We start from the raw sequence: 144,179 nt of genomic DNA, 5'->3' as shown, positions 1-144,179 counted from the left end.
GTTTCACACTAAATGAGGGGAGATTAGCATTTTACAATGAGGGCCACGAGGCGCTGGTACAGGTTGACCAGGGAGATGGCAGATGTTCCCATCCCTGGAGACAGCCAAGGTCAGGCTGGAGGGGCTCTGAGCACCTGATGGAGCTGTAGGTGCCCCTGTTAATCAGGTGATGTGATCTTTAAGGGTCCCTTCCAACTCAAATGGTTGTGTGAGTTAAGTGTGCATTACAAGCCCTAATGCTGCAAACAAAAGTGTGAGCTCACGTTAGACGTGTAAGCCTCACCTTGACTATTCCTTTCACTGAGTGCAGTCACATTGAAAGCCCACATCTAAAATCATAGCCTTATTTTGGGAACTCCTCATAATTTTTCCACAGATAGAGAACAAATTTGAGCCCTACATACCATTGGCTTCAGAGTGAATTAAATACGAATTTCCCGGAGCGAGATAAGGACCACAGTCATTTCTCTCTCTTTCCAGTCTCCATTTCTTTTCATTTATTCCACACCAGCAGTTACAAAAAGTAGAGGTATAGCTACAGTGCTGTTTGGCAGCGAGTAACAGGGAGTCAGAATTTGTTAATATGGACAGCCACAAAATAAACAGGTAAACTGAAAGATACAGGAGGAAAATGATTCCGAGGGAGAAAGAAGGACTTCTGTCTAGCTCAGACAAACTGCTACCACCAGCTCCCAAACAGCAGCTAGTCCACATTGCTCTGTTCCAAGTTTGTTTTCCAGGGAGACATTCTAAGGCAAGTCTCCCAGGGACATAATTACTCCTCCTAAATGAGAGATGTGAAAAATACTAAAAAAGCTAAAAGCTGATTGAGAAGGAAGAATTTAAAGGGCTGACAGATTTCTTCTTATGGAAGACTGGGACCTAGTTGTCATCTATACTTCTTTTGAGACTCTCCTGGGCTTCCAGTTTAATGCTCTTTTATCCCTCTTTGGTCTAATCAGATACTAAGAGGTAAAAACACATTCATGTCCCTCAAAAAAAGGTAGTAACGCAAAGAGTTTCCAATTACCCTTTAATTAAAATATTAATTAATTAACAAAGTGTATTTATAGAATAATTATATAATTTCACACACCATCGGCTGTATTTTAAATGAATCCATTTAATTAAGTTGACACATACACTGCATTTCCCCATAGAGTTACTCTCAGAACCCAGCACATGTCTAACTTTAAGGAGATTCAGACTGCCCACAGTGGTATTTGGAGCAGAATGAAGCCACTTCATACTTCTAAGTAAATTTAATACCAGTGGCTGTAACCCTGAAGGCTGAAGTCCCACTATCTGCATAAAAGGGGCTGGGAAAGCAAGAGCGGCATGAGCCTTCTTGCTACCAATATCCCTCATCCTGACCTGGAGGGGCTGACTTTAATAAACAGTTAATCATTATCCTCTTCACCAAGCCTGCTAAGCAGCTTAAGAAGCTTGGCATTTCTGTGGTGGAACTGAGCTAAGGCTACTGAATCATTTCCCACAGCCTGCTGAGCACCACCACGTGCACGCAGCACAGTGTGCTGAGGCAGTGCACAGTGCCCAGGGTACGTTTGGCAGCCTTCTTGGGGCTATCAGCCTTGCTCTGCCTTCTGTGCTCCCAGGCTGGGAGGCAGCCTTGATCCAATGGGAGCATTGCTGTGGTTTTTCTACCTGCACAGGCTGGTCAGGCACTGTTCCACAGACTCACACACCCTTACTGCCTCTCAGGGCTAACTCAGGATGATCCAACAGCCCTGTTCGTAGCTTGGGTCTCTGATCATACAATCAGAGAAGTTGGAAAGATCACTGAGATCATCCAATCCAGCCATCAACTCATGCCTATGACCACTCTAGACTGCGTCACTCAGTGCAACACCTACCCTTTTTCCTTGAACACTTCCAGAGATGATGGCTGCATCACCTCACTGGGCAGCCTGTTTTAGTGCCTCACCACTGCTCTGAAGAAGTTCTTCCTAATATCAAACCTGACCCTCCCCAGCACAACTTGAAGCCATTCCCTCTTGCTCTATCATTAAATGGTGCCCGTTACCATCTATTTCTAAGTCAAAGATGCCAAATTATCTACACAACTCTTAACAACACAAGTCTTAAACCTGCAGCACGTTTTAAGCTTTCCACTCTTCTTTTGGCCTCTCACACGAAACTAGTACTGTAGCTCCAGCATTTCCTTCTCTCTGTAACATTCCTCATGTTTCTGCAACAGTTGATAACAGTTTCATATTTTCTTAGGTTATCAAACAGTGTCAGCTTGCTTATCAAGCAGTGTTAATGAAGTCATTTGCTCATTGCTGAGATTCCCTTTTGGACACTCCATTCAACTCCATAAAATGGTGTTTGCTGAACTGTTTTTCTGGGGACACTTGCGCTTTTCCTAGGGTACCTGGGAGCCCTAGCTGCTGTTTCACAATGTTTCCAACTCCCAACCTTCTTCTCCACTCCTTCCTACACAGACACCTCTCAGATCCCTTGCTGTTTGTAGTGCTGCCTTACTTGCACTTTGCAGCTAGTACTATTTTGATTGTACTTGCCACCAGTTTCCAGTGCACGTCTGTTTGATGACAGTAGGCACATCTTGTGAGGTTTGTGTTAAACACGCATCAAAATTAACCAAGTTTTTATCTGCATAGAGATGTTGACTTGAACTGATGTTACTGCAGTAGCAGGAATTATACCCATAGGGACCTTGTCCCACTAATGTCACTGAAATGGGCTAGTCATGGAAGTGAATACCAGAAGCTGAAAAGAGAAAATATAGAGTGCCTCAGAATGCTCACAGCCACACATTCCAAACCTTTATGTAACCCAATATTTTAGTAATTCTTCACATCACCCAAGTCTGAAAACTCAGCCGTCACTTCTTTTCACTCATTGTTTTTGTTTTTTTTTTGGAGAGTTTATCCGTAATGCAATGGAAGTTGTGATGAACTGAAGAAGGGAAGAAACGCAACCTTCAGACTTCCCCAGCCAACCCTACTCCCTTATCCCACTTCTGATTTTTCATGACATCAGTAGTCAGAATCAGGGAAACGGCTGAAGCTTTTAAGAGTCTCTTAATACTGCATGGATTCTTTAGGCTTTGTTCAGATACAGCCAAATAAATAACATCTTGAATTTAAATCACTATTTATCACCATAGATGGTATAGAATTCATTCTATCTTAGCCTGTACATACCTGAGGAAAGCTAGTCATACGTAGAAATAAATTATGATAGTAATGAGATATCACAGAGTATTAGCAGTATACAAGCATTTTGCAGAAATAGGAAAAGAATATCAAACCATTCATTAGGAAACAAGGTGAAGCTGACCCATAACTATAACCTCTCAGGCTGATTCTGAGCAAGCAAGGCTTGCATGAGCTCCATCAACTCTCCCTTCCATTGTCTCAGATATTCCTTCTGCTGTTAAGAAGGAAAAACTGATTGGTGGCATTCTACTGCAAAAGCAGTAAGCTAAGCCTCCCACCATTCAGGTATCTGTTCTGATTTCTAGAGATCTACTCCAGCAAGAAAGGAAGAACAAGGCCAGGCTTCCCACAGTTTTCTTTCTCATGTGTAAGTTGCATCCTTAAATCCACATTCAGATGCTCAAAGAAGCAGACTGAAATTCACCTGTGCTCAACATCCAGCAGTTCCTCTTAATGAATTCACTGCCCTTTTTACCTCTTGAAAAAAAAAATCCACTGTGAGCAGCTCATCATTCCATCTCCCTGCACAAGACCCTCTCCTTCTCTCCCTGAAGGTTTCTGAGCATTTTACCTACAACCAAACACCTCCCCAGCACAACTCTCAACTCCTCACAATGCAGAGCAGCACATTTCCTTGCTCTCAGAGCCAACCTCTTTCTTCCATCTCTCCCTTTTTCTTACCACACCTGCTTGCTGATTGCCAGGCAGCTCTCAGACCTTCCACAGAGTTATTATGACTGGACCAGCTTTTCACTCTCATACATCACCCCAGGATTGCAATTACCTTTTTCCCTTTACTTCCTATTTCAACCCCTTTGTTTTCAGTCTGGCCTTTGAATGTTGATGCTTCCCATCTTCCCTGCATTTCCATTGTTTTCCCTCCTCTCTTTTCCTGGAAGCCCTTAATCATATCTCTGTGTCCTCCCTGTATCACACCTCTCTCTCTCTCTCTCTCTCTCACTCTCTCTCCAGTTACAGCTCTGCAGGCAGCATTTACAAGCAGGGATCTCTAGTGATGTCCTACAGGAATACGGTTTGGCACACTGTCTGGACTGTTCAAGCCCTACTGCACCCCTGAGTGCCACAAAAAGCTCTATGCAGAGAAGCAGAACAGAAAAGAAATGCTTTACAGCCACTTTCTTGTATGCTATTTTTTCCTCTCAGAATCTAAGGAAGATTTAGAACATGGGGAGGAAAAAGCCTAGATTTACAAACAACAATCAGGCGGGTAAACATTCTGTAGTTTAGTTGCAGTCAAGGGAATATAGAAAGAGCATATTTAAGGAAGAATAAGCCAGAGTCCCAGTGCTTATAACTCACCTAGCAATTTCAAATTCTTCCAGTGCATCACCTGGTTACTTCAGTACTATTAATACCATAACCTGAACCCACTTAGCTCTCTTCAGAATTAGCATACAAAACAGCTCAATCTGGGATGACAAGGCAAGTGCCTGCTGAGAGATGCTTGGCATCAGGGTGCTGGCAGCTTTAGGTCCTGCCACCAAGACCGCATTGCAAGAGAATATAAAAACAAACAGCCACACGCTACTCTCAGCTACTTTTTCTTTGCTTGTTGACTTTATAGAAACACTAGTGTCACTCAGAGAAAAACTTACAATCAGTATAAAAACACATTCCACCTACATAAGAAATGGGCATGGCTATACATCCTGCAGTGCAGATCCCTGGGTATACTCAATGGGAGAAATTGCTTCAGTGTCAGAATGGGTGGATCTACATGATCAAGTCCTGTCCTCAAGGCCCAGAATTGTGCCCAGGATCCTCCATTCCTTACAAGCTTCTGATAAGACAGATCAATTAGGAATGAGTATGTTTCCCCGGTACTCAAAATACCTGCATTACTCTGCCAACAGGCTTCCATTACCTATTTGCACAGTCGTATGCTCACCCCTCTCTCAGCACCTAACTCTATCAGTAGCAGGCTCAAGCCTGACTTAGAAAGACAATATATTTCTAAAGACTGATGTGTATCATTTAGTCTTAAATAGCTTAGTTATCTGGCCAACAGAAGAGTGTAAAGATGACCCATGATCTAAAAGCCACATTTGTACAGAAAGCAAGGAACTTTTGGCTCTCAACTAAAGTCTGTTAGAAGACAGAAACCATTTACTGCCTCTCAAGCTGAAGCTTCAAGGTGCACTTACAATGCTGCACAGTACTTTGCACCACACTGCAGAGGCCTATCACACAGGACCATGGCCAGCCACTGAGCTACAGAAGGCCCTTAACAGTGTACTGACACATCCAAGCCATCCTCAAAGCCTTAGTTATGCTCCTTGAAACTGCTGTAAGATTTCCCTGGAGCACAAAGAGGTGCTGTTTTGTTCTGAAAGTAGCAACTCTGCTGTTGCAGCAGCCAAGAAACCACATCCACAAACCTCTACATGAAGCTGGAGAGCCAGCACAGACTTCGTTTTGTTGCATTTCCCTCCCCCCCCCCCCCCCCCTCCATGACAACACAAGCCTTTGGAACAAAGTGCAGAGGAAGAAAAAAGTCCTATAAATTTAATGGATTTTATGTTGGGCTTTTATCCTCAACAAGTAATGATTAACAAGAACAGGAACGTGCCAAAACCTGATATTTTAATTAAACACTGTATGCTTCTTACTGTTTTTTCTTCTGGTTTTGTTTGCTTTTCTGTGTGTATTTCTCAAAGGTAGCAAAGCTAGCAAACCTGCATACTTTTTTTTAAAGACTCTTCTCTGCAATATGTCATTGAAACTCCTTGAAATATTTAGACAGTTCTAGGAGAAAATGTTTTGCAACAAAAAATTACTGTAGTGCCACGGTAGCAACATTGGTGGCACAGCAGAAAGGGCAGAATAGTTTTTAAGTTCTTATTTCTAGCTATTTAAAACTGCTTTTGAGTTGTAATACAAAAACCTCAAAATTTCTCATGCCTGGAACCGAAGAGTTGCTGTTGTTGTTTTTGCCTTTTAAAAAGAAACAAAGCTTGAACTCAACTGACTGAGATTATACACATACAGCTCACATACTCGTATCCCAAGCTGCCAACTCTTCCAGGCTGAGCCTAGAACATGTCCCCATCTAGACAAGGACACACACACATCTAACCTGGCCAAGTGCAGAGACACTCCTTCAGAGCTGTGCTCCTGCTCTGAGCAAACGCTTCACAGCAGGCAGCTGCCATTTACAAGGCATTTAATTCAGAAGGCAAGACCTCTAGCATTCCTTCTCACTCTGTTTCAGAAAACAGGCTAGTACAGAGCTTACATTTTCACTATTATTTCTTAGGTTTAAGATTGATGAGACAAATCTTTAATACATAGAGCAGAAAATGACTGCTCATCTCATATTTCCATACCCTGGAAGAGCAAATCCGTTTTTTCAGATAGCTTTAAATCCAAGTCATTTGGACCCAGATTTTTAAGGTATTTAGGTGCTCAACTCCCATGCAGACACTTAATGAAGTACCCAAATATGAGAGGCCTTCACCACACATGAAAGTCCATTCTGTGCTTTCACCACTTTGATTGTTTTTCAATGTTTACCTTTCATTTAGCTCATTCCAGACTTTTATTACTTTTGTTTGTAGGTCTTCCCACGATGTCCCAGGGTTACTTCCTCTCATCCCTGCAATCTGCTTCTGTGAATTTCACAGAATTACTGGGCAGAGCACTGTCCTTTACGGGGGACGATGTCAGCAGCACTGACACTGTGACAGGTTGTAGAAGCAAAGCTGCGCTTTACATCTTGGGTGAACTACTGTGCTATGCAAAAGATTCTTCGAACATATATTCACAGCAGTGAATACCATTGAACTATTACTTTCCAGTGAAAAGGAGTAAGATGAGGGATAAAGGTATCAAAATAGAAAACAGTGTGTCAAGTTAACAAAACCAATTGGTTTGATTAAAGGATATAAAAACCACCTGGAAAATTAAGTGGCTGGACAGATACCGAGAGTGATTTTCTACCAAAACTTTAAGACATCTTTAGAAACAAAGATGCTATAAAGTATCATCAGATACGCATACGAAAATACATATACACACATACAAAAGCACACTTAACAGTGCTTTCAGAGGAGAGAGCCTTACTTCAGTACAGGCAGTAGTAGTTGAAGCTATAAAGGGAATAAGGTAAAGACAAACCTGTCCTTCTCTAAGAAGAAAATGAAAAGAAAAAAGAAAAAAATCCTCTGTAATCTGATAGAATCTTTTGTGACCATCAGCAAGACCCAAGGAGAAAAAATACAAATGACAAGTTATTTGGACTTTCAAAGGGTACATGACAAATTCCCCTCCAAAACATCATTACAGGAAACAAAGAGGCACAGTGGATCTCAGATCCGGGGGTGATAAAGCAGAAAGGCACCCTGCACACAAAGGCATTAGCTCTGGCTCTGCTGCTGAATGCCTCATGCTCCCAGGCAAGTTACTCAGCTGGCCCAGACCCCATCCATCCACTGTGTACTCATGGGGTGCCCAGAGCTGTGCTGAGGAGGGTGACCTCCAAAGGAGAACACCCGCAGAGGAACCTGCAATGAAGACTGTGAAATTCAAAGCCTGAATTTCCATTTGACACGGTGGGTTTCATGCTATTCAAAAATACTTTCTAAAAAGAGAAAAAAAAACATTGAAGAAATGCTCTATATTCCAGTCATGATGCATTATCCAGATAAAAGCACATACCTGTACTTCACATACTTCTCCCCTCTCCCCAGGTTAAAGTAATGTCAAAAGATACATATTACTATTTCTTCTTTGTCAGTAACCCGTGGCACTTTTCAGTGCACTTAACAGTATCCATAACAACAACAATTCCTCCAGGATATTTTAATTACAGCATTCTTTGGGACTGCTGATTGTTTAATGTGACAAGATGAAGAACACAGGAAAAGAAGATTCACTGAGAAACGTGCTCCTATCTAGGTTGAGGAAAAGTTTGTTTTACATCAGTATTTCTGATGCCACAAAAATCCCTGTTAAACAGATAACAGAAAAATCCTAGAAAGTACATTGTCTGTGCCTAGCATTACCCTTGGAGAAGTCCTCATGTTGACTAAATGAGGGGGGGAGATGGAGAAACTGGAAGACATGCTCATTCTGGTTAAAAGAGGGGGGAGTTTAGAACAGTCCTGTTTTCTTATTAATATCAAATGAGAGTCTTACACCCTTTACCACTCCCAGCATTAATTCAGGGGTACATCTATTAGAAAAATGTATTCTTACTGTGAATAAAAGATAGAACTAAATCATATGTGAAGATGTGTGAACAGCAGTGCAGGCTAGAATGTGTGTTTAAGGGAGGAAAAAAGCTGACAAGGAGAGAATGAGAAACCGATGAAGACAACATCAAAGGGTAAATCACATTAATTACAAAAAGAAATGATCTGCTCATTTAAAATGATAGGTGGGTGAGTCTCTCTCCCCACCCTTACTACTAGCATCTGGTCTAGGCACTAAACCCAGCACATTGCTTTGGCAGTGCAAGGTCTTCATAACAAAAAAACCCAAAACCCAGAGAATCCCAAGTTGGAAGGAATCCATAGGGATCGTTGAGTCCAACTTCTGAAGCAACAGGTTATGAGAAAGTCTGAAAGGGGAAAGGACAACAAGTCGCTGCTTTGTAAGGCAGAAGACCACACTGTGCCTTGCAGTGGGTTCACAAGATCACAACTTAAAGGCAGCGATGTTTCCTTCCCCTGAATAAGGCTTGTAGGTAGAGATTCACATCAACTTTAACAGGCTAATTCACTCATAATACCCATAGGAGCAAACCTTCCAGAAAAGGAATAGCCCATAGACTTTCAAAGTATTTGAAGTAACCCATGACAATGATGAACACTGCTGAATTTTTCTTCTGGAAATTATCAGCATTTTGAAGAACTGCAGATTTTAGATGACAAGCCCAATTTACACCAGTCTTGGGGTCACTGACAGCCAGGAGACGCAGCCATGTTTCTGCAGCTCCAATATTGTGCCCTCAAGCCACTGAACTATTAAAATACAATGCAAATTTTCAGGCAATGAGTGCACTAGCAAAATTCAACAATCATCATGGCAGAGCATATGCAGACAGGGCTCAGGCATTAAGAAAACAAAAACGAGCATAACAAAACAAGAATTCCAATATTTCTTCACGCCTCACTTCATCAGTGTTAAATTGTCCTTAGGAATAAAATATAAGATAGAATGCTTCACAATGAAGAAAAATATGAGTCAGGACTTTGAAATCTAGAATATCAACTTCTCATACATCAATCTACAGTGAGAAATTTCCAAGGAGGAAGAGGCACAGTAAAGAAATATCAGTAAAAGGCCTCTCAAAGCCATCTGAAATCAGAGCTTCCCATTCTCCTCCACATTAATTACTTACCCTCCTGGAAAAAGCAGCAGAAAAGATTGCTTGCACATGACCTACAAAGAGCAAGCAACGCAGAGAAAAGAAATCAGAACTAAGAGAGCACTTTCAGTGAGAAGTTGTGCAAAGGTGGCGAGGAGGGACAGAGTTAGTGTTTTTGCTGTTGTAGGCACAGAGGGACTCCAATTCCCAAACTGGACCTCTGGACGTTCACACAAGAACGATAAGGAACAGACAGATGTTGAGTTTCCATTTCAAAAAACAGTTCAGTCACCTTGATCTAACTGGACCACATTTGGAAAACATTCATCATCTAACTCTCCTCTGCATGCTCCCTTGCCTTCAGTTTATTTCCTTCTTCACTTTTCAAGTTCTCTACTGCTAATTAAATTACTGAGTCTTACTCTCCCAGCTATGAGCAGCTTTATATTTAAACTCCAATTCTCAATTGGTGTCATCTTTCAACAAGGTACATGTTTGTTTCCAGGCTAACAAGTGGCCATCACCATGAAACACATCCCACATACTGAGTGATTTAACAGCATTTGAAGAGAGGAAGCTATTTATGAGGAGAGAGCAGAGGAAGGGAAATAAATAAGGATAGGGGGAACAAAAAAAAACTTCTCAGTTTTGACAGCAAGGGGAAACAGAAAAGTGAGTGCCAAAACCCTTGTTCTGTGTTTGTGCTGGCACTAATTGCATCTGCACACACCTCCCCAAGGGGAATGCCCCAACCCTGCGGCAGACAGACCCCTCTGTGCCCACAGGGAATGCTGCCGAGGCTGAGCACGTCCTTTTTGTGCTGTCTGGCAGGGCTCCATCTCGCTCAGCACAGGTGGGGTTTTTGTACTTGGTCCTATATTCTGCCCTGCCTTGGCAGCCTCTCTGCTTCTGATCCCCTTTTTCCCATTTTCAGTCATCCCCCATTTTTGGTTTATCCCCCTGAAATGACAGAAATGGAGAAACATCACACAACAGAAAACAAAGCAAGGTTCTCCACATAAGCACAAGTAGCAGCTTCCAGCCCTTTGATAGTTGTCAATTTTTAGTAATCCTGGTGGGTCCATTTAAATCCTTGTTAAGGGCTCCCTAATTCATTAAATATAAATCCAGCAGTTATTTGACTGCGTAATTATTCGGGATAATTTGCAATTAAGCAATTGGCCTGTGATGAAGGGACAGATAATTCATCAGCCTGCTTTGGCATTTTCGCATGGGGTGGGGGTTAATTAAGCAAATCCAGTCAGCTAAATGTCTCTTTTCCCACTATATTTTCTCCCACCTTTAAATGCAAACCAGACCTCATGCAGCTGTGCAGGCCATGGGAGTCTAAGCCTATTAAAGAAATCTTTTAATGGCTGTAAAACCACACCTAATTGAAATAATATTTTTGCATTGTACAAATTGATCAAAAATAACTCTCAACACAATATATAGTGAACAAACTGCTGTGCCTGACAAGTGCAGCACTTAATTTGTGCTAATTAGTCCAAGGTGGGGGCAGTGTGAAATTAACAGGGTTCATTAATTCTGCAGCTTCTGCCTTATGAATTGTACATCTACATTTCCAAACTCTCAGGTTCCCTGCAACTCAATACCCCATGTTTAGGGGGAGAACCTGGGAGGCTGACAGGAGTTCCACACCTCTTTGCATGCAGTCAGATTTTGATTTTTGTATTTACAATTTGTTTTCTGCTTGCCTCAAAGTCTGTTGCTAGATTTTACATTGCATGGCCCCCTCATTTGCCCTAATCTTGGTCTCAGCTTCTGCCTGAAGAAAGTATTCTTTCAGGTAATTCAGGTTACTGTGGGCCAAGCATGAACAGAGCAGCAGGTGAAGTCATTCAAGAAGCAATTTCCAAACTACTTTACATTCTTAAAAAAAAAAGTAATAAATCCTGCGTATCGACTAGACCTGAAGTTTTCATGATGCTGTTCCAATATTTGCTCCTATAATGATATCAGGAGATGTTCATTAAAGATCTAATCTAGAGCCCCACAAAAGTCAACAGACAGACTTTCACCAACTTCAGAAGGCATAAATACACTAGCTTCTATTTATACTATAGAACACAGCACTCCAAGAATCATAGTACTGGCAAAATTCTCCCACAGAATACGTTAAGCGAACTGTGCTGAAAAGCATTATAAAATACATCAGATGAGGGTAAGCATGAGATTCCTGCAAATTAAGGTGCAACAATTATATTTAGGTTGCTGGACATACTGGCAGTGTTAAAACTGATTGTTTCCTGAGATACAGGATACACTCACAGATCCAGACCAATAACACACCGAGAATAAGGGGAAAGCATAACTCAAAGTTACCATGAACTTCATTTACTCCTTAGCAGTAGGGATGGGTACAGAGGTAATGCCCAATCAAGCAACCATGCCATCTGCCCCTTACACACAGGTGCCAACCCAAACACCTGATTAGTCTCAGAACAAAGGCAAACAGGTGCACCAAAATTTCCCTACCTCTTACAAACCAAATGAGAGAGAAATTGAGACTAACTGCTCTCCAGAGCTGAGCAACAATGGACGAGTTACCCAGAAGCATGGAAGAGCAGCAGCTCCTGTAACAGGTAAATGAAGGATAGGCCAGGGCAGAAAGGTGTCCAAGTCATTATGCTAACATTTAACACTGGATGTCCAGTGTGAGTCAGTGAGGTAGCACAACCAGACAGGGAGCCAGAGGTACATGAACAGAGGAGAGTGGTGAAGCATTATGCACTAGAAAACTGCTCAAGTATTAATTCCAGGAGCAATGGGAGAGAAGCCATTATCTGGGACACACCCTGAAAGGGGCAGGAAGATGAGTTCCCTCTGAGAGGCATTTGAGAGGCAACAGAAGATAACAGGAGTATTTTAATGGTATAAGCATGGTGAAAAATAGCAGCCTCCATCATTCCTAAAGGAGTGGGTAGAACAGGCTTATTTGCTCCCCCAGGAGGTGAGCTAACCACAGGCTGATTGCAGTTCAGAACACAACTACAGCAATGATCTATCTGCAAACAACAGAACAAACCAAACTTGTGTCCACAGTTTCATTGTTAACACATGTCTTGTTACATTAAAGCCATCAGTTAAGCACAGAAAACACACATATGCAAACCCTCCATTTAGCAAGGTTTCCTGAGTGGCTATGCATCCCTGTTTAACTTATTTGTGTTAGGTGGCTTTAAAAAAAAAAACATTACAGCATTTCCACGTACCACGCATAACATCTTCATACCACTTTGTAAGTATGAGGCCGAAGCCAATGCTCCAACCTTAAAAGCACATGGTTAAAGTGCTGCCTAGTGGACCGATACACAAAACCACAAAGCCCAGCCACCTTTCAAACTCCAGTAACACAATAGAAAGCACAACAATGACAACAGAGCAGCAAGATCCCAGGCTGCATAAAGTGAGAATTTGCTCAAACACAACAGCAGGCACAGAAAAAAAGGGAAAAAAAAAAAAAAAAAAAAGCTTCTTACCTTCAGAAGGCTTCAGGTTCACAGGGAACTCCCAAGAAATACCCTTACCTTCACTGCCAACCCTTAAATGAGCTGTGGGAAGGGGTGGATCCTGGCTCCACCCCTTCTGGTCACTTGGGTTCATTGTATGCACCTGAGCTCCCCTGGGTTGGCCCTGCCTTCCCACCAGGTGCACAATCACTGGTTCAGGCAGTGACTTAGCATTTCCACTACAAACATCTTCAATAGTACTTTGGCTACATGGAGTAGGAAAGGCACTTTAAAAAGTGTAGCCTTTGGCAAGGAGCTGATTTCTTTCAGCATACTCTTAAGCCTGTTCTTAAAGTTGTAGTCAGGTGAATATCCCCATAAGCTAAGCACTATGCTACTGAGATATCCTGAATCAAAGCTAAGATAACAGAGAAACAAACACTGTGGGTCTAGAAGTCATGATGCTTCATTGCTACAATCAATTTAATTACTATGTTAATTTCTGCTCTGTTTGGAAGAGGAAGCTAAGCTGGCAGACTCATTATTTAAACTGGAATTTCTATTTACCTTGAAAGAAATATCTTAAGATTTTCCTAGCATTGTTAGGAGCTATGGAAGCCGGGATCAAGTAAGCATAAGGAGGTATAACCTCTAGGCATGGTATTGTTTAAGAAAGCTTAAAATCTGAGCAGTTTAACCCAGAAAATGAGGGTAGCATTTGTGTTTATTTTTTTTCTTTCTTCTTTTACTGGTAAATAATAGAACAGAAAGTTTGCTCGTATAATCTGCATTCTAAAATCACTTTGTGAGGGACACAGCAGCCACTGACTTCAATGCACTGCTTCTGTGAGCATCACAAGCACAAATGGCCCACAGCAAAACAGTTTCGATAACTTTTAAACAAGCTGCATGGTCAAGTGATACCTGGCTAGTTTTCATAGATGTAAACTCAAGCTACACGTGTTGCACTATTCTATTCTATTTAAGCCTGCAAAGAACTTAAATATCTCCTTGACTTTTAAATACATAAACTCTCTGTGCTTTCAGTGCCCATTCTTCATTTGAAGAAATGTCTGCTTAAAGGTGGACCGGCTTTATCTGCATATGCAAGCAGTCATGTTATGGGCAGTAGGCTCTTGGTGTTATATCTGTGCATTCACACGTGCCTGTCTGCCTGCTACCAAGATAGTGCTGGTCTTGTATAAGGGCTTACCTGAGACTCAGATGAGAGGAAAGAGGTATCTTCAGATCTGGTATTAGTGGGGAGTTGTTTGTAATTTCACACTATTCCATTCTAATAGGAAGCTTCTAAACGTGCACTTGCTCTCCTGGAAAGGATTTGCACATCTCTAATAGAAAAGCTAGACTAAGATGGATGGGTCTAGGAGTGTCACATGGCCTTCCTAAGCATAAGTTATGTTACTAAATCAGCATATTGATCTGGGAACACAGTGTCCTGGAATCCTGAAAATGTCAGGCACAGTCTCAGTGCTACACTTCTTTAAAATCAAATTAATTTAGCCAGCTTACTATGGTGGGAGAAACTATGATGCCAGATAAATGCAGGCAGCAGGGCATCTAGCATTCCAAGTCCCACTGCCTTTAACTGTTTCAAACGGAGACACCAGCAGGGAAGTATCTGGGTTGCCACTTCAACCTCCCTTGATGGAGACAACAACCAAGGCAGGCAATCTGCATCTTCACTTATGCAAAATCAGGTGTTCCAGGGCCTCACAGCTCTCCATGAATCTTTGGGGATTCCCATCCTGAAGCTCTGTCAATGGGGCTGAGAACTAAGATTAGATGATTACACATGACAGTACTAATCCATCTACCTTACCCACGGGGCACATTTGAGATTAAAGGCCTGTATAATACATGCCCTTCTACTATGATCTCTAGTTCTGTATATATGTTTAATCAAATATGCTAATCCACAGACACATGGCCATGGTTGCAGAATGTGGTGCAAGCAGGAACACTTTTAGCAAGCAGGACTCATGAGCATGAATATGTTTGCAGGTATTAGCCGTGCACATTTTGTCTGTGGAGCAGTTAGATACCGGCACAAATTGCTTCAGGGGAAAATGGGACAGTTGGAGAAAATGCATTACTAAATGGACATTTTCTTCTTTCCTAACTTGACAAAACACACAAGGCAAGCGTACATTGCACATAAGGAAAAGGGATAATTGGAAAGTTTCAAGCCTCTACATTAGAGTGAAACTGGTCTATACTCTTGACTAAGTCACAGCACATCCCCTCCTCACCCCAACCTACATCACAGCTAGCTTTGGTTCCTGCACTACATGGACTACAAAACACATGGTGGCAACAGACACAGCCCCCTGCCCTGTGGCACAGGAGGAGTGGAACTGCTGGCAGAAATCCCCACTGCTGGCAGGCAGTCCCACAGAGTGCAGGGCAGCTCCCTGCCAAGGAGGAGGGCACAGGAGCAGAGGCCAGGGGAGAGCGACTTCCCCAGCTTCCTGCCTCCTCCTGACCTGCAGGCTCACCTGCTCCCAGGCTTTGCTATCCTCAAGCTGGGCACCCCCCTTCTGTGCTGAAAACTTCACTACAGCCAAAAGGTAGGCCTCCAGCTGGTTCCTACATGCTGCTACAGGAACATTTTAACTAGCCATTTTTTATTAGCAATCCTAGAGGTGATGCAGGAATCGATACCATGCACTGAGGGTCACCAGTGTAGAGACAGATACATCAGGAAGCTGCAGTCAGAGAAAGAGACAACAGGACCTTGTCTGACCTGTACCCTTTGGGGAGGAGGTGGGCAGGCTGTTATCTACTGCCAGAGAAAAATGCACAGCCACAACTCACCGATAGCACGAGCTAGCAAAAGGTGAAAAAGAGCTGAATATGTTATCAAGATGACTACACTTTCTACACTAGATTTCAGCAGAGCAAAGCTGTACAGAGACAGCTTGGCAGCTTCCCTGTCCTGCTTCTCCAGGCAATGATGAAATAACCACCCAGATTTCCTCACTAGCATAAACTGGAGGATTCACATTGTTCGTATTTGAAATAGGATTATGCAAAGGAGAACTGGATTGTAGGCTGTTTGATGGGGAAAGAGGAAAAGCAGTTCGTGGTCCCAGTAGGACTTGAACTCCTTTAGAATAATACAGCCAATACAGCAAAAGGTGATGTTTTCTCTGGAAAACATTGTACATGGCAAAATTCTATTTAGAATTTACAGAAACTGAGCAGAAGGGAATAGAGATCCTGGGAACATATTTGGTTCAGTAAAGAGAATGAGTAGCAGGCAATAAAGCACAGCATCACGTGGAGAACAAATAACTGTGCCCACTGCAGCTAATACAAAGCTGCTCCCTTATATGCCAGATATCCCTTTCCATTTGTCCCTCTTGCCCTGCAGAAACTCTTTGTGGCTTTGCTAAACAAAGACAGCTTCGACTGCACCAAAACCCAGCCTCAGTTCCAGCTCTCTGCTTCGTATTTCTTATGGAAGCAGCAGCAGTACAGGACATCATCGGGACTCTGATATTCATTTCCTCTCCTTTGCCCATACAAGGAAATGACCTGCACTCCCCTCTGTCTCTGCTCCATGTGACCTTTCCTCACATCTCCCCCAGCTAGGGGAAGGCAAATCCCTCCGAGATGCTTCAGCTCTGCCGTTGGGAACGTTCTCAGTTCTGGCTGCTCAGGCACACAAAGATGTTCAAGAATATCATTAAATCAGAGCTAATCAGATGGCTCCCCGATCATCTCAAGATACTGTTCAGGCTTCTTCATTTAAAACCTTGCATAGATTTGGCTTAATCTCTTTCACAGTTCTTTCCTTTCTGATTCCTCTACTTATCTAATATTGCTTTTACTTTGTCATTTCCCATGCCCTTCTGACACAGCCTTCCTACAAGTTTTCACCTCATCTCACCATTGATTTTCAAGCCTTGTCTGAGGATGCATTCCTTTTCTCCTCTGTGTCTTAATTTCTCTCCTTGAAAAGCAAGATCTATTTCAGCTCTGCTGCCTCTGTCGAGACAAGGAACAAGGCAAGCATGCTACAGTCACACTTGTGTCCTAGCCATAGAGGGCATTGCTTACAGGATAAATTGAGATGCTGCAATACCATCACTCTTTTCTGAAGCTTTATATGCTCCTCAGGTGGTCTTGTGCTGGACCTTCCACGAAAGCCATGATTTTACAAATTGCAGGAAGGCTGTTGTTGATGCTGCACTGCTTAAGTCTCACACTGAATATGGTAAATCATTACCATTCCTTATTCCCGATTGTTTTCCTTCCTATAATGCATAAAGTAAGCAGATATTAGCATAAAAACACAGAACCTGCAGGCCTGTGTTTAGTATTTCTTATTTTTCACACCCTTTCCTCCGCACAAGCGTTTGCACACTGAACCTCCTTTGTAGGCAGCCATGGATTTCTATCATCTGAGGATCAGAGAGCTGTGCATCCATCAAGAAGCATAAAATATTCACAGGAAGAGACTACAAGAGGAGGAAGAAGTCCAGAATGCACGTGTCAGAGGCACAGATATAACAGAAAAAAAAAGTTCTGCAGATGACAATAAAAACTTACTCCATGGCAAGAACTGTGCTTTTTTCTACGGCTGTCGCAGATTTCATGGAACTGGAGAAACCCATTCAATTTCAGAAATCCCAAGAAATTTATCTTTTTACCTGAATTCACACGAAATTAGAATTCTTCCATAAGAGCTCCCACAAAACTGGGCTATTTCTCTTGCAGATCCCATGAAATTATGTAGAATACTGCCATTTCTTTTAGCCTGGTATCTCACTGCCCGTCTCAAGACCACAACTTTGGCTATTGCACTTTTGCAAAAAGATTATGGAAAACCGTAACAGGAATGAAAATACTTTCCTATTGGAGAGAAACTAAAAGCCCTCAAATGTATTAAAATTAAAATTATAGAAATGTTTGATTTATATACAGTCAATTGCTACTAGTTCAGTAGTAAGGTCGACTAAACATTCTTCATTTGACTATGGAGAAACTGATATTATGAAAACACAGCAGAATGATGATGTACTGAAGTTTGTAATGAGGCTCTCATTACTTTTCTAGGAAAATGAGAAGGGATGAGGTTATCACTCTGGTACCTGAACAGCAGTAGACCTGCAAAAGAGAAAGTGCAACCAGAAACAGCTAGAGGAAGTAAATGGCAATGTGATCAATTCATTCTCTAGACAGGCTATTTGTTAAAATTATTTCTCATGCCTAATAAAGAGGAGCTGGCTCCATGGCACAAATATTCTTAATCCTCTTACAGTGACCGCTGAGTCATTTGTCCTGGTTAGTTGAAAAAAAATTAAAATAAAATAAAAATCAAGATATCAACTCCAACCCAACCTTGGTCAGCAGACATACCAAATCACAGCACACTACATGTCCCATTATTGCAGTTCTTAGCTTTATGCAGGGCACTCATAAGCAAGAGTGCTGCCTGAGTAAGAAGCAGAAATTCAGGCTGTTTCTCTAGTCTCCAGTTATGCCTCAGTTCAGAAGCAACACAACCATAGCTGACAGCAGGATTAAACCCAGGCAGTTGGCCTAAACTCAGACCTCACAGAAGGCAAAAATAAATAATTAAGGAGAGCTGTGAGTGCCTCTGAGAAACTTCTAAAGGACACAGACCCTGGTTCAGAGAAGGAACAGAATATGTAGCAGCAGGAAGATAATGGCTTAAAAAGAGCAGATTTAAATGCCCTTAAATAAATTAAAGGTCTTCAAATTGACTGGGGACAATGAATTCCAACCCGAGATTCTTAAATAGCCACTCATGCAATCTCTGAATCACTGGACAGTCATTCTGAGAGTGCTGGTGGTGGATATGAGGTGCCCAAAGGCTGGAGGGGAGCAAACAAGACCTTGCTCAACAAGGGGGGGAAAGCAGAGCTGAGGACTTAGCAGCCAGTCAATTTGTTTTCAATCCTCAGAAAAAACACCAGAACAAGTAATCAAACTATTTGTAAGCGCCTAGAAGATAACACTGAAATGAATAGCTCCTAGTATGGATTTGTAGAGAATAAATCCTGTCAAATCAATTTAATTTCCTTCTGCCATAGGGCAGCAGGCCTCGTGGACAGAAGCAAAGCAAGAGATGTCTCATTTCCTGATTTAGTCAAGCTTTTGGGGCTGTCTCCTATGCACGCTGACAAAACACAGCCAGAATGAAACAGTTGCAAGACAGATACAAAGTGGCTGAACACGCAGAGAAAGTTACCATTTGCCCACAGCCAAAGCAAGCCACCTGGGGGAAGATACAAAATTGCTGTGGAGATGATTCTGTTTGGTATTTTCATGAATCATCTAGCCCTGTTAACGCTCTGTTCTTAGACTTAGCGCGCTCACAGACTACACAAATGCGGTGCTCAGGGCAGCTGCAAGTAAGGAACCTCCCAGTTTGCAAAGATGCTGACAAATCACAGTGGTGCCAAGAAATGGCTGGAATTCAATGGGGGAAGAAAAGGGGAAGAGTGCAAAGCAGAGATGGATTTGCTGGAGAGCCCCAGAAGAAAACCAGAGGACTACAAAACCCACCCAGAAGAAAAGATTTGGACACATCGGGGTCTTTAGAGGAAAGAGTTCCTGAGAAGGCAGTGTTAAAACTTCTAAGTGTGTAGAAGGTTGTAACATCCAACATTCTTGTAAGCTAGAAAACCCTAACATCAACGGGTTTAACTTGCAGGAAGACAGATGCAAGTCAGACTTGAGGGAAAAACATTTATAGTAGTAAGAGTAGTGAAATACAGGAATAGAGCCTGGGAAAGCACAGGAATAGAGCCTGGGAAAGCTGGAAGTCTCTATCACCAGATGTTTTTAACAACAGCCAAGGAAAAAAAAATCTGCCAAGAATGCCATAACTATAACCAATCTCACAGAAGGGAGATAAGTCCTTCATGCTCCTTCTAGCCCTGTTTGTCTAGATGCCAAATGTCCTCCTATGTTTCAAGGCCTCAAACCACCAAAGCATATAAACATGCAAGTAATTCCGTTGACTTCAAAGCAACTACACACGAGTTTAAGCATACATTTAAGTAATTCGCCAGATTAGCTCCTACATGTCTAGAATTTCCAGCTTAGCCAAAGGAAGTATCTTGCAAGAGTGGCTGCTTTTGTTTAAACATCCCGAGATAGAGATCAGCATCATTTTTAAAATGTGGTTTCCTGGATTTAAGCGACAGTGTATAGAAGGAGAACATTATAGATTTGTGGTGCAGCCTTCTAAACAACTGTTGGCTAGCATGGCCCCTATAATGCAGTATCTGTGTTCATTGAAGCTGGCTTGGGGTAATAAGTCCAAATGAGGAAATAACACATTAAAAATGGCAGTGTTTCTACTCACACAAGCAGTTCTTAGTTTTTGGAAGCCAGGCTGCATAAAGACAGTTTCAATATGTAGCCTCTATTATGTTGAGGACACCACATTATAAACATGTACAGAAAAGTGAAAGGCTTCCTCTGTCTCCCACACCTCCTTCCATATGTTATCACCAAATGTTTTGTTGTATGCTGATTTTCAGCAGATATCATCAGAATCAACACTTACTTAGCTCACAACTTAGTAGGGTTTGCTATAGATTATTAACCGTCTTGTGACTCTGTCTGTACTGTATTTCTACCATATTTTCTGGTGGAGAAAAATAGTCTCACATCCAAATATCACCAGCTACCATGTCACCATGAAGGATCGAGGTGGTTTTGTGCTCCATTTGTTTGACCTGCACTGGATTTGAGTCTGGAGCTTGTATGACAGAAGACTGTAGGATACTTTGGTGTGCCAGCAGCCTTATTAAGTAAGTGGCTGAGCAGGAAAGCCACATTAGATGCAGCCTTTCCTTGCCCTAGCTGCGTAGGAGCTGCTGCCATTTATTTTGTCATTGATTTACACAATAAATCCTTCTATAAAGATTAGGTGCACACATTATAAGCACCTGAAATTATATATACCCCCATCTATCTCCGAGCCTGAGAGAACTTACATCCCCTAGCAACAACACATCCCCTCCTAAGCAAACACCTGATTAAAGACAAGGCATTTTTCAGAGCCCTGGAGCCCTGTGCAAACCAGCTCTGGTGAACTATCAGGAGGTATGGACTTCACAGAATGGGATCCTACAAATACACAGAGCACACAAGGATTAACTCCAACACCACTAGCATGAAGAGCACACACAGCCAGGAACGTGTCACATAAAACCCTACGGAGAAAGCATACAATCTGGAGCCACACCTGAAAACAGAAAGACAGCCACCAAGGTTACTGAACTGCTGCTCTCAGGCATAGAGAAAACCCCATTAAAAAATAAAAAAATCAATGCATTTCTGAAGTTTTCTTCAGGCACGGGTCAGCACAAGTTTCCCAGGAAACCAGGAATTCTCACAAAGGTGGGAAGGAGCTCGCCTGCAGCGAACAGCAGCTGATCCACACACAAATGGAGAGCCAAGAAATGGGAAGCAAAGAGAAACCCCTGTCTGGCCAGCTCTGTGGGCCTGCTCCCCACTCTGCCCTTTACCTGGGCTGCCTGCAGCTTCTACTCAGCTGCTTGCCCCCCAGCGGGGAGAAAAGCCCCTTCAACTCCTCTTTGTCTTCAAGGCCAGCTGAAAATATTGCCTGCGAGAATAGCTGCCCCAGCACTATGCCTGCTGCCACTCACCTCTTGCTTTTAGAGAGCCAGTGAAGGCTTCAAGTCAATAGCCTGCTTTGTGCTCGTGACCCGACATGGTACTTCTTTGTTTACTTCTACAAATGATTAATTTCAAGGCATCTAAGAGTTTGCTATTCCTTCTGGAGCGAGGCCATTTTAACATATTTTATTATTATGCCTTATAGTCAAGATACAGAACCAGAATAGCCCACAGTTACCATTTAAATCCAGTGATACTTCACACTGCACACAGCTCATAGAATCTTCCGACCTATCAATCCAAATGATGTTTAAAAGCCTGAATGGCACGAGGCTGCCTGCTCGGGGCTGCCGACACACGGAGTCCCTGTATAAATCATAATGTATAAATCATAATACCACTGAAGTCACGAAAACTGCGAATTTTGGTGTCAGCTGTGAAAATATTCCATCTGGTTTCTGTCTTGTAGAAAAAAATGCTTAAAATCTGTCTAAGTACAGGAAGTTTATTTTTGCTTCATCAGCGCAGCAGAAGTAAGCAGGGTAAGACCAGCAAATAGTGCCTCAGAGCCCTGCCGTTGCTCCAGGTGCCTGCAATGTTTCCAAAAGAGCATTTCTGGTTTCATTCAGACAACCAACTGCACTGCTATTTAATTTCACGCCCTTATTGCGGGCTGAGCAATCCACCAAATGAATTTGTAGCAGTTTCTCTTGAGAATATAACAAAAGCAACCATCGGTCCTGTACCATCAATTACCTTAAGCTGACTTTGACAACATACCGAAGGGGAGGACAACACATCTGCATCTACATAAAGGTGCACATATTTTCCTCCCCCACTAAACCGTGTAGCTTCCCTGGGTCATGCTGAGTGAAGAGCAATTGTCCAGGGCCAAACCTACAAAGGTTGCTCTGAAAGTAATGCCTCCTAATTGTTTCCACGGGAACTACAAACAATACAAAGAGCACAATAACACTGCTTGACAGAGCAAATTCTCAGCTCCAAAACACCTTTTTTCAACAAAGTCACCACCGTTAGCTCTGCATTTTTGTCAACAATGAACAGAAACCTGCATGCTGCGCTCACAGCAATCTGCACCAGCACAGACGACACACTATCTCAACTCTTTCTATGCAGCTCTTGACAGGGACGGATTCTCTGCTTTCACTTTATTTCTCTTTCTCATTTAGGTCATTTATCTATTTAATGGAAACTGTATAGAAAAATTATGATAAAAAAATTACATGAGAGATATATTACTTTTTAAATCACTATCATTACCCTGTCCCTGCCAATGCGACATTCAGGAAAGAGCCCAACATTCATTTTATTTATGCTTTTGTCACCTTCCTGAAATTCCCAACAGCTGGAATTTCTACACTCTACCAGTCAGACCTAATATAGAAAGAGACCACAGATGGAAAAAAAAACTGTGCTGCAAGAGAAATTCACAATTTCTGAGGACAGAACAACTAAAAACTATTTTCAAATGAGTTTAAAAAAGACCAGCGCCCAGAGGACTGGGCGTACTTACCACCTCCCTGGATCTCCTATCTGCCAAAGCCTGTCTTCGTCCAGTCCTGGGATGAGCCAGGAGGGCCTCTCAGGGCATCTGGAAACCTCACAGCCTCTTCTAAACCAAATACCTGCAAGAAGATTGGTTGTGAGCCATAGGACCACGGGAATGATTTTGTAATTTCACAGTGAATAGAATGGTGTACCTAAGCCTTGGCAGTCCCAGGTTCCAGTATCAGAGCAAGCCCTTTAACATGAAGCAAAAACTCCCTGTTTCAGTCAGAGAGGCCTCCCACAGGAAAAGCTTGTGTTAACAGGTTGTAATCCACGGGGTTGAGGTGTTGCTACTGCAGCTTGTTACAGCAGCTAACTCTCCTGTTTCCAATCCTCCTCTATTTGGCTGGTGTACACACACTTCCACCCAGCCCAGCGGGCACTCTGTTCTCCAGCAGAGGTGAAGAGGTGTTGAAGCAGGCAGCACCCTTTCCCCACACACACACACGAAATTCATACTGTGTGCATGAGGAACAAGGAGAAAGAGGCCTTTAAAAAATAGTGGGGAACTGCCATGGTGATTTCAAGATGGAGCAAGCAATAGCTATTTCTGATTGTGTTAACCCAGCCGTAATTATGTAATTATCCACAAAAATTTAGTCAGAGTTTTGCATATCTAAATCATTAACTTTAACAATTGACAGGCTGCTTTGATTAGTATTTTCACAGACTAGCATAGCATACATTTGTCAGCTTTCCTATGATTACTTGTAATTTGGAATTTGTTTATGCAAAATGTTTTTATTGCTTGTTTGGGGGGGAGGGAAGGAAAGGAGGGCAGAGCAGACATGTTTATCCTGTCAGGAGCATCCTACAGAACTTACCAGCATTGCTGCAAACGTATTTTTGCTGTTTTAGTGTTTTAATGTCATTAATTTGGTGAACTGACACAGAAAACATAAGCTTGTATTTGTTAACGGGAAGAAGAATCATGGATGAGCCCCACCTGCCATGTGAAATCTTTGATTTTTAGATGAAAATTTAAGTAAATGAATTCAGAAGCACCTAGCACTTTATGTAACACCATATTTTAAGTCTATTGCTTTCCAAAAACAATACTGATGCACCATGCAATCAGTGTAAACATTTTAAAATGTTGCTTGTGTCAAATACAATAATGCCGGCTCAGCCTTTTCATTCTACACTGTAATCGATATCATAATTTAAGGTGCAGTTTATTAAGCTAAGCAATAATAAATGATCCCATCCTGCACCTGCTAGCAGGTCAGTTTCTGCGCTAAGCTCTCTGGAAGAAAAGCCTGAGAGCTACACAATTTGTTCTTTGCAAGGCAAATCCTAATGGAACAGAATTGTGTTGACACGAGGTACTGCACTGACTCTGTCCTGTGGTGTGGAGATTCCTGAGTTACCAGGTGGAGGTGAAGTGCCACAAGGGTATTCATTTTCCTTCTGCTTCCCTATTAAAAACCACATGGACAAAATGCATCTTAAAATAATGCATGCACTACCTCTAGACACTTGTACTCTGTTAGTGTACCCATTTTTCTGCGGCTGGTGGAATGCTGAGTTCATTAACATTCACCTGACCTCTGAGAAGAGCAAGGAAAGCATGCTTTGACTTCAAAACCAATGACAGACTGTGATTTGTGATTTCATCTGCCCCATGGCAGCTGCAGTTTGGTAACTGCAGTTCAACTTGCTTGTTTCCTTCACGGTTCTCAGGGCTCCCTGTAACGGGCACAACTTAAATGCAGAGGCGATACAGATGCCACGTTTGCCTAATAGCCTCACCTAGTTAGGCCTCAGTTTTATCCATCAGAAGTGACGTTTTACTTCAGAGATTCATTAACAATTAATGTGAAAGGCACATTTAGATGGGTAAGGTTTTTATTTTTTTTTAAATCCTAAATCCTTTCATGTATGTACAAGTAAATACCATACTCTCATTAGTAGATTATCTGAGCTCCATTATTCAGCACTCAGGTATCTGAGCCTTGGTTTTAAAATCTTACTTCCTAGGTACAGCTGACTGCTGGCATATTCACTGCATCAGCACTCCAAAGGCTGGCTCGCTGCTTGGAATTCATGGGGAGCAGCCCCCGTCTGTCTTTGTAGGAATTTTGGCTGCATGACTGAGTACATGAAAATCAGGGAAGCCAGAAGAAAAGAATGATCTGTTACCTGAGTTTCTTTGCCATTTGAAATCCACTGAAAGAGAGCCATCTTTGTAGCACAAGCTGTTGGCAACTCCTCTCTCCAGAGCACATCATCAGTCCCAAGCTTGCAGTTTTTTATTCTTTTAATTTTAATTGGTAGCTCCTGCCTAGAAACCAGTTGGGAATTGAATTGCTTGTGCTTTCCCCATGCTCTGGAGCAATTGTCTGTATATTCAGTGTGCCTCCAAGCAGCTGCCAGCCTGCTCCTCGTGCTTCCTAGTAAATGCCAGTAATCTGTGCGCTGGTGTGTAAAACTTACAGTACTTGATTACGTCAGGAAAGAGAACAGCACAAAATACAGCATGCGCTGCTGTTTTCACCTTAGCATATGCACTGTTTTCCAGCCTTTAGCCACAGCACTGTGAGCAGCTCAGCTGGAGGAGGGGCAGAGAACCCTTAGCCCTGGATTTGCACAAGTTTACGGGCCAAGGGGTGTCCTGGAGTTCTTGTCCCACCCACCCTATATCTTGTCTGCCCATCCTACTAGTGCTGACATTATGGTAGCTTTGCACTGGCACCATCCATTTAACAGGATTAACATCTTCCAAAGGCTTGTTTGCTGCACATCCACTGTTTCCTTGTGAAGCTTAATAGTCTCAGGTCCTGCTCACCCCAAAAGCTCTACTCCTTTATCCAGTGAAAGGCAGAATTAGGCTAGGTTGGTTGGCAGGAGCAAACAGAAGCCATTAATTAAAAAGCTCATCTCCCCCTTCTAGAGCCACATAAGCTCCTTTTCCAGCTTTTTTTTTCTCCTCTGCAGAAGTGGGATGAGCTAGCACAAGAGAGAAACAGGTGTAGAAGGGAAGGGTAAGAAACCAGAGTCCGTATAATAATGTTCTCTCCATCAGCACAGCTCTCCAAGCAAATGAGACAAATATAGCAGTGACTTACTTCGCCCAACAGAATAATGGAGGGAAGGAAGTGCTACTTTCCAAATCATCAAATCCTAAGCAGAACCCTTGCCAAAGTAAAGCCCTCATTACACATCACACTAGGCTAAGCTTAAAGGCCAGCCAAGCCATACAGAACAAACAGGTATTTCTAACATCTGTTATCAGGAGCCGCAGTTGTTCACAGAAACCAAAGTAAACTAGATTGGATAAGTTCAGAGACTGACCACCAGATATGAGTGTGTGAGTTAAGGGCTTTTCCATCCCTCAACAGAGAATCATCCACAGCTGTCCAGTAGCTTTCTCCAGGTCGTGGGGATACATATGTATTCTTCTCAGTGCTTTGCATCCTTTTTGGTAACGTCAGCCCTCTCCTTCCCTACCTGTTATGTTTTAAGGAAACCACTCCACCAGCTATATCCTTCACTTTCAGTTCCTTCACCTCAGCTGTCTCCCGACCCATCACCACACAATGGCAACAGTTCCCGTGCCATAAGTGTTCCTGTAATGTAGCTGTGCTTTGATCTGTGCTAAGCTCCAAAATGCCTGACTTCACTCAGGTCAAGAGATGGCTGTTTTGAACTCTATTCCATTCCCTTGATGCCCACAGAAGTTCTGTGGTTTAACCAGGCATCAGGTCAGAGCCACACAGCCACGCAATCACTCCCCCACAAGTGGCATGAAGGAGAGAACTGGAAACCAAACAGAACTCATGAGCTGAGATAAATAATATTTACTAAGACAGAAGAGGAAAATGAAAACAAATATACAATGATAGCAATACCCATAACCGCAGTACAGCGACGCACAGCAACAATGCACCTGCCTGCCAACCCATGCCCCTCCAGCAACACTAGGACTCACTGCTGCCAAGCGGTGCCCAGCAACTCCCCAACAGCAACCAGGCCCTGGTACACAGCAGGCTTGGTTTAGTGTCAGTACTATACAAAGGAGATCACACCCTAATCCTTCACTCTGCACTGAACATCAGTGCAGTCCCCTGAAGGGGCTGACATGGGTCATGTGAGTTACAGGTGCTTCACTTCCACATTTCTCCCTTCTGCAGTGTGAAGCTGCTTTCCCTGCGTTATAGAGCTCACTGCCCCCACGCACTCACCAGGATGAGACTCCACTCATTTCCACCTGCTTCATCCCCCTTTGCTCACAGACAGTGAGCATCTGGTATTTCTCTAGGTGTGCAGCCACAACATTCCTGCTCCTCACTCCCCAAGACAGTAGTTCAAGGCTTGCTGAGGAGAGGGGCTGGTACAGAAACAGACTTACTCTCTTTCACCCACCTGCTTAGCCAAGCTGAGAACAGGGCTGACTGTCCTGTTAAGCTTACTTCTGTCATGACTGGGACAACCTCATGATAAATTACAAGCTTTCTTTCCCCCTTTTTTTTTTTTTTTTTTTTTTTTTGTGTGTGTGTGGTAACACAACTAAAATAATTTAAATTAAGTATCAATTTTAGCCTTCTTATCTAAATGAATATGTTTATCAAATTTCTTACTCCCATTCCTCCATGTCCCAACCCCAAATTCTTGTTCAATTACACTACAGTGGAGTTAAAAAGACAAGACATTCTTCACAAAGAGTCCTGAGATGTTCAAGTGGAGTACAAAACATCATTCTCACAGTAATGCTGTTCACCAGCTGCCCTGCTAGTTTCCATCAGTGGTAGCGCTGGGATTCATCTGAAGGAATATCTGACCTCTAAATGAGGGCATATGCCCACTTCTGTGTGAAACATACACTGTATCCTATGAGCAAAGTAAGTACATTAAACTCGGAAGCAGAGGCACATCATAGTTGGAGCTCCCAAACAGCCCAGGGCTTAGCTGGGTCCTGCTGCCTTCAAGTGAAGCAGGGCTTGGGTATGAACCCTTCCTCCTAAGAACCAGAGCCAAAAATTTCCATTTCTAACACATTGACAGATCCCTCTCCCTCTTCTCTTCCAGACATTTAAAAGGGACAGTACTTTCTCTCCCATGAAACACAGGAAAGTAGGATCTGTCTTTTCTTGCCAGCAGAAAAAGTGAGGGTTGTCAAGACACCTAAATCTTACAGTCCTACCTGTACTATGGGGTAGGGTTTTCTTGGGTGGCTGCAGCTGTGCTGCAGAATACCCACATGAAAAGGAGCTAGTAATCCCAGACAAATCACATTGTTTGACATAAAACTGCATACATCACTCCTGAATGACATGGCAGCCCAAGAAGTGGAGCACCAGATCCTTCCATCATGACCCAAATGGATACTAACTTACCCTCCTGGCACCTGCTGGGAGTTACATGCCTCTCAGCTTAGCAAAGGTCACAGAAGTGACTCGTCAGCATTAGCTGAACCCAGCACAGGACCGCTGCAGCGGCGTTTGCAATGTTGTTCAAACGTTTCCTGGCTGACAGTGCCCTTCATTTATAGTTAACGATAATGTGACAGCCTGTTCTCCCGGTGTTCCGTCTAACCACACACAAAATCCTGCACATGCCTCGGTCTGGAATCCTGTTTTTATCAGAACAGACATGTGCACTGAGGCTTTAACCAGCAGCTGAGATGGGGTTTTAGCGTGAGATTTCCAAACCTGTCTCAGGTATTTAGAAGCACAAATTGCAGTGAAACACTAATTGAACTGCGCTTCTAAATCCCCCAGGTGCTACTGGAAATCTCTTCCCTAATAACTTGGAATCTCCTAAAGAAGAAACCTCCCCGAACTCAGATGGGTATGCAGATCCAAGGGTTAAGATTTTGAGAATCGCTCCGTACTGGCTTAACTCCCATCGACTTCAGTGGGAGCAGAGTTAAGTTGACACTGAGCCTTTCTAAAAATTCCCCTCCAGGTGTGTTTCCTCCATCTGGATTTGAATAATCTGTTAACTGCTGAGGCTGCTTTTCCATTTATCAGTATGAAAAATTTAACGGGAGTTTTTCCCTTAACTTTTGATGAAACGAGACTCAAAATACAGTAGCGTATCGTCACAATAACTCTATCTGCTACATCTACAGAAGGAACTACGTTTATTTGCTGTATGTTTACTATTATTATTTGTATTTGGCAGAAGATGGGAACGGAAGGCACAGACGTTATTGTGGGAGGTGCTGTGCAGTCTGTTAAAATATTTGCACGACACACAGGCAAGCTGTCTAACTTAATACTAATAGTCAGGCTCTGGAGTAACCCACGAATCATAATGAATATCCCCAGTAGGTGTAATTATACAGCAGCTTTTCACTTACTACTTCACCTCCTTGCAGACATTGTCAGGAGACAGGGATTTCCTTCAACTCCCTTGAATGCTTTAGTTTACCTTTTAAATTAGTCCTACTTAGAAGAGTGAGGAAAGATATTTTTAAATGTTGCCATGTCCTGCAGTTTTGCAGGCTGCATTCACTCTCTGCGGTGGAGGAAACACAAGCTTTTAGGGGTACAAACAGGATTCACTTTCGATTCACAAAACACATCAGGACCCAAACTTTCTTCCTGGGATGCAGGAAATAATAATGCAAATAAAAGGGAATGCACAGTGAGGAGCCATCTATTTTACAACAGCGTCACTGAGGACAGGCTGTCCATGCCCCAGATTCCTCGTGAGAAAAAATAGCGGCACTAATACCACCCGCAAACAACATGATAACCACAGCTTTGTTCCCACCAGAGATACGACAGCAGAATCCTGTAAGAGAAGTCATCTGATATGTCAGCTCATTAAATTAGTCAGAACGGGTGAATGGGGAAGAGGAATATACCATTGTAATGTATGTTAATTAACAATGCTATAAGAGAGGCATTTAAATGTATGAAAATGAATATTAATGAGATTAAAACACCTAATTATTGTGCATCTAATGGTATTATCCAGAGCATCCAACAGAAAATGCCTAATTGTCATGCATCTAAGGCAACGAAGCAAATCTTCAGACACAAAGATTCAGTGTACATATAGATTGCATCATGACTTCAATTAAAGGCATCGCAAAATATCTGCAGTGAAACTTGAATCTGTAAGGTACGCTTGGTTTTGATGGTTGTTTCTAAGTTCAGTTTATCTCAAATGTTAGATATTGCAAATTCCTGATATCACTGCCGCACTTGAAAATTGCATGTTTCCTTCTCTCCGTGTTCCTGAAACATTCCACCGAAGCATTCCCCATTTCTGCATGCATACTTTCATTTTGTAAAAGTATCATCAGAAACAGTGGGCCGCAAACCAGGTCGGAATTAAGTTCTGAGGGATTTTTCATGACATTGCATGAAGCAAAATTCAGTCTGCATGAAATTTCTTCCTGCATAGAGGGCTACCGGAGGAGAATCCTGAGCTAAAAATAGTATGGATTCCTGGAATTAAAGGCCGCCTCATAATACATATGCATTAGGAAGCTGAAATAAAATTATACGGGCCACTTGAATTCTATTATTTCCTCATTACTCAGCGGTCAGCTTTACAACCTTAACGTTCCTTTAATGTACATTTTTCAAGATTTTTTAAATGCAACTGCAGATAGAGAGCCAATCTCTTGACTCTAGCTAGGAGGACTGAGGCAGTTTTGGTTTACAGAGGAATTCCAGAGCAGCCCAGCCGCACGCACATTCCCTCTTTGAGGCTTAAGGGTGTATGCCAGGGACGTGTCTAGGAAAGGTTATAATTTAATGGCTGCTCTCTACGTGGTATTTGCAGTCCCAACATGACTAATACCATTCACACATACAATCAATGAAGTCGTAATCCTGCCATCAAAGCAATTAACGAAAATAGAGCACATTAGCTTAGTATTGGAGCCAGAATTGATTCCTGAAAGACAGCTTTCTCCTCTCTCAAATCTGAGTTATCAATTTGTATTTAAGCACCAATGTGACAAGCACTTTAGATATACCTTGACATACATATTTGCTGTAGCTCAAGATTACTTAGAATTTTATAAAATTTTTATATCTCATCCAACCTTCTGATTTTCTTGTAAGAATGTGATACAGAACAGTGAGAAGAACGCTCACAAAACAGGGAATTTACCTTATCCACTAAGTTTTTCATCCTATCAGAGAAAGAAATTATGTTCATTTGTATGATTTACTTTTAATAAATCCTTACTGCCAAGTATTTACCATCCATATTGCTTTAGCTGCATCCTAACTCTACTAATAACTCTAACAGTGTATTTGGTACTGAGTCCCACTTTAACGCACTGCTTTGGAACATCCAGATTTTGTGATGCTCCCATTCACGGATAGGTGCTGCTCACCTCGACACACTTAGCAACTGAAGGAGTAGCAGGAGAGTATTTTACATCACTGCATATGCAAAGGTTCTCAGGTGGATTTCCCAACCCTATACCTACAAAGCAGCTGAGCACTTCTAATACCACAATTAGCAGAAGGCAGAACCAATTTGGCAGCAGCATTTTGCAATGGTATCTGTAACTGCAAAAAAGATTCTCCCTGCAGTTGTGTGCCCTTGAGTTAACTGTCTTTGAGTTAGGCGTATTAGAGGGGGAAAAGCCACGCTGTAATGTCACAGTTAAGCTGTACAGGGGGTTCATACTAGCAGCTGCTGCATAGTAGTAACTCATTTTTGCCTATACTCTCCAAGCATGAAGACAACTTCAGAAAAAGGCACCAACGCGCTTCACTTAAGCCAACTCAAGTTAAAAATTTGAATTAAAGTGCATTTGCCTGCAAATAGCTCCACTTCTCATTATTTTTCTCTCTTCTGTCTGTTTCAATTTACAGCAATAAATTGTACTAATATGGGTTGTAGAGTCTCCCAGTGCACTCTACAATGAAGGCACGTCCTTTGAAAAACAAGAGCAAATCCTTCCACCTAATGGACTGTAACATCTGTATACTGAGTGGGACAGAGATAGCTGCCCTCGAAAGGATGAGCAACAACACCAACATTGCCAAAACTGAAATGCTGGGGTCCAGGGAAAACTGTTTCAGAAATGGGAAACAGTCCAACATGGTGGTTAGCATTTCAACCTGAAAGGAAGCCAGTCAGTCACAAGCTGAGGTAGCCCAGATATTACAAAAGATGCTTGGACTCCAAAAGGAAAAAAAAAAAAAACCCACAAAAAACCCCATAAATTATATATATTTTTTTCTATAGAAATAAATATGATCTGACAAAAATATAAATAGATATTTTAAATGCCCAATCCTCAAAAAAATTGTTAGCCCCCCAACACACTTCTCAAATGGTTTACACAGTCAATATTAAACTGCTGTGCAGAAGAGCTGAAGATACTGATAGCCGGTAATGCAAACGAGATTACAGTTAATTGTTAACATCTCCTGGGCTACACTTCCTACATCCCCGCACAGATGATGAATAAAATTATTTACCTATTCAAGTAATGAGAGCTATGCATTTTGATATCCACACACACTGTAACACAGACCTCCTCTGAGATCCCTACCTGTAATTAGGAACAGATGTAGGATCTTGTTCCTGAATTGCTAAAAACAAATTTCAGCCCTCCTATGATATATGACTTAGTGGCACAGCTCATGCTAAGAATGCTTCTACCAAAGGATCCTCCTTGGGGCACCGGACCTCATCAGCCACCCTTGGCACAAGAACCTGGCCCGGGGCCACCCCAAGTATTTCCCATTGCTTTTCCATTGCTGATGTGGGACACCTGCTAAAACACCCACAGGTGACAAGGCAAGTGTAGAGCAGGAAAGTGACAAGCAGCATTTACCTGGCTTCATCTCTGACAAAGAAAACGATAGGTCTGTTCATTCAAGCCCTCAGTAATTCCGTAACACGTACAGACTTCACCATGGTGTGTAGTCATTTAAAATTAAGCATACACAACATCATATGCTTCTAGCAACAACTCTCACAGCTCAGCACATGCAGCTGGGGAATATTCTTCAAATTATAACAGGGGGGAAACTCATGACGACGTTCATTTTTTTCTCCAAATGTCATGCTACCACAGGAAAACAAGTCTACTGCAAGCAGCCAAGTTTCTTTTCATCAGCTATTTTAACAGCTGGCTGAAATAACCCAGGAGGAATATGACCGCTCATTTTCTTGCTCTGGCATGTGGGTACCAATCCCAAAGTCTGGCAGAGAAGATTGAAAGCTCTGGAGAATCTGCTGTCTAAAGATGTGGCAGGGTGACCCCACCCTGGTCAGGCGACTTGCTTGGGCTACCCTACATGTCCCATCCCCATGGCAAATCCCACCAGCAACAGCAAGGCACTGATGATGCATGGCAGGCCCAACACATTTACAGCAGCAGACCTGAAGAGGTTCAAAGGAGAGGAAGGGGGCAAATGAAGCTGCCTGCTTTCATATTTCTTCTTGATCACTAAACATCCCTCTCTTGATTTACACTGATTGGGCAGAGTTTATAACCCCACTGGCTCCTGGCTTAGGTGATTAAAATAATGCCTTGCAAAAAAAAAAGTTGCAGAATAGCCGCAAACCCTCAGGCCTGCAGAAGACAGACAGAAATTTGTATTTACTGAGGTCATCTCAGTACAAGAAAGTTTCACCGGTCTCGTTTGCATCTGACTGAAACAATTCAAGTTAAACTGATGCGAATGCCTTCATACATCTTTATTTGAAGATGTTAAATGGGGGTTTACTTGATTTCAAAGCTAATCTACATCTAAAAGAAGTGGCCAGATGAAATAAGACTGCCCACAACACATTTTGCATTGGTTTAACTAAGCAGGTTTATCAGTCATCTCAGAGCAACTCCCTCAAGTATACAAGGTCTGGAAATACATTTACTCTCCAGCACTACTCTGCTTCAAGCCAGGAGAATTTGCAGCTGGAAGGGGCTCAGGGGAACTGCAATGACTAGAAATAAAAGGATTGTGGGGGGAATCAGTGCTAGTGCGCTCATGGGCCCTCCATGGACATTGCCTAAATTAGAGTAATTAATATGGGGGAATGTGTCTGTGTTCCTTAGTAGTTTATAAATGTTACAAAAAGAGAAACGTTTTATATGTCCCCTGATGGATTTTAAATGTTAATAAATGATGTGCAAGGAGGTATTTTACATCTCTCCATTTAACAGTGAGCTGACAGCTGCAATTACAGGCCAGTCTCTTGCCTAGCAATTCTTACAGGAACCTGAGGTGTAAATGGACTAGCTTTCTTCCAGAATAACAAAGTGCATCAGGCTGCTGTCTCAGCATTACAACACCCAAACAAAAGCCAAGGTGAGACATTTTTGACACCCTGGAAACTCCCTTTCACTTGCCAGACACTGTTTCTCCTGTCAGTGAAGACCCACACCTTCTTTCCCTGTGGCAGCTCTTCACACCACAGGAATGGGAGAATTAATGGAGCAACCAGTTACTAGCCATGGTGCTCCTCTGCCGTGAGCCAGAAAAAGACCTGGCACATCCAGGGCAGCAAAGGAAAAAAGTGGTATTGCATCTGTCACCGCATGCTCTTTCAACTGGTTTTTAGTCAGAAACCTACTAACTCTGAATCACTGCAGCATTCTCTCTGGTCCCAGGTTTATTCATGGCACTGGGAGGTCTGTGACTGCACACCTATCTTCACCAGCACAGACAGCCAAGGACAGGCTTGCCTATCCCTTCAAAAAGCAGCAAAATGACTGCTCAATAATGTCTGCCCAGCAGAAAGCCCCACGAGCTCTCAGTATGCCCTAGCTACTGCCTCTTCCATGTCCTCTGCCCAATCCTCACCAGTAGAACTGAGTCTCTAATTTTAGAGCACTATCTTAGTTGGGTTTGTTTCAGGTTGCAACCTGCGTGACAAAGTAGCAACAGAGGAATCAGTGCTCACAACACTGTATTCCTGCTCATCTCTTTTCAATCTCCCCTTCCTCTTACCTCAAAAACAACCTTTGGAACTGATCCTTAACTGGCTGCAGTTCACCCTTGTTAGTGTGCACATCCATTAGCCCTATAAACTGCTGAGGTACTGCCCAATGCAGTATTCAGCTGGTTTAAGGCACTTATTTTGTTCATTCTGCATGCAGTGTTTCACTCCATGAGAACTGCACCCCATTGACAAGAAAAGGCGTCTCGGAACTGAATGAAACCAAGCAGAACTGTGAGTAACACCTTGCATTTTCCCAAAGGCAAAATAAAGTGTTTTACAATTCTATTAAAATCCCACAAGATAGGGCTTGGTTGTTTCGGTTTGGCTTTTGTTTGTCACTGACAAACTCTTGCTTTCTTTTTATTGTAGAATGGCCTAAGACTACAGCTTAATATACCAGATTTATTTTAAAAACTCTACACTCCCCACCACATCTTTTTTTACATGAGGGGTTGTAAAGTAATTGATTTCTTTCATCCTTGCCTTTCTGGTTTTGGACAACACTCGTGAAAAAAGGGCAAGTTCAACTATCTGAATTATAGTTGGGTTTATTTATTTATTTACTTCAGTTATTGGTTCTAAAACTGCACTTCAGCAAAGCTAAGAAATTCTAGGTTGTAAAAGCAAGATTTGGTTTCAGATTTGGGGAAGAATTGGGTTAGCATTTCACTGTAGTGAGGCTGTATGCAATTATAAGCAAACTTCATGAGACATCTATCACTCAGACATTCCTTCTGTTCTACACAAAGATTTCTCAACTGTATCTTAAAAATGGGTCTTATTTACTCCTTTTAATTCCAGGTCTTTAGCACAGAATTTCTGGTACTAAGTAATTGCTTTTATTCAACACCTACCTGTGGTTGGTTACGCATTTCCTCCGTTTTGCACCAGTTTACATATAAATGTTTGTGATTGTCTTTCATTCTTCAGATCTCCACTGTTAATGATTGTGAATGGGTTTCCAGAGCTTGTGAACATCAGGGACCACATGCTAATAACCAGTTTATTCTATGTATCATGTTCAGTTCATTTTCAATGGCATATGTCAACCACTTTCATTTAAGTAAAATAGTATCGCTGTGGCTACTATTGCCATTATTTATGTTAAGGCATGACAGTAGCTTATTGTATTAGTCTATCAGGTTATTATAAATGCCAGCTAATTAAACCAAGTTGACAAAATGAGGGTAGCAGCAGCACTGCCACATGGCTAGTCATATCTCTATGGAATGACAGCTATAGGTACTGAAACATGGCTTGCCAGCTGAAAGCCACAAGGTTATGGTATAAAGCATTTCCAATGAGACATCCCATCTAGGGCACAGCCAAGTAGAAGAGGCTGTGGCACCTGCCTGCCCCTGGCTCCTTCCAAAGCCAAATCCCTCAGGTGCTGGATGTTACCCCATGCAGAACTCCCCCACCCAGTCAGCCAAGCCTCTCAGAAGCAACAATCACAGCCTCTGCTGCTTTCCTCCCCCTTATGCAAGGGGGAAATACAGTACTGTGTGTACCTCCTTGAAAGATTGCCAGTCCCTGCAGCTAGGAGATGAGGTAATATGATAAGGAAGGCCAACAGCAGTTCAACCGAGAGCGCTAGATCTTCTTAGCCCTCATTACTGTGTGGACCCATCTAACCAGCTGCTGTTCTACGGTCAGCTACAGCCAATATTCAAGCCCAACAAACAGATTAAAAATCCCCTCTCAGCTACAATCTATTCTTTATGTTATACCACCTCAGTGACAATCACAGAATACACCCAAAAAGAGTCTCACTCCCAGGCAATCAAATTAAAGTCATTCCACAATGGCTTGTTTGCAGAAACGTATCAACATTGTACCTGCCTTTTATCAGAAAGAGTGATATTTTTCTACAGGGAAAAATTATTTGCCACTAACTTGACTGATTTGGCAATTTCTGTTTATCAATATCCCACAATTCTTCCACATTTACGAAATATAGTAATAATAGTTACCACCTTATGAGCTGCTGTGAGGCATAATTCTTTAGTTCTTCCAAAATGCTCAGAGATCCTCCAAAGCATCAATCAGGAAACAAAATTACCATGATCATTAGCACATGTGCAGGATTTATTATATTCATCTCCATTCTCCAGTACACAAACGACTGCTTTTGGGGTTAGGCGTTTGCTCCTCTGTGCTTGCATGACAGCATAAAACTCACTACATTTTAATACACCTCAGTGGTATCAAAAATCACATTACTCTTAGTGGCATTTAATTTTTTTTTTCTCTAGAACAAAACCTAAGAACTTAATTTAAACATGGAAACTCTCCTAGACAATGGAAGTTCACGGGTCTGTCAAAAACACAGAAATTTCTTTTCATCAGCCCCCAATATGGAAGATGGAATGAGTGAATTTATACATTCACAAAGCAGTAGTGTTAGACGCCTGATGAAGGTGACCTGTGCTGTTGCTTGGACACAACTATTTCTTTCCAGAGGCTACCAAGAGAACCCACAGCAACAGTGATCACTAGGCACATCATTTAGATGCTTAGCACCAGGAAGTTAGCATAGACCCCAAAATAACAGAAATTACTAACTCAGTCCTACTTTCAACTGGACAGAGTGCCCTCACACAGCTGAATGTCTCCACATAAATGTATTCCCAAACTCTGTTCAGCCTTGGAAGTGAGAACGTTTCAATTAAGGAGCATGGAGTTTGGATTTCCACGCTTACCACAAGACTCAGTATGACCCTGAGAAAATGGCAGATGAGGGATTTTCTGGCACCCAAACAGCAGCTAGAAAGCTTGCATCCTCTGGAAGCCATTCCTCCCATTTGCAGCTTTAAACAAATTCCTTTCAATTCCTCTCTGTCCCTCCAAAATGGAGGTACCATTTTCTCTCTCTCCCCATTTGCAGTCTTATTAGTCTGGGAATACTTGGGTGCTATGTCCATCTCTCCTAGGGTGTATAAACAAGGTGCTTAAGGCAGATCTGAGCTGCTCTAGGCTCTAACAGAAAGCAAAACAAACACAGCAATGGCATCTCAACTGTGGCAACTGTGAATCTACATGCTGCTCACACAGACAGAGAAAAACAGTCCACTTTCATCCCCCAAACACACAGTTTGGAGTGCAGGTCTTTGTTGAGCGGGCCTCTGAGTTTAAAAGATGCCTTTCTGGGCCTTCATGTTTCTTGTCCCTCACTAAGTTCAATACGTACATTCACCACAAGGAAATCAGGAGTAGAAAGGGGGCTAATTATGCCCTGCTGCTCCACAGTTTTTGCCAGAAACTTGACTCAAAACAAGTTTTTAGTCCAAGAATTGAGTTCAATTTTTTAATGCACGCTTTATGCATTTCTAGGCTGCACCTAGATTAGAATTGGATGAGCCAAAGCAAACACACATGTGCACACACAAACAGACAGTGCTAGGTGTGTTCTGAGAGACAGAGAGCAAGTGAGTTTGCTTTCCCAGTATTTCTGCGTCTATAAGCAGGAAGGCTTGAAAACCTCGCAAAGAAAGTCTGTTCCCTTGAGAATTCTTGCCTCATTCTCTGCAGCTTCAAGAAGCAATCTCTGGCTACTGTGCATGGGAATCCCAGGATTTTGGCACAGTTTTAACACCGCCATCATTAGAAACGTTGATTTACTTTAATTACCACCTCGTACCCTGCACTGCCACATGCAGTCAGAATGTCAATTCTTTATCAATGTGTGCTGTTGACATGGAAACATATCAGCTGAAATGGAAGCAAAAAGAAAAAATGTGTTACTGCTCTAAGTTATACTTAGAAGCAGTAAATCTGTGTGTGCTACAACAGATTTAAATACTCAATAAACTACACAGAAGAAATAAACAACTGTTTGGGGTGACAGTCGTTTCAGTTGTTTACATCACAGACTGCATTTAGAAAAGCTCCAGTGTTACCATGGTAACCACTTTTGCTTAAACGTAGTTGTGGACGCACTTTAGGTAGGCTCTAAATTAACTGCAGATGGAGGAGCAGCACTGAGGGGAACAGCAGAAGGAGCAGGCTGCTCCCCATCAGCCCTTTCCTCTGCTCTCTGCCCTGCTGAGGGCACAGGCAGAGCAGTGTGCAGCACAGGCACCCTGTCGCCCCATCTACACTGTCAGTGAGGCCCTGCAGCGTGTCGGTTTTACAGATAAAATGATGTGGAGCTGCTTCTCATCCTCACACAGCTCATTAACACAGCCCAGAGCCTCTTGTGAGCTCCCTCCGGTCCCCGGCTGGGTGGCTCTGAGAAGAGGGGCCTGCAGCGTGCCTTCAGTTGTCCTCTTTGGGACCTCTTCCCCCAAAAGAGTAGAGCTGCAGGAAAGCGGATGTGCTGCACACACCTTCTGCCAAAAACTGCGACTTAGAGCAGATGCTGCCTCACTATTAACTTCACGGAGCTAAGAAACCATCCTAAAAGATGCAGCACAGACCTTTGACCGGCACTACATTTCCACTAGAAAGATTAAATCTCTGTGCAGCTAAAGCTAGTTTCATAGTCATAGGGAACAAGGCCAGAGGGGCCACTGTGATCTGCTGTTCTTAATAGGGATTAAAGGAGCCTACGGTCTCCGGCACACCTGCCTCCCAACCTGAAAGCGAACAGTGGTGAGATGGAGATCACTGAGCAGAAAATGGAGGGAGAGGCTCCTCTGCCCTCTTGCCAGGCGCCAGGGCAAGGGGCACAAGGAGGAGCCGACACACTTAAGATGACTTCTCCAAAGAGAACTGCAGAGGCACTGGGAGCCAAAAGCTGTTCAAAGTCTGTGGAGCCTGGCAGCAGTGGGAGACGTTCCAGTCCTGAACTGGCAAGGGCAACACCCCCCACACTTTGACTGTTAGAAGACATAAAGGAAAGGGGCTTTCTTTTTCATTTTTTCCCTTTTCCACTTTTCACATTTCTGCATGATTACGTTCAATAATGATGCACACTGCCCAAAAACCGGTGCATCAATTAGCAAGGGAAGGAAGGACACACATCATTAACTACACACTGGCCTGCATAATATGAACAAGGAATATGGTATAATTTTATAAAAATAGCAGGAGGCTTGCCTTGTTTAGGTCAAGTTTTATTTTAATTCCCTTAATAAAACATCTGATATTAAACAATGGAGCAGAAGACACTGCTGTTTAGCCTCAATGGGTGCTTCAGACAGATCTGCTATGATTCAATCTGCACAGCAAAACACAAAGCTGAGGAATGTAAGTTCATGCGGGTGTGAGACATAACAGTTCTTCAAATTTATGCAGCTTTTACCAATCCAAAGGATCCCAAACTATTCCACAATCCATATACCCACAAGAACACTTCCGCCAGTGTTCCTGTCTTAAATATGGGATTTGTATTTTGGTGAGATTCGGGATGGGATGGATTGAATGCTGGGCTAAAATGCTGATACATACAGTCAGAGGCAAGGAGAAGAGCTACACACCATTGTGGATGTTCACAGACAGCATTATACTGAGAAAACTGCTTTTCTCAAGTAGGGCTGAGGGAACAGAAAGGGATGAGAAAAGGACACGCAGTGCGTGACTCTGCAGGTACAACCAGTCCACATCAGAAATGGACAGCGAGTGTTAAAGCACAGTGTTTTGAGACCATTAAAGCATGCACATTGGAAGCATATATGCTTCTGGAATGAGAGACAGCCTCTATTTGAAACTGCTTGTAGGCTAAGCAAAATAGACTGACAAAGCAGGCAGAAAAGCATCTTGCTTATAACCAATTTTCAATTAGGGAATAGTAATGTGAAGATCACATAGGAATGTTGTAGTAAAGAAGAAAACAACCCCAGCTGCCCTAAGCATAAATCAAATGCCTTACACAGACGCACACAAGACCAAACTACCTTCTTCCTCCTCTGGAGCAGATTGTGGTTGCTGGGAAAATGTATTGCAGAGGGACAAAGAAAAAAATGCAGCGGAATTATTAGTGCAAGCTCTTACTCTTTTGAAGCGTGCCCTATGGGCAACTTGGTTTCCAGTCAGAATGTACCAGATAATCATTTTCGAAGCCTCATCTGAAAACACGAGTGATGATCTTACCCTGTACTGACGGCAACAAAGGCAGCAATCTTCCACCTATGCTAAACCAAAGGTACCATTTTCTAAAGTCCCTAATACATCTGAGGAACAGATGCTCCTAAAAGCCACAGCCTTTGATCCTATAAACTGAACGCTTTTGAGAATATCACCCAGAATTCTCCCATCAAACCTAAGAAAACGTAATCTAAAGCAGAAGATAATTTTGATTTTCCTCATGACTCAGCAGATGAGGAGATAATTAGGTATGGAAAAACGAGTGTTTTTGAGGATAAATATAACTGTTGTAATCCTAGTGCCAACTGAATTAAGGTTTGCCTCCTGCAGCAGGAGTATTCTGACTCAGCATCTGGAGCAAAGCTAAGACCTGCCACATTTCAGAAGTCATCGGTGGTCCTTCCTATGAAATCAATGGACAGAAGGAAAGGGAAGAGAGGGGAAAGTAGGGAAAGTCTTTCTTGTCTCCATCTGTGGTTATAAGCAGCAGCAATAAAAGAATCCAGCACCACCACACCAAAAAAAACAAACCTTAAAGCAGGTGATTGCCTATTCTTTTCTCCCCATTAAACCTAAATGATTCCTCTTACGGACCGGTCACATGAAGCAGCTTATTTTGTCAAGTGCTCTTCAGCCTAACCATGGCTCCCACCTCTGGAAGTGGAAGAATCCCGTATGTCAAGGAAGAGAACACAGGTTATCCTTCTGCAACGATAGCTCAATGCTGATTGAAAGTCTCATTTGTCAAGGGAAAGAATTGTTGTTTTTCTTTTTAAATTAACCTAGATGAAGAAAAAGATATTTGTCCAGACCTAAGAGCTTTTTCATTCCTCAAGCAGCTGCTAGTTTGAGAGAATTTTAAATGGTTGGCCTTTATGAAATGAATTGGTAATCACAGCCCTGTGCCTCACACTCTAGACTGAATGATTCAGGGGACTGGTAATAGGATAAAGCCTTTCACCTCGCCAGCTGTGGTTCAAATTCAGAATAATTCTTAACTTACTGAACACCGTCACTACATGATGGGCATTTTATTGTTACCATACAACGAATCACCTGTTTTTCCGTTGTGGAAAAGTACTCATAGCACAGACAATACACTAATTATTGTCAGCAATTAGCAGCACTCACTCTTGGTAGTGACACTGGGGGACCTGTAGAAAATTATCCATATGTTCACCCCTTGGAGGTTGTCATTTCAAGGCAGAGGTCAAGCCCTTCAGACAGTCACTGCGGCGATTCTTGTAGCTCCTTCCCACCTTGGGTATGTTTTGCAGATGAACTGAGTTCAGCCTCCAGAGCTGTCAATCTACCACTTTTATTACAGCTAAATTACTTTTGTTTCAAGTGCTGGAGGCAACTCTGAATGCTGGGTCTAATTAGAATGTAATTGTCAGAAGATCTGAGCAACTGTGGCAGGTTTGGGTGGAGAATTTGGTGGCTTAGGGTATTTGTGCAAACAAATTTCACAGGCACAAAACCTGCAGCTGCTTCTAACAGTGGGCATTCGCTTAGGAATGCAAGCAACTAACTTTCCAAGGGAGAGAGAAGCAAAACTTTGAATTTCCACATGCAAACTAATAGACACAAAAAAGCCATCTGTCCAATAGGCCGTTTTTGAGCCTGGGTCGAGCACTTTCCATGATACCAGGATGTTTTGCTGCAAACAGCCGAAAAGGAGCTTAATCAGGAACAAATATTTTTGTACAAACGGAATGAGGTACACTGAACCATGCGAGAACCAATAGCAACAAAGAAGTCTACACGTATACAGATAACCCTGTTTTCAAAATAATAAAAAGCACAAAATAAATCTCAAATATATATATGTGTATATATACACATATAGGAATAAATCCTGCCATTTAACACAAGAAGCCTTATCTTCCCCTAGAGGAAAAATACTCCTGAACAGCCCAGGAACTCCATGTCCAGTTACAGAATAGCATTTTTCCTCTGCCTTCCTTTGGGAATGTGCAGACCCTCACCACTTCAACCCCTCTAATACAGCAGGGCCCTGAGATTTGCAGGGAAATCCTAAAGATCCGAGAGTGAACATTTAAAGGCCAGGGAGCTTCTGCTAGGAGACCCTGTGCTTCCATGCTATCTCCTGAGGTCTACCTATCATAATGACAGCATTACCTCTTTGTGCAGCTCCAGGGAGAGCTGTGCAAATATTGGATTATCTGGTTCAACGGACAAACAAAAAACAATCATGGGTAGAAAAAAAATCAGTTGAATCTACTTGGAATAAAAGCTAAGGGGGTGGGGAGTATGGATAAGGAAAAAGAAAAGAAAAAAATGAGGAGGAACAAAGGAGGAAATGCTTGCCTTTAATGTATTAAATCCTCTCCTCTATATTTTTGACATGAAAAGGAAAAAAGGCCACACAAAATTAAATCATTATTTAAACCCTTCCTTTTCTCCCTGTGATTTTTGTTTGTTTTCTTTGCAATAAGCCTTCACTAAATTTCATGTCACGCCAAAACAGATCCTGTCTCCCTGAAAAATTTGCTTCCTTCAGCAAATCTGCTGCTTAGAATCACTTTGCCTTCCTCCAACTCTAGGAAGAATTGTACAGTCTGAAGTACAGAGCTCCAGTAACCAGATTTTTGTCTATAAAGAAAGAGACAAGTTTCCAAGTTAGAAAACTCATCTACTCAGTCATTATGGGTCAAAAAAGGTGATAAGCCAATTATTTTTTCCCCCACAAAGGGAGAAGAGAACCAAATGCCATCCTCTGGAGGACAGACTAGTAGCCTCACTTTCTCACTGTGCCGTACTCGCTATGTTTTGTTCTCCTGTAAACAAAACCACAGTTCCTTACTCGGCTGGTTTTTGTTTTGCTCCCACAGCCAGGCCTGTGTGAGATGAAAGACAGACAGATTTACACCAATGGCAGTAAAGTCCGTGAGATGCCATCAGCGCATTCCCACAAGCCCATGTAACATGCTCCTCGGTGTGGCTGGCTGTGGGTGCACCTGGAAGCCCGAGTGGTTACTGGTTTTGTGTAGCGCTATCAGGACCAGCTGGATTGCTTGGCTCCTTTAAAGTCGGCTCCTTTACTTGCACAGAAGAAGTTAAATTGGATTCAGGAGCTTCTGCAACAGAACTGACTTTGGTGAATATGAACAAATACTCTTTACGACATAAATCCATACAACAAAATCAAGTTTGAAATTTGCTCAAAATGACAAAAAAAAAAAAAAAAAAAAAGAAAAAGAAAAATACAAAGGTCTGCAGAACTGCCACAGGGAAATATGAACATTACTATTTCCTAGAGAAAATAGATATTTGTGTATATGTACCAGAAAATTTACTCAAAATGACAAACATTGGAAGAATTCATAAGTCTTCACAAAACCCCAAATCATGAATCCAGTCCTCCAGTGTACATAAATCAAAACAATAGTAGACAGGCAAAAGCCTGTTTAAACTTCTTTCCTCCACACCTTTGCCACATGCAGAATAAGGCATTGGCCAATATTTATTCTGTATTCTACAAACTACCATCTACAAAAGAGTCTGCTTCCATGGATCATAAGCCAACTAAACTCACCAGAAGTACAACTAGAAGAGACAGAAAACCCATTCAACATTTACCAGCAGCTTTGACTGGGTAATGTTTGCATGGGAGGAGAATGGCTAAAAAGTAAAGCTGTGAAGAGGAACCTGACAGCCAACATGAAGAAGCTGGAAGACACGTTGACAAAGCAGAACCACGACTTCAAACAGCCACAGAATAATATATATATATTCAAAAAGTACTCCAGAAGGTAAAGGTAGAGGCTTGTAGGGGGAAGAAGCAGAAACTTGATGGATTTTGAAAAGAGAATATCTAAAAAGGAATCAAAACGTGCAGGGTCTGGGAGTGCAAGTGAAGATCCAAAAGTAAACACACAAAAAAGGAAAACATAATTCTTGCTGGGGAATGGTAGATATTCTTTGACAGTGTAACAGCAACATAAGATAAAGTGATACATTCTTGCCTTCCATTTTAGGTGACTGTAAAATACCAAATAAAAAAGAAAAGCACACAAGCATTACACATGGAAAAAAGTCAATGTGAAGGAACAGGAAAAGCTATTTAAATAATGAAAACACAGAATCCTGTGAAGCAAATCTCTCTTATGTATAAGATGAATGGTCTTTTCCAGATGGCCACAGGATGAAGATAAGCAGAAGTATTTGAGAATGGAATATCCTAGAGCCCAGGTTTACCTGAAGTCCACGCAGAGACTGGACAAAGGGAGAGCTTCTCCTTATATTTGTTCTGGGCTCACGTAAAGGTCAGAGAAGTATTGTTCCAGCCCAGTACACAGCCATCTTCTGGGATCAGGGAGCACATATAAGTAAAAGGGCAGGAGAAACCTAGTCTTTGTCATCCTGCTAATACACAACTATACTGTGGGCAATAGAGCTACCCAGTCCTGTCCAAAATGGCTCTAATATCAGTTGTAAAGGACTGAAAGAGCCCTTTACGTGTTGCACTCCAGCACTAGACATCATCTGGGGGTATGATGTATGGCAACCATGCTTATGGGATGGGGATATAAATCTACCCCAAGAGTACAAAGCTGCAGAAGAATACATCCACTAACCTTGATTTAATACCTCACAGCAGACACGAGGAGACACGTAATGGCAGATCTCTGTAAAGCCAATCCATGTTTGGAGCATGTCTGACAAGGTATGTAACACTTTGAATTCTGCACATCGGGATCAGATGGCAGGGACTGTGCCCCTAAGACATCATTACAACCTGCACACTTACACCTCACGCGGGCTCCAGGAGTCCTCGCCGCCTTTGCAGCCACGCTCAGCCAACGCAGCACTTGCAAGGCACAGAACATCTGCTCCTCAAATACTCTGCTTATTAGGGCTGACAAACACATTGTGCTAGGCCAGGTGTCCCACACAGCCCTGTGCAACATCGCGGTTTCCTCTGAACCTGAATGGAGCAGGAAACTGCCTCACAGTCAGGCTGAGGGACCGGCAGGTAGAGCTGCCACCTCCCTCATCTTTTGTATTTACGAGAAAACGCTGCCAGTGTTTGCACGGGCAACTCCTAGGATTGAAATAAAATTAAAAAAAAAAAAAAGGAAGGAAGGGGAGGGGGAGAGCGATGGAAAGGACGCTTAATTATTAACCCGCGGGAGCGTTTTCCCCGCACCTTTCTGCTTCGTCACGCCGCGCCGGGGGACAACATGGCCGCCCGAGGGGAGGGGGCGGGGTGGGGGTTGGGGGAGAGCGGGCTGTGAGCCAGCAGGGCGCTGCACGGCGCGGCCCGCCCCGCCGCGGGGGGCGGCCACCCGGCGGCAACACCTGCCCCGGCGGCCGCCGCTCCCCCGCGGAGCCGCCGTCAGCGCCCGCCCAGGCGCTGCGAGCCGACGGGGGCTGCGGGAGGATGATGGAGGAGCCGCGCGTCGCCTCCAATTAGGATCAGCGCTCCCGCCGCCCCCGCGCCACAGCAACGGCGGGGCCGCAGCGCCCCCTGCCGCCGCCCTGCGCCCGCCCGCGGCGCTCCCGGCCCCCGCCGCCCCGCCCCGGAGCCCCGCGGCGCAGAGGCCGCCGCAGCGCGGACTCCAGCAGGAAGGATGGGCGAGAAGGGGTCCCGTTTCTCTGGGGCTCTGCTGTACCCTTGGGTCAGAGTGCCAGGCTCCACGCGGACTTATCTCTGAAACGCTCTCGTGCCAAAGCGAAGGGTGCGCGTTGGTGTGTTTGGAAAACACCGCGTCCCTCCCTTGCACGTTGTACTACCTTCTGGCAGCTGTTTAGAGTTTTTTAGCATGTCAGCAGGAGGGAGAGCAAGTTCTGATTGTAGAATTGCTGTTTGTGGATGAAACAGAGAGCTTCCTTGTGCACCTGTTTATAGGTAAACATCTCAAGTTGCATCCTGGGTCACAGCAGAGTTCGGGCCTGGTCCCAGTGAGCCCTACAACAACAGTCCATGGAGACCCCACAATGGCACGTGGTGGCTTCCACTGTTGGTAAACAGTGGTGGTGCTTTCTCATGAATGAAAGCACGCCACTTCCCATGGTGAGCCTGCTCCCACAGCACAGCAGCCAGCCAGAGCCTTGTTTCAGAGAATCGTAGAATCACTTCAGTTGGAAAGAACCCTTAAAGGCCATGTGGTCCAACTCCCTGCAATAAACAGGGACACCTACAGCTCCATCGGGTGCTCAGAGCCCCTCCAGCCTGACCTTGGCTGTCTCCAGGCTTGAGGCATCCTCTGTCTCTCTGGGCAACCTGTGCCAGCGCCTCACTGCCCTTAGTGTAAAACACTTCTTGCTTACATCCAATCTAAATCTCTTTTAGTTTGAAACCATTTCCCTTTATTACAGCAAACCCTGCTAAAGAGTCTGTCCCCTTATTTCTTACAACCCCCCTTTAGACATTGACAGGCTGCTCCCAGGTCTCCCCACTGCCTTCTCTTCTCCAGGCTGCACAGCCCTAGCTCTCTCAGCCTGTCCTCATAGGGAGCTGTTCCATCCCTTGAGACATTTTTGTGGCCCTCCTCTGATGTGCTCTAACAGCTCTATGTCTCTCCTGCATGGAGAAGTTCCCAACTAGACGCAGCATTCCAGGTGAGGTCTCAACAGCACAGATCACCCCCCTGACCTGCTGGCCCCACTTGTGTTGATGCAGCCCAGGATGCTGTTGGCTTTCTGGGCTGTGCAGATACACTGCTGGCTCATGTCCAGCTGCCATCCACTAGTACTCACAGGTCCCTTTTAGCAGGGCTGTGCTTCATCCTTATATCTCCCAGCTAGCAGGGGTTGCCACAACCCAAGTGTAAGACCTTACACTTGGCTTTGTTGAACTTCATGCCTACTCACCCATTGCCAAGTTCATTCCCTGCTAATGGGCTCGTGTGTCAACACATAAACCTCACCATTTGCAAGTCACACTAAGCCCTTGGGAAGGGAGATTCATTCTGCAGAGAGGAAAATTGGGCAATGCAGCTGCACAAGTCATAGAGCAATGCGTATAGTGACTCATTATTTATCAACAAAGAAAGAGCCATGAGCAGGATGTAATGGTCTGGGGATGGGCTGATGTCACAGCAAGGAGTGGGAAAACGGTAAGGACAATTAGAGTATTATGACTATCTTTACCCATGATACAATCAGACCCTTCATTACTATTATTAGTCACTATGGTTCTGTAACTCTATGAACCCACTCCATCCGTGTGTGAGGTTGTGAAAAATTTATGTTAGCAGATCATTAATTTTTCTTATAAATTCCTTCTCATTTAGTTTTTCTAAGAGATGTCTAAACTGGGCAAAGTGGTTTTGAAAGAAAAGCTCTGAAGTTATCCCTGGGGGAACAAAAACACAGTACTGCCAACACAATCTATTCAAAAGAATGAATCAGCCTCCTTGAGAAAGGAGGAGTAGTTCAAAACAGGACTAAATGGAAAAAGAGAAATCATTTACTTTTATAGTTGCTTCTGTTGCTTTGGCATACTTAGGGTTTACATTTTCAACCTTTTCTTTGTAATCACGGCAGCTGGAAACTTGCTCTTTTAATGGAAATTTTGAATGGCAGGAATCCCAGAGACTGAGCTGCCAGGAAAGCTCTTGCCCACTTCAACCTGAGATTTGGCATTGGTGGAGGTGCAGCTCCAGGACTGACAGGGACAGCCCATAAGTGTTCAAGCAGTGATCTTGGCAGTTTATCATCTCTATAGGTTGTTTCCAAGCAGATATGTGTCTGATATACACACAAACTAAAAAAGCACATCTCCTATGAAGAAGCAACCCCAAAAAGACTATCAAACCATAGTGCTGTAATTGCAATTGAAACGAACTGCAAAATCTCAGCTTCCTTACCCAGCAATCTGGAAATCACCAACACCTTAGGCTTTGCAGTGTCGGCACAGCTTGTCAGTACTGCACGCTTCTCCCTGGTAGACTGTCCAAATGACACCTCCCATATGAAGATAAATCACAGGTCCAAAGCTGTGGGAGCTCTCAGAATTCACAGTGGGAAAGAGCCCGATGCCCATTCCTGCTCTTCATTCCTGCTGGGACTGGCATGTTTTCCCATCCTCTCATTTTGGTTATCACTGCCTGACATAAAATCTGCAAAGATTAAGCCATTTTTATTAACTTCTGGGGCCACATGTTACATCTCCTCTAAGCTTTCATCTAGGTGATCTGTCAGCACATCCCTTCATCACATTCTCTTTACCCTCGGTTTCAAAAGCAACCATCACTGAAATCTGTTCACCATGCCTTTTCCCCAGGTCACCCATACCACCCTGTTGCATATGGTTATGTCTGCCCCAGGCAGAAGTTGCTGTTTCTGTATGAGGCTTTGAACCTGTGTGATTTCAGCCTGGGAAATTCACTGTGTCAGGTATGCCTAGAAAGGAGGAGAGCCTCAGAGCACCAAAGCATAGGGGCTGGGGCTGCATTTTGCCCTAAAAAGTCTTCGGCTCCTCCGATGTGGCTCTTGCCATCAGCACTGTGTAGCAATGAGTTTTCTCACCCCTGTAAATTCAACACATGGCAGCACATCCCCAGCCCATCTCACCACCCGCTGCAATGGACACGAGCTGGGGGGAGGCAGCACAGCCGCTTGCCTCTTTCTGAATATAATGGTCTCTTGGTGCTACTCAGGTAATTAAAGCAGCTTGTTTATTTGTAAGCTTCTTTATTGTCCCTAGTATTCCCCATGGCAAAGAACCAAGGAAAACATCAATTTTCTGAAAGCACTCTGGCTTAAGCTGGCCACTGGTGATGTAACATGGGCATCCCCGAAGTGTATAGTGTGTACCCATAACCAAAATAAGGTCGTCTTTGGTTTGCAGAACAGTTTCTTTAGCAGTATTAGGAAAGAGACTGCAGAAAAGAAAATATGCCCTGAACTGCTTCCTCCCTGGGCAGAGGCCACAGTGTGCCCTTGTGACCAAGAAGGCCAATAGTGTCCTGGGGTGTATTAAAAGGAGTGTGGCCAGCAGGTTGAAAGGGGTGATATCTCCACTCTACACTGCCCTGGTGAGGCCACATCTGGAGTACTGTGTCCAGTTCTGGACTCCCCATTTCAAGAAAGACAGGGAATCACTGGAGAGAGCCCAGTGGAGTGCCACAAAGATGAATGGGGGTCTGGAGCGTCTTCCATACGAGGAAAGGCTGAGAGACCTGGGGCTGTTCAGCCTGGAGAATAGAAGACTGATGGGGATCTAATAAATGCTTATAAATGCCTAAAGTGCAGTGGCACAAACTGGAACACTGGTTGTTCCGTATGAACATGAGGAAAATTTTTACTTTGAGGGTGCAGAGCACTGGAACAAGCTGCCCAAAGAGGTTGTGGAGCTGCCTTCTTCTCTGGAGATATTCAAAACCTACCTGAATGCTTTCCTATGCAACCTACTCTAGGGAAGCTGCTTTAGCAGGGGGTTGGACTCAGTGATCACCAGAGGTCTCTTCCAACCCCTATGATTCTGTGACTGCGATTTTTTTTTTTCTTTTACTGCAGCCAGACACCCAGCTGGTCAAAGTTGATATGGTTGGAGCAAACTTTTACAACATAGCTGCACAACATGACCAGAAGCAATCTGTGCTGATCTGTGGTCCTAGTACATTTTCAATCATCTCTGTTTCCCTTTTAACAAGTGAAGTGCTTCTGGCCCTATACAGTATTCCAGCTAACCTGATGGAGTGAAGCATGTTTCCTTCTGGTCAACGCAGAGCCAGATGTTTGCAATCTCCTTAGGATCTCCTGTTTATAAGTGTTCCTCCAAACTTAACCTGTTGATTCACACATTATCCTAAAACCAGGTAACAATCCTTCCTATCTAATGCCATATGAATTGGACATTCAGAGGTCACTGTCTTGTCTGCAAATGGCCCTCGGGCGTGCTCGCTGTCAGAAACAGCAAGGAAAACATCGCTGATAGTAAGGCTTATCAAAGGCACAACGGTGCTTCCTCCTTACACTTGATTCCTGAGATGAAAATTGGACATAAAAAAAAGTGTTAGGCATAATGTTTTTAGATGCTCTATTACCTCTTTATATTCTTTCTCATGAAGTTCTCATGGAAAATGTACGTCTTTAGGCACTCAGAGTGCTTTGCAGCCAACAGGAGGAAAACAGCCTTCACTGAGCTGCGTTTTCTATAGCATTTGCATAAAAATACAGTTCAATTCTCTGTGTATTCTGCAAAAATTGGACTCTTTTTCCCCATTCAGTTGGAAACTGTCCATGTTGCCATATGTAGCCATTTCATCTTCCCTACTTCTTTTCTTATAAAACACAATCCTTGATGCCAGCTTTCTTTATGGTTTTGCCATTCACAGGGAAGTAAAAAATAGCAATACTGTTCCTGAAGAAATAGCAGCACAATAACTTTGCTAAGGATCCAGAACAGTGGCTTACAAAGCAAAAATTCACCCAAACCAACCCTTTACACCTCCCCATTGCAAAAATGAGGTTCAAACTGTGTGTTTTCATAGACACTGCTGGTCTAGAAGTGAGCTTTTAAAATTTAAGCAATAGCAGATTTTCCCAATGCCTCACAAAATTGGACATTTATGATAAGTGCTTGATAGGCAGTCATTTAACAAAACAGAGCTTCTTTTGTCCTTTTTCTGTGTTAGACAGGATACATGGTACTGAAAACATGCACAGCAATAACAGGCTTCTGGTGGCAATATAGAATATCTGCAAACGTTTGCAATCATGTAGCATAAAGCCTTTGCACTTGCCACTCATGCTGACTTCACCCGCACAGATGTGGACCATAGCATCAGCTCTATCAAAGTTACAGGAACAGTAAATTCAGCCCTTTTCATTCATGCTTACTCAGTCATGCATTTTTTATAATTCTACTAATAGATTTCTATTTAAAGCAGAGTTGTTTTATTTTTTTTTTCCAGGAGAATGCTATGGCACCATCGCAGGATTTCAAGGTACTCAAATGCAAATTGACTAAATCAAAGAGCCCTATGTTACCTGGCTTTGCACATCTAATCGTGCCCACTGCTATACAGGCAGCACCACGTCCAGTCCCCATCAGTCCTTACACCCCACTTGTGCTGAGAATTAGTCACTTAAACTCTAAAAGCGTCCAACCTTTTGCTTCCTCATTTTGACCACACTGCAACATCATAGAGCAGAGCTTGGATAAAGACTTGTATGACTCATTTCCTCAAAACACCCTTTCTCTATTTCACGTGTAGGAACTTCCTGAGGAAAAGAAAAACAGGACTAAGGCAGAGAAAAAGCTTTGGGAAGGAAGTTTTGTATCAGAAGTGTTAAACAAATCCTGGGTCACTAGTACCATCATCCCACCGCTACCCTTTTCTCCCTCAACACCTGTTGGTCATTTCACTGTTCTCTTGCTGAATTCAGGTCCCAGCAGGCTCTCATGCATCTGACTACTGGGAGCAATCTCACCCTATCTGAACAGCACTGCTGATTTAAGCAAAGGTGACTCCACCTAAATGACTGGTTTAGGACAAGATCCCACATGTAAGGCTTTAAGGGCAGAGCTGCCACAGACCTGTCTTGCATCTGAAGAGACCAAGCATTTAAGTCAACTATGCAATATTCAAAGCTACAAGCCATGACCAACTGTTTCTCCTGCTTTCCTTCTCTTTCCATAGGGCCAGGATATTTTTAATGCCTGGGAGAGGATTCAAGTCAAATGAGGAAAGAGGAGGAAAAAAAAATCAACCACTTCTGAGTATATTTGTACAAGCGATTTTTCTATTTTTTTGCCTCCTGGTTTATTTTTACATGTGATGCGTATCCTGTATGAGACTTTTTTTGCGAGTTGTTTTGGTTTTTCTCCTTCAAAGGAAGCCAATGAAAAAGAATCCTCATCATTGTGGCTGATAACTGTTAAGTTGGAGATGAGATAAAAACCAGAAGGGGTGATACAGGTCTGAATAAATGCACAGGAGAGCTATTTCCCAGAGCTGGGCTAGTGTGCAAAGCAGGGTGCTGGCCACCAGCCCTCTGGCACTCAGCCATAGCTCTACCTTTGACTCCTCACTGCTATCTTCCTCTACAGAACAAAATATTTTAATAATATCTTAATTAATATTTAACATTACATTTATTACAATGGCATTTATTTAGCCAGTTTAGGTCTACTGGCAAAAAAGGACAAACTGCTATCACTCTAAAGTGAAAGCCATATATTATATTTCAAGCACACGCTGACCGTCCTCCTGCACAGGAGACTCAGACCCAAAGTCACACTGGACACAAGTTACCTTAACATTTTCTCAGAATATATTTTTAAGCATTATTTGGAGCACAGGAAAAAAAAAAAAGAAAGAAAAAAAGCCCCAAAAACTAGAGGGAACTGTTTAAAGTCAGCTACACAAAGGTAAGATCTGTTCAGATAAGTGTAAACGTGACTGCAGAACGTTCTTTGGTCTTCTTTCTATCAAATCTGAAAAATTATTTTTAATTGATTCTTGAAGCGCTTTTTGAAGTTCAATAAATGCTTCAGAAATCAGTTGGGAGTCCACAAATGTTAATACTATTTAGCTCATTTCAATAAAAATGGCCTCATTAACATGCCAGCTGCTGAAATGTGTGATACCAACTGTGTCCTTCTGCCGGCCTGCAGGGAAGTGTTCCCACTCACCACTCAGTTCTGTTTTAAAATAAATCATTTAGGAAACATTCTTACTTTATTGTATGCCTTCACTCGGACTATAGTTACTTCAGTGCTGTCCCATCACCCAAATGTCTGTAAAAGCTCCTTTGAACAAAGTGAGCTTGGTCTGTGTTTCTTCATGGATTTTTTTTTCATAGATCATAGAATTGTTTCTGTTGGAAAGGACCCCTAAAGGCCATGTGGCCCAACCCCCTGTGATGAACAGGGACACCTACAGCTCCATCAGGTGCTCAGAGCCACTCCAGCCTGACCTTGGCTGTCTCCAGGGCCACCACCTGCCTGGGCAACCTGTGCCAGCATCTCACCAGTCCTGCTGTAAAACACTTCTTCCTTATGTCCCACCCAGATCTCCCCTCTTCTAGTGTGAAACCATTTTCCCTTGTCCTGTCACAGCAGACCCTGTTAAAGAGCCTGTCCCCTTAATTTCTTACAGCCCCCCTTCAGATACTGAAAGGCCGCTCTCAGCTCTCCTCAGAGCCTTTTCTTCTCCAGGCTGCACAGCCCCAGCTCTCTCAGCCTGTCCTTGTATATTTTCTCCATAGTCAAAGTAGAAGCTCATCCAACTTCCCATCAATCAGCATGGGAGGAGACAGGTGAGCTCTACTCCTTTTTGGATGCAGTAAGTTTTTCATTACAACTTCGCTCCATTGGAATAAAAACCCTTTGCTCAGCTCTGCCACGGCCAAGCTGGCCTACATGCAAGCCCCTGATAAAAATTTGAGTGGCATCACTGCCACCAGAGAAACAGCTGGCTAACACAGATGATACCCTGCACTTCGGCTCTTTAAGCACTTTCTGTAACAGTGCTGTGGGGTCATGGTAACAACATAAAATTACTGTCATTAGGTTGCTATGCAAGTGGTACTGGGTTGGTAACTCCAGAGAAAGCATGAGCCTTTGTTTGATGAAGTAGGATGATAGGATGAGAAAGGAAGAGACGAAATGGCCTCAAGTTGTGCCAGGGGAGGTTCAGGTTGGATATAATGAAAAAACTTCTCCAAAAGTGAGGCACTGGAATAAACTGCCCAGGAAGGTGGTGGAGTCACAGTTCCCAGAGGTGTTGAAGAAATGTGAAAATGGGGTATTAAGGTCGTGGTTTAGTGGGCAACATTGGTAGTAGGTGGATGGTTGGAGTAGGTGATCTTAGAGGTCTTTTTCAATCTCAATGATTTTATGATTCTGAATATCAACCAGGCCAATGAGATGGGCAAAATCTAAATTAAAAGTGTTGCCAATAGTTGGTAATGCCAAAAAATCCTACATTAATCTACAGTTCCAGTATAAGATTGAATTAGTATTTCATGAATATATCTCAACTCAAGACTAACAGCACACTCCAGCCTTTGAGAGTCATCTTTTGTTACCAGGACACAGTGTGTGCCTCCCTCTCATTGTTGGCATTTTTCTGAACCAGTGTGGAGGTGGTGATGCCCAGACACACCTTGGTGGGGGAACAAGAGGCCTTTCCAATTCCAGGGCAGGCAGGGACACATCAGGTGATTTGTGCCATTCTGCAGGCAGCCTCAACAGCAAAATCACTGCTTTAGGGTCAGCCCCTCCCACGAGGATCATTGCTGCTGAAACCACTCCACTGCCTGTCAGAAAGCTTCAGTGACATCCTAGAGGATATATTCCTAGGCCTACCAGCGGGCCATATAGAATCATTACATTTGGAAGACCAGTAGGATCATCTAGTCCAACCACTGCCCACTGAGCCATATCCCTCAGTGCCGCTACACAGTCCTTGAACACCTCCACAGATGATGATTCCACCACCTCCCTAGACAGCCTGTGCCAATGCCCCACGTCTGGATGGCAAAGACTGAACAAGCAGACAGCTGCCATGCCTTCTCCTTTCCCTCCCTCTTCTGTTTTATTTCAGGTCAAACGTATTTCACTGCAGAGGTCAGAGTGTGGCAGCACAGCCGCAGCTGAGGCCATCCCGAAGGGAGGAGGTAGCACACAGAGCTTTTGAAGAGACGATGAGAGAGTGGTGCAATTAGGGCTTTTTATTTTTTTTATTTTTACCAGTTTTTATGGCAAATTTGCATTTTAAATTACTTCTTGCTATAATTGTTTCATCTTTCTTTTCACTCTGACTTCTGTAACTTTTATTATTATTTCCCAAGGATTTTTAGAAATGCTGTATAATTCTACAACACAAAAACAAAGCAAAACAAAAAGCAGTTTTAAATCAGTATGCTTTTTTTTTTCACTAAAATATTCCTTTGAGATTAACTATTAGAGAGGAAAAAAAGAGAAGTCAGCAAGGAGAAGGTGACACTGACAGGGATTTTGCTGTCAGGACAGGTCTGTAGGTTCTGACTCATCACCCCAACTGCTGCAAAAGGAGCAGAGAAGCTTTCATCCCCACAGGGGGGAAACCCCAATTACTCATCCCTTTCCCTCAAGGCTCACGGCTGGGCCCCAACTCTAAACCCAATTATCCCCAAGCCAAGTGAACAAAGACACCTTGACAGCTCTGCTGTCAGGAGAGATTAGCTCACTGCCAAAAGGCCCTCAGACCCTGTTGTACCCTGGCTCCAGTTGCATGAAGTCAGACAGCACCATGGTGGCTGAGCTACTGTGCCCAGTGGGGCTGTGGTGGTGCTGAGCAGCCACAGCATGCCACAGGAGAGACAGCAGCAGTGCCAAGATCTCCCCAGCTGCCTCAATAAATCAAAAAAGCACATCTGGATTGCTCCAGCACACAGGGAAGAAAAGCTTTTCAAAGGGAAGATACACTTCAGTCTATAATCAAATAACACTGCTGCTGTTGTCAAGCACCTGAATGGTGATGTGGAGGCTGCAGGAGTCTCTTGTTACACTTAATTCTGCTGAGCACTGCTTGAGCACACAGGCAACTCACACTGTCACAGCACACCCTGTCCCCAGGGCTGCCAACAGCTTGAAAGGATCACAGAGGTCCTAACCACTGTGGGCCTAATGGGAGAACTTCTGGGAGCTGAAAAATGCGGGGACTTCGCACCTGAGAGTCACCTCTGATATATCACACTGATTTTCCTCTTAGTACCCTCATCTGGATGCTAATGCTAGGTGATTGTGTTGGTGTACAAAACCAAAACAATCAGCTTTGAGTAAGAGAGCACCAACTCACACCCCATCAGGAATGCATTATGTGGATGGATTGAAATAGCCATACCAAATTTGATTCGAGTTAAGCTGATGTCAGTTGAAAGTAATCTCCCTTAAAAACCAAATAGACCGGTGTCTGGGGGTTTCTGAAACCGGTATTGCCCCACATATCTCCTCCCACATCTATGCCCCTGCAGAGACCAAGCCTGGCTGGACACATCCATCCCAGCCATCACTCCGTGGCCACCTGGATGTCTCAGCAAGCTGCTGCGTGCTGTTTTCAGCTTAGTTTGCGGGGTTTTACTTAAACAAACTTATCAGTTTTACATGCACCGTGTTCCTGGCAGAGGGGGAGGGAAGCAAGACAGGGGTTTTCCCTTCCTCTACGCAGCAGTTTCACTATTTTTAGGCGTTGTTGTTTAAACAAACAAAGTCTTTTTAAGGCAAAAAAAAAAAGAAGAAATGGCACAATAAATCAGTGCTTTATTTTATGGCACTGGCAGCATGGGGCTTTAAACAATATCCTTAGGATACTATTAATTAACAGTCCAGCTCTTCAAGCTCCTCTGTGGTAGGATGACACTTGGCACAACAGAGAGGCTCCAGATGCAGGAAATCTGCATCAGATAAGACTTTGAGTGACAAGCCATTGTCACTCACATTTAGGGCCAAAGACTAAGCCACTTGTTACATTGCAAATCAGCTAAAAATATCCCAAATGCAGACTTTTTCTCCTTAAAGCTACCTGTTGCATCAGATGTACTCAGAGTCCAACTATCTACTGATTTTAGCGTAGAGAGCACTTTAATTGAAAGGAAAAAGTACCAGCAGTGAAAAATAAGGCAGGAAAGGATGAACTGCAGCCACAGCCTGGCTTCAAACACATCCTCTTAAAAGTTTATGGAATAAAAAGTTGCACAGCCCTAACAGAGAGTCTGCAAGCTACCTCTGGGTAAAATCTTACACTGATTGACTTGTTCTTTTCCTCCTGCAAAAACTGTAATTTATTCCCTATTCTAAGTTCCCTTGAGAAATGAGCTCACGTGAGCTTGATGCCAAGTACACAGTACTAATAATACCAAGCCAGAAGCCACAGAAAAGACAGAAGAGCTCTCTACAAAGCCTCAGCTCACTGGGCTGGAGGCCTCCAAGCCAGCACCTGGAAGGCTTCTTGATGCAGAGAAAGTTAATTGTAAGTTTTGTGCTAAAGAACTGCTTTCAGCAAATTAAAATGAAGAACATATAACAAAAATATAGCGTGCCCACCAGTTCATCACAACAAAATTGTACAAGAAAGGAAACCTTCTGACACTGCCTTGACCCAGTGCTTCAGCACTGCAGGAATGCACACAGTGTCTCCTGCCCATGGCCTTCCCCACTGGTCCCATAGCCCTGGGACCAGTGCCCATGCTTAAGCTTACCTTACAAGCAAATACATTCAAAGAAGCAGAAAGCCATCTCCTTTCTCTCATCCCAGAACTTCCTGGCTTGCTTATCCTCCTTGTGGGAGACCACAGCTCACGTTCCCTCTTGTAACTCTGGGGATGCAAAGCCAATTGTTAGCTCAAGAGGTAAATCACTGGCCACGAGGCTACCTAGCCAGCCAAATTCCTCTCCTGAAGGATATCCAACACTCAGCCAGACTTAAAATCCCTGTTCACATCTGCCGCTCATAGTTGCCCCTGGTCTCACCATCACCATTTAGTTAGGCTTCAGTGATGACTTACATTCTTTCCTCAAAGTTATGTAGTTCGCTGTGTTATTGGAGAAGCCTTTTGTTAACTGATTAAGATTAAGCACTTCATTTTGCCTTTTTAAATCTTTTCTCCGTATCTTCTCATGGTTTTAAAATGCCTGCTAGGATTAAACTTAAGACTTGTCTCCATTGGGTCCATTAAAGCTGCTGCAATTTGAAGCTGCACTTTTTGATAAGACAAGGGGATACCGCATAAATCACCAGAGTTTATTATTTTTAAACAATCACCCTCATCCACACAAAGGAAAGTATAATTTGAATTTTAGATTTTAAATGCCAAATCTCACTTGCATCTCCTTCTACTGCAGATAGCAATGTTACTCTTACTGTCTAATTAAGGAAGAGATGGATTAAGAAATAGATTTATCACCTACCTTGGAAATTACTACAGCCATTATTCTAACAGTAATGTCTACATCCTGCAGGATCCCGAATTATGTAACCAGCTAAAGAAACCCTGTTTCCTTTGCACACGCATAACAGCAGTAGCATCTGGAACATCTCCAGGCTAAAACGCAGACCTGGATTCAGCCTAACATCTGTGTTAGATATAATGCGAGCAGCCCTCCTTCCTGCAAGCACTGTGACAGTGTAATGCAGAGGCTTAAGGGTATATGTATACAAAATGGAACAACAGTACTCCACACCCAAATAATAGATACATATAGCACTTGACTATAGAAGGATAATTTTAAGAACCCAAATCTACAGCTAAATTGTTAAATGCCTCCTGCAGATGTTGCTGAAGCATCTTTTTAAAAGCTTTTAGCTCTCCAGGAGCCTTCCTCTCCGCTTCTGGAGAGAGCAGTGATAGAGCAGACCATTTAGGTGCCTTACATGCACCAAAACACAAGTTGGGTGTGCCTGGGGCACAAGCAGCCCTTGCTCAGGCAGGCTGTCCTCAGGGCACACTGAGAGGGCCCTCCAATAGGACTGCAGTGCCCCAAACCTGTTCTCTGTACCTGGAGGATGGATGTTTAAGAGGGAGAGAAGAAGGCAAACCTTACATTTAATGCACGTAAATCTGATGAATGTGGAAGAGAAGTGTGGTTTTGGCAGGGCATGGGACTGAGTGCACCCTCAGTAAGTTTGCAGATGACACCAAGCTGTGTTTGTGCAGTTCACACATCTGAGGTGCCATCCAGAGACACCTAGGCTCAAGCAGTGTGTTCATGTGAATCTTACGATGTTCAGCAAAGCCAAATGCAAGGTCTGCACCTGGGTTGTGTCAACTCCTGCTATCAGTGTAAGCTGGGAGGAATAAGGATAGAACACGGCCCTGCATAAAAGGACTTGAGGGTAGCAGTGGATGGTAAGCTGGATGTGTGCACTTGCAGCCCAGAAAGCCAACAGTATCCTGGGCTGCATCAACACAAGTGGGGCCACCAGGTCAGGGAGGTGATCTGTGCTGTGAGACTTCACCTGGAGTGCTGCATCCAGATGGGGAGTTCTCCATGCAGGAGAGACATAGAGCTGTTAGAGCACATCAGAGGAGGGCCACAAAAATGTCTCAAGGGATGGAACAGCTCCCTATGAGGACAGGCTGAGAGAGCTAGGGCTGTGCAGCCTGGAGAAGAGAAGGCAGTGGGGAGACCTGGGAGCAGCTTGTCAATGTCTAAAGGGGGGTTGTAAGAAATAAGGGGACAGACTCTTTAGCAGGGTTTGCTGTAATAAGGGGAAATGGTTTCAAACTAAAAGAGATTTAGATTGGATGTAAGCAAGAAGTGTTTTACACTAAGGGCAGTGAGGCGCTGGCACAGGTTGCCCAGAGAGACAGAGGATGCCTCAAGCCTGGAGGCAGCCAAGGTCAGGCTGGAGGGGCTCTGAGCACCCGATGGAGCTGCAGGTGTCCCTGTTCATTGCAGGGAGTTGGACTAGATGCCTTTTAAGGGTCCCTTGCAACTGAGATGATCCTGTGGTTCTATGTAAATGAAAATACTTTGCAGTTGTAGCCAGCTTTATTGTATCGTGTATTGAATCGGTGATTCTTGCAGGCCAGGAGGAAGATTATCATCTGGTAAAAATTGCTGTACTTACAAAACAGTGCATTAATTGCTGTGATAATTTGCACCAGCTGAGAGTCTCCCCTGGGAGCTGTGTTTACTGCTCAGCTCTGTGTGCATATCATGGTGGCCTCTAACAGGCCTGGGGCCTGCGGTGCCCCATCCTCCCCTCCTGCCTTTCCATTCCTCTAACCAGGGCCATGACACTTCACAGAAACAATTTTGAAAGGCATAGGGAGCAAAGAAGAAAGCATCTCCAACACAGGCCCTGCTATGAAGATTGCTGTTTGTGCACTTCACAAAATGCAGCCTCACTGGGGCTGATGGAAACAATATGGTGAGTGCACTGCAGCAGCGAGGTCAGAGCGTAGCTATTCTCTTCCCTTTTGTTTAAAGCATCTACAAAGAGGCTGCTATTTTTTTGCTTTTTCCTGCCACAGTTTTGGCTTGCTGAAGAGCTGCAGGACGTGGCCAGGTCAGGGCAGCCACAGCACAGCACCTCTGTGAGGGAGCAATGCTCACAGCACACACCAGGGACTGCTCTCAGAAGATCTGGGTGCAAGAGAGACGTTGTCTGGTGTAGGGCCATAAAATTGGTTGCAATGAGTTTGGGATTTATTAGGGTGGCCTCACCCTAAAAGAAAAAAAAAACAAGAACAGTCATATTCTTCTGTACAACAAATACAGCATGAGTCCTCACTGCTCCAGAGAGATGTTTATACAGAAAAAACCTCAATTTCTAGCATAAAACATCTGCAGTTTTAGTAAGTTTTGTAGAATGCGTAGATACCACAATTATAATTATGTTGTAACTGCCTGAAAAAAGATTAGATCAGTCTGATAAAATGATTAAACAATACCCCAGGTTAATTTTAGTGCAGCTGAAATTTCCTGCACCAGTCTTCTAATGGAAATGCTGGTGACATTTTGCTGCAGAACACAGATTGCAGTAGCTCACCGTCACACATAATGTCCCTTTGCATACCAATCTTTGTAGAAGCGGCAAGTTTTCATTGAAGTGTCCTTTCCCTCACATGGAATCCCATAAAATAAAACAAAGGCATCTTGAAAAGACCCCAGCTCTTTGATTTGACAGTTCCTCATAAACTTTAATGAGGATGACTCTCACCCAGACTGTAAAACAAGCCAGTGTGCTGTGAAGTTTAGTTATTGGGGGCAGCAACACAAATCACCAGACCTATGAATGATAATACAGTTGGCCATCAGTTAAACTTAGTAATTAAAAACAGCACTAAAAAGCCCTTTTGGCCATTAAGAATATTAGTTCCTCCTCATCGGAAAGTCTTACCGACCTTCAGAAAGGAAAAGCATCCTTCAAATGTTCCTGCTGCAGCCAACCCCTATCTTCCCCACCCTGGATTAGAACAGAGCAGTGCCAGTTCCCATTGGCACCTGGTGGACATCACATCCCACACCCAGTGACCCATGCCCACCCATTCCACTGCCCATGAGGCAGCCCATCTACTGCTGAAGGTACAGCTCCTTGCTTCCATTGGGTCAGCTAAAGGAAAGATCTCATGGAAAAGACCATTTCCTTGTGTCCAAAAAAAGGCTTTGTCTGAAGTCCATGGCAAAGTCCCTGTGGTTAAGTCTGTCCAATGGATACAGAAATTTGCTAAACGTTTCCATCTGCTATAGAATCTGGCCATCAATTTGTCCTTGTAAATTCTTAAGTGGCATTGCCTTTCCAACGTTAAAAAAGGGGAAACAGTGTTTGTGGGGATTCTCAAACCCATAAATATCACGCAGCTGTGCACACACACAGAAAAAAAGCATGGCATATAGAGCAGAAGCTCGATGTTGCCAATTAGTAAGAGGATTTTAGGAGTGCTCACAAACTCTTCATGAAAATGGCCTTGTAGGCAGGCTGACATCATCCAGATGTTTTTAATTACATCGACTCTGGGACTAATTTCTTTGCTTATCTGTTACTGCCCTCCAGCACTGGTTCCTGTTGATTAAATCTGCCTCAGAAACAGAATACAGCTTTTCTTCTGGACACAAAATGGTTGGAGATCTTCAGTTTCCTGATTATTGTGTGTTAACGCTTCACTGCATTTTCACATACACTAATGATGCAGTGTGACATGAATAAGGGAGATCAAATGCAGAACTTATCACCTCCTTCACCTCATCTTAGGTTCAGGTTCATATTCCTCTCCGTACTTAAAAATAGCCCCGTATGCATCCTATCTGCCCATCACTGCGTGCCAGAAGTCAGCAGCTGTGGTTTGCAGAGGTGACCAGGACCCATATCTTCATGTCATAGAGGGGAGATCATCTTCTTCAGCTACAAGGCCCTCTCATGATGGGCAGCAAAAGTGGCTGAACAGATATAGTTCAGTATGAAAGCAAAGGCAACAATAGCAGAAAGCAGCTCATGGCCCCCACAGCATCCCTGGTTTGGGGCTTATTATATTAAGGGCTGCTTATTCTTCGTAAATCTCCGGGAGGACATCAAATCAAAGATGTCCTCTCAAGGAGTATTTGAGATCATTAGCTTTCCTTGGCTTCAGTGGAGAGATGTACAGTGTACACTGTGCCACTGTGGTATCCAAGCAGCCTAAAGAAAGCCACTGGGAGCAATGCCCCCTGTCAGTAGGCAAGCCCCCACTGTTGCCTCTTGTTCAACAGCTAACACAGATTCTGGTACTGACTGTATCTCCACCATGTCCCAAGAAATCCCTTTCCACGGAAACATTATTACCTTTTATGGACTTCTCTTTACATACTTAGTGACTGCAGGTCCACTAATGACTATAATTGTTTCAGACATCCATTAATTTTAATTTATTAACTAATTCAATTTCCCATATTGTATCTTGCCCACTTTATAAGGAATTTACTTTTTTAATACTGTGGGTCAATACTAATCATATAATCTCTAAGTTACTTAATTAATAACAATTAGCACCTCCCATCAAGAGCTCATTTTCCTGCATGAACACTGTTAGTGTGATTTTCAGAATAAATCTGCCTGTTCCCTCCCCCAGTGGTCTAGTCAACTTGCTTCTATGGAAAAGGTGCTTTAAACAGCTCAGTATCTTACAGGATTTTATCAAGTATCTTGTCATATTTGCTTCCTGAAGCCTTGGGTACTCCATTGAGTAATATCATGGAAACCTGTGTTCCAATGTAACAAAAAATGCTGAGACAGCATGTGAGTGCAAGAAAAGCCTTTGCAAGCATGAACAGTAGTCTCAAAAAATGGAAAGTAATAAGGACCAAAGAGATGTAAATATATTCCCTTAATTTCGATGATTTTAAGCTGTCTTCTGTTTTTCTGAGCCCACTGTTATTTTCCGACATTAGCTACTGGCATTACTGCAGTATTTAGCAAGGAATGCACCAGTAGAACAGTACTGATGGGATAAGGGGAAATGGTTTGAAACTAAAAGAGGGCAGATTAAACAGGATGTAAGGAAGAAGTGTTTTACACTAAGGGCAGTGAGGCACTGGCACAGGGTGCCCAGGCAGGCGGTGGATGCCCCATCGCTGGGGACAGCCAAGGTCAGGCTGGAGTGGCTCTGAGCACCTGATGGAGCTGCAGGTGTCCCTGCTCATTGCAGGGAGTTGGACCACACAGCCCTTAGGGGTCCCTTCCTACTCAAATGGTTCTATGATTCAATAATTATTTCAAGTTTCTTTCATAAAGACCTCTGCAAACCCTCTACAGCACGGCCAGCACAAAAATAAACAGCAGAATTTAATATACAAGTTTGTTAATGTCTATTTACAAAGCAAATACTCGTCTCCTGACAGTTTTTTCTTTTTCTGGAAAGGACTTAAAGCCTAGCTTCATCAATTAAATAGGCTTTGCAAACTCCTAACCAAAACTCCAAGAATATTTTTACATGCACTACCGTGCTCCCCCACCTACTGCTGCCTGTGGTTCCCCCAGCTGTTTTCTTGTGCACATTTTTAGCAGCAGAAGTGGGAGCATCAGATACGAAGTCCTTTTGGAGAACGTGTGGTACACAACTGACACAAAAAGGGACCACAAGAAGAAAGTCTGTCAGCAGCAATGAAAGCAATATCAAAGAAAAAAGACCATGATAACCAAAGTGACTGTTCCTCATCCCACTTCCTACCAGCATTTCACTGTGAAGAGGACACTCGATAGAAGTCACCAGCTCAAGCCACTCTCAAACCACACACTGCTTATGGTGTTGCATTAGTGTAATGAAGGACTTTCCATGTGGCCAGCAGAAAGGCTCATGGGCAGCACGGAGAGCAGCTCCCATGCTCTCATGCCTCCCCAGCCAGCACTAGAAATGTGGTTACCCTTACGTGTGGTGTGACCTCCAATCCAGCAAGCAAAACAGCGTGGAAAAAGAAACATTGACATTCTTATTTTTATACTGATAAGTGATGCAAAAGGTGAAGTGAGAACCCTGCAGAGAAAGCCTGTGGCAGATGTGAGGTGGCCCTTCTGGCTACCTTCCTTGTGGTGCTCCCTTGTGCAGGAGGGCTGAGTCCTGTGTGGTTTCCTGCAGCCCCTCCTTGCCCCCCTTCTCACTGGGGCTAGTGTCCGTGCTAGACATTCCCAAAGGAATGATAAGCAAGCCAGTAATTAACACAAACACACAAGGTTTCAGAAAAATGCCATATGTGGGAGTTAACATTAAGCAACCCACAGGAAGACTTAACTCTGTCCAAAAGATGTTTACCCCAAGATATCTGGAAAAGGTGTTACAATACAATCCTTGGCAGTTGCTTTATCTTAATCTTCCATGTTAAAAATTAAAGACTCTATTAATACAATGTCAGACTTACTTAATAGTACTCTTTTATCAAGCTGATATGATGGTAGCTAATTATTAAATGAGTTAATGTATGTCTTGTTATTTAATCTACCATGACTGATAATGAACTGTGTCAAATACTTATTAGACACTCATTCCCTCTACACCTAGCTGACACTAACATGGCTCACAATTAAACACCACTGCTCCTTCACTGCCAGGCACAATTACTCTGTCAAACATTATCCCACTAGCTATTCTTTGGTCCTAAGTAGGAGATGTCATCCTCCATTTGTCTGCTCCCAGAAACCATCCAAGAAAGGAGAAAACAAGGGGAAGTCTAACGTGACTTGGTCAAACCAGGTTAGATATGCCCAGAGGTAGCCAGAAGAATTGGTTCAAGATCAGTGGGAGCCACTTCCTCACAGAAGATGGCCACACTTTGGTGGCTGTGTGGTGGTGCCCCTTCACGAAGGATGGCTGTCCATTCTTTGATGATAATTCCAGGCCACTGGTGGTCAAAGAAAATCTCAAGATTGGCAGTGCTGAAGAGCAGAATTATCCCAATTGAGTTGGAGATTCTTGAGGAGAAGCTGAGGTGATGTCCAAACTAAGATAGGAAATGGTTCATGCTGAAAGGCGTGGACTCATGGGGACACGAGCTGAGATCTCCTTCCCCTCGGGAAGCAGGGGCCTTGATGTGACCCCCAGGATGGTCTTTGTGCCACACCCACCAACAACAAGTCTCCTTGGCTAAGCCAGGCCAGATTTCTCTGCAGTGTGCAAGGGCATGGATTTCAGCCATCTAGTGTTCAAGTAGCTGTCAGCTGTGCTTGCTTTGCACATTAGTCTTAGGATGTATTTACATCCTTCCCTATGAGAAACTCTTGTAATTTCTTGCAATCACCTTGAAACACAAATATGGTGGAGAGATTTCAGCCACAAAGAGCGTTTTCTCAACAGCTGTGTGGGTTGTACTGCTAGCTTATCAATCTGCCCCACAGTTTTGTCTTTGTTTGAAGCTTGGATATCAAAGCAGTGGCTGCATCGGTTAGTTATAGAACTGGCTCCAGCCTGCATCCACATCCAATACTTCTGGCTAGGGGAATATCCCGGCCAGCAGCCTTGGTCACAAGTCAGACTGTTAAGTGTGTGGGGTGCATGGGGTTTAGCAAGGCATTTGTGTCTCTGTTTCTGTCTCTGGAAAGTGTTCCAGTGGGTTTTCATAGCAATCTGAAGGCTGGAAAAATAAAGTTTTGAGTTATTCACTCATTATTTTCACTTCTCTGGTGAAGTTTGTAGAGCGTATGGTAGAATTAGGACAAATCTTGAGTAGAGCTCTTGGCCCTGGACTTGCAATAAGGGCTTGCAAGATGCAGTGGTATTTTAGACTTATTTTTTACTGAGGAAAATCAAGAATGAATCAAGAGGGTATTTCATTTTATTTGCTGACTTAGGGAAAAGGGCAAAACTCAGAAAGTATAATACTAAAAAGAAATCTTAACTTCAGTCCAGAAAATGTCTCTGGAAATAGTTCAGTCCTAAAAATGAAAGTTGTTTGTTTGCTCATCAAGAAGTCAATTGAAAATAAATTAAAATACAGCCTGTAGTAGAACTTCTTCCCACCTGCTTGTGAACGCCTAAGGGAAATTACCTGCAAATGCAGAAATTGTTATACAGATCAAACAAAAGCACTTATCTATAATTACTGGACTTATCTGTTTGTCGCAGGACTGGCAGCAACAGCTCCCTTTGTTAGGAATAAATTTGGTGCCATGATTTGTATTCTTCTATCTCTTCCACCAAGATCATTCAGGGAAGGTTCTGTTTATAACAGAAAATGGTTTCTTTAACTTTACTAAATAAAGGCAGATTGAAAAGATTTGGCCAGGTAAATGAGGGAGAGAAGGAGGGCAGGAAAAATAGCCAAGAGCTCTTCAGAGGAGATATTCTTTTAACGATTTTATATCTGGACTGGTGAATCTGAACCAGTTTGGAAGATCTCTTGAGAAACCACTCACATTTCTGCCATGTTCTGGCTCTTTTCCCACCTATTCAATAACTAATAATTGAAGTTTTAAGCATTCACAGAAGAAACTTCCTGTTACTAAGACTGTGCAGGGTCCTGCCAACTTGGCAAGCCAACGGCGCGCTGATGACACAGCATCAAAACAAGTGGGTGCCCCTGCTAGCTTGTAATCATTTGCCCTTGGCCAGTGGCCATGAGGACTTGTCTCCACCACACACTCTCAGGTTTACAGCTTTCCCCGGGGAGGAGCTGTACCCATGACAGTGGTTGCTCATGCTCTGCTAATTGTTGGAGTCAAGGAGGCAACAGGCAATAAGCATCTTGCAGCTGGCTGGGCAGCTCAGAGATCAAGTGCAGAGGAGCTGGAAAAACCCCAGGATGCCAAGGAGATGGGCTGGGAATGGCCAAGTGGGTAAAGCCCATAGTATAGGGATCAGATCTACACATCCTGAGCCGTGAAGCTGTCACTTCAGAGAGGATGTAAACACAGGAGGAATTGCATTGTTAATCACCAGGGGACAGATCCATTACATATATGGGAAAGAAAGCTCTATCTGCGGGACTCTCAAAAAAATCAATTACTGGAAAGGGCCTGCTGTGGCCCTTTGGAACTGCTGTTGGCTTAACTGATTATTTCTAATTTAACACAAGCCATGCACTCCTCACACTTCCATCTGCCCATATCACAGAGGTCGACTCAAAGCCTGTGCCTAGTTCAATATTCAATGGATCCCAAATCAGCAATGCTGCTGCTTTCAGAGAACAAAGTTTTGCTGTTAAGTGTTTCTGAAGACTTATACCTTGTACCTTATACCTTGAGGTGCAACGCAGGCTTTGTTTTCCAACCCTCTGTGTAAGAGTAGGTCCCAGGGAACACTCAGATGGTTGCCCCTTTCAAAGGATGTCTCCTCCTTTTTTCCTCCTTTTTCCAAGGTCCAAGCTCTGTTTACCTTCCTTCTGTGCTTCTGCTCTCATGTATGTGTCTGGGCCCAGAAAATGGGGTTTGTTTGGTAAGAGAATGCATGTCTCATGTCCCTGTCATACCTGGCCAGGTGCTGCTCACCAGGCTGCCTGCAATACCCTCCTGCTGCAGCTGAAACCCTCTTTTGATGCAGCAGTGTCAAAACATTGGATGCAGCTGTACAAAATCTGTGGCATCCTGCAGGACGTCCCACTCTGATGAAAACCATAAGCCAAGGCTCTGGGGCAGTGGTTGCTAGCTGAACTCCAGCTGTGGAGATCTCCTGTCATTTTTTCCATAACCCAGAGGCACAGATGGGTCGGTCCTGAGAGCTGTGCAAAACGCTGGAGGAGGTGGGGGGGAGTGGGGGAGTTGGGAGGGAGCATGTGCAAATAGTCCCTAAATCTGAGTAATAAAGGAGAAGGGATCAAATATGCTTTGCAGCTCTGCTCAGCATCATCCCTCCATTGTTCAGAACCAAGCACCAGGATGGGTTTTGGCAATACAATGCCACTCTCAGCCTCTTCCACCTCGTTCTTACACTTGACTACTTGGAAAGGAAGCCACAGGGCAAAAAGCAATATAGGAGGAAAATCTATATCCCGATGGCTCTTGCAACTTCACAGACACAACTGGTATTCCTTTTTAAAATTCTGAGTGCACTGACTGCTTGCTCAGATAAATGTATATCTGAACACACAGGCGATTATCCTATTTTCATATAATTAATTTTTTGTAGTTTGCATGTGCATTTCCTGCTTGTTTGACCATGTAATAATTAATTAGCATTAATTATACTAGATTGCACCTTCAGAGTCTACACACACATCCACTTAGGAAGGCAGGCTTTTTACAGCACTTCTATTTTCAGAGGGGAGAAGGGGCACCTGCAAGCTGAGAAAGAAGCAGGGAAGGCAGAGTGCACATCCACCTGTAAGAATAATTACAGGAAACTATTGCCTGTGGTATTCAATAAAGGCACAAAGGTGTCCACTACGCAGCATGGGGCTCCTTGAAGCCTGATGCCCACTTCTCCTCACCGGGCATTGACTGCTTCCAGCTTTTGGTGGTGCTTCAGTCTGGGGCACAAAGAAGTGTAAATTGTAAAGCAATGAGCACAAGCAGCTGAGATGGTAGAGAAGAAAGGAAGAGGTGGCCAGGTCTGGCTGCACCAGGCAGTGCCCTGGGGCTGAAGCTTTTGAAGTATCAGCATGGACAGATGAATCATCTGGGGATTGAAAGAAAAGAAAATAGAAAAAAGCAAAAAGCTGTCTAGCCTGAGAGTGTGCAGATGAGCATCATGCTGATGCCGGGGATGAATCATCCCCACCTGCCCTGACTCGGAGAAGGGATGGCTGCATGAACAGCAGAACAGGCAATGCCTTTGCTGCAGCTAAAATCCTGTGCATTCATACGGGTATACTGTTACATAGATACATACACATTTATCCTGTTTCTGACGCTGCTGGCAGTGCCACTGCCTTCCAGCTTTGGGGCTTCAAATTGGGACACATCCCCCAACTCCCCCCGGTGGCACTGGGACACTTCAGTTTCACCACTTCTTTTTCTGATGTTGTTCTTTGCTGCTTTCCTGGAGGAAAGGCATGTAATTTCTGCAGCTTTTCCTTTTCCTCTCCTGTTTCCCCCTCTACCTTACGAACTATGGCCTTGCTAAAGCTGGCAGGTGATTTCTCCTTGATCAGAGCTTGGCAAAGGGGAAAACTTCATCATACCCAAGAGGGCACACAGTCACAAAGCAAAGAGCAGAGGAATTGAAGAGGACCAACTCTGCACTCACCATACAGCAACAGCTCCTCCACACCTCTCCTTCCCTAGGCAGGTTTGATTTATACTCGAGCCAGAATCTAAACAAGCCCCAGCTGCTCTTGTGGGCCAAGAAAACCCCCAAGAAGGCTGGGGTACAGATGGAGATGAAGGAAATAAGGAACAATGAACCCTTCCCCAAGCTGCCCTCTGGGAATCTTATCGTTCTCTCCAGAGCAGAAAAAGAAAAGCCAGAAAAAGTAAAACCCCTAACATAACTACTCTCATACTTTTTGGAATGAGAGTTTAAATGGCTGTCAGCCTATCTCTGCCAATAGCAGAAAGCAGATTGCAAATGTAATGGGATGCAATCGAGGCAGGAGATTGCAAGGAGAGCACCGGAAGGCTTCATCTTGGGACTACTAGCACCCCCAGCCATCAGTAATGACTTTGCAGTTGTTTGGGCTGACTTGTGTTGGCTTTGATATGCAGAGAGCATTACTTTCTCTGTAGAACTGGGAGAAGCCATTGGTGATTTTACTGATTATCTGATGGCTGCTTTTTTCATAAATACATATTCCCACCGCCTTAATGTTAAATAAATATGTTGAGGAAATGAACAACAACAATAAAAATCAAGTCTTCAGCTCATACACTCAACAAAATGGGCATTTTATAGGCAATTTCATACCCAGCAGAATTACCATGGGATATGCAATGTACCTTGAAGACATGATAGGCTCCCATGCTGTCTCATGGTAGCAGAAAGCACCAAAAAGCGGGAGGGGCTTCTGCTGCATCCCTCTGAGGGAAAGCCCCCCTCCAAACTGAAGAGACCAGATATTTCAATGGAAAGCTTTTCTCTGCCCTTTGGATTTGGTGGATAAACCTGCCAGCAGCAGGTGCTAGGAAGAGGAATGTCTGCTGCTTGAGTACAAGAAGCATTCAGGCAATGCATTCAGACACAGGGTTTGGATTTTGGGTGGTCTGTATGGAGCTGGGAGTTGGACTCAATGATCCATGTGGGTCCCTTCCAACTCAGGATATCCTATGACTCCATGATCATCAGCAGTGAAAGCCTGAGCATCATGCTGGCCTCACCTCAGCTTTGCTTCTTTGTTCATTTGCCTTTTTCAGTGCCCACATCAGGACACTGGGGACCACACTGGGATTTCAGGGATGAGGTTTTGGGGCTGTCTGGTATGTAGAGGGCATCTCCAGCCCAACACCTGGTCTGCTGCGTTGAGCTATCAGCCTGTAAGACCTTCAACAGCAAAGTGGCATCGATGCCACCAGGTGTGCACTCCGGTTTTCCCATCTGCTGCTGGCAGCCTTACATACCCAGAGGAGTGTGGCCTCTAGGGATGGCCACCATCCACCCTTGAGCTCAGCCCTCGGCCCCAGGTTGGCCCCCACACATACACCCTGAGATGCAGAAAGGCCTGGCCCCAGCCAATGCTGGCTTCAATGCCGCTTCATTCCCGTTAATGCAATTACAGCAGATTAACATGGGTGAGTAGATGTGAAAGACAAACTCACCTCGCAGTTCCCGTCCCGCCCGCCTTTATTAATTTGAGCCCTGCCCTTTTCAGAAACCGGCTGCTCTCCTGACCTCCCATTCTGAACGTTCCCTGCCTTGAAATTACAAATAGGAAAAACTTCTCTGCATCTCTCAGTGGGAGGCAAGTATTTCTGAGCTCAGAAAAATGGCCAGGAAAATGATGGCAGTCCGCTCCAAGCCTTCCCAACCTGTTGCTGTCACCTGGATGTGTCCCCCATGTGGGCACAGCCTCCCAGCAGTTAAGGAGTGCTGCTGCTTCCCTGTTGTGCATCACCTGTTGCAATCTTATTTCCTTCATCTTGCCTCATACACATGCATTTTCATTACATTTAATACATTTTACACACTGTTTATCTTTTCTAAATCCCTCTGTCGATAAGGGTATTAGTGGTCTTATTTACTAATGGGAAAGCACAGCAACGTGGGACTGGAAGGGAGAATTTCCTAAAGCGGGTCACTGACGTGAGATAGAAGCACAGGAGGCATTCAGGGACACGAGATGGAGCGGCCCTGAAGACCACTGCAGGCTGTCTGACACCAGGAGCAGGGAGAGCCGGCTTCAGCCCTGAGCGGCAGCCTGGATCTGTGCGCACTGCTGAGAGCTCTTCCCTGTGTGCAACCTCGGTCTCCTTCTGGGAAGAAGGTGACTGAGACCAGAAATCTGACTGAGACCGCTCCTCGGGGGAACCAGGCTGCCCCCAGAACAGGGCAGGGAAGCTGCAAAAGTAAGAGAGGGAAGGCAAAGGGCAGAGCAGCTCACCACCCTACAACAGGAAGCCCTGCAGAAATGCACGTGTCTCCCACACTCCTACGTGCAGGGCGCGGACGTGGGCTCCCTCAAGCACCGGAGCTGGGGCAGAAAGGCAAGGCATTGCCCAACAGAGCAAACGCTGCAGGGACGGGAAAGGACGGGACCGTGTCCCGCTGAGCCGCACCTCGCAGCAGGGCAGCGTGTGACTCTCCCTCAATACGCGGGCTTATAGAGCAGGGGGCCAGTGCCGTGAAAACGCGCAGAAGCCTGTGGCAAATCTGAGAGAGACCTTCCTTAGTCTCTGCATCGTTCCGAGAGGAGATGGACCAGGTTTTTGGCACGGGTTTGGGCTGCTGAAGGCAGCGGCGTGCAAACCAACGCAACGAGCTCCGCAGTACGGAACAGAGCAGCTGGCCGGCTCCTGTCCCGGTGCCACGAGCCCCTGCTCGGAGTGCGTGCACAGTGCGGCTGGGGTCACCTGCCTGCTCACACTGACTGAAGCAGAACCAACCCGAGCAGCAAGCCACTACGCGGAACGCACGGCGCTCTGCGACAGCTCGGGCTTCCTAAAAAGCAACGTAAACTGTAAAGGACCAACGGGACGTGACACCCTCACGCTTTATTGCACGGCTGGCGTTCCTCTTAGTTGGGGGGGGAGAGGGGGGCACAGCCGCCTGCCAGCCCCCACACAGCCCCCAAAGCGCTCCGCAGGCCCCGCTCATCCCCACGACACCAGGGCTGCTGCCGGTGGGCATGAGGGCACCGAGCCGGCGTTTGAGGGGGCTCCTCTTACTTGTAGGGGGGATGGCGGGGCTGTTGCCCGCTGGCGGGGTTGTCCCGAAGGGAAAAATCCGGCGTGGATATCAGTCGGGGGCACGGGGCTCAGCAGCAGTGCTGCAGGGCGCCCGCACGTGGGTTGCGGACGCAGGGCTTTCCTCTGGAGGAAACGGGGGGTGGGCGACGGGGGGAAGGGGGGGACGTACTGCTGATTAATGAAGAAGGAAAAGGAAGAAGAAAAAAAAAAGGGGGGGGGGGGAGCGGGGAGGAAAGAGAAGGGGGAAAGAAAGGAAGGAAAAAAAAGCAGTAAAAGGCGTACGGGGAAAAAAAGCGGCGGCGGCGCTGGCGGCGGGCGGGGGCCGGGGGCGCTCGGGCTGCGCGGGGTCGGGGCGCGGGGGTGCGGCGCGGGGCGGTGCGGCACGCGGGGCGGGCGCCGACGTCAGGGCGCCGCGTGCATATTGATGCGGGGGCCCGGCCGCTTTCGTCAGGGAGCAGAAGGAAGCAAGATGGCGGCCCTGTAGGAGCGGGGAGCGCGGCGCCCGGCTGTGCGTGCTGGATGTCGGCAAGGCTGAGGGACGCGGCGGAGGTCAGAGCGGCACCGCCGGCGGCGGCGGCGGCGGCGGCTCTCGCCGGCGGCCTCGCGGCTTCCCGGGGAAGGGCTGGGGGGCGGCGGGGGTCGCGCCGCGCATCCGCGGGTGGGTGGGCGCCGCGGCCCCCCAACATGGCTGACGGCTGACAGAGGCGGCGGGGCCCCCTCTTCGCCCCGTCGGGTCCCGGCTTCGTCCCGCGGTGCCGTCCCCGCCTTTGTCTGAGCGGGGGGCGCGGGGCGGCGCTGCCCCCCGGGGATCGGCGCGGCTCGGCACGGCTCGGGGGGCTGCGGGCTGCCGGCGGGGGGGGGGGCATCGGGCCCGGCTTTGTGCCGCTTCCCGGCCCCGGCGGACACAAAGGCGGGCGCAGCCCCGCGGGGACGGGAAGAGGAGGGGGAGCGGAGCCGGGGGGAGGGCGGCGGAGGGCAGGGGGAAACGAAACCGGGGGCCGGGGGCGAGAGTAGTGTGCGTGCGTGTGTGTGTGTGAGGCTGGCCGCCAGGCCTTCCCTTTTTTCTTTCCCTTTTTTTTTCTTCTTTTTTTTTCTCTTCCCTCCCGCCGTGCAGTCTTCACGCGCGGGGCCGCTTGTCCCCTTTCCCTCTTCCTCCGTACCTTTCACCGGCGGGGTGACAGCGCGGTGCCCCGCGGCCGCCCTCGGCGCGGCAGCCGGCATCGGGGCAGAGCGGCAGCCGGCAAAGGGGCAGAGTGCCGCCGCGGTGCCGCACCGGCGCCGCCGCTCACACGCGCGGTACCCACGCACGCGGGCGCTGCGCCCGTAACGCGGCAGCGAGGAGTTTGGGAGCGGCGAAGAGTTGTGCTCCGGTGAAAGCAGGTCAGCGAGGGTTTGCTCGCAGCGGCTTAACGGGGCCGTGCCGCCCGCACGCTAATGGCACGCTGCCTCGCCGCTGCGGGGTTGCGCGTACCCTCGGCGTGTGGCCGCTGTCCCCGCGGCCGAGATGCGCGCACGGGACGGGACGCGCTCGGGGTGGCTGCGGGCGGACTGCCGGGACAGCCCTGCACTGGGGCTGTAAATCATCCCTCCCTATCTCCGGGACCCGGGGTGATTTGACTAAGTGGTGCGTGATGGCCGCGTTAGCTCCCGTCCTTCAGGCTGCCCCCGCCTTTCCCAAACGTCTTGGTGCGCGCGTTCTGGGTTTTTAGGGGTTTTTCTTTTCCTCATCGCCTCAAAACCTGCCTCCTCTCAGCCCTCCGCGTCAAGGTAAGCCTGCGCTGTTTATATACAGATCACCATTTGTGCGTGATGACTAAGAGCAGTCGTGCAACAGGTTTTGATAGACTGTGGTGCAGAACACTGCCTCTTTCAGCTCTTTCCCTCCCAGACAGCCGGCACCGAGTTGTGCTGCCCTCCATCACTTCCCAGGCTCCAGTTCTCCAGTGTTAAGTACTTAGTGCTTTTCTACAGACTCAAATAAAACTCTATACAAAACATCAATGCTATTTTGCTACATCTGTGTTTAAGATGGTTTTGTGCATGTCTTGCCTTGCTCAGAAGTTGTGTTTGCATTGTGCTTATGTCTATTCTGTCCCCAGCATGCTGGTAAATCCAGCTCCTGGTCTGTCTGACCTGCTGCTGTTAGCACTCAAAATGAATGTAGGTGTCTTGAGTTTCTTCCTGTAGAAAAAGCCCTTTGGAACCGATGTAAATAAATCACTGAGGGGCATTATTCTGACTCCCTTCCTTAGTGCTGCAGAAAGCCCAACATAAGCCCTGCCGGTGGGTTTGGGAGGGTTTTAAATCTGATGCTAAGAAGAAAAGAAAGGGAGAGCAAAGACATGAGGAGCTGAGTGTTGAGGTGGAGGGACTAAACTGCTGCTCACCAAAGCACAAGAACCTGAATGTCACATTTTGTTGGGATCGTTTTGTGTTGTTCTGAGGAGTGATGCTGAGAAGCTTTGCAAATGCTCCCAGGACCTCAGAAACTTGTCATGTTGCCTGTTGCAGAATGGCTTGACAAATACCCAAAAGACAAAAAGGTTGAACAGGTGACACTGGCACTCCTAAGTCTGCTGAGCTATTGCCACTCACAGTAAGGCTTTAAACTGGGGCTTTGGCATCAGTGGTTCCTGGCTCTTTGCCGGGGAGGCTGGCATTGTTTTGATGTAGCGTGCATGGTCCTAGACTTTGGTGTGTCAACACTGTTTAAAGAACATGAACTGTGTGCCCGCTGAGGAGCTGTATTATGACGGACAGACTTCCAAGGTCTCGTGTTGGCACCAGTGCTACATTGGGTAACAGAAGTGGGAGGCTGTCAATGTTTGGGTTTCTGCATGCGGGTCAGGAGGCTCCCCGGCTGCTGCCGGCACCAGAAGAGTCTGCTTTCTTATCCCACATGTTTTAGATGTGCTGGGATGCAATCTCTCGTATGGTTTCTTTCTAGGTTAGTAATGGCCAAGTGGCTCTAAAGAAAAAACACCCTATGCTTTGGAACAAATCTGCTTTTTGGATGTTGAGGAAAAAAATGAAGTTTGAGTTGCAGTGATGCTACTGACCCTGTTTGGGATTGCAGGAAATATTTTGCTTTTCGCTTACCTCAGAGTTGCTTGGGAATAAATGGCAGCAGAGTGGTTCTCGCAGAACATGCCTGAGTCGTGGCTTTAAATCACCTGCTCTGTTTCGTACCGAGCTGTAGACCATAGGCTCCTGCAGAAACAAGAAATGGTTGTTTTAGAGTTGTCTGCTTTTCACAGTGGAATCTCAGAGGAGCTGTCAGACCTCGCTTATCAGGGTGACTCTCCTGCCTCCCTCGTGGAGCACTGCACAGTAGCTGGAAGCATGGTAGCAGCCTCTGTGAGCCAGCTTCCCAACTGGAGCCTGAACGTGATGGGACAAAGTTGCCAAGTTTCAAGTAGAGCTGGTGGTTATCTTGGAAACGGTGCTGGGGAACACAACCACAAATGATTTTGCCAAATAATATACAGTATTTATTTAGTCCAGCTCTCAGATTGCTATGAAGGCAGTCAGCCAGCAGCAGTAAGCGTTGTGACATCACTTTGAAAGGCAGCGTGCTGATTCTGAAATGGAGTGGGATGTACTATGATTCATTTTTGTTTAAAAAAAAAAGCTGTAGTCTGAACAGAGATAAAGCATATGACTACATCGTGGCCAAGAGCCAAAAAGGGAATTATATGAATCAATCACACTTATTCCGATCTCATTCTCCATAAGGCAGTGAGTACCTTCTTACTCATGTAATGATATTCTGTAGGAAATGTATCCTTTTAAACAGTGAGCAAGTCACTAGTAACAAGTTGCCACAGTTCAAGCTGGTATGCTTTCAGATCGTCACTGATTGCCTGTGCAATTTGCATAGCTTGTCCCGATATCCTAGGTAATAAAGTGTTAGAAATGGAAAGTACCATGAGTAATCATCTTCTCACTCACCCATTGAAAGGAAATAACTTCTGCCATCCCTGAGGGTAGACAAGTCTCTTAAAAAGGGAAAGGGAATAAAACAAGCACCCATTTCTCAAGGAATTGCTCAGTGTGTGGAGGCGGGGGTGGAGGGGTTAAGGAATAAAATGGTGAAGCTCCAGCATCAGCTGGACTAATCCCAAGGACAGCTGATGACTGACCTGAAAAGTTGTTTGGATTAGAGTACTGAGGGTATGTCTCATGCTGCGTAGCAGGGGCTAACAGAAGGTAGAGGAAAACCAAGGCTGGAAACAGGAATAACTATCAGCTAACTTCATCCACATCTCTCACACTGCTCCTGAAAGGAACAAAAGTGTCCTGCCTGGGAAGAGCATCAGAAAGCACCACTAGTTGTTGATACTAAAGGGTTGTGAATGTGGGGACAACAAGAAGAGTTGCTGTGCTTTGAACAACACGTTAACAATTAAAAGACTTAAAGATTTAAATTGCTGTCTATCTTTTCATGCAGGCTTGTTCATCTCTGTCAAACACCTTCTAAAAAGCTGAATCATCTCAGCAACCCAAACAGAATTCAGCCTCTCCTTCAAAGCCTGTTTCTTGGGGTGGGAGGGGGATGAGGGGGTGCCAAGTTGGAATGTTGTTGCCTTACAGCGTACATATGATGAAAAACTGCAGTAGGATTATTCTCACAAATAAATAAAGGCTTGTAGCATTAAAGCTTTGGTTTGACCTAACTCTTGGTGTGTTTGTGCCTTCAGAAACAAACAGAAAACACACCTTGTCTAAAAAGAATAAATAGAATATATGCAGCATTTCTATTGCAGTCTGTAGAACAGCCTTGTCCTATACTTGTATTCAACAAGGCAGGATGGAAGTGCTGAATTTTCCTAACCAAGTAAAGCATGGCTTTTAAGATAGCTTCTCCCTCAACTTGCACGTGAAAGCTCTGTTTCTTCAGAAACATGTTTGAGTGCTGGAACGAGTAGGAATTCCGTGATGAGGCAAAGATCAGTGCTTCCACAAGTCTGTGCAATTCCACTTAACGGAAAAACTTTCCAAGCTTTGCCATCAAGATTGGCACTAAGAAAAAGTCTCTATGGCCCTGGATGAGAATATAATTTTTTTTTAGTTGTCTTTTTTTAGATGTTAGAAAGAAATGAAGAGGGATATCTGATTTATATAGAAAACGTTGCATTTGGAAAAGTGTTTGTGTTCTCCCATGTTGAGGGAGCAAAGCAGTGAGCTAAGATAACCAACAATAACGTGATACACAGGTACAGGGCATTTTCTAGTTAGTCATTATGATGCAATTTAAGCAACACAAAATATCTTTATGTGTTTTACAGCATTGCTTCTGACCTCTAACATATTTCAATGACTTCTGCATTCTTTACTTTTTATGAGCTATGCTACCTTGAATTTTACATTTTGGTGGCCAAAATTTAAGCAGTTCTTCTGCTTAATCTTCCTTCTGACAACACGTGTCGAGTCCAAGCTGAATCTTCCAAGTGTCCTGGCACGAGCTGCTCCAAGCCCTGTCGCGTTGGGAAAGGATTTGGCGCCGCGCAGCCTACCAAGTAGGTAGATGCTTAGGTCGGCGATGGCTCCACGCGGCTGCGCACGTGGCTCAGTGTTTACAAACAGTGTCCCAGCATCCTGGGCAGCTGCCCTGAAGCAGCCTGGAGTTCTAGGAGCTTTCCTGCTCCTCAGGGGAGCAAGGGGAAGAAATCCGGTGTGCGGAGCTGAAGAAAACATTGTAGCTGGGCTGGCTGCCTGTGTTCCATTCTAGGTCGTTGGCTTCTTTCTCCAGTGCCCCCGTTTTCCCCTGCACTTGAATGTGTTGGAGTAAGCCGATCCAGAGTACCAGACACGGTTAAGGGAACTGTTACAAAGTTTTCATGCAATTCCTCCCCCTTCCCTTTTCAGAAGCTTATGAGGAATCCAGTCCCAAAAGCTTTCGTGACAAACAGCATTTAGCAGTAGAAGAATCCCACTGTAAGTGGTTAATATATTTTTTTCTTTAATTAGGCATGACTCCCTGCCTGCTCAAGTAGTAGAACTCTTTTTTGCCCTCTTGGAAAAATGAGGAAATCAAGAATACTACAAACTTTATAAGTAAAATCAAATAGCTGAAAGTCTTTATTATTTAATGTGTTGACACAAAGAGGTGTTGCTATTACAATACTACTGCAAGGCAAGTTTTAGATCTCCATTAGACGTAAGAAGCTCAGTGGAGTCTTCTGCATTTGCTCAACCAAAAGAATCATCCCACCAATCCGCTGATTTTTGGTTTGTTTTTCTTTGTTATAAAGTGTCAGTAATTATCAGGGCAGTCTGGAAAGATGGCTTTGGAAAGCACAGACAAAAGTGCATCTCATTGGCCAGAAGCACCCAGCTGGCAATAAGCCTCGCACCATCTCCTGTGGCCATAGCCAAGGCTGTCAGACAGGTTCTGATCGGAGGAGAGCTTCATGCCTCTGCCATGTGCACCGTTTTCCACTCCTGTGCACATTTTTCAGACTCCTTCATGCAGGTTTTCAGTGAGCACTTAGGAAGGCATATAGACTATGTCACTCCCTTTGCAAAGCATGTCCCGAGAACTGTTTTTTTCCATACAGAGAGATTGGTACAAATATCTCTTCCTTATTCTGAATTTGTCTGGATGAGTCATGGCATTCACTATCATACAACCAAGTTCAAAGGCCAGTGCACTTGTGACACGTGTGACTTTTGACGTGTTCCTTTATTTCACACAAGCATTGATTACTGTCACTGTATTTTGTTACTGTGCTCCACTGGATTCTTTCTCTTCAGTCCTCTTCTTTGCCAGGCACAATGGTTTGTGTCATATCCAGAACGTGCTTCTGTTTCACCAAGCTCTTTGCCTTCTTTTGTTTCCTTCTGTGACTTTTTTTGACTCAGTTCCCACTACTCTTGCAGCAACTGTGCTATCAGAAGGCAGAGAGCCAAAACAGAGAACAGATAAGAGAATATATGAAAAAGCACAAGCTCAGAAATGCCTACTTGTTCCTCGTCTTGCCACTTCTAGTGCTGTTACAAGGATCAAAGGGCAAACAATGCCCCTGTTCCCGATGCTGACACTGGAGTTTTGCCCTGAACTTCAGTGTCCTTTCATCACCCTCCTCCCTATTTGTTCCCTTGCTCTAGAGACAAGTGTTCGTGCAGCGCTCACCCTTGTGCTTTTGATACTTGTTTCATCTTTGTTTAACTTGTTTGTTCTCTCAGTGCTACTTCACTTGTGTCTGAAGTCACGTACTTTGCAGTTATCTAATTTTTATATTTGCCAAAGGACACACAACTCCTTCAGCTCTTATGTAAGCAGAAAGGAGAAAAGAACGACTGCATATTTCCTCCTGTGTGAAGGTAGCATTACTGACCTGTTCATGGTAAAATGAGAAGGAGCTGCTCCAGGAAAGCTGGAGTTGCTTTTGTACCCCCAAAGTCACTAAATTTCACACAAATGAGAGATATCCATGAAGCTTAAAGTGAACCTATAGCCTAATAAGAAGAGTTCAGTTCACCCCTGAAAGAGAACATGAGAAAGCTGGAGGATTTATTGGACTTTCCTTTCCCCAGGCTTGGAGGAGGTGAGGGTGCATGTGTATATTAAAGATCCTCATGTTTTGATTATTGGTTTATTTTTCTAAAAGGCAAGCCTTTCATTCTCACTGTCCTCCTTTGCTGGCTTTTCCATTTTGCTTTCAAGGTGAGCAACTGGGAGAGGCTGGATTTAACCCCAGTGTATCTCCTGTAACTGGCAGACATTTTGGAAAGGAAAAAAGTCAGTGCAAGTGAGTCCACATTTCACACAGTCAGTATGCAGGAGCCACTGAAAACGGTGAGCAAAGAGGGCAAGCACTCTTGGTATTTACAAAAATGAAAAATGCAAAAAAGAAAAAAATGGTCTTTCAGCTTTTCATAGTTTCTGTGCCACTCTCTGTTCTTTCCATGGAGCATTTCTGCTTTTTTGAAGGTGCGAGAAATAAGTGGGAAGAATAAGACCTATGCTGATGCATTTCCTTTCTCTCCATTATTACAAGTAGCGCCCAAGAAGTGGAAGGGGTTAGGGAGGGGAAAATACATTTTCTTATGCAATTTTCCACTGTGCTTGTGTTGTGCAGTTGACAATATGTTAGGTACTGGTGGCTTTATTCTTCCCCCACCCCCGGTGCTGTCAGCTGACTTGTGATGCTGTGAACTGACGGCAGCCCCTGTGCTTTCACAAAGTCCTGTTCACGTTCTCTGGGCTTTGAAGAGCTCAAACAGCTGCCCTATTAAGACACACTGGCAGGACTATCTCCATGTTTTGTAGCAACTGGAAAAAAAATATATAGTCTGGGGGTATTACCTTTTGGTGGTAAGGGAAAGAAAACGGGTGGGTAAGTGTGTAAAAAGATGGATTTATTTATTATTATTAAAAAAAAAGTTTCCAAAGCATTTGCAAGTTAACACATTTTCTAGAAAATACATGCCCTAGCTGATGGGTTGGAAAGAAGTCTCCCTTCTGGAAGGGTGAGTCTGTAACTACCTACTTTTTCTTGAAGCAGCTGCTGCTGGCTGCTTGGAGGTGCTTTGTTGGGCAAGCTGCAGCATGAGTCTCATCTGGGATGGCAACTCTGATGCTTCTAAATAGAGACAGAGTGTATTGAGTGAAATTAATTATTGTGCATTAGGAGGCACCTCATATCTCAGCCACTAAACAGAGTCCCACCGTGCTCAGGGCTGTACAAACACAAGCAGCAAAAGGGAACCAAAATGGGTTAACTCAGTGAAGGAGACAGTGAAAGAAAAAGGAAACTTGGCAGTGCACGAGGGCCAGAATGGCAGGAACTCTTGTTTATGAAGCAAAACAGAGGCAGACAGCTGCCCTCCAAGAACCTAAATATTTGCAGTAAATAAAACAAATCTGCTGTTGTTACCTGCTCTTTGCCTGTGCATGAGGAGAAGTCCCTAACCAGCACTGACTGCAACAGTCTTTTCGCTAGGACGCTGTTATTAATGGGCAGGCAAAACATGCACAGAGTAAGAGAAAGCGTGTCAAATTAATAAGCAACAACTGAAAGCCAGAGCTCACACGCATCACAGAACGTGGTACAAACTCTGCTGGAGCCATTCATTTCAGTAGTTCAGAAGAAAACCTAAAAGACATACAGGAAAGCTGTGGTGTAGCTGGGAACTGAACCTGTATCTCCTATGCCCCAGTGCTCTACCCATGATACCCTCCTTCCTGCTCATTCAGAGCTTTACAGATAGTTTTCTCTGCTTACTAAGATAACAGAAGTATCAATTCTAAGAAACAGAAACTGGAATCAGAAACAAGTGGCTTTTCACTTTCTTCAGAAGCTGTTTTTCAGTAACATTTTCTGTTAATTGACAACACAGTCGGTTTTTTAGCTTTGGTGTTTTATTTCTGTTGTTGGTTTGTTTTTGCTGCCCGAGCCTCAGAACCTTTAAAGCAGCAGTGCTTGTCCAGCACAACCCAGCAAATTGTACATTGAGAACTTCATTCATCTTCTCAGGGAAGAGGGCTGCTTTTGTGTAGTGCTTTGTCTCCTGAAACCCCCAACTCAAATGAGGAGAGGTGCAGAAGAGGGTGTTAGCAGCCTCACTGGCGCTGCAGATGTCTCCATACACCTCCAAACAAACAAGCAGAATCTCACAACAAGCTAATTTATAATTAAAAATAGTATGTTGTGTCGGTTAATTGCAGTGTGTGGGCTGGAGTTGTGTAAATGCCGTTTCAATAAGTAGGTACTCCAATAACTCCCATTAACCTTTAATACCCTTGATCCTCCTATTCATTCAGGCAGGATTTCCCACAGTCTGCAAACTGTTCTGTATGCCAGCACCAACCTACCACACGAGTCCCGTTTTGATCTGTTTTATCAATTAATGGTTCGTCAGGGTTCACGAGCCCTCACACTGACATCATACTTGGTAAAGGAGCTCAAAGAAGAATTAAAAAAAAACCAAGCACAACACAACTTTAATTTGCGGGCAGAAAGCCTCTTTGCAAGTGTTGGAATGCACAGACCTGTGTTGGTGGCACAACCTGAAGAGCATTTGGAACCTTCCTTGTAACACAGTTGAGTGGGAGATGGTAAATCGTAATGCTGTCCCTTTGCTCTTGAGACAAGAGAAGAATGTTACCCAATTCTTTGCTGCGGGCAGCTGCAGCTTGGGCTCCACGCTTTGGTCCATAACACACCAAGCCAGGAGCTTGCCCCGGGGAATTTCAGTGCCTTCAGGGACCTATGATAGAAGCCGTGATGAAATTCCTTTCAGAAATAAAATCCAATGGGTAGTTTAGCTTGGCAACGTTCCCTTGGATGCTGACAGAGGCAGTTGACCATGAAGGACAGATGGATTTTCCCCACCATGTCTACAGATCCAGCCGTGCCGCACGCCACCCCACAGAGAGATGGGGAGGTAGCACAGGGGCTAGCCTGCTCGCTCCCCCTGGTTCTCACTCATCCCCAGGCAGTTTTGAGGTTTGGCAGCTGGGTCCCACGTGGCTTGCGCACGTGGCGGTAGTGTTTACAAACACCGTGACAGGCTGGAGGGTGCCACACGGCCGGGCCTCACTGCCGCGCACGCCCCGTGTGCCAGCCCATTTCTTGCCTGCAGCAGTCACAGCAAAACACAGCTCTGACGGGGGCCACCGATGCCTTCGGGTTTCTCGTTCTGCATTTAGGCAATGTACAGTCCGAGGTTTTAAAGCAAGGTCATCCACAGTGAGTCAAAAATAGAAACTTTATTGCTCGATAGAGTAGTAGCGCTGGAGAGCGCTAGCTAGACACACATGCAACAGCGAGGAAGGTACTTTCTGCTTTCCAGAGACACTGTTCAGGAATTGGGTAACATTTACAGTAGGGCAGAATTTCTGAAAGGAAATGAATGGCTGCCGTTTCTGCTTCCCCTTAACAACCCAGGGACCCCTTTCCCTCCAGACTGAAGGGACAAGTCTTGACAAAATGCGAGGTGCTTGGAGCAGCCGTTGTTTGAATCCACAGTTGCAGTATCATTAGGAGAGGACTGCTTGGTTTTGTTTTGTTTTTGCGGGCCAGTGGCATACAGCAAGAAAGAGGTTTGGACAGCTGTGTGTTGCTGTATTAAATGGCCTCCCATGGCTGGGTCACACAGAGGCAAAGCATGCTTATTTCCAGGCTCAGCTGAAATGTATTGACTTACTTTTTGCCGCTCTCCTCACGAGATCAGAGTTCAAGGACTCGTGTATCTACTGTACCTTGAGTTCAGATAACCAGATAGAACACACAGAGAGAAACAAACAGAAAAGCCCATGCTCTTCAAAGACAGGCATTTTTCCACACCGGTTCCCCTGTTGTGTTTCAGGGTGTGCACTATTTGTTCTTCCCCTTTTGTTTCACTCCCTCCTGGCCCCTCCACAGTGCTGCACTTTTGCCGGCTCGCAGCCGCCTCTGGCTTGCAGGCCTGAGAAGTGCAAACTCAGCAGGGACTGGTAACACTTTAACTCTTTGTCCTATTCTCAGCTCTCCCAGCAAAGGTCAAAGCAAACAAGACTTACAGCTGCACTTGAAACAGAATGGTAGAGGAGGGAGAGACGTCTGCCATGGGCTGCTGGTCCCTCCTGCCTGGTTCTACTCCGAGCATGTGAAGTGCATGGCCAGGGTGAGATGAAACTTTCCATAGGCTTTGGGAGCCGTCTCTGCTAATTACTCGCAAAGAGGAAATGAGAGACACATGACTTTTTTGTTTGTGCTGGTCATATCTGGCTTTGTGCAGCCTCTGCCGATAAACAGGAGTAATTTAGGAGTTACTTCCCCAAACCCCTGAAACACAAATCTTAATTTCATTGGTGCAAAGCCAGCAAGAAAAGCTATTACAGACACGATGTCTTGGTATCTGTCCTTGAAGTCACTTCAGAAACACTGGCAACGTGCCCCTATACAATTCTCTTCCTTAACAGCTATAGTTTTGCATTGTGTCAAGGGACCATGCCGGACCCTCAGCTTCTCTGAGGGCAGAAATGAGTTTTGTTCACCGTGAGAGCATTTTGAAGCCCTGCTGTTTGCTCACCGCTAAGCAGAGGAACCTGCCTTGACACCACCAGTGCTAGTGCGGGCCCACGTGTGCCACACGCAGGAAGAAGGTTCCCACTGTGCCCTCCCGCCAGCCCACCAGCCCTTCCCACGTGGCCGCGAGGGCAGCGTGCCGGGCTGAGAGTTGGCGCGAGCCGGCTCAGCGACATCGATCTGGCGCCAAGGTTTGCCTCTCTGCCCGGCGCCCTGGCCGGTTTTGATGCCTCGCCACGTGCTAACGCACGTGGTTTCAGTGTTTACAAACATGACCCCAGAAGTCTTACAGCGGTGAGAAAAGAGCCAGCAAATGCCGCATGGCCTGCATGAGGCTGACCCGGCCTGCTGGCGCCAGCAGCGAGCAGCAAGGCGTGCATACGGAGCGCAGCCTCGGAGCGCACGCCACACACACAGGCAGACGATTTCGCTTCCAAATTGTTTTGAAATATCATTGCCACCATGAGAGAAGTTTCCGCCATAAACTAAAAATAGTTACTCTTAGCTAGCAGGAGCAGGCAAGTGATTCAGCGACTCAGGGATAGAAACGACTGCCTTCTTCGGCACCGTACGTTTGTTTCTGTACCGAACTGACTCAGAAAGTATTTTCAGTAGTACGGAATTGCAAAACTGGCTTACTTTGGCTAAAATAAAAGAACATTGCTTGAACGTGTGGTTCCTGATTGACAGTTCCACTTTTATTCCTTTATTTACACTTAGGCACTAATGAATGCTTTGCAGTTGGGAATTGATCATCCATTTAGGAAAAAGGTGGTTTACTGTCTCAAGTGACACGTTGTCTACGAAATGTAAATGCTCCTACAAGGCTGACTTTGATTTTTGGCACAGGCCTTAAGAAAGAAATGTGTAGCTGAAGTGTCCCTCTAGCAGACCAGGCATTACACTCAACTGCCAGATGTCCACGTTTCTTCTCCACGTGTATTTTCTTAAGCAGTGATGTATTAAATGTATATTAAAAAATAAAATCTATTTGTCTCTTCCTTATCCTTGATGTTCTTCAAAGAAGCCTGTATTGTACTCCTAATTACTTGAGAACTATTTCTTTTATATAGTCCGACAATTTATTGTTGACAGGCTCTAGTGCTCCTGAAGTTTTCTCAGAAAAACATATATGTAGAGGAAGACAGGCTATGCAACTATGACTGGTTGCTAAGGATAAACACAGCTTTCTTGAAAAAGAAAGCTAAACTAGCAAGAATAACCCATGCTTATTAATAAATCACTTCCAATTTTTACTTTTGGAATCTTAACAACTTACTCCCAGCTTTGCAAAAGCCTACTAAATGCTGAAGAGTTGTTTGGGTTTTTTTTCTTCCCAGACAGAATGGTTGACCTTTCTGAGGTAGACGAGATAGTAGAAAGATCATAGTTCTATTTTATACTTGTTACTATGATACGTCCTGGTGTTTGTAAATATCATAATGGCAGTGCCCTTAGGAAAGACACACTATGAGCTTCTCAGAGCTCTATTCCAATATGTTTCAATCCCATTACTGAATGCAACTTCTGCAAAGATAAAGCCAGCTCAGAGTCTTCACCTTTTCCATCCATATCCATGGCAGCTCTGCATTAGTCATCAAAGCTGCTGCAAGTATTTTTTGTTGTTTAGACAACATAAAGCAAAGAGGCAAATGTGTGCTTGCTCTGGGCCAGTCACCAGCTCCTTTCATGCACTCCAGTAGCTCTCACCAGTGCAGGTGAAGTGCTCTGCAGCTCTGGCCCCCGGCTCAGCACTTGTTTTGTTCCATCTCCTGGCTAGCTGAACATTGCATTCAGCATGTGAGCAGATTCATTTCTGCCAGTTATTGATGGCTTTTCTCTGCTGAATGTTCATTTCGATGTTCATTACAGTGTGTACAATGGATCTAGAAATAAGAATGAAAGTACTGAAAGCAGGTCACTGCTGTGTTACTATTTTAAGAGTTCTTTGTTCCATGTTTTCTGCCTGAGGAAAGAAAATCTACCTTACAATGAATCTGTACAAGTATGGGCAATCTCAGAGAAAGGGGACTCAACAGTCTTATGTAAAACCTCTAAATACGTATAGGTTTTTTTCTGGGTACATCATAGCACATCTTCTGGAGTCTTTCTCCAGAAGTCGTGAAGCATTTTTCAAGATGTTCTGAATCAGAAAGTATCAAGGTTTACAAAGACTAATTTATTATTATTTATCATGGCTGTGGGCTTTATCTTGACTTAACCGGGGGAAGATCTGTACAGATACACAAACAATGCATCTAGCACATCTTTGACTCAGTCAGCCTTCTTGCTATTACCATTAATGATATTTTCTTAAATTGTAAGAACCTATTTCAATGAAGAAAATATAATGAAAGAAATGCTGCTTATGATGAAGATTATTTTATTCAGTGCTTTTAAGTTGAAGGCAGGAGGGAAAAGAATACTGTGAGATTTACCATTGTATGCTACAGGGTGAATAACCACCATTGTGTCAGTTTAGATGAGTATCTCAAAATAAATACAGACTCTGTCATGAGTTTGTCCTCTAGGTAAAAAAGTAATGGAAATCTTGTTTAACAAGTTCAGCAAAAGGCACACCTAAAATTTAATTATGCCTTCAGATGCATAGGTGCAATTCTTAGTAAAGAGTTTTGCCCAGCTGCCAGGGAACAGTCTCAGGACTCTAATTTTTCTTATATGTAGAACATTCACTAATCAATAATCATGTCACTCCAAAGTTAGGGGAAAGGAATTCCTCAGTGAAACAAACAACTATCACCAGCCACAGCTTTCTCTGCCACGCTGTGTGTGAGAGATTTTTGACCATATTGCAAGTTTCTGCCAAGATCCTCTTCCCTACCACCAGCAAAGCCAATCTACCAAAAACCAAGAGAATATGGAAAAAAGATGAAAGAACACCTGTGGTATTTACCGCAGGGGTTTTCCACTGTAATATCTCTTTATGGGATGGGAGCTGGGAATCTTGGATGGGATCTGAATTGCTCTATCAAAATTTGCAGCACCAGATGGAGCAGAGGGAGGACTCCATGATCTAGGAGGGCAGATAGGAACCAAATTTTTCCCTCTGTCTCCTTTATTAGTTGTTTTCTCATCAGAACAGGGTTCCTTAACAGGTCAACAACTTACTATTTTTGCACACAGAGAGGAGAATACACAGGACACCTCCTGGCCAATATATTAACTTACGTTAACAACTGCCTGTTGCCTTTGAAGGCAAGGTAGGAACATCAGCAAACCTGCAGAGTATCTGCTCAGCACAAACCACAGGCATAAAACGTTTTCCATAACTGCTGAAGATCAAAAAGAGTCCCCAAAGGGATATGAAATAGCCAAGGAAGAGGCTATTTAATCCATCTCCTTCCCCCCAAGCTAGATGAATCATAAGTATGTTGCTTTCGATAAATACTTGGACAATCTCATCCTGAAGACCTCTGCTAGCAGAGATTCTCTATTATTCCAAGTCTCCTTTTTTTGATCAACTTTCTTCTTTATGGACAGATACAGCATTCCAGCTGAGGCCGTGCCAAGGCTGGGAAGTCAAGTAACCTTATGCCTGACAAAGGCACAGAAATGGGACTGTAGTCTGGACAAAAACTGCCTTTTTTTCTCAAAAGTTTTGACACAAGCTGTCGAGCTTGATATCCACTCTTAACTCCCAGAACAGCTACCCAGGCAGTTTCTGACTCAGTGCCTGCACTCACTACTGTTCCTGCCCCGTGAGATACTGCCCTTGAACTACTAATAGATGAAACCCCAGAACCTCAGAAGAGATTACCTTGTGACAGCAGATAGAGTCTGTCATCAAGTAGGAGGAAATGAACATAGGGTGAATTGCAAAATATGCCATTATGCTCTTTTGTGAGGGTCTGTTGACTCACTAGGCTGTACACTTCTTGAACAAAGACCACATCTTCATTACTTTCATTGCTGCTATTTCATGCATAGCAAAGAGCTCCCTCACAGAAGATGATCTGCCTCTCTCCTGCAGACTTAAAATGAAGAAGCTGGCCAGTGATAAAACTCATGATAAGGGAGTAACCTTGGGTAAGCTGGAAGCTCAGTGTCAGTCCTAGCCCTTTTACCTTTCTCCTTGAGTCCTTGTTAACATCAGATTCCTTCATGGGCATTGTTTCTTTGCTGCAAACTGACAGAATGTCTTGAAGGATATATTACTTCACACCAGACCTCCACCCCTGAATTCTCTTACTTGTTCATGTTGTTTATTCTTAGTTGGGAACTGGATGATCTTTATGGACTCCTTCCAACTTGGGATATTCTATGATTCTATGATCAAGGCAGTATTGAGAGCAGCTGAGTTTAGGCACTTGCACTAAGGGCACCAGTAAAGAGAGGTGGAAAAACCAGATGGTTTTACATTAAGCTGATGGTTCCTAATCATAGTGTGATGTATGGTTTCATTATGCTATACTGAATAGAGATAGAAACGTATTTTGTAGAACCTGAGCGCTAGAAGAGTTGTTTTTCTTTAGCTCAAGTGCCAGAGGTCTGTGGTTTTGCAATGGGAAGATCTGCATTCTCCTCTTTTTGGTCCAGTGAAACTTTCAGATGAAACTGGCACATTCTGCATCACTGCTTTGATTACAAGAGCCTGCTCTGGGTGTGGGCCTCAACACAGGCAGCAGGGAACTAGGGAGGAGCAAGTGGAGCCCAGCAAAAATAACATGAGGTTGAACTCCGGGTGCCATGCACTAGCAGGCAGATAGCTAGCAGAGCTTTAACTTCAGCTGTGCTTCACAGTTTGAAGAGAGTATTTGGAGAAGTAAAAGCTGACATTTTTCAAATTGCTAAAAGGAAGCGAGAAGGACCTGGTGTGCTGAATCCAAGGACCTTGCTGTCACAGCCTGTTGCTGATGCAGGTTCCTCTGAAGTAGCAGGCATTTCTATGAACTAGGGCAGCATCTGGGCTCTCGCTCCCGGGGCACACTGTGGGGGGCTGTGAGCTGCGGGTGGTAGAACCCTTTAGCATCTATCCTTTAACAGATGATGATACAACAGTGCTTGCTCCAGTGTGGCACTTCTCAGCTGTTGCTGGCTGTTCCCCTCTGTGCTCCCTCCTCTAAAGACTTTAACCACAGCACTTGGGAAAATACTCCTGCCAAAGCAGGGCAAAGAAACTCTGTTATTAGGGTGAGCACGCTCAAAGCGACCACCTACCCCAGGAAGCTGTTTTCTTCATTTGTTTGTTTTTGCAACACCCAGAGAGTTGTAGTTTACGCCACCAGCAGCTAGTGTGGTCACTTAAAACAGTTATTTCTAAAGCAGTGGCATGAACTGTTAAATTATCTAAAACCAGCAAACCAGTGTTGTGTTTTCTGTCAAAGATCAGATAGAACGATCAGAAAAAGGCTCTCTCCTGTCATTTGCTCCTTTTGTTTCTCATTTTAATATTTCATGAACATGTGATATTGTTTTAAGCTAGTCCTGATGGTCTTGTGAAGTTAATATTTAAAGCAGATGGCTGCAGTGGTTTAATAAGATGGTTGCTATAGGAACACAGCGCTGGGAAAGCAGTAGTTTCTGTAGTGCGTGGTCTCCTCGCTGAACATTTTAAAGGCTCTCAATCTCCGTGTAGCAGGCCCAAAGAGGACTAACCAAGAAATAGAAAAGACAGTATGCCTGCATGGAGTATCTGCTTCAGCTGGGTTCCTTTTAAAGCTAGCTGGATAGCTGACATTTTTGTGGCTTGCTAAAGAGCTGTTTGAAACAACAAGAAACATGAGGAGAGAGATAAGCAAAAATATTGATGGGGGAGAGGACTGTGGGCAGGAGACAGATCATTTCAGTTATCTTTCTTCTGGAAGTGAATTGGACTCAGACATTAATGCAAACAAATTTAGAAGCACAAAACACCCACCAACAGTTTGCCAAAATACCCAAATATTTACTTTGCAGTCCTCATGTTTTTGTTTACTTCATCCCTGCATATCTAACCTTGCCTACCAACAATGTTGCAGCCTAAAACATAGAGAAGGACACATCCTGTACTTTCAGGATTTTGTTTTTTTTTTTTTCATTGCTGCTTCTGGTTTTCTTTATTCTGCCAAAACTGTTTTAACCTGAAAGTACCTAAATTCTTCTCTGTGTGCTGAAGAATTTTATAGGCTGTGATACAGACTTTAGAGATCTTTTTTAAAATGTTGATTACATACGTAGCTATGAATTTGCACTAAGTTGGGATATTTCGGAGGGAAAATGGCAGTCTTTGGGGAAGGGTTACTGCTTCTTCAGTGCAGAAGTGGACAGGAGAGTGCTGCCTCATCTGCCTGTGGCTTTCCCTCTAGGGAGTTAAGAAGTAGTTTTCAGAAGTTGGGTGCATACACGGATATACTGTGAAGCAAGGGAAGCTGCAAAGCAATTGTGGAGAAAAAAAATTAAAAATACCGTGGAAACATTGTAATCTGAGGTAAAGATAGCACTTGTGAGAAATATCCATCCTTTCATAAAATCTGGCATCTTGCTGGATTGTGAGTCTTGTGGTATAGCCAGCAATGGTGCTGACCTGGACTAGGTTCAGAGGGAACTAGAGACAGCTTGGTTATTTTCTTTCCTTCATCCTTTCTCTTGTTTCTCTCTGTTCTCCTGAACTTAGCAGATGCTTGTGCTTTTGTGTGGTTTTGCACACAAGCACTTTAAAACAGCTTCTCCAACTTCACCTAATCTGGGTGGAAGGAAGGATGGGGAAGAAAGGAAGGAAGAAAGAACAAGGAAGAAAAAGAAAAAAGCTGAGAGAAACACTCCAGTAATGGGGTTTTCCTCTGTCCTGTGACTTAATATGTTTTATCAGTGCCTGTTTCTCTATGAACATATCACAGAATCACAGAATTCTCAGGTTTGGAAGGGACCTGTAGAGATCATCGCGTCCAACCCCCTGCCACAGCAGCTCCCTAGCCCAGGTTGCACAGGTAGGCGTCCAGGTGGGTCTTGAACGTCTCCAGAGAAGGAGACTCCACCACCTCTGTGTGCAGCTGTGCCACTGCTCCGTCACTGCACTGGGAAGAAGTTCCCATGCATTTGTGTGGAACTTCCTGTGCTTCAGTTTGTGGCCATTTCCCCTCATCCTATCTCCACACACTGCTGAGAAGAGTCCAGCCTCCATATCTGATTCTTCTATGGGCTTTTCCTGTGACTCAAAACTTCAGGAGGAGGAAAACCACATATGTTGTAAAACAACTTGCCCTATTCTACTTTGTCACCACAGTCCTCACCGCCATCATCCTCTACACACAGACAAAGTGCACCTTGCCTACTTTGTGCCTCCTTTAACATTCTTCCTTGTTCAGATGTTACTCTTCACCCCCCCTTATAGTGTTTTTCTCTCTTCCCCCCACTGTCTTCCAGTGAACAGCACTGCTTTTCAGGGGAAGCTGAACAAGTTGAGAAGATGGGGAGGTGTTTCCTGCCCTGCTTTCCATATTATCTACTTTGGTTTGGGATTACCTATAGTGCAGCAACAGGGCTATGGACAAGTGCTCTGATATCAGGCCCTTAGGTAATTCTTCAGTACAACATTCACGCTTCATGGATGAGGCAGCTCAACCTCAAATCTATTGCACATGCACTTACATGTACACTAAACACAGGCACAGAGCACGAAAACAGACATAGTATCTCTGTCTCTATTTTCATAACTGGAATATTTTTAGGTATGACAGATACTATGAAGGAACTCTGCCCAGCTGCACTCAGGATGGATGAAGCATGCTATTTTAGGTTATTACATAGCAGTTCTCAAAAAAGAAAGTTTCGTAGCAGGCAGCCAAATGTTGGCAGGGGAACCATTCCCTAGGACAGCGGGAGAAGGACCACGAGGGGAGCGGGTGACCTGGTGGCTCCACATGAGTATAGCATCAGAGGCCTAAGGAGGGCTTCCCCCATCCCGGAGCACCTGCTTGCAGTCCTGTGACTACTGCCCTGGATCGGATTGCAGTCCCTGCTCTGGAAAGCTTCTTGTCCTTTTCTCTCCCTTAACTGTAAACCTGAACAGGAGTTCTCCACAGGGATGAGTTGATTTTACAAACAGTTCCACTGACTGCAGGGCAATCACATGTGGTTTCAACTGTGTCCAAGTAAGAAGCTCACAGTGTAGCCTTATGGGAAGAAACAGATCACTGTAAAGGGAATCAAAAGCACATCATGTGTCCTTTCAGAGTCTGCTAGAAGGAAGCCCCTTGCACAGCTGGGGCCTGAAGACGTTGCCTACGGTACATAAATAGCAGATAAATAATCATTGTCCTGCATAATCTGTTAATTAGTTGTACATGCAAGTACTGGGTGGAGGTGCAAAACTCAGGACCCCACTGAGTGAGACAGTGTGCTGTGAAGAAAATCCTTGCACCTGTGAGCTTCAAATTATTGCTTTTGTGGTAAGTACAAGAGACAGAAGAGGCACAGAGCTCTCTGTAGAAAGGTAACAAAAAAATCCAACAAATAAATGTACTTAGCATGGCTTGCAGCTGTAACACATTGCCACTTGTCTGCTGTGTAAGGGCTTATTGCTCACCCTCGCAGGAGCAGCAAAAAGTGTGATGATCATAACCCCTGGGAGCACCAGCATGCTGATTATCTCACAACACTCTGTGTGAGTGCTACGGAGCTGGAAACATTTGACGTTGGCGCAGTCATAACTAAACGTGATCCCATCGCAGTCAGCAGAGCTGTTTGTGGGATGAGCTCATCCCCTGTATGAGTAAGGGGCTCGTCACTCAGCCAGTAGCTGCTGTGGGAAACCTCCGTGGGCTAAGCTGAAAGCTGTCAAGAAGTGGTGGTATTTAAATGGCAGGCACGGTAGTTCAAGAACACGGGGAATGAGAAACTCTGCTTCTAACATTTCCTGGCACATGACAATTTTGATAAGGGGATTACTCTAAACAAAATTCTCAGTCTCGAGTGTGTTCATCGCTTTAATTAGACCTACTGTAGATGGAAATTTACAGTCTGCTTAAGCTTCTATTTAAGTCTCTCTGCTACGTTCCCTTTGCACACCTGTTTGAAATAAAGTTTGAGTGGAAAGAGTAACCTCGTGGTACTCTTTCAGCTTCACTCTACCCTACCGGAGAGGTGCCTGTATGTGGGTAAGCTGCTGGTATTTAGTGTTTAGGATAATTTTTCTGCTAGCTAACTGGCATCTGTGTGTCAGGCATGCTTACGTGTGGGTGTAGTGAACAGTCAAACGTAAGGGGGTACACGAGGGGGCTGTAACCATAGGGGCATGAAGACTATCCTCTAGCTAAGTCCTCTGAAGTTGCCATGATAATGTGCTACTGGTGTGTAATCGTGTGTCAGCTCTGTCTGTAAATTATCTTTCCTCAAGTAGAAATACACCACTGACTCTTCTGAAACCACAAATTTGAATGCTACAAACTCTGAATGCTACTTCTGATAGGCAAGACCTACCCTTGGTAGTGAAAGTGTGAATATTGACTCCTTAAACGTAATTTCACATTGACTTTTCTGATGAACACGGTTCATCAGTTTGTCTAATCTTGAAAAAACCATATGCAAGGGGGCTGGAGCTCTGTCCTCTTAAACAAAGCTTCACCCTGCTGGGATGAAATGAAAGGCCAAGGTGGCAGCGGGCACTTGCATCACTGCACCCCTGGCCCAACCAAGGGACCGCAGCCTGCTGCTGCTGGCCTAAATTACAGGCGCCACGTACATGCTGACACTCTTCTTGTACATAAGCTCCAAAAAAGCCTTCTCACAAGAAGATATAACCACATTAGAAGTCTCTTGAATTATATTAAAAAAAAAAAAAGAGCACACAGCACACTCCTTAAGCACCCCCACCACACTCCCTAAAAGCAGTACTTTGTATGAGTTAATTGTGAAACCACAGGAGTGAATGAAGTAGATCTGATTTCAGTGATCTTGGGGTCAAATCATTAAGCAAGAGCCACCTAAGCATACAGATATGACTTAATTGGAAAGTTCTCTTTACAATCCCAGCTGAATTATACCTACAGTGAGGAAAGCAAACTCACCAAATTTATGGAACAACATTTCTGATGAATTCTGTTCTAGCAGCAAGCTGGCTTGGGTGCTGAGCAATAATTTCTTTTTCTCTGCTTGCTGACTTCCCCTCTACCCCCTTCCCTTCTCCTTATTTACTCTGCTGTTTTCCTATCAATACGTGCCGCGGTGCTGTACGTGCAGTTACATTACTGGTTATCTGATAGAGCTGAAAGCCTAGATCTTTCTCTGTAACTTCTGTGAGACAAACTTTAAAAGCCTCTCCCTCTCCTCCCCCTCCCAGATCCCTTCAGGGGAGAAGCAATATGAACAAGAATACGCACAGATCTCTTGAGAATACAAATTATGTTCTGAACAGAAAGTTGGCTCATGCATGTCAATTACTTGTTACAAAGAATAAAACGTTCACCTATATTTAACCTTTAGAGGGAATGGAAAAAATAAAGTTATTGCTTGCTCTGTGCTATTTACTAAAGTGGCGACTGGCAGGAAGAACTGCAGAGGGAAAAAAAGTTGCTCAGGAGGATTGTGGGAGAGTAATTCCGAGCAGGCAGTGAGGGAGAAAGTCTCACGGCAAAAGACAAAAATTGATTTGTTGCCAGGGTGTGCAGCATGGGAAGAAGAGACACGCTCAGCAGTGGTGCTTAATTGTCCTTTTTATCCTCGGTTCACTGTTTGTAGCCAGGCAGAAAAAAAATCAACCCAGCCCTGAGTCAACTAATGCAAATGTGCAAATGCAGAGGAGTTTCGGAGTTTCGGCCTGCCTGTCCCAATGGCTGTTTCAGCTCCTTGCTTATATGTGTTAATAAAACACCTGTGGTTTGGGTCACTAGGACATGGGCCGTGGATTATTTGCTTCAGGAAAGCTTGTTTCTTGTATATCTGATAGTCGGTGTCTTTTTAAAAACTCTTTTGCTTCATTTGAGACTGCACGTATTTATTTGCTTACTGCAAACTTTTGTGCTCTCCTGAGGGTTCTTAGTGTCTTCAGGAGAAGATTACATTGTCCTGTAGTAGCACAGCTGTAAATCTGCCACTCTAATAAGATGGGATTAGCATACTCTGACTTACTCACAAAAACATCTAGCAAGGTAATAATTAGGAGGAGCTGGGGAATAGAAACTGGTCAGTAATAAAAGCATCATGTCCTGGAGCTGTGCATGGTAGTGAAATGTCAACAGAAATCAGATGAACAAATTTTTTTTGTGATGATGCATAAATGTAAGTACCCAGGTTTACCTTTTTTTTTTTGCCTGATGCTCTTGCAAAACTGGACCTTGTGCAGTTCTCCCCCCTGCTCTAGTCAGTTAAGCTCCAGAGCACCGGGGACAACAGACTTGCCATCACACAGATGTGCTGTCCTGTAGAACCCCTCAGACATAACGTTTAGAACATCCACTGCATTTTACCTAAAGCAAACCTCTTAGGGCACACTATAAGCAAAAAGTGTTTTGTTTTTTTTCCTTCTTTATACACACAGCAGAACTGTTTTTTGCAGAGACCTCTGGTTTCTGCGTACAGGTGTGAATTAATACCAGAAGCCAAATGCTCCTCTGTGCATGGCGCATATCCAAGTGGGAAGCTGCCACGTGAGTTGTTCAGCAGCCAGGTGCTGGTCTGGTGATGTGCGTGTGCCTCAGGTGGCACAAGGGGCAGCTCAGCCCTGTACTCATGCAGACCCTTACACTGCCGAGAGAAGGACTGGTACGTGGCTGTAATACTACCCACAGTAGCAGTCAGGTGATGGGGATGTGGCTGATGCTGCTTGAGTCTTAATATTGCTCTTGACTCCTGGCCACCCTCCAGAGGGGAATGCAGAGCACTTGGTGCCGAGATCCAGCCAGACCCCCCAGGGTGTCGAGGGAGGTGGGCACAGCTCTAAGTCATTCCTGGTTTGTTTGGGGAGGGAGGTGTTAAACGAAGGCATTTCCTTCTTTGGGAAATGGGTACTTGCAATAGAAAGTTATTTTTAGTCCCTCTGCTTCAGGAGCTGATACACAGAGCCCTGACCTGCCTGCTGATAACGCATTACCTCATTTGCAGCTCTGCTGCTGACGTGTACTCACTGTGTCCTTGCCTGAACCTGGCAGGCCCCATGTGGTGTGGTTGTCACGGCATTGTTTGAGGAATGGAGCTGCGGCAACGAGGTTGCTACCTGCTCCAAGCAACGCAGGAACACAAGCAAACCCAGTGCCAGTGTATCTTAGCAGTAGCAGGTTCACGTCTATGTTAGACCAGAACTATCTGGAACTGTAGCCTTGTGCAGCATGGAACAACCTTGTTGCACTGTTGCCATCACTCAGGCCTCAAGCCCAAACTCTACAGAGGTAAATCAGCACAGCTCTGCTGAAATCAGTGGAGCTACCCCATCTACAGCAACACGACATCTGCCCTCGGCTGCTCTGTCTCTTGCAAAACCACCAGACATTCTGGCCAGAGCAAACAGGCTATCTCCAGCACGCCGCGTGCTTCCTTAGAAAGCTGGGCGCGGGCAGCCAACACGTTGCCTCCCTTCTGCAGCAGTGCCAGCGGCTGCCTGCGCGGCACCGGGCCCATCCGTACACACGCCGGTAGGGCCGCTCCCCTCGGCACTGCCCAGCGGCCTTTCCATGAATTGGCGTGGGGCCGCATGGCCGCGTGCTGACGGGCTGGAAGCCTTCCGCCGGGACCGCACGTCACCCCAGTGGCACGCTCGACATCCCTTGGCCCGCGGCCCATGGGCTGCAATTCCGAGTCAGCGCTCAAACGAGGCTTGTCACCCAGCTGACAGTGTAGTGACCTTACTCCGTGACACAGATTCGGTTCCCCGGGTCACAGGGAAGGTATCGGATAAAGCCATTCGATCGTTTTGAATGGGAATTTGTGCCAGTGATTAGAAGTGAGCTAGGTGAGTGACATCATCCTAGCCCCTTCTCCTGGGTCACCTGTATTTTTGGCCATGTCATCACCAGAGACCTTTACATTGTCACATCCATCACTGTTACTGTTACGTCACACCACTATATCTCTGGAATAGGTAATCCACAGAAAACCAAACCTTTTACTTTTGCTTGTGATATGCCGTTAAAAGGAAGAAAGCGGAACGTCTTCCTTCTCCATAGTCTCCTTTCTTGGCTATACAAACTTTGTTTCACCTCTTGCTCTGTTCACTTTCTACAAGCTGCAAAGCATCACTGCTTTATTTCAGAGCTTGCTTTCTTAAGCTTTTTCTTCCACTATGTCCATAACCTCTTTTTTCATATCTAACATTCCCCATTTCATATTCCTGCTCATCTGTTCCTGCCCTCCTTTGAGATCCTTCCTTTCATCTTACTGCTTTTTTCTCCCCCCAAAAAAGAGAAAACCAGACATTTGATATCTCTAATCTTATCAAGTGCTGCATCTGTATCTGGACACGAGCAGCACTCTCCTCACTCAGTTCTTTGCAGCCCCATGTGTTGTTCCTGTGACTGCCCAGCTTCCCTTCGCCTCCCTCAAGCCTCTTTCTTCAGTTCCTGCCACCAAACTTTGCAGCCACCTTCAACTGTTTCCAAAATAGTTCCTTCCTAAATTAGAAATTCAGAAAGGACTTCCTTCGACACACTCCCAGCTTCCGGGCCCTTTTAGTTCAAAGGCTCTCAAGCCTTTCATTTTAACACGTCTGAATGTATTCTGTGGGAAAAAATTGTTGCCCATCACAAAATCATCCTTGTACAGCTGCACAGCTGCATCTGCATTAAGACAACCCGGCATGTTTCTCAGCTGCAGCACCTCTCAGCGCTGTCCGTTCCTGCAGCACTGCTCTGGGTGCATGCCTGATTTACCTTCCCCAACCCGTCATCTGCCAGAAAGCTGTCATTCTGAAGTGCTGCCTTGCTGCTGGCACCACATGACAGCTGGTTGTGTCTTCTTACAATTCTCTCCTGTCTCAAAAACCTCAGACAGGGAGAATCTCCCACCAGCCCACTCCTGTTGCCTCCTGAGGAGCGCATCACACAGTCCCCATCCACCCCACAGGGTCTGGGAGCTGATGGAACAAACTGCTTTCCAGGATTGCTTAGGAATTATGCTTCCCCGTTGTCTCCTCTCTGCTCACAGCTATTACTGACAGTGCTCCCTGGCTTCCTCTATCAGTTAAGTTTCCTGCCCCTTGGTTTGCACACTTCTTCTTTCATTCATTAACGTCAGCAACCATTCTGCCCGCTGTCATGAACTACTACCACCATACATCCATCTGGGACTAGCAAAACACGTGTTAAGCTGGTTTCCCAGCAAAATGAATGGTAAGGGATGATACCGTGCATATGTACCCAGGCATCCCCTGCCAGCAGGTTTCGGTGGTGTGGCTGTCAGTGCTCCTGCTGTTTGTGATGAGCAGAAGCTGGGTGGAGGAGGAAAGCCCTGTAAACATTCTCAGTGAGGGAATGGCCAATGTGTAATTTCACTTGTAATGAAATGCCAGAGAATCCTCATGGGAGAGAGCCCTTATGTATGTTCCAGCCATGGGAAAAGCTGCTGCTGAAACTTGCAGTTGCCAAGGAAAAGCAAATCCCAAGGGATCCACAGGCTCCATGAGCTTTGCTGCCCTAGAAGCAACCTGCCCAGAGAGAGGGCACTGTGGGGCCCAAAGTGGGAAAGATGACCGTTCCAGCTCAAATCACTCAGTATTTGCATGTAAACTCAGAAAGAAGTCATTTACAGCATTGTGTCTCCTTCAACTCGGAGTACAGGCAGCAGGAGTGAAGCGATTTCTATGAATACACAGGCTGGCAAGAGTTAATTTATTTCTTAGGTTAGTGTTGGGGACTAAAAGCCCTCCAAGAGACTGAGGATGGCAACAGGTACTTGTTCTGGAGGAGCCCTCAGCCTGCTGGTGCATTGATATGCTGACCCACGTGCCTAAGCACTTCTACTCTCTTCCAGTAACGAGTTTTTGTATAACCTTCTCACTGCAGAATAACCTGTGTAACGGGAGATTTACAATAAAGGTATTTATTCAGTGGAAACTGTGAGACAAACTGGGAAGTTCTGAGCAAATAGTACACGAGGATGTATTATTCACACAGAGATAACTACCATAAAAGGGAAGAAAAATGACTTTAGATAATGCTCAAGTGATTTATAATAACCTATGCAAGACTGGAGGGGGGGAGGAAAGCACCTGGCTGAAGACTCTTGGGAATATTCTGGCTTGCACACAGCGTCACGCTCACTAATGCAGTGACTCACATTGCTATATATAGCTCCGTGTATCCCGAAGCCTGTCAAGGTGTTCTCAACAGTTTACATGAATCAAACCCCAACAAATGAAGATCGCTCCTTTCACTCCCTGCCCTCTCCTTACTCCAAACAAATTGTAGTTAACCATTTCAAAGCAAGGCAGGTTCCTGGGTGTGTAATCAAGCTACTTGGTCCTTGTGCACCGAGGTCTGTCTGACAGCACACACAGATGGTTTTCCGTCAGGAAACACGAGCTCTGCTTTTCCTTGGAACTTTCTGAAGTGAATCCCCTGCGTAGTGAGGGAGGTCCAACAGCAGAGCTCCAGGTGCATTTGCTACTGCTCTTTTTCTGCCTGGCGCTCTGGCCTGAGTCTGTAAGGCTGCTCCTGGTGGCCGTCCACGTATCAATGAGATCTCGTGGGAGGTCAGCAGCAGTCCCATGGGTGGTGGAGGGGACAGCTGACGGCATGCCAGATGTGTCAGAGAGCTGGCTGCCACAGCGTGGTGCAGCAGGGCTTGGTGCAGGGCGGCATGGAGCTGTTAGCATCTGATCTGTGCCGCCCAACCTGTGTGCCTGGCCCCTGGTGAATCGGGCCCTAGGACTGTCCCTGCAGGGGCACCGAGAGGTTCAGCAGGTACTCCTGTAATTCTCCTGAGTTTTTAATTGTGTTAACTACTGGAACACTTCCATAAATCCCCACGAGATGCCCGAGACGTGGTTAAACACCGCTTCATCTGCTCATCTCTTGAGCCCTGCACTGAGTTGTATTAAGGTTTCCCAAGCCGCTGCCAGGAAGAACAAAATCCAGCTGTTGCATGATGAGCTCAGATCAGTGTGGAAGTCATTCTGCTGCCAGTTGAGCCGTCACCTCATTGTTGCATTCTCCTCCTGCATTAGCCGGTTTTCCCCATTACACAACCCGCTTAGTCTTCCTGAATTGACGCTACTCCCATTCCTTGCATGTTTCCGTGCTTATGCCACGGTTCCCCATGATGTCATGAGGCACTGTGCTGGCCTGGCACCAGGCTGCTGCCTGCGGAGGCTGCAGAGCACAGGCACACAGCTGGGAAGTGGGACCAAGGGGTTCCCCCGCAGAGACCCGGCTCTGTGCCCCTCTCAGCTCGCTGAACGGCTCTTTACCCGCACACTGAGTGCCCAGAGGACTTCAGGACAACAGAAGCAGGGCTCCTGTGCTTGAGCATATTTCTTCCTTTTGTGCTATGATTCCAAGCTGTTGGGACCGACCCACCTTTCCCCATACATCCCCCCCTTTTACGACTTCTCTGGTTTCCATCTTCCCAGAGCAGCAGGCTGCCATCAGGGTGTGGGGGAAGAATGGGACAGCCTCTCTGGTATTCTGTCAGACAGAACCGCTCCCGAAGCGCTCTTTCCTTAGCGTGCTCTTTATTGTTGTCCATAAAATAATGAAAGGAAAAACGTGCCTATGTTAACTGGTTGAGGGAAGGAAGCAGGGCAAGAGCCTTGTTTTTAATTAGTCATTTTGTGAACATTTGTGCAAGGACGCAGCCTGCTGCCAAACAGCATCTCAATTAGCACGGCCCCGTGGGCAGACCTTGGCTGGAGCCACAGCTTTCAGACTTGGCAGGGGGAGAAGGTGGAGGGGGGATTTGTTCACTGTTGTTTGCTGCCTGCCCCTTTGGCTTTGCTGGGAGAGGGGACTGGGCCGGTGAGCGCTGTCTGACTGGAACCAGTGACCATCAGTTCAGTAACCCTGGCTGGGACCCTGCTGGGCACGGAGCTGCTTCTAGTGCTGTGCTCATGGGCAGGAACCACCAGGGCAAGGAAGGATCTGGGAAAGTGCACGGGCACCGTGAAAATGCACACAAAAGCAGTTTTTGTCACTCACTGGTTTTTCTTTGCAAAGCCCACTGCATGTATCAAGTCCAATGGGTTATTTCTTAAGCGGGGATAATGGGAGGAATTGGAGGCAAGGAATCTTTTTTTCCTCTAAAAAAAAAAAAAAAAAAAGAAAGAAAGAAAGAAAAAAAAAAACTGAGTTTTTTTTTTTTGAGGGAATATTTTTTCCTGCTGAAAACCAAATCTGCACGCAGGCTTCAAACAGCACAGGATGGTTTAACGCTGTCAGGTTTCAGCCTTTTTGTCACGCAGCAATCCAGAGTTGTGCACCACGGGAACTCCCAGAGGAGCACAACAGCATTTCCCAGCACGCTAATTGTCGGGTAACGCGCCCGGTAGCTTCTGCTGGGGGGCTGGGGAAGGCGGCGAGGAGATTAAAATGATGATTCAATCAGCAGGCTCACAGAAATCTGCCCAGTGACAACTCTTTTTTTTTTTTTTTTTAAAGACTCGGGCTCTGTAGTGTAGTTACAAAGGAGGACTCTTAATTAAAATTAGCAGGCAGATGAAGCGTTTGAATGGGCATCTTTCAATTCTTTTCAGCTCACAGTAAACCCTCTTCTCCCTTTCTGTCTTTTCTCACAGCCAGCAGCTTAGGTTTGCTTCAACAGTTTCACTTGTCCATTTTCTTTCCATCACAAAAAAAATTCCCTTAAATTATACTCTCTCTAGAATGTGATGCAAATAACTCGCATTTCTATGATTCCTTTCAGCTACGAGCCATTCAAGAGGCAGCTCTGCTTCTTATCAGCCTGTGAGCTAGCCTGTGTATTGCTTGCTATCCCCCTGCTATAGCCCTCAGAACAGGACAGAAGCAAACCGAGGGTCTGCACCACCACCAGCCTTTGCTGGGTTGCATGTGGTTTATTTGCAAGTTTATCAGATCAGAACAGGAATCTTGTATGGCTCTGGCTCCAGCTGCTTCTCTTTCTGACACCTGTTGACAGTTAGGGATAAAATTTCCTGTTCTGGGAGAAGCAAGCGAGAATTCAGACTGTGCAGATCATACAGCATAAACAAGTCCTTGGGCATTTCTATATATGCATATATATGCATCTATGCATGCAAGGTTCTACTCTTAGTTGCAAAAACCATGTCTCACCACATGAATTGATGCTATTGGTGTATAAACGAGGCTAATTAACAACTTAATTTGTGCTCTCTGTCTTGTCTATCCCATTAATTGTGCAGGAGAGCAGGAAACGCCCATTGCCTGCTTTCTCCAGAGAAATGACACAGGTTTGTTGTTTTTTTTTCACCGTGTCACATCCTGAAACCACATTGTCAGAGCAGACACAACAAAGAAAGCATGTACTGCTGAGCCATCGGTGGCATTTAAGGAACAGACCAATGCAACTCATTTCTGATGATGACCATTGTATGGTTGAGCGGAGCACAAAGCCAGGTAACTTGGCTTTAAAGGCTGTTACATTCCTGGCTTTTGGAACAGCTTTGGGTTTGGCAACTTGCTATGTGTGTCCTTTGCCAGGCGTAGCAAGCCGGCTTGCTTCATTTCTTGCTAGGATTTGAAATTAAAATGTAGATTCAAAGCAGATGGGGATGTTTCTGCAGCAGCTGAATAGAAATACACAGAAATGGAGACAGCCCCCTCCCCCTCCCAGCAAAGTCAGCGATCGGCTCACTCGGACAAAGGCCCATTCTTCTGCAAGCACATAACATTATCTCTGGTGACCGTCTGAATTTATGGACTATCTGGGCGTTCGGTGCAGTGCCGGGAGCCCCGAGGTCGGCAGCACAGAGCTGTGCACAGTGCGTCCTACGGGAGGAGCAGGGTGACCTCCCTGCAAGAACTCCGTGTGCGCTTCTTTTCCGTGCAAATAAAGGAGAAAGCAAAACAACAACAACAAACAATACCCGCAAAACAGCGACTGACTTCCTAGATGCCTCTGCGGCATCCAGCCCAACCTGCCCTGCGCTGGAGCTGCCCAGCACAGCCTGGATTAAGGCTGGTGAGCGCGGCCAGCTGCTCAGCCCGTCCCTCTCCCGCACTGACCTTGCGGAGGGAATCCCTCCCTCTTTTATCCTCAGATAAACTCCCGTCGGCCGCACACAGAGTAACTGTGCCATCTCTCAGGCACGGCGCGCCTGCTGCTGTCACACAGCGGTGCGGAGCGCTTTGTTTGCAGCGGGGAGTTGCAAGTCATTACCTGCCTGCAGCAGGATTTATTCAGGGCGTTAGTGGCTCTGAGGGATTTCTCAGCCCGGGCGCGGGAAGGCTTCCTGCATTTGCATTTTTCTTCGCTGTTAAATGAACATTTCATCGGATGATTAGAAAAAAAACACCCCTTTCTTTCCCTAAAATAGAAGTTTCAATCTGAATGCTGATCTCTGCCACTTCACTCTGGGTGAGCACATTTTCCTTCTCCAGACTTTGTATCCCCTTACAGCCAGCTCCTCTCTTGTTGTTCAAGAGAGTTGTTCAAGTTGCAACCCTCTGAGTTGTTCAAGTGCAGCTGGTCTCAGCAGTGATACTGTGCATTTTCTCCTTCCACCGGGCAAAACATCTCCCCCAAAGAGTTTCTGGCTATTCCTCCCCTCCCTCCTTAAATAACTCACCTTTTAGGAAAACACAACTCCCTTCCCTTGTGATACCATCCTTATCTCCTCAGTGCATAGCAAGAACAAGATTTCTACTTCTTGAGAAGATGCCCATAAGCTCAAGGAGAGAAATTCATAGAGTCACAGAATCACCAAGGTTGGAAAAGGCCTCCGGGATCATCCAGTCCAACCTTCCACCTATCACCAATATTTCTACACAAACCATGTCCCTCAGTACAACATCTAAATGTTTCTTGAACACCTCTGGGGACAGTGACTACACCACCTTCCCAGGCAGCGCCTCAAGGTCAACTGTGGAAAAGGTGCTGTGTTTCTGCAACTCCTGTGCTAATCTAAAAAGATTCCTGCTTTCTGTCTGAACTGAGCACTATTACAGAGCTTACCCTTGGAAAAACAAGTGTGCTGCTCCACTTGCATAGCCTGGTACTGGCTGAAGTTACTGCTTTTCATTATGACAGATGCTTCTTTTGCTACATTTCTAAGACGCTATAGCTACAAAATAATCCCTTTCCCTCTGCTTCACCCCCGCCCCCCCAAGATGGTCAGGATTATGGTTTTAAAATTCACAAGAACAAAAGAGAAATGCATACAGAACTTTTGCTGCAGGACAAACAGAATGAGCACAAGATTTGCCTACATTTTCTTCCTTCCTCAGCAGCTCTCAATGTTGAAATGAAAACAATAAAATCAATTCAGCTGTGAGGACTGCCAAACTGAGGCGAGAGATTTCTGCCCCTCCATTGCTGATTTGGTTTCCAGCTGTAAAACGTTTTGCAGTTTTTGTAAGACAGACACCGACTGTGGTCTGCAGTCATAAGGGATATGAAAATGCAGACTTCTATGGCTTTGGGGTGTCCTTTAGGAGTAGCCCTCTCATAGAAGACTTTGCAGTGCCAAATCCTCAGGTGCTGAACCCTCATGAGCAGCGACACAGACATGAGTGGATTTGGGAATATGGATTCAGGTGTAGCACTGTACAGGGCGTGGGACTGCAGTGTAGCCACGTGGTGTGTGTTAGTTTTAAATGAAGAAACATAGAGCTTCTAATTTGCCATATGCTGTGACTCTTAACTATGCTTGGTGCCACGACTAAAAGATAACAAGTGAGAGAACAGTGCAGCTCTTCCCAGCAGGTGATCTATGTGACAGCATGGCTTTGTCAAACACACTTTTCAGCTACAGTGAAAAAGAGGATTGATCTTTGCTCTTTGGACGGGTCAGGTACTTAATACTATCCATCATTTTTTCTTCAGTCAGAAATTACCAATCTGTTTTTTCCCTCTTTGAGAAGATGTGGAATATAGAAAATTGACCTTGAAATTAAATGTTTACCAGAAGAAAAAAAAAAGAAAGAAAAAAGCTCATGAAAGAGTTTCCCTTCAAGCAAAGAACACAAAGAATGCAAATAAACATCATCATGCAAAGAAAGGCTCAGTATTACAAAAGAAGAGCACTGTGGGAGTTACTGGGGCATGACCAATATGAAAAATACCACCACAGCCTACTTTTCCTGTTATGGAAAGCAGCACCTCTAAGTTACTAGAGCCTGTAACGCCTGGGTAAAATCTTGCCTCTGGTGTAGCCAATAGGAGCTTTCCTGGCCACAGTGACAGATGCTACATTTTATGGTCTGCTTTTCCGAGTATACGTAAATGACAGCATAAATAGAGCAATAAATCACTTTGCACTTGTTTAAGTAGCTGTGTGTTATGTGAAAGCTACCTAAAGCTAAATCTGAAACAATGGTGAGGCCACAGATGAAGTACAGAGGGTTAACAGAAGCTGTTACAGATGCCCCTCTTGTCAGTAACAAAAATCTCGAGTCAACAAAGTTCATCTGAAACTGAAAAGTGTAGCTGTTTCTTTTACAGTGCCAGTGACTAGCTCATCCCTGAATTTCTGGACAGGAGAAAATCCTAAATGCTGTGCTGCGTGCTGTATGCTTTCCCATGCAGAGCTACACACAGACTGTGGGTACTGCCTTATGGATGTGTGAGCTGCAGTTTGGGCAGGCAGTTGCACTGTCTCTGCTCCTCATGCTGGGCCATCCATCTGTTTCAGGTTTGCAGAAAGAGAACCGTGCTGATACAGATGCCCCTAGTGCCCATCCACTGCCCAGAGGGGCACTAACATTTTGCAGATTGCATTCTCCAAATGCTGGGGTTTCCTAGCATCAGTGGTGGTGACCTGTATGAGCAAAACAACTGGCTAGGGCCGGTGCCTGCCCTGTTCCAGATGGAATGCAAAACGAAGGCTAAGAGTGGTCATGTGTGACCACAGCATCCCAGTGACCCAGGGCTCCCCAGGGACAGCCAGCCTCAGAGCAGTGCCTTCAGAAATCCTGCAGCTGGTACCAGGGGTTGAACGAGTATATCTCTTGGTGCTGGGCTGGATCGCAGGAGAGGACTGCAGTGCCAGGTTGGTAGGGCTGGGAAAATCACAGAATCGTAGTGTGGCTTGGGTTGGAAGGGAGCTCAAGGATCATCAAGTTCCAACTCCCCTGTCACAAGCAGGGCTGCCAGCTGCTAGATCAAGTAAACGTGGAGTTGCTCTGCACTGGGAGATTGGGAGGGTCATGCGGGAAAGTTTCTCTGAAGATTGATTGAGATCAAAGTATTTCAATTACTGGGAAATGAGTGCAGTAGTTGCAAAGCAAGAGCTTAAACTTTCAATTAAGAAGGGAGGCTTTTCTCATCAGCCGTCTCCACAGGAATTAGCTGGATTCTCCTGCCTTCCTTGGGCCTTTGAATCGCTATTAAAATTCTAAGCAGCAGACAAACAGGGAGCATAGAAATAAAATGCTGCGGTCGTTTCAGCCAGAACTTCATTACCGTCCTCCTCTGACTCCTTGTTACTGACAGTGTTCTTCCATAAGCAACCCTTTGCTGGTTTTTAAAGGAAAGCTTTTTATAACCCATAAAAAAAGCACCAGCTTTTAGTTTCACCCCTGGCCCCAGGTACTTGCTGTTTCCCAGTTTAAGTCATTTCCCATGGCTGCTCAAGCCAGACAGGCCGGCCTGGGTGGAAGCCATGCACCAAAGGGACACCTGGGCCAGGTCAGCCAGCCAGCCTCAGTCTTCTCAGCCCGAGGTCTGATTTCATAATCAGCTTCGAGCTGCAGGTTCTTGTCTCTGTGCTGCCTTCCTTCAGCTTCGGCTTCCTGCAGCCCCGTGGAGTGCATTCCCCCATCCCCATCTACTTCCTCCCGTTAACCTTGTCACGGAAAACCTCTCTCAGAACTTCTCTTTCTTCCTTGCTGCTATCTGAAGTCCAGCAAACTTTCCTCCAACACAAACACAATTGGAGACAATAGACTGAGAGTTATTACCGCTGACCACGTATTTTAATCTTTTTTAGCAGTTTCCTTTGAAATCCTGATCAGGCTTTTCAGCATTCATCAGATGCGAGCTCTCCCCAATGGGTCTCTTGTAATATGGACTGCAAATCCCTGAGCTTTGTGTTTCCCTCCCACCACCTAAAGCAACAGCAGTGCTCACTAGCATCTAATTATTTGCCTGATAGCTGGTTTGGTCAAACCAGGTTTGAAACCCTAACATCAAAGAGAAGTGTCTCTTACTCTATGATGGAGATGTTACTCTTCCGCAAAGCTGTTTGTCTTGTTGCAAAGCAGTTCCTCAGCCATCAGCCCACACTACTAGACTGCTTCTAGCAGGATCTCAGCATCCTGAACTCACTTGCAGAAGCACTGCTCGAGTTAAAGTTGTCTGTTTTTCTGGTTTAGCTTTTTGATGATTTCTGAGTATCTTGTTTTACAATAGTCTCCTTCAGGCAATGGAGGCCGGAGCAAAATTTAATCTTCAGAGAGCATAACAAAAGAAATCAGCCTGAGTTACCAGAAGATCATTAAGTAGTAGCAGCTGTTTTGAGACATTGAATATTTTCAATGAAGCCAGAAGAGCTAAGGCACAGGCTCATATTTTATGCTGCCCGGTTATACTGTGGTGTGTGAGGGTAATGAGAGGCAAAGGAACAAACAAGCATTTTACGCTGGAGTAGTCAGTGTTCTGGCTGTACAGTCACTCATCCAGTTTTTCCCCCAATCTCACTTTTAGTTCTAACTGTAGGTGCAACTAGAGTTCCAGAATATTAGGGACTTGTGGGGTTGCCTGTGAAGGCATATCTCCAAGCAGCAAACACAGGCACCCAACAATGCTTCTATTAATTTTCACCGTCTGCAGTGAAGATGTTTACCTTAGATGAAAAAGTCCCAGCTACAATTAATGAGTTCCATTCAAAGCAGTCCAGTATCTCAGATCTGTACGTAGTTCCCAGCTTTCTAAAAGAGGCCAAGCGTGCACTGTACCACGGCGAGCTCTTTGCCCACACTACTGCTTTGTGCACTAAAAGCACAGCTATGTTATGGACTGACAATAATCAATTAGCGAAACACTATCTCGTGACTGGGAATATGAGGCAGGCTTTGCAGGAACTGACAACGCTTCCTTTAACTTACCCGTTGCTCTGTAGCTCTCCGTATCCCCAAATATCAAAGGTCTTTCATTAGTCTCAAACTCTCTCAAGCCCGCTTGGCTACTGGGTACCTTGGAAGCCCATGAGCTGATTGGAGCTGACAGTAGCTGGTGGCAAGTCGCCAGAATGAAGAACGACCAACTGTTTTCAAAGCTTTGAAAATATTTGAAAAGGAACGACAGGGAGAGGAGTGTGAAGTTCCCTTTAGGACTGTTCAAATACCACTCTTCCAAGCGTCAGCTGCACGTATCTGAAAGTCTTAACAAGAGTTAAAACGCAATCTGCTGATGTTTTTCCCTCTCTTTCAGCTTGGCGGCAGTGAATTTTCTGTCTCTTCATGTTGCATCTTGCCGTAAAGAGGAAAATTTAAACAGGAGAAAGAATGTGCTTTGAAATATTGGAAATTAAAGGAAAGTGGGAACAGCAGCTCGTTCTGGCACTCCAGCCCTTTCTCACCACAGTAATCCCAAATTTTCATCCAATCCTATAGGCTGGTAGAAGGGAGAAGCCTTCATGGTAGAACTCTGTTTTAAGACAGGAATCCTTCTTGTGCAATCTCAGCTTGTTCCTGGCTTCCAATATCCCTGAAGCACCGGGGGGACATTCCACAGAAAGGCAAATGCAGTAAGCCTCCCTGCAGTAAGCCTTCTTCTCTAGGAGCTCTCTAAATGCTTCTTGCCACAGAACGAAGTTACTCACATACTGTCCATTGACAATTGGATGTACAGGAGCTTTAAATGGCTATATATGAAATACAAGTTCTGTGGAAATTATGATATAGCAGTACAAGAAGGAACTCTCAGACTGCCCTGGTTTTGTGCAAGAACAAACTAGAGCCCATAATTTGATCCTCAGGCTAGAAACCCATAATTTGATCCAAAATTGATAAATTGATGGATTATAGCTGTCTTGTGAAGAAAAAGCTAAAAACTCTCGCTAAATAATAGAAAGATTAAGTTAGAATGATACAGTTCAGGGGTGGGATTACTGTAGCCAGGATGGCAACTACAGAAAATCTGTTTTCCAGGCCAGCCTGAAGATGTGAGGCTCTAATAGCCTGACAACTAGTGGAATGACACACAGTGGGTATCTCTTGTCTTAACGATCTGTTCAGGCCCCAAGCCATTTTATCAGAGATTGGTTAATGACCAAGTCCTTTCCAAACTGGTCTGCTGAGTATTCAAAAGCAAAGCTTCGCCCCATCTCTCCACCTCCAGCCAACAACCAAAGGGGATGGGAGCTGTATCCATGCCAGGCATTTGCATGCTCAGAGCCGTGGCAAGGCAGCACCAACTCCCACATTTCTCTCCCAGAGCTGGGCTTTTATCGGGGTGAGATCTTCTACTGCTCCCGGGTCATCAAAAACACCTTTGCCTTTCATCTCTTGTACATCTGGAGAGGCAATTGTAGCTGTTTTCTCCGATGTAGATTTCAGCATGATAATCCACACCATTGTTGCCTATAGATTGCAGTAACCCACATGAAAACTTCTCCTGAAGACCACACACAAATGCAGAAAGAAGCTGAATGGCAACTGTAGCTCCAGGGAGCATCTTCTAATAGACCTCTAAAAATGCCTAAGATTCTTATCTTCTGTGGTGCCTCAGCAGCAGTGGAAGACAGGAGAGATCTGTGCCAGTAGTTCACAGACTGCAATGTATTGAAGTCAGAGGCTTCAAGGAAAGTCTTTAAAAGTGCTTAAGGAAACAGCCTCTGCTGTGAAGTACTGCTTGAAGTAATGAGTTGGTTCTGTTGATTTCTTTACACCATCCCTCTCATGCTGAGGGAATAAAACTGAGAATTTAATTACTGAGGGAGAGCCAAGCTAATTCACACAGGGTTTTAAATGGTGTACAGATTTGTATTATAGCTGCTTATATATCAGATATCTTCAGCTAGGAAAAGTCTAACAAAACGTAGCATGTTTATGAGCACTCCAGTGAACAGGCCCTTGCATTTTGCTGTGTGACCTTGGTGCATCTGGTCAGGAAACAACTGTTGTGCACAGAGATCCTGTTGGGCAGGAGATCAGATGGCACAAACTGGGCTGTTTGTTCTGTTTGAAGGGAGAAGCCTTCAGCTGCACAGGGAAAACAGCCATAGCACATAGCCCTGCAAGCCAGTGGTAGACAGGAAGAGACAGTTGGAGTTGGTTTTAAATGGGAGAAGTTCTCTAATACATAAGGTCAATGAAGCTCTGCATGTAACTGGGTTATCAAGGAATCTGCATTGTTAGAGACCTCTGAGAACATGCTGGTTGGGCTAAAACAGGTCTGGCTGGTGCTGCCTGGGATCGAGGAACAGGGCACTTATCTCCTGAGGCGCCTCACAAACCTTCTCCCATGTGCTTATGAGCCATTGGTTTGAGTGTCATACAAGGCACAAACAGTGTGGGAAGAAAACATTACATGTGGGCAAGAACGCCCAAATCACACCGTGATTAAAACAGCACAAGATCCTTCCAAAGCGTGTTCCCTTGTTTTGGCTCAGCTCCTCAATCATCTCCATCTGGAATCAAACCCCCAGGTGAAGCAGGAGCCTGGCAGCACCGGCATGCAGCATCTTGGAGATGGACACACCAACAACTCGTGGCTCACAGCCCAGGGATTCCCAGCACTATCCCTTGGCACACCACGATGGAAGAGGAATGCACTTGGAGTTACAGGCTGCCACGAGCAAGGTCAGCAAGAGGAATGAATGCTACACTTTGACACCTGGGGGCATCTGTTGGAGTGTTGCTTGGTGGAACTGGCCTCAGTATGGTCCCTATGCTCTCCCCAGCCTCAGTCTCCTCTCAGCATGGCCTTCTCCTCCAACTTTTGGAGGAAAAATTTAAGATAACTGCACTTCAAGTGACCTTTTAGGGTCCCTTCCAACTCTGAAGATTCTGTGATTGCATGATTCATCCAAAGTTCTGTTTTCAGCAAAAATGGGAGACCCAACAGGATTTCCTGATTGAAGTTCAAAGGATGATGGAAAACAGAGCTGTGTAAGCAGGCTTTCTGAGGATGCTGCTGCCTACGACACTTTTTTTTCTCTTCTTTTGCTTTTCTTCCCCTCAGATGCCAAATAGGACCATTTCTGTTCCCGTTTTCCATTGTTACTGACACATCACAATTAAATGCTGAAATCTTTAGCAGGTCTTCAGGTCTACCAGTGTTTTTTCCTTTGGGTCCTTACTTCTTTGTAGTAAGGAGTAAGAGAGGGAAGAGAGCTAAGAGCATCTTACCCATCGCTTCTGGTTTCCAAGGAGGATGCACTATTTTGCAGGGAATTGCCTGTCTCTGCCAACAGCTGTGATGAAATCATCATGGAGAACTGACCTTCGGCTGCTGTCAGGAAGTGATCAACCGAAGAAATCTGTGCTACATCCAGGTCTGAAGCCAGATGGACAAAGATCACAGAGACTGGAAGATAATGATGACACTGACCTCTTGGTAACCTTCCCCAAATGGCAGGTTGATAACATCGAGTGTGTCTTGTAAGAGCAGTTCAGCCACCAATGCTTGCTTATTTTGGCAAGCTGTCATGCTCACAGAGGCACGCCGCGGTGCAGAGTTCGGCCAGAGCAGCTTCAGCACTTAGCTGTTGCTTTTGGATAGTTGATATTCATCAGCCGCCAGTATCAGCATTACCGCTTGGGGTAGTTGAAGCACCCAAGAGAAAATAACCTGTTGCATTCTACCATGTTTCAAGAAATTAATTCAGTGCCTTAACACCTGATAGCTTTCCTCACTCCACCTTGCCATAGTTTGACATACCTAAACCTAGCACAACAGGATGAGGTGAAGGGAAAAAAAAAAGGCTTGGCTTTACGTTCTTACCCCAACATTCTTCTTGATGTTGGATGGAAATACCTCACTTGGAGCATGCTTACTCGAGCATCCCCTGCTTTGTGGAATGATGTGATGCGATGATCTGCCAGCACACACCACCTGTATATGCCAAATCTAAACCACAAAAACATGGTTCCAGCCAGCAAGAACAAGAGAAGGTAGCAGCCTTGGCCTGAAAGTTCTAGTCCTTGCAGCAGGAAGGTCCTTTCGTCTCTTACACTCAGCCTACTCTTCAACATCAGGCTGTCAGGAAATGGTTCCCATCTAGTGATAGTGGGACGGCGTGGCAAGTGACTGGAAGCACTGTGTGCTTCTGTTAGAAGCACTGCCTGGCATGATCAGGTGCAAAGCTTGTCTGAGGTATTAATGAGAAGAAATAGGAACAGGAGAACTATGTGAGGTGACATTTATAATTCCTGTTTACTCGCATTTTGTATTCCTGAATTCATTCCCTTCGCATAATTGGTTTTTTCTACCCATACTGTAGAGGCATTTAATTGTCACTCTCCTTGATTTTATGCAATTGTCAGGGAGTGCAGTTTTTCATGCCTGTGCAGATATTATGCAGCAACCAGTCTTGGTGATGGGCATATAATAGAGCAGGGGGAAATCACTGTGCAGACCAGTTTAGCTTTACTCTCTTGCCCTCTGTCTTAAGGTTAGAAATCAAACCGATTCAAGTGCTTCTGCGATTAGATCATTGCACCACTGAAATGCAAGTATTGTTGTCAATACATTGAAGAGGGTTAGCACTAGTTGGTTTAAAAATGCATGAATTATGAGGCTTCTGGCTTGGATAAGATTTAATGAATTATTAATCCTCATATTTCACAAATCCCATGCCCTTCATTCCCTTACGTCTGTTTATATCTATATTCACCAGTCACCATTTCCCCTGTAAATTAAGGATAAATTAACTATAAATTAGGTAACAGATTTTAACCACTCCACATTTTCTTTCCTGTTTGACACAGATTATTCATATATCTAAATAGCAGAGAAGACAATTACATTCATGTAATACGACCTCCTACAGAATGCAGTCACAGAGCCTCATCCAGTAGTTCCTAGATTAACCCCATAACTGCTACATAAAGCTACAGTGAGAAAACAAGACATATATTCATTGTAGAAAAAAGTGTCATCTTGAGACTTAAAATGACAGCGCACTGCGTCCTTAGGCAAGATTTTTTCTAAAGCATTTCTAATGCACTGAATAAATACACCATCCAAAGGGAGAGACAGCCAAACGTGGGGCAGAAGGACCCCAGTGTGAGCCACAGAGCCCAGCTGACAACAGGTTGCCTTTGTCCTGCTGGGGCCTCCTCGACATCCACACTGAGGCTGCACTGCATTCCTCTGCTGCTGCTGCGTTGCAGTGGGACAGCACTGGTGCTAGTAGGGAGGACAGCAAATCCTTAGGGAACACCTTCTTTGCAGGCTAATGTAGCATCTGGGTTTTTATGGCATGGGATTAATTAGAAACTACCAACAGTGCTGGCTTGGGAAGAAGCTGTTCTGCAAAGGACAAAGCCCCAGAGTGTGGGCAAGTGGGTCTTGCCTTCCACATTGGTTTCCATAGGGAATCTTGCTTTGCTTCTCAGTGTGTAAGCACACTGCACATTAAGTGCAAAACATATGCAAAACCATTAACCATACAAACAGTTTCCATATTTGCAACAGTAATAATGAAAATGTCTTCCTAATAAGAAGTCTGGATGTGTTGCATCACCCATCAGGGATCTGAGTTAACGGCACATTGTTCCTCCTTCAGTGACCTTTGCTGCCCACTTACAGGTGCTAACCCAAGGCTCAGCTGAAGTAACTGCTAATTAACCAGGCCAGAGAAAAATGACATACCATAATAGCCATACAGCTTTAAGTCATGGGGCTCAGCATCACTACCACTTACACATCCTGTTCCAGAGTTAGAAAGAAAAAACTCTGATGCCAAGATAGCCAGAAACAATACTGCATGTATACAAGTCCAGAAGATTGCAGTTTTTAGTGCTGAAGTTTTTACAGTGATTTGCCTGCAGTCTAATGGATTGTACTTGGGCTGGTACAGAGGGATTTTATATATTGCTTGGTAGGCATCAGGGCTGAACTTGGGGTTACAGGTTACTCAGAGTTAAAACCTGAGCCTTGTCCTGTCGGTCTGCCAGCTGAGCTTTTTTATAATGCTGCATATGAGCAGCCTTATGTAGGAAGCACCCTGCTCATGCCTTTTCTTGAGTTTTCATTCATTCATTCTTGAATTAGGAAAAAAAAAAACAAAAAACCTCTACACTTAAGAAGCTTTTCCACTCAGCAGCTCAAGCTTTAGACCTCTTTGCTGACAGCTTGAGCTTCTGAGGAGGGAAGCAACTGCTGCTCTGCAGTGGCTGTTTGTCCATACAGTTGAGCTGCTTTGCATTCACAGACTCCCGAGGTATGGGTGCCATTCAGAATGAGGTATGAATCTCTGGAACTGGTTTAAAGTAAAGAAAGATTTTCCAGGGAAGAAAATCAATGCCGCTAGGAGTACTTCTGGTGCCACGTGGATAAGAGCACCTTAGAGGTAGCAGGAATATACCAAAGTTGCTCATAAACCAAAAAAGTCTCCAACTGTCTTTCAGTGCCTGCTTTCCAATTTGCACCCTATATGTGGGGAAAAATAAGTGCACACGCGTGGCTTGTATTTGAGAAAGTCAAGCAGTGGTGGACTGAATTATAACCTGAATGCATATCTGTGGAAGGAGATGCTGATCCATTTGCACAGTAATGTGCTATATTTAAGTCACGCACCATGGCATCTTCAAAGAGGCCAGTCATAATTATGATGGATTAGACTGCAGAGTCAGTCCTAGATGCAGTAATTGTTTCACAGATGCTGCTGATGTGACTTGAATTGCTAATGAATTATGGCTGAGGAAGAATACGTAGAGCTGCTAAATGGTCTGAATAAAATACAGTTATGGGAAGAGAGAAATGCCTAACTGCTGCACTTAGGGAAAGGCAGGTTTCCCTGGGGAGGCAGACCCATCACCCCACAGCAATCATGAAGTGCAAAGAGCTCATATGAGTGCAGAGTCTTGGTAAGGTCCCCCCAGGCCTGCTGAGCAGCAGCACCAAGGCATCTTCACAGCGCCCTAGGTAAAACCAGTAAGAAAGGCCCAGCTGCCATGTGCCAGTTTTAAATTACGAATAATTGCTGCAATCTGTAACTGCTTGAGCAGGAATTGTACTAAGATGCAGATAAAGAGGACTGTGAATCACTGAATGCACACAGAGGACAGCATAACAAACTCACCACAAACCTAGCTGTATTTTGAAGAACATATATCTGGCATTCTTAAATCAATGAATTAACTTCAAGAACCATGTGCTTACGTTGTCTTTTGCAATGCCTAAGACAATCCCTTCTACACTGGAGATGAGCAGAACTCAGGGGAATGGCCTGGCTCACACTGTGAGGTTTTTGCCAACACTAGGAACAATTATCCTTGCCACCTAGGGAAAGTAATGTAGTGGGTTTTAGGGATGGCAGCTCACCTTGAACTCACTTTAGAAGCACAGATGTGCTCCTTGAGGGCGTCAGAGAAGTCAGACAGCCCCTGCCTGGAAGCAAAAGGTGAACTTACTTGTTTGTAAGAAGCTGAGAAAAAAGAATGTCTGGGAACATTTAGGGGAATTAAGCTGTAAACCACGTGATACACCAGAACACAACATGACAGACTTGAAGCCTTAAAAAAAACCAAAAACCCAAAGAAACAAATATTTTAGAAACAGTTTGACAGCATAGTGTTAATTACCGTGGTTCCTTTTATTTCATTTCACACTCATGCAGTAGAGCAGCCTACGTGCTCATGTCTGAGCTGCAGTGTGGCTGCAGTTTCTACGCATGAAAGGTGCGAAGGCAAAGAATGGTTTTCAAACTACGCTGACGTTTTATTTTTCAAGACACTGTGGGAGCATAATTCTGCCACCCAGCCTGGAATGACACATCAAAGAGATCCTTTCTGTGCTGCTTTCCCCAGGAAAGAGGCAAAGGCATGTGTCTCGGGGTACTTTAAAGCTAGCTGGGGAAATGTACTGAAATATACGTAGAAGGGAAGAAACCTGCCTTACCTTGTCAAGAAAATAGAGAAGACGGTCAAATATTCTTCTATCTCCTTATTCGTAGCTTTCACTTCAAAACCTTTTTTTTAAGTACTGTTATTTGCAGAGAGGACCTCTCTACTTCTGTCACACAAAAGATAAATTCAGTACAGAAAAAAAATGAACTTCAGAAGGTGAAAAGAATGTGTAAGACCTAGTTCGGGATAAGGATGAAGTGGATCCAGGTTGTCATATAGGTGCTTGCCAGTCAAAATGTATGTTTGAATTGTCCTGATGCCAAGATCGGGGCAGCAAGCAAGGACATTTCTGCTGGAAGTAACCAATCTCGTGAAATAATACTACTTCAAAAAGCATTTTAGAGTCGTATTGGCTGCACTGAAAAGCATATAAATTGGATCTTCGTTAGTTGTTGTTGTTTTTAAACATTAGTGTATGATAACTACGTGAGCAGAGCAATGTGATGACAGAAGTTTTTGTCCCCACGTAGCAGCAAAACAGCCGCATGCTGTGCTTGTGCTGACTCTGCAGTCCAGCCACACATGGCCTGGTAATGGGGAAGCCTTCCATTCCCCTTTGATGCAATCTAAGAATAAAACCTTCAGTGCAAAGGCATGCACAAGTTCAGATTTTCTCTGCAGTCTCACATCTGGAAGCCCCTCTGCCAGTCTGGTTTCTGTCATTTGTGACTGAGAACCATAAAGCCAACAAAGAATAAATTACATGCAGTCAAACAACGGCTTTATTGGTGGGATTGTGAATCTTGGGAAGATCCATGTGAATGGGATTACACTATCATTATAGGGAATTTATTCACTGTACATTGCCAGTACTGTTATCCAAAGAAAAACCCAATTTGATAAATAAAAAGCATAGTTTAAAGAAGAAAATGGTACTTTTTATCCAAACAAATAAAAAGTCCTAGTTCCACAGCTGTGGGGCTCAGTTGACGACCCAAATGCGGAGTTTAAGCCATGCCTGATGTCTACAACCTAAATTTAAAAGGATACTTGAAAAAAAATAGAATTTGCTTCAAACCTCTGAGAAATCTCTTAATTTATTTCTGTTGACATCATCCAGATGTTAAAGTGTAAGTACTCCTGCAGATATCAACCAGGCGAGGTTTTGTCTCGCGTGTGGATTTTGCCCCTTGTGTATGCTTTTGGGACGCCAGTTTTACAAGACCTCGTCAGACAGCTGAAGACTGGGAAAGGGAGGTTTTCCTCTCTAATTGGCAAGCTTGGTGGCAATAATCCCTCAAGTCACACAAAAGGGGTTTGGCACACTTAATCAAATAACAGGATTAGCACCGAGTCTGGGAACCAGGGTTTCCGCATGACTTTTCTGCCTTACCAAGAAGAATGGGCGACGACAGAGGAGCCAATGCAAATCATTCAAAAGCAGATTAATACGTTTTTTTCACCATTATGAGAGATTTTATTGTAAAATATTTGTTTTGTGTGCTCAGTGGTGGTAAGAAACTGTACTGTATTTTCTCTCTTTTCATCCTGAAGAAAAAACCTGCAAAGGGAAAGGGGAGGCTGCAAAATCTGGTAAGGTAGGGAACCTCCCCCAGGTGTACCTGTGAGCTGCTGTTGTGTGTGGAGACCGGTTGGGATGAAGGTGTGGGAATGCTGGTAATCTGCTATCCTGAATGAACCCACAGCTGACCTAGGCTTTCCTCATTTCTTCTCTCTTGCAGATACGTTCAGAGGGCAGCCTTGTGGATGGCCCCGGAGCAGGCCAGATGGAACAGGACAGAACCAACCATGTTGACGGCAATAGATTGAGTCCATTTTTAATATCGCAACCTTCTCACGTTTGCCAGGCAGAGCCTTCTGCAGTGAAGCTACAGAATGGAAGTCCAGCAACAGAGAGGCCTGAGGTCGAAGTCAACGGCGACCACAAGTGGCTGTTCAGTAAGAGTAACTACAGAGAGCCCCACACGAAGGGAAGCCCAAACCACCGTGTTAGCCCTGACCTTTCACAAGAGAAAAAAGCATGCTCCAAATATATGCAAAACGGTGGGATAAAACGCACTTTTAGTGAGCCCTCTCTGTTTGGACTTCAACAGAGCAAGAAAGTGAAGCAAGACAAAGAGGTAAATGGAGAAAAAGCTGAGCCAGAGGTTATCTATGAAAAATCAAGCATCTCCAATTGCTACAGTGAGAAGAAATGTGAGACAGGACAAGAAAATGAAGCTTCAGAGTTGATGCCGTCTACAAGATACAACAGTGGTGGTTCAGAAGACCCTCATGAACTCCTGATTCAGGGTGAGCAGGAGCGGGAAAACATTAATTGCCACAACAGGGACATTGTCTTACTACTCAAGAACAAGGCGGTGCCAATGCCTAATGGTGCTACAGTTTCTGCCTCTTCCATGGAAAGCATGCATGGTGAATTCCTGGAGAAAACACTGTCTCAATATTATCCAGAACATGTTTCCATAGCAATGCAGAAGAACACATCTCATATCAATGCCATTACCAGTCAGTCTACTAATGAGTTGTCCTACGAGACAACGCATTCATCCCATACCTCAGGGCAGATCACTTCCCCACAGACCTCAAACTCCGAGCTGCCTCAAGTGCCAGCTGTAGTGGTTACTGAGGTCTATGGTGCTGACAACTCCAGTAAGCCACCTGCATTGCCAGGTAACTGTTCACTTCAGAAACCAGAACTACAGCTACAGCAGCCAATTCCAGGCTATGACACACACCGGTTACCTGTAGGAAACAGTGCTGTTCATGGAAGCATAGGGCAGATTCCCAATCAAGACCTCTCTCTAAGTTCCAGCAGTAACCTGCAAGCTCAGAATGCCACACCAGAAAGGTTTTCTGAGCAAGCAGAAAACAATGGTGCTTTCTTTACACAGAACTCAATGTTTTACAAAGATTCCTCTACTCCTCCTGCTCCAGAAATGAACAGTGCACTGTCTGTCGTGGTGCGAGAAGGACACCATTCCTGTGACAACAGATGCGATGAAACTCTTCCCAGAGAGATCAAGAACGAAGGGCAACAGCAGGGACCAATGCCAGAATGTCCCATCCTCAGCCAACAGCAACTTCACCCCCAGCAAAGGCTTCCGCAGCAGGTGCAAACATCGCAGCACGAAGTCAACGAGAGCGATCCCCGAGCTGCTGCAGCCGCCTCCATTCAGCAGCACCCAGAGGAAATGCCGCCGCCGCCATCAGAGCCTCCCCTCCAAAACCTGCACGCGTGCGGAAGCAATGGTGAGTTGCCTCAACTTTGTCAGCGTTTCCCAGGACAGAGAGAACCTGAGATTCCTGCTGACAAAGAAAAGGACCAAGTGAAAGAGTCTGTGCAACAGCCTCAGCGTTACTCAAAGCCAGCCTGGATAGAATTGGTTTCCACGCCGTTCCGGCAGGGAGAGCTTCCCCACAAGCCCAACGAAGCATTACTGCGATCAATTCTTCAGCTCCAGGCAAATACATCCAAAGCAGCTTATACGAAACAGTATGCTGGAAGTCCTGATGCAGGAAAGGGGCCATCGGGACGGCCCCAGAGCCAGAAGATAATGCAACAAGAACAAATTCCCCTGCAGTACAAAAACGAGAGCTCCCAGCTGCAGCCGCATCCCACAGCTGACCCGCAGCTGCTGTTCCAAAAGCACTCAGCACAGCCACAGCTCACAAAGATGGATTCCCTGCTCAAGCCCCGAGTGCAGCAGCACCCTCCACAGCAGCTCCATTTCCAGCAACAACCCGAACAACAAATTGAACAGCCTTTAGGGGCCCCGCTGAAACAGCAGCACTTGAATCCCCAGCCAAGGGAAAGCGAACAGTTCTTGCATTCACACATTTTGCAACAGATGCTCCAAAAGCAGACGCAGCAGACACAGATGCCATGCAGTCCACAGCTAACCCCAAACCAGCAACAGGCTCTGCAGATGAAAAGTAAAGAACCACCCCAAGCCATTCCCCACTCCCAAAGCAACGTGGAGCAACAGCTAAACAGGACATCCTTTGGTCAGCCTAAAGCAGATGAGTGCTTTCAAACCGGGCATAAGTACATTAAACCACCTGCATTCCCACTGCATAGCCCTCAGCTAGGGCTAGAGCAGGCACAGAGCATGAACAACAAAGTTCCCCTTTACAGCCAGAAAACAAGTGCTGGTCTGCAGCATCCCTGCCCAAACAACATACACTTAATGTCTGAGAAGAAGGAAAATGCCACAAATCCTGATCTTGAACACTTTGGAGCAAACAAAGTGCATGACTTGCAACACATGCAGTATTTCTCAAACAACATGCCCCCTAAGCAAGATGTGAATCACTGTTTTCAAGAGCAAGAGCAACAGACGCAACAAGCTTCAGTTATACAGCTGCCACAAGGCTACAGTGGCAGCCTCAGTCAAGATCCCCCAAGCCAACAGGCCACACAGATGCCCCAGCGGTACTTACCACACAGCCAGCAAAGTCCTGCACGCTCACAAGACCAGAGAGGTTGTCATTTGCAGAGCCAAACCTCAAAGGATTTTCACAAGCATGCTGCTCTAAGGTGGCATCTCTTACAGAAACAGGAGCAACAAGCATACCAGCAACCCAAAACCGAGACTGGCCCTGGCGCAGCACGCAAGCCTATAAAGGTTGAGGCTGGCGCAAAGTCTAACTTTTGCATGCGTCTATCAACTGGGCAGCTGGAAAACAAAACATGGAAAAAAACAATTAAACAAGAGAATCAGCACTTTGGCTGTGAGAACATGCAACAAAAGAGCATCATCGAGACAATGGAACAGCAGCTAAAACAGATACAGGTCAAATCACTGTTCGATCACAAGACTTTTACTGTCAAATCACCCAAACACGTGAAGGTTGAAACAGCAGGCCCAATTACCATCCTATCCAGGAACACCAGTGCTGCAGAATTTGATACTCACACTCCAATTTTAGAACAACAAGCAAATGTGTCTGCTGAGAAAACCCCGACCAAAAGAACAGCTGGAACTGTTCTCAATAATTTTTTAGACTCACCTTCCAAGTTATTGGATACTCCTGTAAAAAATTTATTGGACACACCTGCCAAAACCCAGTATGATTTCCCATCTTGCAGCTGTGTTGGTAAGTGCTCAGAGACATACTAAAGACATAGTTGTTCACAGCAAGAAAACTAGACTTTGGGTTCCTATTGCAGGGTTAGTTGGATGATTCTCTTGGAGTTGGGTTTCTCGGTGTTGCGTTTTGTTCCCACACTTCCATTCTCCTTGAGCAGCAGACGTGTAATAACAACATGTTGATAAAAGACGGGTCATAATATTACAATCTAATTATTTGTCAAGGCTAGATATGGCATTTTCAAAACATTTCTTGAGCCCAAATCTCATGATCCTTCCTCCATTTTTTACTATAACAGTGAGATTGTTAAGTTTGCCTCAGTAAAACCTAAGCCAAGAAGGGAAGACAGACTATTCCTTACTTGTTGCATGAGTTTATCAGCCCTCTCACTTGTCTACTGAGAGGCCAAAGAGAAGAGCAGCTCGAAGAATTTATACAGGCAGCAGTAAAAGAGCAGCAAGGGGACCCTCATTATCTTTTTCCAGCATACCTGGTCCCTGCAAGCTGGGAGGATATAGCTGAGGGAAGAGAAGCAGTGTCAGAGGGAAGAGAAGCAGTGTCAGCACAAAGCCTGAGCTTCCATGCACCGGCACTGCACGTGGCCAGGTCTAACGGGCACTCCCAGGCCCTACCACTGGAGGAATTAGTCTGAAGCAAAAGCTACAAGCATTTCAGCAGCAGACAAGAAAATATTACTATTGCTTTGTAGTAGCTTCACATACTGGTCCTAACAGCTTGAGACTGCATACCTACTAAAGAAGGCTGAACCAATGCTCCTCCAAAACTGCCAAATTTAAAAACTGCCTTTTCAAATCTTTGAGATATACATAGAAGCAAAAAGGAGGTAATGGATTTCCAGAGCTCCCAGGAAGAAATCTGGAAGCCAGTTCTTGCCATTTCTTTTTGCATTATAAGAACCTACAACACGTAGGTTTGTTTTTTTCAAACTCTGAAGCTGTTTTGTTTTGAAGACCATTTTTCCAATGTAAACAGCAAAACTTGTTTTCTGGGAATTATTTCATTCTTCTGGGTTTTGTCTTTTTTTTTTTTTTAATTCTTAGCTGACCTCTTTGGAAATAAAGGAGCAGAAAACCCAGATCCTGTCCTCTTTGAAGAGCCTAGTGCCACTGAGCAATTGATAGAAGCTTACTGCTCTTTCCTACCAGTATTTCTTTTAAGGAGGTGTAAGCTACACCATTCCCCCACTGACACTTCCAGTGTGCCTTCATTGTGCTCCCAGAGGCCGTTTGCAGCATCACCTCACTCAGCCTTTGGAGATGGCAGAAGCTGCCCCTCAGCCATGTCCCCTGAGCCCAGGCAGAGCCCGGCCCGCTCCTTCTGGCTACTGTACCTTGCCTCTTGCTGCCAAAACCAACGTAGAGCTGATATTGCCAGTGCTGGCACGGTCCCACTGACACACAGAATGCTGAGGCCCCGTTGGTAGAATGCAGTCTGGCTAAGCCTTGCACAGGGTTTCTTTCAGCAAATGTGCTTTTCGCATTTCTGAAGGTGGCAGAAATTCTGTGTAACCTCATTGGCACTTTCTGGAGCTGCAAGTTGCTATGTAATACGTCTGCTGAAAAACAAGTACTGTACAGCTCACTAGTGTCAATATTTACCACTGTTATCCTATTTATCCTCCCTTGTAGATATTGGGAGAGGAGGAAATGGGAGAAGGAGAAACAATTGATCAGTGATAACAGGAAAACGCCTTACGAATTTCAGTGTAAAGCCTGAGATGTGAAACAACTGCTTGTACTAGCAAAAAGCACACAGTCTGTATCACAGCTATTTGCAGAGTTAGCTGTGTGCTTTGTGTGTTTTGTACAAATGGCATGGGCATACTTTAAGACATGAGTGTTTGAAAATGGACCCGAGACCCATAGAGCAGTTTTCTAACCAGTTAAGTGCAAGCTTTGCAATGTTACTTTTTTTACATTAAAGAATTAGGCTTCCAAGTAATAACCTTTATTTTGTTTTAAACAGAGCAAATTATTGAAAAAGATGAAGGCCCTTTCTATACCCACCTAGGAGCCGGTCCTAATGTGGCAGCTATTAGAGAAATCATGGAAGAAAGGTAATTAGTGCAAAGGCACAGGGCAGATTAACGTTTATCCTTTTGTGGATGTCAGAATTTTTCCAGCTTTTGCACATAAAGAAATAAACAATTGCAAATCAAGTAATTACTTGTAGGCTTAGCGACTCCAGTGTTGCCAACATGACGCACTGTGCTATTCACCAGAGAGTCACAATATTTGACAGGGCTAATAGTCTGCTGGCTGGCATGGGCTGTGCACTTGGAGGCAGGCGCCAGCAAACCCAAGCAGGAACAAGTATGCACCAGCCTGCCAAGCCAGGCGGTTGGCAGTGGCTGCAGGAACAGGCACAGACCTGGTGCTCCCTCCATGTGCGAGAATGCCAAGGTGGAAGGGAGATGGAGAGCAGGATACCAAACTGCACAGTTGTCTCTCTTTCTCCCTGCCCCAGCTGTTGAGTTCAGAGCACAACCCTAATGGGCTAAGTCTAACTCTGTCACTTCCAGAGAGGTGCAACAAAGTTACTGACAGGATTTCAGCTCAAGATCAATAAGTAGTTCTGCGACAAAACACCTCCCTCCCTTGGAGTATCGCACAAAAACAGCCTTATCTCAGATTGGGGATAATCCCTAAATCATGTCGCATACCATAATAGATATATAGCACAAGTACAAAATCCACCAGCATTTCTAAGGTATTTAAATTCAAAACTGTCACACAGAAGTGACTTTGGCACCATGAATTCTGCATGACCTGTAGATTTTGGGAAGCATAGATGGTAATGGTCCTCTTTTTAGAGGTATCTGGGAATTCAGTTCCCTCGTGAGCAAAAAGCAAACAAAAAACCTCCCCAGTCAGTCAGAGACAGATGGCAATTTGATCTGTTAATACCTTAAAACTCTGAACATTGAAAGCAAATAGGTGTCTTCACGGTGCTGTGTCTTGAGCTACGGAGAGCAGCCTCTCAGCGGGGTCTGCTAGCTTGTGCTCGCAGAGCATGGACCACCATGCACATTAAATCCTGAGGATTATCTCTAAATGATTAGCCCTAAGGTCCTTTCTCTTTTGCACCTCCTTCCCTGTAACTCCAGTGCCGGGCTCGTCCCAGCACTTGTTTTCAGCTTTGTGAGCAGTTGGAACACATGTAAGCTACATAAATCAGCTTCTTCCTGCAAAGGAGGAGTGAGCACTCATCCTCCTGGGAAGCTTCTTACAATTTGTTATCTCCAAAGCTCTGACTGATTAATTCCTTAATATTCACAAACAGTAAATAAAATTGGAAAGTTGTTCATGTCATCACGACAATTACTAGAGATGCAACATTTTTCATTTCTTGACTTTGGAATGTGATCTTTCATCCTTAATACTGACCTCGTCTTACCTCCCTCCCCATTAATTTTGTTTCATGTTGGCAGAAGGAAATCCTGAGTGATTACAGATACCGTGCATAAACTCAGCCTGGCTCAGCACAGTGTAACAGCAGTGAGCCATGGCTGGTTTACAGCTGTTCATATGGCATGAACTGTGTGGTGCCATGACAGAAGAACTCCAGAGCTCCTTCTCATCAGCTGATTTTGTATCCCTAAGAAAAAAAAACACTCTAAAGATGCTCTCAATCACACGTGTAACAGTTGGTGACATTAATCACAACAGTGGACAGATCTCCACTGGCATCCACACAGTTGTCCTGCAGTCCAGATTAGCAAACTGATAGAAAACGTTAAGAATTAAAACGTTTTTTTGGGGTTTTTTTTTGCTTGTAACATGTAGGAAAAAGTGACCTAACAGTTGCCTGCAGAACATGCATAGTACTGTCTGATTTCATTTGTATACTTTCCTGTGACACTGAAATCTCACAATGAGATCATACCTGAAAATAAATGTTTCTCATTTCCTTTACAGGACAGTTTAGATACGGGTATTTGCTCTTAAATATGTCACCAAGATTTTAGGGTAAAATTAAGAGGGATGAAAGGTCAGAAGTTCTCAAGGCAGCATTAAATGGCTGCATAGTGAGAAGAAGCTAGCTTGACTGCTCCATAGGTAACAGGCAAAGAGCAAAAAGATTATGGTTTAGTCCCCACATGTGCTTATGTTAAAAATAAATAAGTAATCACCAGTGGGAGCAGCAGGATTCAAGAAAGGAAGCTGGATGTGGAATTCGCCCAGTCCCTGAAATGCTGCCAAGCCAGCACCACAGCTGCATCTGCAACATGGATTGCAGCCCCCAATGCCTCTGACAGACAGGTTCCCAGCAGAAGGCTCGCCTCTGCCTGGTGTGCTCCTCCCTGGGCTGTGCAGGTGGGGCACCTCAGCTACAGCAGCCCTAGGGGGAGAATAAGCTTGGAAACGCTTGACAGGTCAGATGCTTTTTGCTAACATGAGCCTTGCTTAGCTTAGTATTTGCTATATATTTTCACTTGGCCCATCATAGGATATAAAAGGTGGATCCCATTTGTCTGAGCAAAGCACGACTTTCCTTTGGGGGTAGGCAGCACCTTGACTGAATGCTAGAATCAAGCTTGCCTGCCTCACTCTCAAAAAGGCACCCGCAGATGGCATCATCTAGGGGCACCTCGTGATCCTAATTCAATAGAGAAATCAGGCAGAAGTAACAACTTATGGCCAGATGATAGAGTAAAAGAAATAGATATGAAGCAAATTAATCATGGCTTAACTGATTCATACTGTATCTATGCCAGAAACAAGCATAGAAGATTTAATAGAGTGACTACTGCATGCCAGCTGTTCCATGACAATTATATACATTTCAGAGTCATCACTTTAAATTTAACCCAGAAATTGAAGGAGAATTTAGAATTCCTTCCCAAAATGGAGAGAGTTTTCAGAATGCCATTATTTATAACAACAGGAAACAGTTAAGGCTTTTGTTTGGGAATACTGATGTGATATGGATGATTTTTACTCAGCTGTGATGTGTGAAAGCCATTCACCTCTCTCAACACATCGATCCACCACCACTAAAATCAGCAAGATAAACTGTGCTGCATACCCTTCCCCGCAACTCACAGTATTTACTTTTTAAGATAAGTCTGACAGATAAGCTCTATTAAGTGCCTGCACTGAATGAGATTAAATTGCTGATATGCATATTTTTGTCTGTTTAAGATTTGGACAGAAAGGTAAAGCTATAAGGATTGAGAGGGTTGTCTACACTGGGAAAGAAGGCAAAAGTTCTCAAGGATGTCCAATTGCTAAATGGGTAAGTGGTGTCCACAGATGTTAACGCTCATCCAGTTTGGCACAACGGTTCATGTAAGCAAATGGCAGCGCTGTCCTTCTGTTAGCTGACATGAGAAACCTAAAATAGCTCACAGCAGGAGCCCCACAGCCTGCTCCCACCGCTGTCCCTCACATTGCGTTTGCTCAAGTTTGCTGGAGAACAGCAGGAATAAAATGCAGCCTAAAGGTATGAAAGCCCTGAGAGGAAAGGCAGTTACGTTTAGATTGAGGATTCACTGCACCAGATGCTCTCACTGCTGTTTAATTTTAGCTTACAAATAAATCCGGGAAATACACCGCTGTGATATTTTTAAAATGCGCTCCCAGTTCAAGAGGCATTAGCACACCCTCTTAGCAAACACTGCCTTGCTTTGGCACAAATTACTGAGTGGTTTGGGTAGGCTAGGGAAAGACAGGATGAGGAAAAATTGATCCATGATTATAGTCTTTATGCATGCCAGCCTGCACCTTTATAGAAACACCCACAGTGGCACAAGCAGTGAAAAGCAAGGATGCTTTTCTTTGAGCAGTGTCTGCTGCTTTCGTCTCATTGCCATAATGTTTCCATGTAGTAAGGGCAGGTGAGGCCACATGATTGGGTGCAGATTACAAGTTTAGCTGTTCAAGTAAGGGAGGGAAGGAGAGACAGCTCCCACATCAAGCTGTTTGGTCTCTTCCTCCTGTCCTAAGCGCAACTCTGCGTGCACGTAGGTATCTTAATCCTTGTTTTCTTTTGCCCTCTAATCAAACTGGGCCACTTGCACCACCAGGCAGATTCGGGAGGATATTTCTGCTAAATCAGAAAAGCTGTTTCCCACCACTGTGGCTTTGCATGCTGCCCTCTCTGAGTAGGATTCGTTAAACAGAACGGGTGGCCCTGGCTTATACCACCAGGTGGGAAAAATGGTGTGTTACCAGAAGCAAAGAGGAAGAGAAGAAGTAGAAGTAACCTTGCACACACATGAATGCTGAGGTTCCCTGTTCTCTTGCTCCTCACACTAAGAAATGCTTTGTTTGTGTTGGGGCTCTGGGGCGTGTGTTGCTGTGCATGCAGGTAGTCCGCAGAAGCAGTAAGGAGGAAAAGCTGCTCTGCCTGGTGCGTGAGCGAGCGGGCCACTCGTGTGAGACGGCGGTGATTGTGATCCTCATCCTGGTTTGGGAGGGAATCCCAACCAGCCTGGCTGACAAGCTCTATTCCGAACTCACTGACACCTTGAGAAAGTACGGCACGCTCACGAACCGGCGCTGCGCCCTGAACGAAGAGTAAGTGACACCAAGGGTGTGCTCACCAGCCTGCAGTCCCACCTCCAGCCTCACACTTGGCATCCCTGCTCACTCCTTTACCTCAAATGCACGTACCTTCCCAACTATTTCAGGCAGTCTGAAAACCCACAAGCCTTTAGAGAAAAACAAAGTAAATGTTTTGAAAAATCGGGGGAAAAAAAAAAAAAAACATCTCAGAGCTGTGAAGCTTCTCAGTGCATTTAAAGGAAGAAAGATGATTTAAAGGAACTCACCTGTACCCAGGAAAGCAGATAGTTCTGCCTTGAAATGAAACCTAGATGCACTAAATCGTGCAATATGCCTTCAGAAGCTAGCCTGAGCCCAAAGTAATAGCACTTTTTCCATGGTTTTTTGACTGTGAAAAGCACTTAGATTAAAATAATCTAGTTATCACTGTATTTCACTTACTTTGGCTGCATAGGTGCAGCCATATTTCAGGAGTCTTTGCCAAACCCTTGTCAGAGAGCTCCACAGCCCTGCAGCGCCATCAGCATATACTCCTTTCAGGTACTGTTGATATCAGTTTCTATTAGGGCACCACACAAACATCCCCACTTCTCACATAAGTATACAAAACTCGCAGTCTTTGCTTTGCAACCATGAAATTACTCATTGCAATGAATTCCTCTGTTGCAGCACATATGTCTCTCTCTCTCTTTCATTTCTTCATTATTTATGGGTGGAAGAAGATCCAAGGCTAGTGATCCCCCAAGGCACTGGCAGAACTGACCCGCCTGCTGCTAACAGCCATATTCTCTTCTTCTTTAGACGGACTTGTGCATGTCAAGGGCTGGACCCTGAAACTTGTGGTGCTTCATTTTCCTTCGGTTGCTCCTGGAGCATGTATTACAATGGTTGTAAGTTTGCCAGAAGCAAGATCCCGAGAAAGTTTAAGCTGATGGGGGATGATCCAAAAGAGGTTGGTGTGCATTTCTAAAATGAAAATGCCTCATTTGCAATGAAATGCTTTCTGTTGCTCTGCAAATAATAGATACAGTACAAGAGGCCAAGGGCCAGAGCCCTGCTTGAACTGCATACACATAGGGTAATTAAATAACTGCTGGCAAAACTGATTGATTCCAGTCACCAAGCCAGCTGAATTGACTGTCCAAATTCTGACAGCTGGTAAAAGCCCTGAGACTTGAAACCATGTTTGTAGGCTTTCACAATTAGATGGAAGGGCACGGCCTCAATAATTGTGGCTGATCAAGGCCTGCAATCAGGCATTCCCCAGTGGCAGAGCGGAAAGGTTTACCAACTGAAGGCATATAATGTTGCAACTGGGAACCAGAGCAGATCACATGGAGGCTAAGATGATGAAACTCTGATATTACCATAGGAATAAGAAGGTAGGAAGACTACATACGGCCTTGCCCCCCGATAGATTCCAGACAGGACTCTGTTACAGCAAACTGGCAACGGTTAAAACGAGTCAGAGTGAAACAACATTGACCTTAGCCTGAGCACAGGATACCTTTGAAGTTACAATTGCAGTGAATCCAGGACACCTCCAGGTGTCTAGGAGGTTCTCATGATCTTGTCTGTTTTTCAGCATGCTTGTTTAATTTTAGTCCTTGGACTGCTGCTAATGAACTGATGGATAGGTCCACAGCTTTCACTCTATTCTGGCACCTTATGTAACCCAAGCATCCTATGTCAGGTGCTGAGAATATCATAATTACCATAAACCTTTTCCTCCCTCCTGCCCCCTATCTCCCCAAGAATGATAAAATAGCTCTCCTTCAGTCATACTGTGGCACAGAGCTTTCTTTATCATAGCCTGCAATCCGGAACCCCCTGCATTTTCTAATCTGGATACCTGGCCACAGCCCACCAGGGCACTCTCTCAACTTGTGTTCCTGGATTTACTTCCCACGCAAGCCAAGGCTGGGCAGAGAGAACAATTTTGCCCTTGAATCTTGATCCCTAAGTCAGAGGCAGCCAAGGCGTGCATCCAGACCAGGAGCCGCATCCCACAGCTTAGACACTGCTAACAGACAGCACAAACAGTACCCTCATCAATAAAAAAAACTTGAAGCTATGCTTAAAAATGGTAACCTTCCTACCATACAAAATCTCCAAGTTCTGGCAGCAGCCACAAGGTCACAGGAAGATATGTTCGATGATTTCAGTGTTGTTTTGGAGTCCCAAATCCCAGTTTTATGAGGAGATACAAAATTGTAAAGCACTGAACGTGTCTCTCTGTCAAAGCCATAGGTTTTTCACAGCTCTTCACATGTTGATGAGAAATACAAACCCTTAAAAGCGAGTACACCACTCCGTTATGCCACTATTCTTTATGAGATTGAAATGAAAAATCACAGCCTCACGAGAGGTTATTAATTTGCGATCCTCATCCTGACAGAATGGGGAGCAACTTTGGAGTTTGCTACTGGAGTACAGCATTTTTAAAAGGCCCTTCATTTCAAAAGCACATGTGGGGTAAATAACTCCCAAGGATGGTACTCCACAAAGAAATAGTATAGATGATGGTATATTTTGAGTAGCTCTATATAGATAGGATACAAATAATACAAAAGATGGCTCACCTTCAGGATGACAAGGCTCTCAGGGGACTCCACGTGGGAGGGATCTCCAAGAAGAGATCCTTCCCTGGTGGTGGTCAGCCCTTAAATGGGGTTTGGGGGAGGTGGAGCCAGGCTCCACCCCTTCCAATCACACAGGTATATCACCTTCACCTGTGCACCCATGGCTAACTTGGTGCTCACCTCAGGTGACCAATCAGTGGTTCAGGTCGTGATTCAGCAGTTCCCATACAGCACGTACCTCTCCTAACAGAAAGAAACATGGTCATACCTATCTCCACAGCACCGACTACTAGACACATCCACAACTTGCGATTGCTTAAGGATTGGAAACTTTTGAAGTCTGAAATGTCACAGTAATTTTAAATTCTTGTATGAAAAGATAATCTAAATGTGTTGAAGTACCGTAATCACAGTGTGCAAAACCCTTAAATTAGACAGATTAACTTGATGGAGCATTCAGATATTATTTCTCTCAAGTTTTCTAAAGAGTATTATTTTCCCAAAACTTCAGTAGAGAAAATAAGGATGGTCATCACGTTTGGACCTAAAACATCTTCATGTTGAAGAATGTGATTCTTTTTAACATAAACCAAAGTAAGATTATAGTATGTGATGTCCTCTTGTGAGGATCACACTACACTATTAGCACATTGCTTTTAAGGTGGTGAAACAATATAATTGAAAAGGAGATTCAGTATAGAGATTGTCTAAACCAGAATGACAATTTTGGCCTTTACACATCTATCACTGTGTTGTAACAAACCTTAATGTTTTTGGTCCCATACATACAGTATGAAATGTCACTGAGCTGTATTTCATCTGCTAACAGGAAGAAAAACTAGAATCCCATTTGCAGAATCTGTCAACCCTGATGGCACCCACCTACAAGAAGCTTGCACCTGATGCATATAACAACCAGGTATAGTGGGGAAGAGGGGAACCAGAGCAGTCACGCAACCTGACTTCTACTACACTTTCCACAGTGCTTCATCTCTGAGCCAAACCATGTATGTACATTTTGCACCAGCATTCCTTTGACACTGGGCTAACTGAAACAAACCAAAGTCCTCAACTCCTCTTAAAACCAGATGAATCTTCACTACTAACTACAGCTGATCTTCTCACCTACATGTAAATGCAACAAGATTACTACTGAGAAGAAATCTTGAGCACTGCAACACAAGGTTTCTGGATACAGAGTAATTCATGAGCCAAACTCTCAAAACAGCCATGAAGATAGTGCAAGGCTGGCAGTAGCATCAGATGGCAGTGCATTATATTGCAGTCGTGTCTTGAAACCAGTTTCAGTTCTGCTCTCCCAAGTAGCAGCTTTCTAAGTGGCCATTACAGATGTGCCTTCAGAACCAAGCTTCATAATGGAGTGCACTCAGCCCTGCATAAGCTCACAAGCTCCTGCACCACCATTCCTGCACATGGAGCTTGTTTATGCAGTGCTCTTTTAGGCAGTATACATAGGTGCTAGCACATTCAAAGCTATATGACATTTCTAGGTGTGGCCGCCTCTCACCTCCATTCATTTACCAAACACCTTCCAGATATTTGCACCAAAATTTGACACCATAGCCTTTGAAATGTGTAATGGTTGGCCTTCATTTCCATTGTTCAGGCTCACCACCATGATGAACATTCACAGAATGTACAGCCTCCAGGCTATCAGCATAATTGCAAACTGTGACACCTTCTTTCTTTTCCATTGACAACATTAAGCCCAGTCAAAACACTTACTTGTGCTGTAGCAATCAGCACAGAACAGATTTTCAGCTGAAATGGAAGCAGTAAGCTATAACAAAACTGTCCATTTTTACCAGCAGTTACAATTACTCCTTTACTGCATATGTAACAGCAATCAGACAAGGTAAGCAGGTTTAGTACAGACTGATGTGATTTCATTTACCTGATCAGATAATGCTTGGAGACTCATTATGGAGGAAATTGTGTCCGTGTGCCCACTAGTTGTGGTTATCTCTCCAAACATCTGAGATATTCTGCAAGAGAAGAAAGGTGGAGGAAGAAGTAAAAATGAGGGAGTGTTGAAAAATACAATGTCTCTTTGCTTGGGCTGCTTTCTTTTCCCATGAAAGTTCTCTAGAAGTTTTCTTCCTATAAACCATGGTTATGCTTGACACTAGTTGACAACACATGCTTTTACAAGTTGCAACTTTTACCTTATATGAGAAGTAACGTGCATGGCCTGGCCTATCTCAGGGGTTCCAGGCAAGACTTAAGTTTGAGGAAAAGCTGAAACAAAGCTGCTGTCAGATCACAGAATCAACCTGGGTTGAAAAAGAACCTCAAAGATCATCTAGATTCAACCCTTCTGCTGTGGACAGGGTCACCAACCACTAGCCCAGGCATGGATGATAAAGGCCTAATTTGTATGGCTGCAGTGAAAGGTGGTGAAAACCAAATGGCCGTAACGCCAATTCAAATTCCCAAATTTATTCTAATCCCAGTCTGGACAATAGCTTGGATTAAACTCTAGAATTGGAAAGTTTTTCCAACTGGACCCAGCAGAACATCTCATAGAACCTTTGCATCAGTACATTTTAAACACCCTTTAATGCTAATCAAATCACAATGCGGGTGACATTTCAAACTGCTCTCCAAAGAAGTTTACACATTTCAAGTTTTGTTTCGATTTTGTTTTTAGATTCCAGTGAAGGGAACATTTCAAATATTAAAACCAAAATTGCTATGAGCAAAGTGGACAGCTGTTTGCTGAACTTGGATCAAGACTTGGCAAAATTTCTAATTTCATATTAACTTAAAATAGGAACCATTAAGGTCCAGCAAGTGTAGTTCTTCCGCATTCACTTGAAGAGTTCAGGTATTTCAGCAAATCATTTTACAAATGGGAGTTTTATTTTTTATTTACTAAATAAGATAGGAAACTGTCATTTGTAAGACTTGATGCTTCATTACCAAGTCCCTTCCTTTTGCATAAGACTTAATGTTGGATAATAAAATCTTTGTAAAGCTCCTTAACAGTGAGTACACATGTAGAAAATACTGTCTTGACTGCATTATCTTTTTAGTCATGGCTTAGAACCTTACTAATGCTAATGAAATTTACTCTTAGTGGGCCAAAATATTACAAATAGAAAAACAAGTTGTTATTTTTCCTGAAGTCATTCTGAAGTCAGTTTTCTCAAGTAATTTTCTTGTAATAGCTTGGTATATTTCCAGGCTGCACCTACATATCACTCTTACAGTGCCAGACCACGCACTGTATTTGTCGCGCAAAAACACAAACTGCTGGCAGGGAATGGGAAGCAATATGGAAGGAAGAGTATTATTGGTCAATTTCACAATCACAGCAGAGTCAGAGCAGGTATTCAAGCAGCAAGGAGCAAAGCAGACGTCATATGAAATTGAAACAGAATTGCTTATTTGCCAAAAGTATGTATGTTACCGCCTCATAGATGTCAGCAGACTCACGTGTTGTTCAGTGTTAAGTCCATGTACTGGGGTAGCGAGGCAGGTTGTGGTGATACCATCATCTCTTCCCAGATCGAGTATGAACACAGAGCACCCGAGTGTCGCCTGGGTTTAAAAGAAGGTCGCCCATTCTCAGGGGTCACTGCCTGCCTGGACTTCTGCGCTCATGCTCACAGAGACTTGCACAATATGCAGAACGGGAGTACACTGGTAAGTCAGTGATTCAATACAGCCTCCTTACTGCAGCAGTCATGTATTTAATTCATTATCTTCAGTCTGTTTAAATTTATAATTGCATAAGGTAGATTGCTAAAAAAAGAAACATTAAGCAGCAGTTGAGCTAACTTACTACCCCCTACATCATTTTTCATTTAATTGATTGAGACTTATGATGTATTAAAGAAAGATTTAATGTAGAACTGGCAAAAGAGAAACCATGGAGACAATGGGAAGAAGGCTCCAGTAGGGCTGAAATGCCTGTTTCATTGTTCCTGGGACAAAATGTTGGATATTTGTCATCTTGATTTTTTTTAATAACTATTTAGGATTATATCTTCTACTACATTTAAGTGGGAAGAAAAATAGTGTGGCCAGCAGGTTGAGGGAAGTGATCTTTCCCCTCTGCCCTGCCCTGGTGAGGCCACACCTGGAGTACTGGGTCCAGTTCTGGGCTCTCCAGTTCAAGAAAGACAGAAGGCTGCTGAAGAGAGCCCAGCGGAGGGCCACAGAAATGACGGGGAGCTGGAGCATCTCACATACAAGGCTGGGTCTGTTCAGCCTGGAGGAGAGAAGACAGAGAGGAACTTATAAAGGCATATAAATATCTAATGGGCAGGAGTCAAGTGGATGATGCCAAGCTCTTTTCAGAGGTGTCCAGGTGCAGGACAAGGGGCAACAGGAACAAACTGGAACAAAGGAAGTTCCATGTGAACATGAGAAAAAACTTGACTTAGGAGGCAACAGAGCACTGGAACAGGCTGCCCACAGACGTTGTGGAGTCTCCTCTGGAGATATTCAAGATCTCCTTGGACATTTTCCTGGGCAGTCTGCTTTAGCAGTGGTTTGCACTCAATGATCCTTCCAATCCCTGCCATTCTATGAATCTGTGAAACAAATGATTTTTTTCCATAACTTTCTTCTAAGCAGAGTTTTTGTTGTTGTGGATTTCATTCCTGCTTGGGATGAGGATGAAGTCTGCAAGCCTGCTATCCTTCATAATGTCCATGCTCACTTTACGCTTTTCCATTCTGAACTCCAGCATTTACAGCAAAGGTTCCACAAAAGATAACAGAAAAACTAGCTGTTTTTCAATGTGTACTGGGTTATTTCTGTTCCCTGCATACTCTCTCTGTGACCATACAGTCAGAGTAAAGACGAGGAAAAAACAAACTTCAGGTCTGAATAATTTTCACTGCCGTGATTTGAAATAATTCACAGTGCAGCTCCTATTACCAAAGAGAGTATCTACTTTCTTTTAATACCAACTAAATTTGCCCTGTTTCCAGGGTCTGACTTAATTGAAAAGTCAGCCACCAACAACAGAATATGTATTTCTAGCTGAGCTTTCTTCCTAGGACTGGCTGAGTCAATTCTTTTACCACAGAGCATGTCTGTATCAGCATCTTTTTCTCCACTGAGATATTCCCAATACCCATTTTAGCTGGAGCTAACACAGTAAGCATGCTATATCACACACGGTGCTAACTTCCCAAAATCTTTATGCAGTATTAACATGACTTGCTGCTTTGCAAATCATCCTAATGGGGCATGAAACACAATGGCAGTATGTTATATGCCCCCCACTACCTCTAATTAGGTAACCTAATTAAGGTATTGTAGTAAAAAAAAAAATCTTCATCTGAGCACAAAGGTTTCACTACTTTAGCTCCCTGCCCATGGTGCTGTGAACCATGCTGTTTCATTTTAGGTGACATGGATCCATAACTACTCATTTCAGCACAGGTACAAGAAATATAGATATTTATACTTTGTGTTTTTATTTACACCGTCCAGCAGAGCAATGGAAGAAAGGAAATTGCAGGCTTCTTGTGATAATGTGTAAATTGCACAAAAAGGAAGCTTACAAGTAATTTGATGCTTACCCTGACAGTGCCAGGGCAAGGTAAAACACATAGGCAACTTCTCAGTCTGGTTTGAGAGAATTACTCTAACAGTTAGTTTTTTCCAACAGGTTTGCACACTAACTAGAGAAGACAATCGTGAAATTGGCCAAACACCTGAAGATGAGCAGCTCCACGTGCTCCCCTTGTACAAAGTCTCTGATGTGGATGAGTTTGGAAGCACTGAAGGCCAGGAGGAGAAGAAGAGGAATGGCAGCATCCAGGTCCTTACCTCCTTTCGCCGCAAAGTAAGGATGTTAGCAGAGCCGGTTAAGACGTGTCGGCAAAGGAAGCTAGAAGCAAAGAAAGCAGCTGCAGAAAAGCTTTCCTCCTTGGAGAACGGGTCTAGCAAAGCTGAAAGAGACAAATCTGCTGCGGCACGCAACAAACAAGGCAACTCTGAGGCAGCAGGCCATGCAAAGCAGCTAGCAGGTAAGCATGTGAATCTGTACAGGGTCTAAGTCAACAATGGTAAGCTTCCTAGAAATTACAACCACTTACAGCAAGCCTCAAGAAAAGCATTTCTTCTCAGAACAAGAACATTTTAAATAAAAAGTGAACAGGATTCTTGAATGTAAACATCAATACTGTATATTTATAAATAGTAGAAGACCAAATTATGGTCTGTTCTGGAGAAGGAAAAAAAAAAAATAAAAAAAAGGATATACCAGAAATCCTTTCTTGTTGGATAGCCACCAAGTCAGGTGCTTCTGCAAACCCTCCTTGCCATCCAGTGTACTGCGGAGTACCCTTAAACCATTATTGGTGCAAGAAGTTATGAAGAGAAGCGTGTGATGTTACTGCCAAAGAGCAAGCTAAACGTCACTCACTGTTGCCACTGTTAAAGGTAACCTCATAATGGGAGTGGATTCTAGCCTAATCTAACCTCTTTAGCAATATTTATATGCTTTGTTTCAAAACCAAAAGCAGAGCGGGTGTTTCCATAGTAGACAAAACTCATTTAACAATTGCTGGCAGTTCTCATCATTAGATTTTAGAATCCTGGGCAAAGGAGTTCGTCGTGACTATTGTTACAGCAAATTCCACCGAGAGGAATAAAGTGATAAAACCAAGGCAACTCAGAAAGTCACTGAGATACCTTTGAATAGAAGTCAGCTGCCCTGTGACCCAAGCTAGGGTTTTAACCATTAAATTATGCCACTGCACTTTAATGAATGATGTATTTTTCCTCGTGTCTTCAGTTAATCTCACTGGTTTCTGAACTGTTATCTCTTTCAGTGAATGTTGCCATTGTTGCTTTTTCACATGAAGCGGGAGACATTTTTTCAGACAGCTCTGTCAATGTAGATGTAGAATAATGTATTTATTTATTCTTGGGGAAAAGAAGGTCACCTTGTGTGGGGCTATTTGTGAGCACTTTGATGCTCCATTTCATGCACTACTTAAATGATGACTCAACTCTTCGGACTTTGTGCATGTGACTCTGAACAGATTGCACGGTCCTCTTTTCCCTGTCACAATTAGCATCTGATCTCACTGGATGCGTGCCAGAAAAAGAAGAGTACCCTTAGTATTTATTTAGCTTCTTAAAGCATGGTATTTGAGATATGAGAAAGAGAACCTCTGTTGACGTATCATATGACACACTTTTCTTAGAAATACCAGCTATATTTATTGAGAAGAGTCTATAAAGTGCACATTTAAAGAAAAAGAAAAAGGCTTGTTTTTTTCTTTTCACATCTACAGATCTTTTGCGTCTTTCAGGACCAGCGACACAACAACAGCAGCCGCATCCACAGCGCACTCTCCCTAACAACCCTCAGTCAAATGCTATTAACACTTACTCGGGTTCAGGTTCTGCAAATCTGTATGTAAGGTTGCCTAATCCAGCCAGTGCTTATCCAAGTTCTTCATACACTTCAGATCCCTATGGAGGGTCTGGTCCCATGAACCTCTACACCACCTCATCACAGCCTGCGGGGTCTTATTTGAATTCTTCCAGTCCCATGAACCCTTATTCGGGATCATTAAGTCAAAATAACCAGTATCCACCCTATCAATGCAATGGAAACATACAGATGGACAACTGCCCCTCTTACTTGGGCTCCTACCCCTCCCAGCATCAGCACATGGACTTGTATAATTGTCAGAGCCAAGACCCCATGTCCAAACTAAGCCTACCACCCATTCAAACATTGTACCAGCATAGGTTTGGGAATAACCAGAGTTTTGGTCCCAAGTACTTGAATTATGGAAACCAAAATATGCAGGTAGACTCTTTCAGTAATTGCACCGTTAGACCAAACGTACACCACGTAGGGTCTTTTTCCTCTTATTCCACCCACGAGGCCGACGGTCATTTTATGGAGGTTGCCTCAAGGTTAAAATCTAATCTGAGTAATCCAAGCATGGACTATGCCTCCATGAATAAAACCACTGATCATCGTCATGTGCAACCCCCTCCACATTTAGCACGTGACTACCATTCTGCTTCGAGCATGCTTAGCGGTCCTCCTAATTTGTTGCATCTCCAAAATAAGGATAGTGAAATGATTTCACACGCAGTAAATGGTTTGTCTAACACGCTTCCAGGTCAGAACCACGATAGGACTACTCCCCAAGGTGGTTTAGATAAAACAGATGTGCTGAATCCCGAAAAAGCTGAGGATCCCGATGAAGTCTGGTCAGATAGTGAACAGAGCTTCCTGGATCCGGAAATCGGAGGAGTGGCAGTTGCTCCATCTCACGGGTCAATTCTCATAGAGTGTGCAAAACGCGAGCTCCACGCAACGACCCCTCTAAAAAACCCCAACAGGAACCATCCCACGAGGATATCCCTTGTCTTTTACCAGCACAAGAGCATGAACGAGCCAAAACACGGGCTGGCTCTGTGGGAGGCAAAGATGGCTGAGAAGGCAAGAGAGAAAGAGGAGGAATGCGAAAAATACGGTCCAGACTACGTGCCTCAGAAATCTTATGGCAAAAAAGCAAAGCGAGAGCCTGCTGAGCCACACGAACCCTCAGAACCAACGTATTTGCGCTTCATCAAGTCTCTTGCACAACGGACACTGTCGGTCACCACAGACTCCACAGTAACTACATCTCCATATGCCTTTACACGGGTTACAGGGCCTTACAACAGATACATCTAACTTCACACCTTAGTTGGTTACCTCATCTGAAAAAACAACTCGTCGGTAGGGTAGTCGTCGCTTAGGTTTCGGGGAAGGCAAGGGTGGAGAAGAAAATGGTGTTTTTATTACACTCATCGGTGGAAAAGGCCTCGGCACACCAGCAAAAAGAGGTCATCTTGCTAGCGCACTTACTTTCCACTGATTTTTAAGTGGTCACAGATGGCATGTAGGAAACAAGACCAAAGCATCCTATGCAAAAACAGAAACAAAACAAAACAAAGTGTTTCACAATTTACATTTGAAAACACTGGCCCCATTGCTGAAAGAGATAATCTGCAAATGGATTTTTTTTTCCTTCTTACAGTTTTGCACATCTGTGACCACTTTTAATGTCATCAAGTTTGCGTAGTCACGGAACAGGAGCAAAAAAGAAAAAAATTCCTAAAAACAAATAAAATAATACTGTAGTATTACAACTGCAGGAATCTTAAAACAACATCTGGTGCTGAATCTACAATGTACTGAAATACTGGAATTACGGCTTTTTAACATGCAGTTTTTACTGTAACCTTATTAGTCTTTTAATTTTATTTAATGAAGTAGATAACGTATAAAACAATGAATAGACAGCAGAACACTGAATTTGTTTGGATATTCTAAAAACCATGGTGCTATCTAAGAGAATGGTGTCTTTATTTTAACAGTCAAACAGTGAATGCCTTTATAACAGTTAAAATGTCAATGATGTATTCAAATGTTCTTCACCAACAGGGAGGACCTTTTCATTCGCGTATGTATTGAATTTACCTGGTGTTAAAATAAGCTTACTTTTTAGCGTATGGGAATTACAAGGACCTCTGGATTTTGCTCATCCAGTCAAGTCCTAGAAAAGGACAATAAAATAGAGAGAGATATTTTTTTTTAAAATGGTGTTTCAAAAGCACTTTGTCTACCTAAGCTTGGCAACTTGATCAATGCTGAGGTACTGAGACATTAAAAAAAAAAGAAGTTTACTTTGATTTTAAAATGCAAAGATAATTTTTTTAAAATAAATTAAAAAAAAGCTTTTAAATACTTTTGTTTTAGCCATGCATCTGCTAGTGGGCTACGTATCCATTTTTTAATACAGTCAGTTATGGTAAAAATGGGGCTTACTGGATATAAGGGAATACTTCAGTACACAAAACCCACGTTTTTCTGGTGCTCATCTCACACAGCTATACTGTAAACTGTTTTCTACAATTACTATGACAAGTTCATTGCTCAAATATGTACAGTTTTAAGGAAAGAATTTTATATTAACCACAGGTAATAATTAGCAGCATGCGACAGACTACAACTAGTTAGCTTGGGCTTCTGCTGTTTTTAAAGATCTGTATGCTCTTCAACTATTGAATGGCAGATTGCTTTTGTGTTGATAATTATGTACATTGTGGTGTAAGTCATTTCTCGGTGCAAGCATCCTCTTTTCCAGGAAGACTGAGCAGACTGATGCCTACACAAGATGAATGAAACAGGGTTAGTTCTGTGTGATTCCGTTGATTAAATAGAAAAAAAAAATAGGCAGCTGGCTTGCTGTGGTGGTTTTAAATCATTAATTTCTATTAAAAAAAAGCAGGAGAGTTGTATAGTAAATTAAATTGTAAACAAGACTTTTTTTAACGCGATGCTTTAGTATTTTAGTACTGTAAAAATATTAAATCTATATATATTTGGGTTTTGAGCTGAATTCACATCATGGTGCTACTCAGCCTGCTACAAATATATCATAATGTGAGCTAAAATACATTAAAAGGTTTGAGTGATGTTCCTACTTGTCATATACCTCAACACTAGTTTGGCAATAGGATATCGAACTGAGTGTGAACGTTTATATATTGTATACCATCTTTTTCCCCCAATAGCCTTTGAAAAAAAAAAAAAGAAAAAACAAAACAAAACAAAAAAAACCTCTCTCAATACTTGACATTTTTGCAAGTATAACTTGAACTTCAGCTTTTTTTTTTTGTTGTTCTAAAAATTCAGGGATATTTCAGCTCATGTTCTCCTATGCCAACGTGTCACCTGTGTGTATGTAAAGCTGTTGTAGGTTAAATATATTATTCTTGGGCTTTTTATTCTCTTTTTTGTTTCCTTTTTTTTTTCCTTCAGGGATTTAACGCTTTTCTTTTGAATCCCTCTTCTAATTTCTCTTGTACATGTATCAATGTAACTAAAACTAATTTTGTAAATTTGTTAGCTCTTTTTATCGCAGTGGGAGCGTTTAAGAGATTTAGAATGTTTTGCCTGTTTCAAACGAATAAACAAAAGAAAGTAGAATGCACTGAGCTGATTAAAGGGAAAAACGTAAGGCAGGGGTTTGGCAAGTGACTGTTTGCTAGAGTTTTTAAAGTCACTCTCTAAAGAAGGCTTCTCAGATACTGTAATGAATGAAAGAGAATATAAAAAGGTACAGTTTGTACAAGGGCTTCCCTAAACACGCAAACCTCCACGTCCCAGATATATCTTGTGCAATATACTGTAAGATTAAGTTCGGTTGAAAGAAATTTTATCTAAGAGAATCACAACCTAATTATGCGAGTAAATCAAAGGAGGCCTTTGGGTTTAATGGTCAAATATTTATTATGGCAATTTTGCTACTTTTTTTTTAATTCTCAGTCTGTGACTTTACTCACCGCATCGAAACAAAAGTTTCACCTTTTTTTAAACTTTTTTTTTAAATGATGGTTATGAGTCAGATTAATTAAATCATTCTGAATCTTCACCCATTGGTGATTTCGTATGATCCATCCAAGCCATTGTAGGCGTTTGGTTAATAGGCCGTGCACCGTCATTTGCCAAACTGCTGGCAGCAAGAGCGGGAAGCTTAGCTGGCAAATCAGTTATGTATTGTAAATACCCAAACTGTAATTTTTGGTGTACAGAACCCTGCCTCAGTTGGAACGAATGACAGAGCAGACATAAAATTGCTTGTATAGGATTATCAGGTTGACTATAGCCATACTTGAAGATACTTCTGAGTGGTGTCAACTTTACTTGAATGAATTTTTCATCTTGATTGACGCACAGTGGTATAAAGTTCACTTCTAAAGCTAGTGGTTAACTTGTGTAGGAAACTTTAGCAGTTTGACACTAAGGTAATGAACTTCTGTGTGCATTTTCTATGCTTATGTTCTTTTTTTTAAAAAAAACCTTTAGTTTCATTCATTTTCATGAAATGTTTGGTATGTCTATAAAAAGAATCTGAGGATGGTTATAAATACTGTAAGTATTGTAATGTAATGCAGGTTATTTTAAAGCTGTTTATTATTATATCATTCCTGATAACGCTGAGATGTGGGTGTTTTTAATAAAATTTATATTTATTTAATGCACTCTAAGTCTGTTTTACAGAACCTTGTCTTTCCCTGCCACTGTTACCAGATAACAGGAGCGTACTGAAACGAAAGCCCTGGTGCCAACCACAGCTCAGGAGCCCCACAGGGAGCGACACTGCTCACAGGGCTGGGGAAGCTGCCAGCCTGGAGAGATTAAAGCAGCACTGTGGGAATCAAGCTGCATACGTCAGCAGTTTAGGAATTGAACACACTGACCGATATATCAGGACAAACCCTTTCCTGAGTGCCAGCAGCAGGAAAGCAGCAAACTCAAACTGCTGAACAAAGCAGCAGACACCACATGAATTCAGCCACCTCCACCCAAAAAGCTTAAATGAAATGCATCATTAGAGAGCATCAAACAGGAGGCCTGGGCACCATGCTTACTCCTAGTCACACTTTGACTCGTGCCTCCTGGCTTCCCCTCCTTGCATTTGTAGACACAGAGGAACGTGGCACATTCACTGCTGGAATTTCCCTGCTGCTCCAATAAGAGCCACAAATGCACACCCAGCCGAGGGCAGAGGCAGGGCAAGGGCAAGTTGGCTTTGCCAGGTGGGTCGGCACACTTCTCT

At 44.3% G+C, this 144,179-nt stretch overlaps 1 protein-coding gene across 1 annotated transcript; it reads left to right on the top strand.

Moving 5' to 3' along the window:
* Nucleotides 1-73,684: 73,684 nt before the first annotated feature.
* TET2 (tet methylcytosine dioxygenase 2) lies at nt 73,685-143,601 on the top strand. Its single transcript, XM_065736525.1, has 10 exons — nt 73,685-73,822; nt 119,069-122,447; nt 124,428-124,518; nt 127,607-127,700; nt 128,775-128,983; nt 129,773-129,923; nt 132,383-132,472; nt 135,085-135,222; nt 137,204-137,564; nt 138,840-143,601. The coding sequence occupies exons 1-10, from the start codon at nt 73,793-73,795 to the stop codon at nt 140,243-140,245; spliced, it is 5,949 nt and encodes a 1,982-aa protein (XP_065592597.1). The 5' UTR covers nt 73,685-73,792; the 3' UTR covers nt 140,246-143,601.
* Nucleotides 143,602-144,179: the final 578 nt, after the last annotated feature.

Source organism: Cyrtonyx montezumae, unplaced genomic scaffold (genome assembly GCF_038088225.1).
Source record: "Cyrtonyx montezumae isolate F1298 unplaced genomic scaffold, pur_monq_1.0 scaffold_2, whole genome shotgun sequence".
Taxonomy (NCBI): Eukaryota; Metazoa; Chordata; class Aves; order Galliformes; family Odontophoridae; genus Cyrtonyx; species Cyrtonyx montezumae.
This window is presented reverse-complemented; position numbering and strand designations above follow the sequence as displayed.

What these genes read in the sequence shown, in the direction of transcription:
- TET2 (XM_065736525.1), top strand. Translation starts at nt 73,793, where the DNA reads ATGTCGGCAAGGCTGAGGGACGCGGCGGAG. An exon ending in GGCTGAGGGACGCGGCGGAG is followed by an intron (nt 73,823 to 119,068) that starts GTCAGAGCGGCA and finishes TCTCTCTTGCAG; the next exon opens with ATACGTTCAGAGGGCAGCCT. An exon ending in CTGATGCATATAACAACCAG is followed by an intron (nt 132,473 to 135,084) that starts GTATAGTGGGGA and finishes ATCTCTTCCCAG; the next exon opens with ATCGAGTATGAACACAGAGC.